Source organism: Mugil cephalus, chromosome 7, assembly GCF_022458985.1.
Source record: "Mugil cephalus isolate CIBA_MC_2020 chromosome 7, CIBA_Mcephalus_1.1, whole genome shotgun sequence".
Classification (NCBI taxonomy): domain Eukaryota; kingdom Metazoa; phylum Chordata; class Actinopteri; order Mugiliformes; family Mugilidae; genus Mugil; species Mugil cephalus.
In genome coordinates, this window is record NC_061776.1 from 26,962,188 (window position 1) to 27,106,366 (window position 144,179).

At 39.5% G+C, this 144,179-nt stretch overlaps 1 protein-coding gene across 1 annotated transcript; it reads right to left on the reverse strand.

The window, feature by feature from the left end:
• Positions 1 to 272: 272 nt before the first annotated feature.
• On the reverse strand, positions 273 to 63,956 carry cdh6 (cadherin 6). Its single transcript, XM_047590334.1, has 12 exons — positions 63,826 to 63,956; positions 40,310 to 40,653; positions 27,041 to 27,335; positions 26,820 to 26,939; positions 24,446 to 24,619; positions 18,062 to 18,249; positions 16,437 to 16,687; positions 13,223 to 13,359; positions 11,587 to 11,708; positions 8,023 to 8,140; positions 7,043 to 7,294; positions 273 to 3,714 (listed from the first exon to the last, which is right to left on the reverse strand). The coding sequence occupies exons 2-12, from the start codon at positions 40,526 to 40,528 to the stop codon at positions 3,167 to 3,169; spliced, it is 2,424 nt and encodes an 807-aa protein (XP_047446290.1). The 5' UTR covers positions 40,529 to 40,653; positions 63,826 to 63,956; the 3' UTR covers positions 273 to 3,166.
• Between the last annotated feature and the right edge of the window lie 80,223 nt (positions 63,957 to 144,179).

Consider the following 144,179-nt stretch of genomic DNA (forward strand, 5'->3'; position numbering starts at 1 on the left):
CAAGTGTAACACTTTCACACAAGCGCATGAAAATTCATATTCACATATGAAATGCTCTCAATCGCATACGATCATTTCATGTATGTGTATGAGAGTGTTTCACACGTGCATGCGAGCATGTCATTTTTCATATTCATAATGTGTATGAAAACATTGCAGTGGTCTCTCTCACTAGGATCACAGGTGATCATTGATGCCACAACACTAATCCATGGCTGACAGCTGACTCAGTGTGTTAACAAAAGAGATGCAGATACAATAATAGTAAGACATCACTTTCAATGTAAAAGTTTATTTTGATAAAATTAAACAACTTGATAATACATTATCATATACGGATGGTAGACTGCCCACAGCAAGTTTCACACCTCCAAAATTACATAAAAAAAAGTGAAGCTGGACACTTTTTTGATTTTTTCTTTTTTTTCCCCCTTGCAGTAATAGTATTTTGTCCTATAAATATTTGGTACAAAAAGAATGAGTTACAATATAAAGAAAATATGTGGACATTTCTGTTTTAAGCCTTCAGCGCAGATCACAGTCACAAAACACAACTGGAACAAACTGCTGCTTTTACCAAACAGCTAAACCACACAGTACAAGCTCCTGATATCAAATCAGAACCAAAAATCAGTAAGCAAACTTAATAACTGTTACTTCTGTCATTTGTAAAATGTTTTCTTTATAATGTAACACTGAGGTTGAGATTCTGATCTTGAAACTGATGAGAGACTAGGGTGTCAGCAGTGAGCAGAATTTGTGCCAGGATACCTTTAGGGAAAATAATTTGGATCATATCATGAAATTTGCAAATAATGGTAATTAACGTGCAAACAGAAAATATTATGAAACAGAAAAGTTCATCATCGACGTTGACATTGGTTGGAATAAATCTGAAAGAAACACTGTCTTTACTGATGTTGTACTGTAAAACTGACTCTGGTCAGATTTATTATATAGATGTTATAGTATTTTTAATATAATTCCTCAGATTGTTTGGTGTCTATTAGCGGTTCTTACAAGTTATCCTGCCGTTGTTGCTTTTTGCCCACTTTGTTGTCGTGTGAACAATATGCCAGCTGAGATGAAAGACAAATTGGCTCCGTGAGCAGAGCAGTCAAGAGAGGCTGGTGCTGGTAAGTGGTTTTAGCCATTTTAAGCAGGACCTTGCTAGCTGTATCCCTTTTTCAGTGTTTCCACTCAGCTAGGTGGCTAAGTGGCTGTACAGATGTGAGCATGGCATTAGTTTACTTTACTTATTATGAGTCAGAAAGTAAGCTAGCTTTCAGCTTGTCTGGAGTTGGAGTTTTGATTGATTGATTGATTGATTGATTGATTGAAGAGCTCCATTGTCTGTGATGACATATTGCAATGGACCTTTTTTTTTATTTTTTTTTTTAGAATAATTCGTACTCTCCATCATAATGGACAAACAGGTCAACAGATTTTTTGTAGAGGCGTTCATGTTACTAAGGTTCCATTTCTTAGTCAAACTATATCAATATATCACTTATCACAAGTTAGTTTGTCTATTTTCCTAATAATGCTGCCAATTTCAGAGTCTCAACTTTTCAAATAAGTTCTCAGCAAGTATGTAAGGAGCCCTGCGAGTAAGTGGAACTATACATTTTACTTCAGTTATAACTGGGTTGTTTTGGTTTGTTCCCTCAGTCCAGACACTGTTGTGTTTGCCATTGTGCAGGCACCATGCAATGGCATTGTCAGAACTTGAGAAGAAAATGGAGTCGATACATGTGGTGAGAGTGAATCAAAACTTTAAAACTGTGCTGTGGAAAGCCTAAACAATGGACTGAGAGATGTGCCAGCAGTAAGTAAGAGAAGAACTGCAAATTGTGTGACAATTCTCTGGAGATGTGAAACCACAAGCACTGCCTTCAACACTACATGTAGTCATTTGATGCAGTTTTATTTTACAAACGATTATTGCAGCTTTATTATTTGATCCATTTATTCTTTGATCAATTTGTAGTAAAATTTTAAATAAAATGCGACAACCCTGCCAGGATGGATGAACCATGTCATTTCTGTAAATATGAAGGATATTCTGAAAGAAACATTGTTTGTGAACTGTCTGTGTGTGATATCTGAAGTTGAAAAAGTTTCCAGTGAAATGAAAGATCTATAGAACTTAGTATACTTCCAATATAACTCAGTTCAACCACAGGTCTGACACAATATACACCTAGTCAACAATCTAAAAATCTAGAAATGGTGCTATGAACATATAACTTCTTTCATGTGCAACACATAAAAAACAAAAAACAGAAGCATCTATAAACCTGTGTAAATAAAAAGAAATCAGTGCATTTTGTCCTCTTTTTACTCTGTGTCCCGAAGAAGCGAAAAAGGCGATTTGTCAAGCGAGGATCCTTCAGCATGATCCTTCAGCTTCTCTGGAATGGTCATTTTGTACAAGACAGCAAAACAGACAAAACGAAATCATGTAAAAGTCATTAGCCCCCTCCAGTCTCAGCCAGCCAACAGGCACCCAGAGTTCAGCTCGAAGGGAAGCAGAAGGGCACTTAGTCTAAGAGAGAAGAAGAAGTCATCTTTACACACACTTCACCTCATGTATGCAGCAGTAAGTGTGTCTTGTCAAGTCCTGAAATAACAACTTTGGGGTCACTGACCTGGTTCCAAACCCTCTGTACGGTTCGCCTTGAATGGCACATGTATGGCACAAAACACTCTGTAACGCGACTATTTGGTAACCCAGGATAAATTAAAGCAAAGTCAAAAAAAGAAGTACAAGTCGGATCCTCAAGAAAAATACAGTCGTATTTTTAATTTCAAACTCCAGTCAGACCGTCTGATATGAGTCTTTGAAGAAGTTCACACAAGTGGAACTGGACATCTTTGGGCTCCACCACTGCGCTGGTTGATTTACATTTCTATATCCATGAGCTCAAATTCCCAGAAATATAAATTTAGAACTTCAGTCCCGTTTTCAAAATGGCGGTATTAATATCTGCCAGCATGTGTGTCTGGGTGTGTGTGGGAGGTGGGAGGGGTGGGTGTGGTTCTCACATTTTCTTAAAGCTCTTCAGCAATGTTCTCAGTCTTTAATAATGACTTTGAAGTTAGATTGTTGCCGTCCTCGGCCCTGCAATAGTCAAAATGTTTCCTGAAATGTGACATGTCGTTGTTAGGAGAAGTCACTGTCCTCGGCTCCGTACAGGTCAGCCAGTTTTCGGAACCTGGGCCCCCAGTCACTCAGGTAGTGGTAGTCCTGTTCAGCCTCAGAGGAAACTGAGCCCAGCGAGCTGAGAGACTCGGCCACTGAGCCCGCCCCCTCGTAGGCGTAGGTGGCCAGCGAGTCGTACGGTGGTGCTGTCGGGTTGCAGTCATTTTCCAGCACCCTCTGGTTGATGAACTCGCGTACGTCCCCATTATCCCGTGATGCCATGCTCACTGGTGGCATGAGGAGACCAGATGCAGCGGGGGCGGGTCGGCGGTGTGGCGGGTACAGCAGAGTATCAGTAGGGATGATGTCACGCCTCTGTTTAGCAGACTCCTCTAAGGCGGCGGCAGCATCAGGGTGTCGCAGTGCCCCGATATCAAAAGCCTGGGTATCCTCCTCACCACCACCCTCGTCGTTGTAGCTTACCACATTGTCCCGGACGTCCTCCTTGGAGATGATGAGAGGTTCCTGCTTCCTCTGGCGTTTTAATGCCGTGAACAGAACCACGATCACTGGAGGAAAGAAGGGAAGGATGCAGAGTTTGAGAATTGAACGTGAGCCATAAGAAATAATTTGACCACCATTTTAGGTGTGTAGGCTTTTAACAGCTTTTCTAACAGAGAAAATACTTACTTAAAGAGAATTTAATGGCAGAGGATGCATTTTTAGTGAGGCGTGACAATAATAACTTGGGCAATGTAGATTTATGGCTTATAAGAGGATACTGGATTCTGTGTGGCCCATGAAATGCTACATGAATAGTAGAAAGTGACAGCATGTATTTCAGGTGAGTGGTGTGGCAGCAGAAGAGGGAATAGAGCACTGACAGCTTAAGTACATCAAACGAATGCATTTGAAATATTCTCCGATTGGAAGAATGTGCCATGTGAGTGGAGCAGGATATTAGCAGTTGGATGATTCAGCAACTTCAGTTAATTTTTTAATAAACCAGAATGATCTCCCAACAGAAAACAATATACTGTACTATAATAAGAGTAGGATTGAGAGTGACTGAGAGCGACTATGTACCTCACACATAGCAATCTTGTCACATGTAAGCCTTGACAAGGTTTAAAAAAGCTGTGGAAAAATATGAGGGCGGCATAGAGTTGGTACAGGCAGACTGTAAGGACAGAAGAAGCCTTTGATTTCAGAGTGGGCTCTGACATAAATATCATGCAGAACATTTGATTGGCTAAGCTCACGCAGGCCAGTTTGAATTTAGATCAAGTAAAAGCACGGTGGCAACAAGAAAGAGCAGTGGTGGTGTTAAGGTCAGAGAACTGAAATAACCGATAATTCATACACACTAGCACCTTATATCACAGCTTGAAGTGCCTGCATAGGAGCAGGAAGGTGTGAGCTAGGAGAATCAGACTATTTAAAATGGAAAAGTAACTACTAAATGACAGCGCAAGAATAAGATACAATAGGCCGTCTGGTACAAGAAGAACAAAAATCTAATCCTGATGTGGAATGCTGATGGTTGAAGTAGTGATGAATATATTTTTATGCATATCCACTTTACTACAATACTGCAGCTTAAGGCTGTGTTTTGATTAACATATTAAATGTCGTTATATAGTGGGAATCGGCACTATTTGTGCTTCTTTCTGGTAGAATGTAAAGTCTGAATATGTTTTCTGTTTAATTCTGCATTGTTAAATCTTGTGTTAATCTAGTGTTTCCAGACATTTTCCTAAAGGCAGTGCTTTAACTTTCAGTTTATTTGCAAATAATTACTTATTTTGATGAGAGCTTTGGCTAAACAACAACAGATGACAATCACTTATTTGCACCCTGCTGAAATTCTTCATTTCTAGTGGTTATTCTGCTTAAGAACCTTTGAAGAACTATTGTAGTAGCTGAGTACAAGTAGCAGTCTGCCTTACAGGAACTGCCGGCAAATACATTTCATACAATCTTAAAACCTCCATTTCAGCCGCATCGGTGAGTATTCTACAGGTAAAAGACATAACACTTCACAATGACTTTACAATGACTAAGTCAAAATGCTCTACCTAAAATAAAAAAATGTATTGTATGTCAGCCAAGAGTCATGGCAGTGACCTGCACTCCTTTCGTGATCTACCAGTCGATTGTGTTTAGTGTATTAGGCACCTCTGTTCTAGGGTCTGCCAAATGGCTCAGAGATCTGGCTCAAGGCCTGAAGAGACACGCCAGAGAAACAGATGTCAATGAACTGAATTACATGTTCTATAAAAACCCATCCAGATGAAGGAGAACCAAAGCATAACCACAGCATGAATATAGACCCACCTAGAGTTGACCAAAGAGCATTACTAGATGTGCATCTGGACAATAAAGAAATGAAACAACACCAATTGCAAGTGGTGTGTGGTCTTATGAGCAGACCACCACAACCTACCAGAAAAAGAACTAGTTAAGATTTAACCACGTAAATGAAGAGCTTGGCAGCATCAGACATAATCCACTCCTCCAGGCTGAAGAAGCTAACCGCACTCCGTGATCACCTGGCAGCATCAGTGAGTGAACTCATTCATATATAAGGCAGGGCAGTCCCAACTGTAAAGGAACACCTTTGCACTACAGGCCAATAACCAGCCTCAATAATCCGGCAGATAGGTTGAGTTGGCACATGAGCAAAGAAAGGAACTTCATAAAACACACTTTGACCCAGCTGGTCAATCCATTCTTCCTTGTTTAAGGAAGGTGTTATTGACCGAGATCCACTGATTCCACTTTCTGTCTTTCTTCTAAACACTGAAAAACCATGTAATCAGACATTTAATAAGGCCACTGCTGCCCATGGGTACAGCCAGTCTCACATGTATGCCTACCTCTTGTGTATATGTGTGTCCGTACACCTCTCTTTGTGTTTCTGTGTGTGTCCACTAAGTCTGCAATGACTGCACATTCAGAGGCATAAATATGTATTCGTTTTCCGAGCAGCCCAGTGAACTGTGACCACTGCATGAATAAGAGGATAAGTGGGGATGTGGTGGCAGATGAGATGCATTCATTTCCATGTGAGGTTTGCCTCAGACCAGCAGCAGCACACTTGAGCTCTTAACCAACATTGCTTTCATAAAAGCAACTGAGAAATACTGCGGCTGTGAGTGTCGTCCATGCTTGACACATGTAAAGTCGGCTCTGATATATATATATTTATTTGCCAATTATATTCAAAATTAATTTTGAATATGTATTTTCTCATTCCAATATGCCTTTTAACTTTATTGTGTAAGTATATTTTGTTGTGCTGTGTACAAACCAGCAAGTTCAAGTTCTGTATTTCATAAACATAAGATTTGAGCAACGTCTTAAAATCTACATTTATCAAGATGTTTAGTTTGTCTGCAACCGCTCCAGTAGAAACTGATATTTTATATGTGGAAATCATTTATTCTCAATAAAATTTTAAAGAGCCCCTGGGTTGGTTGAAATGAGCTGTATGGATAAGTATGTTGGTTTGGTTTTTAAACTGAATTTTACTTATACTATGTGTTGATATTCATATTCATTGTTGGATTGTATGAACTGTGCTTGAATTATATTTTTCTCATTTGTGCTAATCACATCGAAGTCTTGTTGACAAGCCAGGACCTAACATATAGTACACATGTACGGTTCATTAAAAGGAAGCTTTATTTATTGCTAGAAATTCAAATGGCATGCAGGGATCGACTACTAGTATACATGATGTATCTCACTTTGGAATGCACCTTAGTTTTCTTAGTTTACATTGTTTTTTCTCATATTTTAATCTTTTATTCATTGAGATCTTTACACAGTGGCATTTTTAATCAATTTGGTACAACCATGCACTGCATGCTGAAAATATTTTACTGTACTTACTCAGCAGTATGATGGCACACAGGAGGATGGCAATGAGGGCTCCAGTGCTGAGGCCAGGAGAGCTGCTCAGAGCCTCTGTGTTACACAGCTTCATGTTGCCTTCGCGGTCGCAGGTGCACACCCTGACAGTGAGGGTCCCTGTGCTGCTCTGCATGGGGTAGTCACCATCGGTGATCACCACAGGAACCATGTAGACACTCTGGAGAAGGCGGTTGTAGCTCACTCGACGAGTCAGTATGCCAGCAGTGTTATCTGAGTCACACAAGGTTTCGTTGGGAGATTATTGTGGCATGCCTACAGTGCACAGTGTGTGACATTGTTGCACAGCAGAGGTGTGAAAAAATCACTTTATTACTAGGTTGCAAAGAGAAATGTGTGTGCAGCAAGCCAGCATGTTTCTGATATACAACACGGGACAAAGGAACTACAAAGCAGGCCTGGGTAACAGAAGTAATGTACCTATCTGATTAATATCTTAATATTGATAAAATATTGACTTCATCATACAAGTGGCCAATCACATTGGAGAAAAAAACAATGGCAATAGTGTATGTAAGAAAACCACAAGATAAAATTATAGCCCTAATAAAGAGTTATGTACAGAAATGTGGTTCTGTGAAAACTGACTGATTGCCAGATGTGTACAGCATATGTTAAGTGACATGTCCAGGCAGGTCAGAATTGACTGATTGACAGAGTTGTAGTATAGGACCTGCATATCTGTGATTTTTAGTGGTTCTGGCGAGTGTCTGTGGAGAAGCCAGTGTAGCTGTTTCCAGGCTCTATGTTATATACTTACTAGTCCCTGCTTTAAATGTACAGTGATCATTAAGAGTATAGGACACCAGACAACAAGCTAAGCTAAGTTGCATCGCATTTTTAAACGTTCCTGAACAGTTCACATAAGTTAAATGTTGAATGTCTGCTGTTTGTTTGTAATAGTCAACACAACCTGGGTCACCCTGGGTCAGGTCACCTACCTCCATTGTCTCGGACAGTGAAGTTGCTGCGGTGGCTCCCCTCAGTAGCCAGGCTGAAGAAAAACTTGTGTCCCGTTGACGGTTCATCAGCGTCGACAGCACTCACTGTCTGGATCCGCTGCAAGACACACCAAAATCCATTAATATGAATTTTCCAGTTAGCTAAATGAAGAGCTTTCAATAAATAGAAAACAAGTGACTGGGTTACAGCTTCCAGTCAGAGTGACAATACACATTAATGCCTCACTGTCAGCATTGTGCGGCTGAAATATTGATCGGCTTGAATATCAGAATCGATGCGTAATAGCTCATAAAATATAGATATATAACTAACCATCATGCGAGGACAAATGTATGTAATTGTATGTAACACCAGCAGATAGCAGAAGTAGCTGATATCCAGAAATCCTACCAGTGGCTGGAAAAGGCTTGACTGAAAGGCGGTAATAGTTGCAGCACAGGAACAGGCTCTAAGTACAAGATCAATAGAAGCCGAGATCTACCACACCAGGAGTGACCCTGGGTGAAGGCTGTGAAAAGACACCCTTGAGACAATCCACCAGATAACAGCAAGATGTAAGATGCTAGCAGGCAGGGCATCCATAGAAGGTCATAACCAAGTTACTGGAACAGTGTACAGGAACATCTCTACGATAAACTGCAGAAGAGGGCCACAGTGATAGATGTAGTAATTCCGAGTTATGGCAACAGGAAGAAGGAACATTAGAAGCTCAAGAAATAGCAAGCACTGAGAGAAGACCTAGAAAAGATGTATGAACAACATAAATACTGTACAGGACTCCTGCAGCCATGGATACAAGCAGCAAAGCAACTAGGGGTTATATGGCAATTATTTAATTATTATTATTTTAGGCATACACTACACAAACTTTACAGGCTCTATATCTGGCTGATCATTGAGAAGCTGTGTATTCTTGTTATTTTTCAGTTGGTGACAGTATGTACGTAATTTTGTTTTTAAACTCCAGTTTCTTTAACTCAATGGGAGATACTAGCTGAGAGATTAAAGGCTTTAACAATGATCAGTGCCAATAGCAGACACATGTGCACACGCAAACATACACCAAACAAATCCAAAGCCTGGGGGTAACAGCGGAGGATAGCTGTTGAACAAATACTGTTGATAACAGTGACGGACAGATGAAAGGGCGGCAGAGGAATTAAAGGATGAAAGGATGGCAGAATGACAGGGACGTAAGGAGACCAATGGCAGCAAGCCACCACACTGAAGAATGTGGAGATGATGCTGGTTACGTGTGTGTGGTATGAGCATAGTGTACTATGCCTAATTTAGTTTTGTTGCGTTATATTTAACCTGTCACATATTGTATGTGATTATCCATACAAATTTATGTTTTTATCCAATTAACGGTTGCGTGATATTAGATGCACAATAAACTCGAGTGTCTGTGTGTGGATGCATTTATCTGCTTGTAAATCCCTATTTACAATGCTCTGTGTATGAAAGCTCTTGTCAGCGTACATGGCAGATTAGTATGTCAGCCAAAACAAAAGAACCCCAGCGGTCTCCAGAAACATAGTCAGTCAAGATCTCAGTTGTGAGAGTGAGTGTGTGTTTGTGTGTGTGTGTGTGTGTGTGTGGTGTGCGCACATTAGTGGAATCCCATACTGTGTGGTTCAGTGTACACTCACACTAAGTACTGCACCAGACCTCCTAATTCAGATATTATTAAACATTATTAGAACATAGCGAAGGCAATCTTCTACTACAAAAAACAAGCCATTTAGGAAATAGAGTTGGTTTGGTGTATTGACTGTGTAACGCACACAAAACACAAGATGTAATTGTCTGACTAGAAATAAAGTTGATTCATTGATCATTGGGTCAGTGTTGGTAATGGCAGATTCCATTAAATGCTGTGTGCTTTGGTTCATATTGAGATTACCAGCTCAGTTTAGCCTCTTGTCCTTGGTATGTCTTTGAAGTGATTCATTAAAGCACACCCCTGCGCAGTAACAACAGTACCACCTGCTCTGGGCAGGCTGTAGAGCCAGCTGAAAAGCTGTAGTGGAAGTCATCCAAGTTCAGCATTCCACTCTGAAATAATGTCACAGAGCAGCTCCCCTAGGAACTACCAGTAAGGAGCAGTTTAGCACTATAGCTGCATGTGTTACATGGTTTATTGAGGCCCTACATCACTGTCAGTTTTTTTTTTTTTTTTGGGTATAGTTCACAACTTAGTAGACCTGTAGACTCCAATCATCTTTTGTCCATTGCCCTTTCTTGTTTCAGTCTATCTTAATTATGTTTTGCAAAGTTTTCTTTAGAATCCTGCAGGTAGTTTACATTGTGCAAATACTCACAGTGAACATTACAAGTTGGTACCAGTATATTTGAGCAGTATTTCTACTCTATTAGAGCACAATGTCTTTTTTTTTGTCTGTTTTTTAACTACAGGCCATTAGGTGTTAGCATTAGCTGGGTGAAACAGACAAGTACAATACGTCTTGTGCTCGTTTGTGCTCCTCCTTCAACATTTCGCTATAATTCTTTGTCTCTAAACTCAAAGTAGACAAAACAGACGTGCAGTACTTCTTTTCCATGAGCGTGTTTCCACACAATATGATAGCATGTGGTATCGTGTATGACTGCTGTGATGAAAGACTTTTACTGTGTTTGTAGCAGAAACGGTCTCAAGTGATAACTACTACAACAATGAACTCCCAAGCAATACCCTCAGAATGTCAAGGAATTACATTTGCAGCTAGCACATATTTCCATGTCTATAAGATGATTTAAGTATTTCTTGTATGGGATTATTAAACAATCTAATATAGGGCCTATATTTTTTTCTCACACTGCAGCGCTGTGCCGTTCCTCTCTCATTTGTCTATCTCTTCTCCCCACAAAGAGTCCCTGCTGGTTGAGGTGAAGTAGTAATTAGCAGCTTCTCTACACACTCAGCACTCAGTTATATTAATCAAGTGATTGCTGAAGAAATAACACGCGTTAAAAAGATGATGTCATTAAATTACTGCTTTTCTATCTTTCATATTATCATATATACATTTATTCATCTGTTTGTCTATTTACCTATTAATTCATTTGCAACAGTTACAAAGGGCTCGAGTGAAGCAGTTCTGTCCTGTTTTCAGCTAAGACCCAAAGTTAATAAATTGATTAATAGAACTCTACAGTATACCACAGACTATATATAAATATGGACAACAGATCACCAATCTCTTTCATTGGCCAAACTGATGCTATATTCCCGGGGACATGGACGGCACCATCTTGCGAGTTTGGAGTCAGAGTCTTCACAGTACGGTCCAAGGGTGGAGTCACATGGAGCCCCATTATTGATGGCCTGCCTTCACTTTCTCCAGACTTACTCACATTTTCATTAAATTAATACTGTGCTCTGCTCTAGCCCCTGCAAATAAATGCTGGATTATACACTGTATTTATTTATTTCATTTGGGACTATCTATCTAGCTATCTATCATCTATATGAAAAAATGCTGTAAACTAAGAATGCTTTCAAAAACGGAAGTGTTGGCCGTGTGATAAACCTGTCATACCTGGCCAGCCTTAGTTCTCTCACACACAAAGGTTTCGTACACAGCGGCAAATGTCGGCGCATTGTCGTTGATGTCCAGGAGACGGATGTAGACGGGGACACGGCTGCTCTGACGAGGGTTATCTGGAGGACAAACAGAAAAGAACTCACGCTGGGGACAACTTAACAGTCTGTTTCACTTTCATACCCTTCTACACATCTGCCCACTGTGAGCCATACTAAACCCACTGTGCAGCTCAGTGCCCTGCTTAAAGGTATCTTGTCAGCAGCTGATGAGGGAAAAAATGTGAGTGTTAGACTTCTACTTTATTTAGACATATTACAGAATACATACAGAATAGGTTTGAAGAAATAGGAAATGTCCAAAACACACACACACACACACACACACACACACACACACACACACACACACACACACACACACACACACACACACACATATATATCTGTCTATGCACTATAGATATAGATATAGATATAGATATATAGCCCTTGTCCAAGTAGTTGGTGCTGCAATTTTCACAGCATGTCTCAGTGCAAGCCAGGAAACCAATCAGCCTTCTATTTCACACTTGGGCCTTAGTCAAATTGTATGTGGTGGCTAAGGTTATTTGATGTTAATAAAAGCTGAAACCTCAAGAGATAATTCAATGAAAACTAAACAAACTATTTTACTATAGTTATTACTTACTTATTTATATTTTACCCTTTTTCTTTAACAAACAACAAATCCAAATGATAACGAGTCCAACAAACTCTGAAAATGTAGCAGCAGCGTGATCCATGACTACTTTTTTCTGTTTCTATTACTACGTTACTAGTACTACAGGAACATTTATACATATAAAATCGTACACGTCAGTAACCCAGAATGAATGGCATATTACAAGTTGTTCCTGTATACATATTAGTGTAGAGTGGAAACAGCGAACAAGAAGCTCAACTGGTGGTTATGTGTGTACCACAGTAATCTTTATCCATTCAATATTCAATCAGGACACACAGGAAGCTGAATGATAAACAAAATGAAACCTCTGTGTCTCCGATGCTCCCATGATTTCATTTCTTTCACTATGTTTTGGATGGCATCCACTTCCTTCTGTGGATGGACTTAAATCTGAAATCCTTTCTCACATTACACATTTGATAAAAAAAAAAAAAAAACTTTAATAAGATCCAAACGCACATCCTGTATATAAAGATATCATCCAAAGTGCAAACGCATGGAGTAACATGGAATTTGCATAAGTCAGCTCACTGGCTGAAAAAACCTTCCTGATCGCAGTGTTGTTTTGAAACGCCCAGACAAGTGCGTTATTCAGATAATCTACAAACTTAATTGAGAACAGTGCTGGTTGCTTGGTTGAAAATAGAAATAGTAAAAATAGGTTGTCACAGTTGATGGATTCAGCATCTTGGAGGCACATTATTGAGAGACAAGCTACTGTTGTGTTTTTCACTCCCATTTCTATCAATGGTCTGAAGAGGACAAACTAATTTCTGCATCACCCTCCATTTTACATGTAGTCACCAAAGATATCAGTGTGGGTGACCATACAAGCCGTCTGGCTCCCTACATGTGTAGTCTACATAGATATATCAACTTTGCAATTAGCCCCAGCAGCTGAACTTACTGAACTCGGTGGCAACGACTGAAATGTTATGCCAGGCGGTCTCCTCTCTGTCCAGGCTTTTGAGCAGGAACACAGATCCATTCCCCGGATGGACATTGAACAGGCGGTCCATGTCAGTGAGACGGTCGATAGAGTACCTGCAACAAGGGAGACGGCGAGAAGGTGAGAAAGGGCTAAGTTAAACCAGCAGGCGGAATGAACTACTGTAACCCTCACATCTATGTAACCCCACCAGGGAGTCAGCGCGACAGAGAGAATAATTGATCCCACTGTATCCATGATGGGGAAGAGCACATGGCTACAGAACTGAGTCAAAAGTGGTGCTCTGTTGAGTTATTGTAGCTATGTTTAAGTCTTTAAATCTGTAGGAGATACGGAGCGAGCTCATAGACTTTTTATTTCTGAGAATCTGAACTGCTCAACTGAAGCTGTTTTCGTTAGCATAGGAGACTCTTGGTTAAAATGTACCACTAACCCTGTGGCCAGATGTAGCTAAAAGCTAGGCTGTTTGTTGTATTCCCTTGCAAACTTAACAACTTTGTTTTGTAAAATTGATACTGATCTCCCCGTCTCAGTCTCTGAAAGAGGTGAATTAAATGGACGCTATGCAAATTATTAAATTGTTTGCTCAGACTAAACTCACAAAATATTCTACATAAAACAATCTAGATGAGGAAAAACTAATTACCACACACTGCAATGTTGTAAATATCTTCCATGTGATGTTGTAAACCTAATGTCTGATACACCTTTGCACTAATTCTGGACATCCTCTTCCAGATGGTGCTTGGATGAAGACTCACCCAGAGACAAACGCAATTGTGTTGTTTTAATGCAGGGCTGTTTTTTGTCTTGATGTAGGCTTAATTCCTAGTTAATGTGCACACCTACAAATAGGCACACTGGTGTGTGCAGTATTTCGCAAGCTAGCTACAGCCAGTGTGTGCAATAGGTTCGCTGAAAGTAAAAAAAATAAATAAATATTTTTTTGTTGCTTGGATTGACTCTAACCCAAGAAATGAGGTACAAACTTTGATCTGTACGCTGGGCATGAAAGAACCAACAGCTCTGATAATCAAACAACTGGAATCGCATAATTGTCGCAGTGGAATCTGCAGCATTCTGTCCTCTCCTCCTATTCACTCTTACTGTAGCCTGTTCAAAACATCACAGCCACTGGAAAAAAATAAAACTTTCCACTGTCTGCGGACTGCTCACAGAGCATTCTCTATTTTTGAACTAGTTGCTGAATGCAGCTATTCACAGCTTCAAAGCACCCCATAGATAATAGAACTGAGATGCCTTTGCCTGCGTCTTTACCGCCTGCCTGTCAAAGTGGAGGCAAACTGCTCTTTGAACAGGAACTGCATATTATACTGTATATGAACATCTCCAGTGTCTGGATCAAGGCTGGTTTCACTACTGCATCTACTCAGTGTCTAACAGATATCAGCTGTTAATTATATACCTTTCAATCTTCATTATTTTTTGCATAAAGAGATATATGACTAAAGAAAATCTAAAAATAATTGCCTTGGCTTGATTATAATTAGAAAGCACTCAACGGTAAAAAAAAAAAAAAAAAATAGTTCACTGCTACAATGTGAATAGATATATCCTAACACAGAAATGCACAAACAGACGAATAATTGGATCTGTGTGTGTGTGGCCCCTTGTGACACACCATTTAAGAGCACTCCATGCTTCTATGCTCATTCTAATTGGAATATGGTAATCATCAGATTGCCTGCTTCAAATGTTGAGTGTTAATGGTCCAGTTCCACTCCCCACTGTGCTCTGTTCTGCCTGCCACAGTTGAAAACACCTGCCATACATATATTCTGATTATTTCCAACTCATCCAACAGTTCTCTGTGTTTATTCCGCACATTGTTATAAGTTCACGTTTGTTTCTTGTGGCTGTGGTCTATTTCGTTTTTGGCGGCGACACAAATTGCCCTGTGAGAACAGGATGTTTTTAACTTATCTGAACAATCTCATACATCCTGATCAATGAGTGGTGCCAACAGAGCAAATTACTCAGGGCTGTAGGCTTTTTATTTTGTCAGCACCAGAAAATTCCCAGGATGTATTGATGCCGTCTGAGTAATGGACAATTACTAACAAGAGAGCAACTGAGCTCGAACACTCCTAATGCCAAGCATCAATAATGAACAGTACCGCAGTGAGGCGATGGAGTTTAAATATAGCTTGTAGGTGCAGGTTTTTGTTGGGCATGTTACTCAGCAGTTTTCCTGCAGCGCTGAATAGTCCACAGACAGCTGTGCTTATAATCTTAACAGTGATCCTGGTACCACCTGATTTTTTTAAACCTACTTTATATTTCTCTGTTCAGCCTGTTATCAGAGCTCTTTGCAAACCTTCAGAGCACTGGGGGCTATTTGATGTCAAAATGCTAAGGAGTTTGGCGGAGATTTCTAAAATAGCAGGGAAATAAATGTAGACATGAAAGCTTTCAAATAAACGACTCTTGGACTGCACAACATCACTCGAAAGAGTGATTTCTTTGAAATCTAAAAGAAATATTCATAAATACAGTTTGTGAACATATCTGAATACATTTGATATGTTTTATTATTACTATTGTTAATAAAAGGAAATACAACAAAGCTTCTATCCTGTCCTGCTTCTGAGCAGGTATGCCAGGATCTATAACTGACTGACAAACACGAGTTTAAAAAGCTGTTGTAGCTTCCAATTAAACTGTAGTGTACATTCTGAACATAGTTTACATGTATAGGTGAGGATCATTTTATAGCTGACTATCATTTTATAGATAAGGATCATGCTGTTTAATGTGGATCAGTAGAACAACTTATCTATCTGGTCTCTAAAGGGAGGCACTGGTAGACCAGACATGTAAATATGATACAGTCATTTGAAGTGCAGTGAAGATACAGGTTGATGTTTGTTCAAATGTGTGATGAGTTTTAGGCTGCTTTTAGTCAGAGTGATCATCTGCCTGTGACGCAGGACTTTTCAGAAAATTAGAACTCAAATCTCACTTTTCTGTAACAGAAGTAAGGTAGGACCAATTAGATCTATCAAATAAACAAATAAAAGCACAACATATAGTTGTCAGAAGTTGTGGTCTGTCTGTAGAAACAAAAGCTGCATTTGAAACTTGAGTTGACTTTTCATGTGTGAAGCTGTAAGAACCTAAGGAAGTCTAAAAGTGGGCCATTTTGCCTTACTTCACCATACTGCGAACACCATCAGGGTCCATGGCGCTAACCGAGCCCACGGCCGCGCCCACTGCAGCATCTTCCTTCACTTCCATCAGGTAGCTGGCTTTCTCGAACAGTGGCGGCTCATCCACATCTTCCACAGCAATCCGAACTGTGGCCATGTCTTTGGAGCCCATGGGCATGAAGCGAGGGTCCATCTGGGGGTTCTGGACCTGGATCTCTACCGTGTACGATGGCTTCTTCTCATAATCCAAAGGCTTCCAAGGAAAAATAAAAAATACATGCTTATCCATGGTGACGTAAAGCTGGTGTTAACACAATTTGGAAAATATGCTGTTTATTTTAATTGACCAACAACATTTATCGTGTATTGGACAGACTAATGTTCCAAAGCCTAATGTTAAAAGACCTAATATGTATTTGTGAGTACAAAAATAGTATCTATGCCATCAGTTTTCCAATATCTATCAGTTAGTGCTGTTTGAATTTATAATCGTAGGAGTCACATTTCAGGCCGTGACTGGGCCAACAATTGAGTTTTCATGCCATAGTAACAGAAGATTGGGTGTCATGTAAAATGTTACATTTACTTGTAATCCAGCAAGGCAATCACTGATTTAATATCACATATAAAAGCTGAGAAGTTAAACATCAAAGGCAGGATTTATGAAATTCAAAAACACATTCTTCTACTGTATCACTGCTGCTGACTGAATGATCAAAGGGTGAGAAAACCCGAACCATTAATAAAAATGTGATGGGAAGCAGCTGACAGATCCAATCGGATGACAAATGATGATGGTGTTTCAAAAGTGCAAACAGTTTTGATGGAATCCCTCACATCATCTGCGGCATATGCTTCACGGTTGCCGTTTCATCTGAGAGCAAAGCATCACATACAGTACACTTGAACACTTCTACATGTGACGCTTTCTTTCTTGACAAAAACTGTGGTACAGTCTTCATCTTGTATCCTGCTGACAGCATATATCACCAAATTGTTGCAGTTTGAACAGTAGCAGCACAGTAGAACAAAAGCGTTTCTAAATATCAATTGTGACTGTACATGAGTAAATACACACTGCAACGACACCATGAATCATTTCTAAAATCCAGCAGCATGAACACCTCCAGCCCTGTGTATTAGTGCCTGCTGCAAAGGTTTGCACTGGGGGTAGTGAAGGTAGATGAATAAGTTTAATTTGGCTTCTTTCATCTGTCAAGCATGCCTGGGCTTTGCATATTAAACAGTACATGTAAAACAGACTACGTGGGCAGGATCCTTATGAGTCAAAGATGCAGGATCTGCTGAATCACTGCTTTAGAATTAATTTGATTTAATGGTGTAGGAGAAATACCAAGATAATTCAACGCCTTCCTTGCCTCAGAATCAGGAAAGCTATGGGTTATACTACAGATGCAGTTCATGTGTAATGTACAGCAACTGACAGCTGATTATTGTCTGTATTTCACTTGCTTTTCTATTAAAGCATAATTTAACCTATTTAGATGTTTTTCATTGTAATTCCCCGTAATACATCTTGTTAAAAGTTTTTCTCTTAAAGCAGTTTATAATCCGAGTATTCAGATTAGTACCAGAACTGCCGTTAGCACTTTAAACTCCCTCTCACCTTGCTGACAGTGATGACTCCCTCCTGAGTGTCCTTGTCAGTTGAGATGTCGAACATGTCCATGCCGTCTCCGCTGACAATGGTGAAGTACATCTCGGCATTCTTCCCAATGTCTCTGTCAGTGGCTTGAATTCTTCCGACTGGGGTGCCAGACTTGGATGACTCGGGCACTCTGAACTGGTATATTCCTACAAAAAACAACACAAACAGTGGTTGGCGTAACAAGGTACACCGATATGATGAACTGTAAGGTGACTTTTAAATTATTAGTCCTCATCTGAGTGATTTTCATATCGACATTGACGAATTATTGCTGCACAAAAATGAGACCACTGGAAAAAGTCATGTCATTGTATGTTGTTATTGTAAATAGTTGCTATTGTTATAGGACCAATAGACTTTTAACGACCAAGGTAGAACATGTGAGGCCAAGATATGAAAAGGATCGACCTAGACTACCTACCAGGTCACAATAGGTCACAACAGGTTGTTTACCATGAGGATGCATATCTCACTTCTTTTCATATAAATGTATGGGTTTTGTATGACAACAGATTTTGAATCCGTCATGACAGACTGATGTCGCACTGTGTGGTTCCCTGTGTGAGGAGTTCAAAATGTCTGGAAAATGTCATTCTGTTTGTAGAATTAAAGGCTTTATATTTTACAAAATGCATTCAACCTCATGGAACACCGAATCTCTTTAGCTTCGAACCTTCCACAGTAATGCAGGAGTTTACTCAAGATGTGTCATAAAGATATGACACTAATGTCATCCATCACAGGAAATGGATGTACCACATAAACTCAGGAAAAGACATAGAGAAAGAACATCATAACAGGTAGACAGCCAGGACAAAAGTAGCTTGATCCAAAAAAAAGTAGTGTAAATGCTGATGGAAGCCAGACGCAGCAACAATGTCTCTCTGCCAGGTTGCTGATGGTCATTAAAAAAGGCATTTCAACGTATTTTCTTCTGAGTGTGACGCATCCGTTTGTTCTCAGGAATAAGTGCAAACACTGTGTTTCCGTCTGTTGTTTGTTGCTGAGAAGATTTTTCTCTGCTGAGATTTTTCTCCCTCATTGTGACATAAACACTGTCTCAGCCTGCTTGGAAAAAGAAATAGTCCGAGCACACAAACTCACCTAAAGAAATGCAAAAGTGATGTCTACTATATGAACCTGAGGCTGTTTCATATCAGGACACCACTTTTGCTGGATGTGTGTGTGCGTGTGCGTGTGCCTGTGTGTGTGTGTGTGTGTGCTCCTTCTTAGAGATGTCGTGGTGCACATGTGTTCGAACCACTTGAGTGAGTAATTATATGCTGCTGAGACACAGAAGGCCTCATACACCCTGACATCTAGACACACTCAGGCTGCCACTGTTTGCCATATTTACGTGTCTGGAGCCAAACAAGGGATTGAGATAAAAAATGTACTCATGTGTACACACCTATTGTAACGAACAAGGAAAACACACTGCCACTGCTGTCTTATTTAACACAAAATCAATTCACAGCTGCCAAGTTGATAGTGTACATATTCAGCTCTGAAAGTAAACCAGTTACCAACCAAATATACAATACATGAATAAGAGATGAGGGGAAAACTGATGATTGTATACAACTCAACCAACACCTTCAAATGTTATTATCTCTAAATGTTCCAGCTTATGAGAAAATGTTTCTCACTGATGTGTTGATCAAAGGAAAATGACTTCCTTTTGGCGCTCTACGGGTGGCAAACGTGTGACTACGCTTTGACGATAAAACGACCTCTGTAATTACCACACACAATATTGCCACATTAACAACAGACCTTTATCACAGCAGGCACAAAATATTTGCATATATTAGCAGAATATTTGCAAATCACACACATTTTTGAGCACTAGAAGATCCAATCAACACCAAAGCGTGCTTCTTGTCTGAGAGCCGAAAATCACAAATTGAACTGTCAAAGTTGTCCCATTTATATTCAAGGTATGTTGACTCACAACAACAACTCATGCGCTTAGAATATGTTGAGCTGCATGGTAAATTCCCTCATTATTTCAGTTGCATGGAGTCTTTCACATGTTGTAGCAGTCTAAAAGTTATATATTAATAGTAACTGACCTAAACAAAATATAAACTGACTTGGCACCAAGTCCATGTCGATCTCACACAAACTAAGGGGCCGACTTCTCCTAATGCTAGTGTCTTCCAGTTATATGACAAATATGGGCACAGTCATCTAGATAACAGACCTAATGCTGTGACACAATCATTTTATAAACTATTTAAGTCAATCTAACGTTGGTTGACTCATGAACATGTCATGTTAGATGACCTTGGAAATGAGCCATAACTTGCATGAATGTGAATCCTTAAGCAAATATTACAACGACCCTGATATCAAACAATAAGAATAAAATAAGGTGACAAAAATTTTGGCAGAATGGCCAACCCTACACAACATCGTAGTAAAACAATGTAGCCACAAGAGCAATTGTCCTTTATATCCCAACACTTTCGGCAGAGCATTCAAGTACACATTGCAAAAAAACAAAATACTGAAACAAATAAGTGGGAGCCTGGTGATGCCCTAAAGACCCCAGAGGTAAAGAGAGAAGCAGATTTCATCTCCACTCAGTTTTCTTTCTGGCTGGTTGGAGATTGTGTTGCCTCTTGGCTCAGACATCGACATGCACTGATTGGAGTCCTGGTGTGAAGTGAAATGAATTGGCAAGCATGTGTGTGTGTGTGTTCACGACAACTGCATGTGTGTTTTTTTATGACCAGTTTCTGACCTCAAGATTTAGGACAGTGTTGGGATTTAGCAGACAGGAAACATACAGTATATATTGTCAGTTAAGTGTGGTGATTCAAACAGGATGATAATACCACATGCGACATGTTCGGTTTTGAGCGTCTTTGCCCCCTGACCTGGAGACAGACACAGTGGGTGCTAGTCCCAACAGAAGATAGGAGGGCCTCTGGTATAGTGACTGTGACTGAATGAAGCAGAGATGGAGGGAAAAACTATTGTGGATCAGGAAAGCGAGAGCTTCCAGGAATACTGTAATAATAATGCATTATGTATTTCTGAAATCCACACCAGGAAAACATTTAACCAACAGAAGTAACGAGTGAAAATGCAGAGGCAACTTTAAGTCCCTTGTGACTTGTGGTTACACATTCTAATTTCCACACAGCTAAACTTTGGAGCCCCTGAGGGTCTTAGGCCTTGAGGTAGTTGTTTGTGTTGCTCTGATCCTATTTTGGCTCACGGTGCTGAACATTCATTCTTTAAAAAAAAAAACAAATCCGTGTTAGAGTAAGTGGAAGCATATGCAGCTTTGTTGAATTACGTGAAATGTGCCTTTAAAGACGGTCAGCGGGTGTAGCACGACGTGCAGTGTGGCTATCTGATATTTTTGATTCTGTTAGCGCGATGCTCTATTCACAGCACTGTGGCCTGTGCAGCATTATATCTGTGTTATTGGATTAGCTGCGGCTAATCTAACAAGCTTACATTACAGCATTGAAATTGGCCATATACTGGATTCAAAGATTAACCCCATATTTAGAAAGGGCTATAGATTAAGTTCCAATTATGAACATTAGAGGGCAAAATTGGACAGTCTAATCTGCCTTCACATGGAACCAATTTGAATTAATGAACTATTGTGGATGCTAAAATGTATTTGTGTGTTGGCATTGACCATTCTGGGTCGGTTGCTATGGGAACGTGCCACACTTTATAGGAAAGGCCTATCCCGCACAGGTGAGAGGAAGATGAATTTATTTTTATATATAAAAAGAACTCAAAGTATACTAATTATGAGCAATGTAGCTCAGAAAACTCTGGTAGAATGAATAAACATCATTAAGTTCACCTCTGCTCAGAATGTTATCAAAGCAGGCATTTACCAGACTCAGTAATAAGAGATGCTGTCAAGCTGCATTGTTTAAAATGTGGGAGACTGTGCTCTAGGAGCTTGACCCAAACTGGTGATTTAAAGCAGGTACCATATCACAGTCTCTGTTGCCTTTGAGCTACCTTTCTTTTCAGTTTACCTTTCCACCTTCATGGAAATGAAACACAAGCCTCTGGAGTGCTGAAACTGTGATGGAGGTCGTCATGCTGGCTCACTTCTTGCATTACCAAGCATAGACATTTGATGCATAAAAAACGCTGGCTGTGCTCACACCGGTCAACTTCACAGCAGTCCAAACAGTTGAGTTCTAACTAGTTTCCATGTTTAGCAAAAATAATCAAATTGCTACAAATTGTACGAACTGTTTCTGACTACTTTCTGACATTTTACAAACTAACTGATGCTGATAATTGCGAACAGTGACCTACAGATTAAATAATGAATACCCATTAGCAACAGCCTTAAACCATGACTGTCCAAACTATAATTTAAGTCTGGATTCAGAAGAGGTATTATAAATAGACTGTGCTGTTGCTGAATCAACAGAGGCATTGAGAGAGATTGTACTTCTTGGTACAAAGCCCTTATGTTTACAGTGATTACGGATTAATTAAGTTGAATTAATTGAGAAAACCTTTGAGAAGAATTCATTTTAGTTGGATTAATTCCCCTACAATGACCCACACATCTGGTGAAATCGTTTTCCAGATAAGTAGCATTTCATTGCTACAGAAGAAAGGGTTGGACTTTAAATGGGTCCACATGCTGGGGGAGAACTGTGCTTCTGCTGTGATGGACAGGATGAGTTATATAGTTAGTTAGAAACTTCATTATGTGTGCTGCTATGTGCATAGTGCAGCAGAAGCTTTTCGCCTCTGGCTTGTCAGTTGAGCACTAAACCATAACAATTTTGTGAGCAAGAACTGTGAGCACAAAAAGTCAACAGCAATTCAAGCTGAAATGTTGCTTGTGATTGGCATGCTGCGGCCCATCATCTGCATCACCTTAACAAGCAGCCTCTGTGCCTTTTCAGATCGAATAACCGTTATGTACCTTCAGACTTCAAACTTCTTCCGTCTTATTTCACTGCTACTGAAATATTATGTAATTAAGGAAAATCAGACACCAGTAAAAAGTTTGTATCACCTTTCCTTCCTCATAGAACTTGCAGTCAGGTTCTATTCAGACCTGTTCAGACCTTGCGTTCAAATCTGATCTGGGCTATCCAGTCGCAAGTGACCGGCTTTAGGTACGTGTGTTCAAATGTGTTTCCCGACCCAATCTCAATTTCATGCTCTGTATGCAAATAAACTCCATCATCATCAGGGGTGCAGCAGAATATTTTAACAGCAGCTGTCTCTAATGGATCTCTACCACTGCTCTAGAACCGAGAACAGCGCTGTTTATGTATGTGCATCATGACTTTGGCAGACACGTTATTATTTACTGGTCTCTGCCCTGATGACTGCACAAGACTCGCATTATAAATCCAGCCCTGGCAGTTTCCATACGTACTGTAACTCTGGTAATAAACGTAAATAAAGACAGTGATTAAGCAAATACATAACTTAACCCCACATGGTTCCTCAAACATCCACATCAACAATTAACTCAGAATTACAGTCGTGTACTCAAAGTAAGTACTTTCATTCATAAATTCTTACTTATTTTTTTGTAAGTTAACAGCTACAAGGTAGTATTTGTCAATGTTGTTGTTTAAGTGTAGTTACGACTGACAGTTCCAATGATAAAAAACAATAAAACAATAAACGGAATATTTGCGATCACTCCTCGCCATCCGTTTAACGTCCTCGTACTTGTAGAGACGCTACAGTATTGTATGCTAACGTTATTTCTCACCACTTCTCATCCCGGGTGGAAGTGATGTCAATGCATAACCTCTAAACCAGTCTGTTTTTTTCTGAGTGAATGAGGCAAAACTCCACTCATGCAGGAGCAATCCTGTTGAATATAGGTGTTCTTTAATGCGACTCAGGACCCACTGCAATTATGCGACCTAAGAAATGCAGACACATGCGGCCCAACCACCTCCAACTGTGGTCAGAGATCAGATCTCTCAAATGTGATCGCACTTAGCCCCTTTCACTCCCTCATCACGGCCATAGTCAACACAATTGAGATGGAGACAGCAGCTTAGTTTTTGAAAGCAACATTATCTTAGCAATGACTGCTCCATTTACATTTATAAGGATTTCATTAATATGTGGACTATACTGTACAGATACAACCAGCAGTAGCTACCTTTTTGTTAGTGATTAAACACTGAGCTGCTGCATAACATCAAATTTTTTTAATCATTTAAATGTAACACCTCCCTGATGCTCGAGAGGAATTCTGAATAGTGGGTTTTATGCTTCTGAACTCTATAATTAATGCATGTGTGTGACTCAGTGTTTCATCATTTGCATGCAATCTGTCCTCCTTCTTTGTCGTTGTCTTACTCTGAGTGAAGCGGGGAGGGTTGTCGTTGACATCAGTGAGCGAGATGTTAACCACAGTGCTACCAGTGAGCCCTCCTCTTTGCCCAGCCATATCTTTGGCTTCGATGACCACCTGGTAGTGCTCCCTCTGCTCCCGGTCCATGTCACCGGGACCCAGGGCCGTCCGGATCACACCTGGAAAAAAATTGCACATACTTTTGTTTTTCACTTCTGCCCACAATTCTATTGATTCTTACTGGCTAGTGTTCATCATCAGCCCTCCTCACTGTCTGGTGTTTTTTGTGTTACAATGATATTTAGCTTTTTGTTCCCAAATACAAGATTGAATCTTATATCTGTAGATTCAGTACACAGCTGGAGTCAGGACATGTTTAGCTTAGTTTGGTGTAAAGACAGACAAAACTGTTAGCCTTACTTTGTTGCTGACTGATTAACATACTTTGGATTGTCAGAAAATACTTTGGGTTACTTTGGGTAATTTCCCCAATGAAAAAGTAGTCAGATGTTAGCAGAGTCTGCCATTTCAAAGCTAGGATAAAATATTAAATATTCTCTTTATTTAGTCTCACTGATATCAGCCTCATCATTATTGTTTCTTCTCCTACAGGTGATGCAAGATTCCGTATTCCTACTGCTGTCGCCTTATAAAACAACAATTTAACAGGAAAAATGTAACTAGATTTCATCCGCGTTCAGCTGGCACAACAACTGTGATGTAGAGCACAAGTGTCCATAGTCGGTGGCTTGAACAGAAAAACAAATTAGTGTACTTGTGTTTGTAAATTTTCAGACTTGAAGAGTACCTAATTATCATCACGCCGAAATGAGATAAATAGCAGGAGTCGATTCTCTTGGCAAAGTACCTAGAGAGCCCATCAACCAGATGTATTAGAAAGTCACAGTGTGAGTCTCTGATCACTGAGATGGTGGTGATTAATGTACCAACCAATGTGGAACGCGTAGTTCTTTTACTTTAATGTGAATTTGCCATTACTGAGGTAACAATGCCAAATCAACCACCGAAATCTTGAGGATTGAAACTTTAACTCCTAAATATGTGCCAGCTTTCTTTTCTCACACTTATAAAAATAAAGCAAAAGAGTGTACTTTCAAAACTGTTAAAATATTCCTTCAAATACTGAGTTCTAGAGGTGCAAAATTGCTGTTTACTTCAGCAACAGCTTGTCGTCTTCACGTTTTCCTTTTTTTGCCACAGACAACAGCAACAGTCTATCATTGCTGTAACAATCCATAGCCAGCAGTAATCTGACCATGGCCTGGGTCTCCTGTATTTGTTAGAAACAAACAGATGAACAGAGGGAAGGAGATTACTGCCCTGATTATCTAAATGCATGACTCACTTTTTATTTACACAGAAAATACATAAGACGGAGAAAGGGTTGAGTTTTGTTTTTACTGCAGCAAATACCATTTTCTTTTTCCTTATTCACCGAAATAGTCACACTGATGTGTGAGATGAAGGTAGACTAAGTGTGCACTTATTATACATTACTATTTCTTTCCAGATGTTTTAACTCAAAATTAAATGTTGACAAAAGAAGAGCATCTTCCTGGATATCAGCTGATTCACAGTGCTTACCCAAATTCTGACGCATATAAAAAAATGTCCTACACAGAGAATCTAATACATTAAAATTGGTAAAATGAATATGGAAGAGTGAAAGTAGTTTTCTATTAAATTGTTTGTAAATTGGAATTTAAAACACAGTATGCACTATCAGAGCAGCCCAGCAGTCAGTAGAGCAGCAGACACTTTGGGATAACTTCCTGTATTTCCCAGAGTCAGATAGATAAACAGCTATTAATTTAATTGCTGTACATCCAATATAGAGATGCATCTGTGGCCTGTTTAGCCTTGCTTAGCACAATGAGCCAGCTTAAAGTAACAGCACCATTTTCAAAACTGTCTAAGTCTGCTTCCTCACAATAAAGTGTTTCAGTGGTAAAACTTTTTTAGGCTCTTCCTATGAAGAAGCTACAGGGAGTGTGACTAGAGGACACTGGTCAATATCATCTGTTCATAATATTATAGCTACAATCATTTTGATGCGAGCTGGAGTTGTTAGGTATTGGTACGTTTCCTATGCTGGGCTAGATCTGTTCAAGCTACATCTTAAATGGAACGCGTTTAAGCTACACCTTCTGCATATGGACTGACACTAAAAACACATGCAAATCTATAGGAAATGGTTGCAGCCAGCAAGCACTTGCAGCATAGGTGGGTTTTGTACCATGTCATGGCAAGGCAGTGCCTTCCTGAAGTGTTATAATGGTATACCATGCTTTTAAATGGGTTTAATGCATAATTTCTTTTATGTCGATCTGCGCCACTGTGGGGTACTGTCAAATATACCTGTGTTTGGGTCCACAGAGAAGTATGGGTGTCCCTGGCTGATGCTGTAGACCAGTTTGGCACTGCTCCCATACATGCTGTCATCAGCATCTGTAGCCGTCACCTGGATGACTGATGTACCTGAAAGATTCACATTAACAAGACCATGACAAATATCACATGAAAACAATCTAGAAAGGATTACAGTGAGAATGACAGAGTGCAGTGAGAATTGTGCTTACCAATATCAGACCTCTCAGGCACAGTGCCGATGTAAACTTCTTTGCTGAACTGGGGCTCATTGTCGTTGATGTCGTGGAGTTTGACTGTGAACTCGGTCTCTGGCTCCAATTTTTGACCCGTCCGTTTGTTAACAACTGTGGCCTTGAGGATGTAGTAGGACTTCTCCTCACGATCCAGGCGTCGAGTGGCATGCAGGTCGCCATTATTCTCATCAATGACAAAGATAGTGCCAGCCCCCTCGCCAGAGAGGACGTACTTCACTAAGCCATTGCCATGGTCCTGGTCCGACTGGAGCTGCAGATGGAGACACAAATTTAGCATTATTTTAACATTTACAACACACTTCAAGACCGTATCAGACCATTAGACAATATAATACCTTCATTTAAAATTACAACCCCATGTTTTTCCCTGCAGTATATTGGTGGGGTGGGGTTTCAGGCCCAGACTTTGACAATCATTGGAGTGTGATAATTCACATACGTCAAGTAATCTCATCCCATTTGTTCCTTTTTTCCTGCATTACCAAATATTCACTGTGGATGCTGCAAAAATATAGTGTAATATTTTATATTATAGTATGTAGTTTCAATTTGCTTGCAGTTTCAATTTGTGATTCATCTTCCCGGTATGAATTTAAATTTAAGGATTACTGTTTAAAAAGGATAGTCTGAGATTTTGAAAATAAATCACAAATTCATGAGAAAGTATGTTACACTATTGCGAAGTTTGGCTTTTCTCCTGAAATAAACTCAATCATAAATGCAGTGCAAATTATGAACAGTTAATATTTCTTTGTCAGTTTGACCCTACGCAGACCCTAACGCCGTCATCTAATGACGACTCCCCAGAAATGAAAATTAGGCATCACGGCCACACAGACTGCAAGAGCTGTGAATAATGGTCCGCTTGGTAGCAGTGTGTTTCCACTTCAGTATTTCTGGGTGCTTCACCATCTTAGCATTTTTCAAATTGATTATTTTGGATCAATGATGATGGAACACATCGAGGAATGATTAACTGAGGACGTTTAGAGATACAAACATTTGCATTACTTGTCTTGGGCAAAATTCCGTCAAAATTTTGGCAAATGTTGAAGTAGGAAGTGAAGCAGGACGTCGAAGCAAAAATGTACCCGACCGGCAAAAAAGGCACACCGCTGACAAGCTTTTGGGTGGTGTTTTAACAGAGTGAGCCAGACTGATGTGTGCACAAGCATAAATGGCTTGCACTGATGTAGGCTATGTGTGTAGGTGTACTTGGAAAATAGTCCTTAGCAAATACTCCTAACAACCTAGTGGATGAGGAACAATTAATGGCTGAGATTTGCATCTTCAGATGGATCAGTGTGAGTCACAGACTCCTAAGGATGTCAGGACACATGATTTCTTTGCATACTGGAATTTTTTGACAGCAACGTAATAGAATCCTAATAGCTATGTGCTGTTTCTCATCAGTCACTTTGGAATGACTAATTAAAGATCTAGTTGTTTAGTCTGGAGCGCATGTTAAATGTAAAATGAAGAATTGTAATTATTTCTATTATTATTTTAATAAACCTCACTTTATTTATGACTATCCATCACTATTTTATCTATCACAATTTTTTCAGTTTCTTTTAGATAGTCTAAGCAATGAGCCACCGCATGTATAGTCCCTTGAGGATATTAAGTTTCATGTGTGATATAAACACATATCGGGCTACGCCAGGTTACATTTTGGCCTATTCAGGCCTCAAGTTAAACCATGGAAACACACCAGTATTATTTTTCTCTTTCTTCCTGCCTTCTTTCCTTTTTTTCAGTATTAAGGGCTTGAAGGATGTAGAAGAAGATGGACAGCACAATGGGCGATGGTGATAGATTTATATAAGACGGGAACAAGGAAGAACAAAGGCAGAAACAGCAATAGCAATAGCAGAGAAGGACCAGGAGTCAGCTGCACACTGAGAAACGAAACAAGAATCTTCTAAAGGCAGAACGCCCGTCTCAAAGTGAAGGCAGAGCAGCAGAAAGCCAGCGTTTGTCTTGCGCCTGAAGGAGTAAACATCTATCGGCTCTGCTGTGGGTTCTGCTGCTTTTGCTCTCATACCTCCAGCAATAACCCAGCTCTTTCTCCCTCACCTTTTGTCTTTGTCTGTATCTCTCGACCTCAAGTGGCTCGTTGCTCACCTTTCATCCCCTCATCCGTGCTTAACTCCTTGAGGCCAGGTGTTAGGATGAAGCCTTTGCTTGAGTGTTTGTGTATGTGTGTGTGTGTGTGTGTGAGAGAGAGAGAGAGAGAGAGTCAGCTAGTGCTTTTTCCACTACCTGTGGTAAAAGGTGTGAACCAGCTATATACACTGGCTATGTATAGATTTATAAAAGGTCTTACATTTATTTGAATAAACACAAGTGGACTTACTGGGTATTTTAGGATCCTTTTTGTGTTGCAAATAATAATGCCAGTGTGGGCCCGTTCGTGAACAAAACATTCTGGGGAATTTTAAAATGCAGTAGAATGTCTTTCACAGGTTAACAAACTGTTAAAACCGTGGACAGGGTGTTGCTGTGGACTCATTTTGCTGCTCTTTGTCACACCCTTTTGGATGCCAGTGTGAAAACTGGCATCCAGATCTTAAAAGAATTAAAACATCTACTGCCTTAGTCCTAGTTGTTTACTAGTTGTAATTTCACATGACTGAATATCACTGACAGACATTCTGTAGGGTGTGGCCATCAAGTAATATTATCCTCTGATGCAGACATATGTTTCATTTATACAATGACTGCAATCTGTTATGTGGAATATAAAAAATAGACATAACAGCCTATGCTGTCACTGTCCTGACAGCATAGGCTGTTATCATAACCAATAACTCAAACATTGGGCCAGCTGCTGAGCTTTCTGGCCTCCAGAATTCAGTTCCCCACCCAAACCAATTAGCCTTGATGGCAAACAAGAGTGCTGACTCACACTCTTTTTGTCCTCCTCTTAAAAAAAAAGAAAAAAAAGGTTATCCGCAGACTTGGCCTGTCAGTTTTTTTTTCCTTTTTTTTTTTTTTTTGCTGGGTTGTCAATAAGAGGATTTTCCTTTCAACTTAATATCTCTGTCCACACAGAAGTTCCTGTTCCTCTACAGTAAAAAAGAAGCCAAGGCCAAGGTCTGCTTAAGCTATTCATGGCATTTCACACCATGAAATGCAGCTAAAATCAGTTCTCGTCGGGCTTGCCTGCTCCAAATATATTTTACCGGTCTTTGCATAGATTTTACTGGTTGTACTCTTGGTAGCCTGCATCCCTGCTACTCTGATTAGGTTCACATTGAATTCAGTGCCCAAGTGCTTAACAGATAGATAACAAACAAAAACAGAAACCCATAGAATATTTGAAAGCCAATGTGCATATGATCCGACTGTGTCCTGAATCAGCCACGGCTGTCAGAGACAATCCATGCCTCCTCTGTCTCATATGTGGCTGAACTCTGATATACCAGGTCTGTTTTTTCCCAGGAAATACGCTCCTACTTTACTGCTTATATTTAATGACAACTGACGGTTAAAAAATAACACAATTACTTACTACTGACTGCATTTACATGCATGAATTATGTGCATTAAAAAAAATTAATACTCATGACTGCAGCACAAACCAGCACAATGAAAATAAAAGTTCAATGAGATGTCACAGGATTTGTGACATTGCTATGGCAACATGGTCAACGTGGCATGATCAAGGCATTGAATGGCACTCCAGACATTAGATTTACATAGACAAAAAATATATTTTTCTATAGAATCTGACTGTCCTGCTGACTGCTTTAAGACGTTTGGTTGCAGTTCCCTTTAAATGTTTAAATGTTTAAAGGGAACTTAACACTCCTGCATCTGATGTGATGGACCTTTACAACACTGCAGAACGTCATCATCATGTCTATGTTAGCTATGTTTTACAGTTTTTGAGCTATGAACAGCTATCCTGTGAGTGAAAGAAAAACAATGACAAAAACAGAGATCACTGCCAGATGACTCACATCTTAGCTGCTACCATTACACACAATGTGTCAGAAATCAATAACAGCTAACATAAACACAAAAGAGGATAAAAAAAATCATCAATCTGAGGTATTCCAAATCATTCAATGAAATTGTGGTGAATTAAAATACTATGTAATCAAAATAAGGCTCTAAAGGTAGTCTGTGTTGTCTTTAACAGGACTTTAGTAGGCTTCTCTGCTGTGCTTCTCTTATGATCAGCTGTAGCCTTTATGAATACTGTCTCATCATTTCTCCACATGTGATTGTGGTATTACCGCTGTTGAATGCTATGATGCTATGTTTGAGCACTGAGCCTATTGCATATTATAACCCCAGATGATTCAATGGATATATGCTTCATATATGTACATGCTATTGTAAAGTGGTACTTATGGTATGGTTGAGTACAGAGCAGATCGTCAGACCATACCCAAAACTGGCATCAGTAATGATTATTTTTTGACCATCCCTGTGTGGTTTACATGATTATTATAAAATGAGGTCCACTGTTTGTGTTTATTCTCCTTGTAGATATTTTGTGTACACTCTGAAACCAAGATGAACCTTAATGACTGACTATAATGCGTAAAACTGGTGCAGTTTCCTTTAAAAATTAAAATGGATAGTTGACAGAAATTAGAGGAAAAAAAGGCTAAAAACATTCTGTTCCAAGATCAAAAACCTAGGTCAATGAAGTGCGATAATGCAAGAAACAGACACTAGAATGCTGCACAAAACTGAATCCAGATGATTCTTCTCATGGAGAATAATGATTTTAATAAAACTGTAGTCTGTGGGTAGGCTGGACATGCTCCTTTGGTGGGTGATGGATGAATCATGGAAGAGCCAAACAACTCCAAACTGAATTTTGTTCAACTCTGATGAGACTGAGGGGATAATTAGACTCTTCCACAGTTGCACTACTTTTCAAAGGGAGCAGAAAGCTATTTTTTTTCCTTAGGGTCTGGCTGGCTCACGCTGATAACCCCACTTAACCACACACACTCACACACAGATACACAATGCAACACTGCAAATCAGCAAAGTGGAGGGATGGGTCACACTTCATCCACCACGTTCTGGTATGAACGGGAACAATTTTCACTGAGGCCACACAGCAGCAGAAACAGATGCTGTTGTTCTATACTTTGTCTTCAAAAAAAAATAATTTTTTTTAGTTCACCATTTTTTTTTCCGTCCACCTTGAAAATTCCTGAGTTCAAGCCAAAGGAACTGTTGAACAGACTGGTGAGCAGATGCAGCGACAGAGTCAAACAAATACAAGGTTACATGAAAATTTTATGAGAATTTAAAACTTACAGACTTCTTAACAAACTTAAGAGCAGCATGGTGAAGGTTATTTTTTTTATTGTAATTGAAGTCTACTGAATTTGAAGAACATTATGTTTTTAGGCATGATTTCTCCCAATTGCTGTAGTTCAAAATACTGTGGTAAAGTCATAACATAGACTGTATACAATTTCGTATTTTCCAGGGGATATGGGCCGTCACCGTCTTGCGAGTTTGGAGCAACAGTCTGTGTGGTAGAGCCCGAGAGTGGAGCCACTCTCAACTTCCACTGCGTAGTTGGCATGGCAACTTTTTAGTTTGACCCAAGTCCCATCCACTAACATGGAGGAGGTGGAGCTTATGCTTAGCTTTACTGCAATCTACCATTGGGGGGAGCTCTACTTTGGCTTCGCTTCACTTTTCTTTACACAGTCTATCACACTAGGCATGGTCACCCATTGTACTCGCCCGAGTTTAAATGCCCCACTTGCCCCTCTGCTTAAGCATGATTTATCCATATATTGCTTGACCCTTCCAGTATCTAGCCATACGGCTATTTACTGTCAGAAACAACATATTCCAATTTCCAATAAAATGGAAGTTAGGTAATTTAAAGCACTCAGTAACTGCACTTGCATTTCTTTACATAAACACCAGTATTCTAGTTTTAATCATATTTAGGACAATGTTCGAACAATGCAGAAAAACCTGGTTACTGTTTATTTTAATCATACCATCTGCAGCGGTACATATATGACTTGTCCCTCCATCCAGTAAATGTGGTGTCATTTCAAATGAATGTCACACAAAATCACACTTCTCAGTTTCTATGGGAGTACAGCTGAACGACAATTGGACCCAGAACAAGTAGAGACTTCTGCAGAGGAATAGCAATGCTGAGAATGAGACTGGCTGTTTTTGAATGCTTAACTGACAAGTTGGCCTAACTTAGCTAGTTGCTGCTACGATGGATAATGCACAGTTGGTGACACCAACTTTATATGTCTCTGCTTTCCAAAACTGAAAACAGCTCAGAGTGATGTTTGTCCCCTTCTGACTTCCTAAGGAATAGTCAAACTGAATGACTCACTTAGACCCACTCTTTTTGATTGAAGGACGTAATTCTTTGTGCTTCTCTTAACACACTGAATGCTGATTTGATACTGGGCATCAAATGAAAATCAATGAAATGCGGAGTTAGAATAATCCCCTTTAAGTTTTCATGTTATTTTTTGTGGTATGTACTGTAGTTGAGTAGCAACTTCAGATCCAAGGACAAGTACAAGAAGGAAAAAGGTTTAAAATAGTGGAACGGTTTCAAACTAATTTAAGATGTTTGTTACAACTCACCAAAAAACAGAATCTGTTAGATTTTTCCTTTACTTTAATTCTCAGGCAGAGGAAGTTTAGCACAGGAAAACAACGTGCATTGCACATAATGACTTTGACAAAGACATCAGAATGTCAGCATCTTTTCCCACTACTCTGAACTTGGGAACTGTGAACTGAATTAACCATAACCCCAGAGGTGAGCTAGTGGATGTTGACTCATTGCATCATGTATTGAGTAACTATACTGTACGTCTGTGAACAAACCATTCAACCCTGGTCTACTTCATTCATTAAATTTTCATTAAATAAATGAAATTTATAATGCTGTTTATTGTATTTCACATCTTCTGCTTCGACCCCTTGTGTCTGGCAGTGAGGAAAGATTTCTCAATTTTGCGAATGAAAATCCTTACATCTTTACTTTTGTGCCTTGAAGTGACCTGCAGTGTTTCACCTTTCACTCACTGCCTGTCTGTATACATTTGCTTTCTGCTCCCCCTCACCTCATTGTCTTCCCACAGCTGACTTTTTGTTCTCTTGCGTTTTCTTTGCTTTTGTTTTGTTCCTGTTCAACCTGCCCTCCTGTTTCTGTGAACAACAGCTTTTCTGTGCGCATTCTTCCCACCACAGAACCCAACCATTCCTCCATTTCTTTCTTCTTTCCAGCGTATCTTCTCACTTCTCCCTTGCTCTCGTTCTCCCTCCCTCCTTTTGATCCTCGCTTCCTTTTCTCTCCAGCAGTGTTCAGTCTGATTTGATCTGTCAGTCTGCAGGCCTGTAACACCTCCATGCTTTCACCTAACAAAAGTTGACGAAGCCTGCGGACTTTTCGCTGCAGCACATTTCCAGAGCAGAGTATGCTTTATGGAGTCCTTATGTATTCCAGATCGCTGTCTCTTATGGGCTTCAGACATCCTTCACACTGACAATGGCATCATTAGGTACCACAGAACTATTTCTGGTCTCTGCCATTTCTAACATTTAATGAATACAATGCAGCGGCATTGCTGTATCTACAAAATAGCATCTATGTCTTTTTCGACCAAATGCCCAAGTCTTTACGGCCTACGGAAATGATGACTTTGGCTAATTTCAATGTGAATTAGTAGGTTATGATAACACCACCGTTACCGAATAAACTGCTGAAATCTGGGGCAGTCAGGTGACCACTTCTAAACACACTTCTTCTAAAACTGCTCCAGACCCTACAACATACTGCAACTACATGCAGACCTCAATCACTGTGATTGGTTCAAAATACATTTCGCTGTTCAGCTGCCAGACTGGCATAGAAAGTTCTCCTTTATTCCACATGCTACCCACCATCTTCTCTACGTTGCAGTGATTTCAGTGAAAATGTCAATTTATTTACATCTACTCCAACAAGAGCCACTCAGCCACTTGACACAGCTGACCAATCAGCATCTTGTGCTTTAGTTGCATTATTGCGGAAAAGTGCTAACCCACGACCTAGCAAGTATGTATGTTTTCACCAGTGTAGCCTCCAATAATGTAGGCCCACAGAGGCTGGTTGGCTGAGGATAAGCTTAGACCTTGCTTGTTGTGACAGGATGCCAGACTTCCAGACCTGCGAGTTGGCTTCCAAAGCGTCTGATCATGTTTTTGGCTGGTCTGACTAGTTGACGTGTTCAAGATCTGATTACAAACTGTATTAATGCAATGTAGTTATTACCTAATAGAGTGGACAAAATGATGTAAACAGGGACCAAGTCGTAAAAAGTAATCGTTGTCCTGTAAGTTCTAGACATTCATAAATGACTATATGAATGCACCAGCAGATCTGTGGGTGTTAATTCATTAATTTATTTATTTGTCTTCCTTTTCCAAAGAACCAAAATTGCTCTCAGACATGGAGCAGGATCAGAGTATTATGAACTCAGTCTTGTGCTGTTTGCCATTCATTTTTTTTTACTGTTATATAGAAAAGGATGTCAAGCATTGTGCCTCCAACAGCAATTCTACTGTGCATCGGTGTAACTGAATATTAACAAACCGCATCATACTTTGATAAATATTCAGCATTAGAGAATGCTGAAATGTCGGAACAGGAGTGAAACATGTGTGAGTATCTGTCCAAGCATACTGCCGCCTCTGCAACACATATGCCCTCCCTTGCTAATCAGTCTGTAAACCATAGTACTGTCACTAAATCATATCTGAAGCACCCAGCAGACCCCCTGCAAAGAAAGCAACACTCCTGCCGCGAGGTAAAGTCTGCTGACTCTGCCTTACTTCTCTCTGTGTGAGTTCACCTCAATCATGGTAAACTCTTGTTTGTTCCAAAGCTACTTTGTTTTTCTGCTGTCAGACACCAGGTTTCATACAGAGTAGCACAATACCTCCTGGCATCTGGCTACTGATCAAACAGCAGAACTCTCACTATCATCGTGCTGCACTATGTGCTAACTTCACTAATAGGCTTATAAGTGAGACTGAGAGTCTCCACTAGATATTTAACACAGCAGCTGCTTTTTACCCCTACTAACTTTGTACAAGGTAAGTGAGCTTAATACACTTATTGGAAGTGTCATAATACATCTGCAGACGGCCTGTTTTGCGTACACCTTCGCTGAGGGACTTAATTATGAATGAATGGATAAAAACCTTCCTTTGCCTTGAAAAACATGACTGATTTTGTAAATGTGTATTTTTTTTCTTCTTCAGTTCTTCATATTCTCTAGTGTACGTTGATATATCCCTGTCTTATTTATAACTGCCAATAATTAATGACACCGTCTCAGGAACTTTGAATTCAGAAAAGATGAGTGCCCACAGTTAGAAACTGCAACACTTGTGGATTATGAGCGGCATAAAAAAAAAAAAAAAAAGAGGTTGTCAACATAGTGACAGCTTAATTCACGATTAGCGTCTAATAGATCTATGTACTGTGAGAAGTACGGATACAAAGAGGTGTCAAATGAAACGCTAAAAAAAAGGGGGCCCACCACAGTCTAATCTGACCCGTGACATGAATTTACAAACGTGACAAAATTACATAGAAGACCACAAATTGCCAAAATGTGTACATTCTCCTGATTTACATGTTCTTCTTTGCACAAAAACAAACAGAGAAAATCTGCAGTTGTTATAACTTATAGGCTATTGTTCTGTTGTTCTGTCTTACTGGTCCAGCCCACTGGAGATGGAACTGGACTGAATGTGGCCCCCGAACTAAAATGAGTTTGACACCCCTGGTCTGGACAAAGTTCTGAGGGGGATTATTTTACCCTGATTTGTAACTGGAGCTTCCTGAAGGTTCAGGACTGAGTTATGCTGCACTGAATTTTCTGATTGCTCTGGTGTTTTATGTGGCTTTGTTACACAACAAAATGCAAATGTATATGATAGCAATTCAATTGCTTATATATAGCACATCACCTGAGACACGTAGTGTAAACAGAATGTGAGACACATATGTAATAAAAAAACAAACAATTAATGCTTAGCAATAGCACACAACATGGCGTGTTGTTTCTATGCTGTTAGATAACACCACTTCATTTGTGAATGACAGTAGTCAGGATGGATCACACCGAGAGAGTGGTCAGTCCAGTGTCTGGGTTTAGTTGACCCTTTACCAGTGGGAATTTGAGGTCCTAGTTTGGAAACGTGGAAGTCTAAGCTTACCATCTCAGCTTAAACCTTAATATTATTCCTATAATGTGTATGCTTTTATATTTTGGAGTGAACTGAACTGAATTTAATGACAAACTAAGCAAAAAAGGACCCTAGCACAAAATGTACTTTTCTTTTTATATTTGAGTCCTAGCCTGCTGTAAATGTCATCTCCCCTACAACTTTTTGACACACACACATAGCCCCATATCAGCACACTCCCGCCATTTTCCACGGTCAGTGTGCAGGGAGCCCATCTAAATCAGATTTCCTCTGGCCAACATTCATCAGATTTCTTTTTACGTTATTTGGTAGGGTTTAATCTCACAGTTTTGTTCCATTTTGCGAAGAATGGCTTCCTTCCCTGACATGCTCATCACACCATCTGAGCTGTAACATCAATTTCCACATATAATCCTCATAAATCAGAAGCACTTCTTGTCTGATTTTCAATACAGAAATTGTGTAAACAATGTCATTTATTATTGAAAGTATAGATCTTGCTATGCCTCCTAACCACTGCACAATCTGTATTCCCGTCCATGCCTCTGTGACTGCCATGTTGCTTTAGACAGAACAGAGAGGTGTTCACAGGCCCTTTTACAACGATCTCAATCAGCCTTACTTGGGTGTTACATACGTTGTCAGTGAAGTGTGAGGCAAAACATGTTTTAACATACTCAAACGGAATCAGTTCCCTCTTGTCCTCCATAATGATCCAAATAAATCTGTTAAGATTTTGAAATATCATCCTTTATATGGGGAACACTTCAAGCTAATGCGTCGAGCAACGTATGCCAATCAGAAGATTAGCAGAGAGAGAGAGAGAGAGAGAGAGAGAGAGAGAGAGACAGGGAGAGAGAGAGAGGGAGAGAGAGGGAGAGAGAGAGAGAGAGAGAGAGAGAGAGAGAGAGCGCATTGAGGCACCAGAGTTGAACAGTATGATTCTGATATTAGCAACGCATGAGTCACTGCATACACACAGATGTCTCTCAGCATGTGGAGTGAGCAAACTCCACACCTTCCTGATATATTCTCTACATTTTCTGTCACATTATGCACATTCTGTTTTTGTGCCTCTCCTGCCTCTCTGTCCCTCCGTCCTGAATGTGCTTGCACAATGTTTACAGTTTGAAAGAGCAAAAAATATCACACTGCAACAATTTTAGAAATTCCTTTTTTTTTTGTGAAAGTCTTTCATGGTGCTCGTGCTGCTAGTCACTGCTTCACAGCAAACCACACAACTGAATCATGTCTGAACTATAAACTATGGTATATATTCACCGTACTGTGTGCTCAGTGTACTCTGCACTGCCAAAAGTAAAGCACCTCTGAGAATAGTAGGTTTTATGTAATTAGATTACATTACTGCTGTATGTAGAAAACAGCTTACGATAACAGCAACAACACTGGAAGACACAATCTTTAAAGCACTACGTAAAGGTGTACTTTTTTCATTAGGTTGCTAAATACACCATGTTCACCACTTAGTCTTTAGCTATTTGGTGCAGTGCTGCTGAAATCTGAGGGCACACATTTAGACTATATCTATGTGCACCATGGTTAATTCACAGAGTGGACCGACTGGGACATAAAAATGAACATTCTCATTAGAGCTGATTTTAGAAGCTCTTCTACAGGTCAAAGTCACCGTTCACCATAATCATCCATTAAAGAAAGGGTCCACTTTCCACTCAGAAATGAACCTGGACAGACAGAGACCACGGTTACACAAGAAGATTCCATTTTAGTTGTGATGACTTTAGCATGGATTAGCTACAGATATATCCATTTAAGTGACCAAAGCAGTGTCAGTGAAGCCTGTTACTTTTTATTTTTACTTTTTTTCAGATTATGTCAACTTTTTATTTTTCATGTTTTGAATATTGTCATTTGAGCACGGATGCCTGACAAAATGACAATTAATGGATATGGGCATTTGCTAGAGACTCGTTAATGTCAGATGAACTCAATCCAAAAGGGAACTCTCTATCAGAATCAGAACTGTATGAGGGCAACAACAACCTGAGGCTGGAAACGTCCCGTGTAGGCATTGAGACTAAACTTAACAAGTGTGCTGCTGTCCTTAAACCACAACAGCTCACAAAGAGCTGAGTGTAACTCTGAACATGCCATATTAAGTAACACTTAATAACTGCTGTTCATTTACTAAATAAGCTCCAACGGCCAGTGCAGAAACAAGTGACAGTTACAGGACAATGATCATGCTTGAGGTAAATCCTAGCCTACCAGCAGGAAGTAATATCAGTTACACAGAAATATCTAGCTGAAGATTGCTCCCATTAGCCAACATAACGCTGGGTACACCAGCTACCAGCTAAGAGTTTATATTTGCTAAAGTTGAGAGTTTATTGAACTCAGCAGTTTTTTTTGAAATGCTTATGAATTTAATTATTCAACTATGGCCCAGCAGATAGAGCAGGCTGTCCAGGAACCAGAGGATTAATGGTCCGATCCCTTCTACATGGACCACGTGCTGAAGTATCCTTTAGCAAAACGCTAAACCCTAAGTTGCTCCCAGAGCTTGTGTGTGTGCTTATGAACGAGTGGGTAGATGAGTCATGTGACTGTTAAGTGTTTTGAGTAGGGTAGGAAAATGGTAGATCATTTACATTACTTTATCATCTGCAACACAAGGATTGTATTATTCATTCAAAAGTTACATAAGCTAAAAATAAGTCTTGCACTATTTCTGTTGCATGTAGTTATGTATTAAGAGCAAAATTGAGGAGACTCACATCGATACACCTGGTCAGCAGTGATAATTCATCATGCATTCAGGTATAGATGGCGTAAGTGTATGTGTTAAAGAGTGAATAACGTAACGCATAAATTCTAATTAATAAAGCTACATGGTTTACATGAGAAAGACAAACATTACTGTTGGGCATCTTTCCAACTAATGAAGACAACTGTATGTGAGATCTTTTGGGAACACCTCATCCTGAATGTAGTTAAAACATGGGCTCTCACCTTGCCAATGTACTGGTAGTCGCTGCCTGTATATTCCTCCTGCAGGAAAAACTGATTCCACATCCAGCCTCGTCTCACTCTTTTAAGTGGCTTCTCTCCTCTGATCGCTGATTCTGTTTCCCCTCCATCTACAGAGTCTGTCCTCCATCCATTCAATGACACCGCATCCAGGGACAGGGCAAAGCACAGCCATACAATGGCCAGGAAGCTAGTCCTCATCTTCGTGAAGGAGATGTAATACGTACTGTTCACAAATGTTCTATCTTCCCAGGTGGGTGACTTTGAAGTGGGAAATGGGTCTATCAGTCATAGTCCTTTAGGTTTTGATTGACAGGCGGTAGGAGCTGTAAAAGAAGCAGAGAAAAGGAGATGATGCTGGGCTGAACAGAGGAGCACTCAAGTTCATGCTTAATAAGTTTACTGATTTCTTGACACCTGAACTTCTTGATATGGGTTTGTATATATGATATTATTGATTTGGAAACATATGTATGCAAACCAAGTTGTGTTAAACTGGGACAAACAGCTTCTTAACATTGCATACTGCTGCAGAACACTAACTCTTTGGCAACTTGTGTGTAATACATTTCTGGATGATCTGTCTTTTGCACTTTATACCCTCACTTAAAATTGTTGATGGTTTATACTTGTTTGCTTGTACTGTGCGCAAAACACTTCAATCCTCAAATATTTCAAAATAAAAGCCTTCCAGAAAGAGCAGGGGTTGCTTAGTACCCCAGAGGCAAATCAAATGCTGTATAATTTGAATTGTGCCAGAGTTACAATGCATCAAACTGCCAAAGCTCTTCCAATAAAAATGAAAACTCAAGCAAGATGATGCACTCAGTGCACTGAAAGAGTGCTCATGAACTAACCCCACAATTTTCACATGTTTTATTCCTTTTCCTCGACACATTAAATGTCCCCATTTGCTGCAGTCGTCTCTCTGCGAGAAAAGATTTATTTCTGCCAGAAATAAAGAGGACGGAACATAAATGCATTCACTGCTCCCATCACCCAGCCATACAGTCATTACTAACACATGGAAAAAAGATGTTTAACAAAAGCAACAGAGTCAGACCTATCATGGCATATTAACACAACAAAGGCGGAAATTCACGGAAAATGCCACAGAGAGTCTGTAATAACAGCAGAGTGCATTACTCAAAATACTGAGAAGACAGGGTTGAGAAACATAAAAGATAAGTGGCATGTAATCTTCACTATCTCTGAATACTGAAGGCTAAGACTTGAAAAGGCCCTTTTTATGAGGATGTGTGTTTATACAGTGAAAGGAGTGAATTATTCATGAATGAATGTGACTTCACTGATGATATATGTAGTGATGGAGGTAATACTGAATAGGTCCTGTCTGCATCACCCGTATCGTCCGTCTCTGGAACTAAAGCTGATTTTTTAAAGCTTCTGTTGTCCTTCACCACCATCCATCTCCACTTTTTAATACCCTTGTCTTTAAAACTCCACTAATTGGTCATTTACATATTCATTAATGGATTGAAATGACAACGTTAAATGTGAAAGGAGTTTATTGTAGCCATCAATTATCGCCGCCTCTGCACTGCCCCATAACCTGCCAGCTCATTTTTAAAATGTGGACTACAACATACTATTCACTTGCTTTTTAATAAATCTCAAACTAGATAATGGATGGTATTCACTTCATCTGTGAGTGTTACAGTGTGTGGCATTGTAACTGCAAGTTTAAATGAAGTCACAGTGGTGTTGTTTCCCCTGAGCCTGCATGGATTCTCTCCGGGTGCTTTAGATTCCTTCCACAGTTCAGAGATATACTTTGAGGTTAGCTGATAATTCTAAATATGAGTGTGAATGCTTGTTTGTCTTTCCATTTGGTATCCCTGTGATAAACTAGAAAGGCGCTAGGTGGTGCTAGTTTGTATAGCTCCTCTACCAATGACAGCTGGGAAAGGCTCCAACCCTTTGCGGACCTCTACAGAAGAACCGGGCAAATGTTTTGCCTTAAGGGCCACGCTGTGTTTTAGGGACTGAATTAACATACATTACATGTAAGTTGGGGAATATACACTCAGCTTTAGTGATATTATTTGCGTTTGTAGTGCACCATCTAGTCACTATAACAGAATGGTCTTCTCAAAACCACTGACTTGGGCGATGTAGCGTCTTTAAAAGCTGTCCCCAAAACTGCCTCTGTGAACTTAAGAGCAATCAATGAATCCAAACATGTTTAAAGATCTGGATGGAAAGCTTACACAGCAATTCCAAGACTGAAAGGAAATGTACTTTTATCTTCCCACACAGAGCTCTGTCAGTGCGTTGCTGCAACACGAAAAATAATCTTCCTTTCATTTCCCTTTCATCTTCCACAAAAATGTAACCAAATTTATCGCTTTGATGGTGACACTTTGTTCACACCACATCTGTGTCACACTTAATTTTTCATATTCAAAAACAGATTTGGACAATAAAGAGTGAGAAAGGGCTTCTTGAGCTCGTCTGGGTGAAAGCAAGCATGAATGTGATCGAACAGATTAAAATCACAGACTTGTCACCTAATTACCTGCATTTTCTACTGGCCTTACAGAGATTTTACTTTAAGGATAATGCACCACATCAGTTCACATTTTCAGCACTAGGGTGCAGCCCTGACAAGCAACGGCAGCTATTTAAATATCAGCCATCACAGAATGTGAGTCACAATCTTCAGCTTTAGTGGAACAGGGCAAAACCACATATAAAACGTCATATCATTCAATTAAGTATACCACAAGATTATTCATATTCTGAAGTGCAAACGCTTTTTCAAGCCTAACAAATAAAATAAAAGTCAGGAGATTCTGGTTTTTGAAATACAAGGGTTTATATGGCAGCTAAATCCCAAAAACAATAATTTAAAAAAATATTATCGTATTTATGGCATTTATGGGGATTTACTGACCACATTCATTTTAAACATAACATAATAACATAACATAAAATAAAGGACAACAATTGCGTGTTTTATTTTCCTGACTTTCTTTGTCATTTAACTGTCAAAAAAAAGATTTAAAGTAAAAAATCACAAATAACTGTTTTAAAACATATTGAATCAATAAGCCACCAATATGGAATATGAATGATCAGTTTATTAATTGTAAAAAAAAATAAAAAACACATCAAACGACTAAAACATTGGCTTTGTGGCAGGGTTAGGGTTAGGGTTTATGCATATTGTATCATGAAATGCACTACAGCAATTACTAAAGTAAATTACCATATATATCCACTGTGTCATATTTGATCCACAGCTTTTCAACACAATTCTGCTATGACAGAAAAAAAGGAAAGTCAATCCATCAAAACAGTCATTTTGAAAAGGGCTACAAAAGTGTGCTACTGACTACAGAGCATGGATATATCCACCAAGGGGCTGATGAAGTATCAAATTGCAGATTTTTCCGGTATGTATTGATTATGTGTGTGGTACAGAGGTCTCAGAAATGGATTCATCAAATATGAAACATCTGATGTTATGAGGTTCAAATGTGACACAGTTGGATTGAGATGTTAAACATGCTGAGGATCAGAGGATTCTCTTCATTTCTTCTTTTGTCTATCTTGCCTTGTCTAATACTTTTTTTCTGTCTCTCCGCCTGAACAGCATTAGAACAGCATTAGTTAAGTTAGTACTTTTATAAAAAAAAAAAAAAAAAGCTCTAATTGAGTCAGGTGAAGAACACACAGGAGACTGATTGATTCTGGCTGGATGCCTCTGCTTCATTTTTAATGAGCCTCACTGCTCCATCACCGTCCACTGAAAGAGGCTGAAGCCTTCCAAGTTTTCCAGTTCAAAGGGATTTCCCCTGTCACCTAGTTATTCATGTGTGTATGTGAGTGTGTGTTCATTCATTAAAATGTTCTTAAAAAGCATGGTTGTATCGACCCAGTTCACGGGAAACCAGCACGAAGTCATCACTACAGATTAACTCTCACATAAGCAGATAACCAAGTTTCTATTCAGCCTTTTTTGCTTGACACTGCATCCCACCAATGACAAAAACAGCCGGGACATTTTTCTCTTGCCAGTATTTAGGTTGATGTTGTTTCCCATTTGAAAAGGATAAATTCCTTCAGTGCCAGAAAGAAAAATCCTGGCATGACGCATTGTTTAATCGTTGAATATTTTTCCATCAAAAAACAAAACATTCAAAAATAAAAAAAGTCGACAGTGAACCAAAGTGATGGGGCCAGCTACTATTATTTGGGCGTGTATTTCACATTGCGGCACACAAAAATTCTCAGTGCATCCACCTTTTCAAGCATATGAAAATCAACCCAGTAGTAAGTGGTATTAAGAAAAATAAAACTGTGATCTAGATACAGGAAAAACTCAAAGACCTGATTATTTTCATTCAGGTTAGTTGTGTGTAATAATCCATTTCCGAATACTTTTCTTTCTCTTTTATCCAGACAAGCTTTTAAACATGTGGACAGGGTGTTGCTGGACAAGTATCAGTGAAACTCTTGACAGTTATATAAATCTATCAGCTGTTGATCTTTAGCACCATCTGCTCAAAGGGTTTATCCCTACAAAAGGCTTCCATTGCAGTAACCGAACGTTAACAAAGAGGAGAGATAATACAGTTATTAGTCACGCCAAGATTAAATGAGGACTTGGGAATGAGTCTTTAGCCATCTTTCTGAACGCTGCATGCACGGCTAAGAATGCTTCTAAAAATAGAGCTTAAACAAGTAAATATTAGGTATATTCAAAAATCAGTTTAATAAAAGTAGACTTTTAAAAGCAATTTAAACCAACAATATTGCTTCAGAATGTACATGACTGCTTGTTGGCATGGATTTCCACTAAAAAGAGTTCCATAAATGGCAATTCAAGCACACATGTAACGTGTGGTGTGTTAGAAGGTTGATTTAGGTGTCGTGGTACTCAACACTCATTCGGGGTCAATGCAGTCACAGCCATTATGGGCCGTGTTGCCATGACACATAGTTAGATTTCTAGGTGCACGGCAGGCTACGATATAGGATCCCGCCCAGGGTTCTGGGATACCATAGCAACCGTGTCAAATTGACACGGTACTGTAGATCATGCATAGTTTGCAACATGTCACAGCAATCTATGTCAACAGTTGTCTCAGCTGTCTTTCAGTTGCTTTGAGACATGACAGTTTGGAGTGGATTACCCAAAGGTGATAATGCGCATTTTCAAACCTGTGACTCCATTTACACGCTTGAACTAATCTCAACTTGAACATTAGAACTGAGTTCAAGTATCGACATACTGGGCTATAAGACTATCTGTGGGCCTTCAGACTGGAAACAGCCTGGCACTAAAACTGTGTTTCTGGACCAACATGTCACTTCACAAGTCTTTATTAAAATTCTCACATCAAACAAGTGTCTTGATTTTGTTTTATGTACGAAGACACACAACTGCAAGACCGTGTGCATGTATATTTTGTGTATGAGGTGCATGTATTGCGAGGAAAAAGTATTTCTGCTGTTTATGTGTGTGTGTGTGAAGTGTTTCTCATTTAAGGAAAGCTCACCCGTTTGGCTATTTGTGCCTTGATATGCTGTTGTACTTTCACCCTATATTGGAGTATGCATCAACAGTTCACAGACAGCATTCCAAATAAATGATTTATCTCTAGTTGAGACATGACACCTAATGTTTTTCCAGTCTGATGTATGAGGCGTTCATGGACATGTCTCAGTAAAAGGGAGAACTGACCGTCACATTTGTACAACCTATTTTTGGACACGTGTGTAGTGAGCTGAAATTATACTACCACAAAATACAGTGTCGAAATGGCAACCTTCAGTTCTGCTATATTCAGTTATGTGGAGACTCTGGCCCAACTGTTACAACAGCAATCACCCATTTCCATCTGCTACAGAGCTCCACACATCTCATGTGTATGCTGCAGCCACACAATGCCGTGGTCTTTTCCCCTACACATTTTATAACTGGGTGGCCTGTATGAGCTGATAGCCCGAAAACCGTAGTTATTTAAGCAGTCGGAACACATGATAAACCTTCTCACCCAGTCCTGAACAGAGGCTCAAGCCAATGTGATATTTCCTCTCCAATCTCTCCTCTTTTGTCTCTACAAACAGTGATAAATGTTCATGACCTTCAGGTGACAATCACAGCACCTCTCCTCCTCTGTTTACTCCATTTCCTACTTTTCCTGATGCATAGCTGCGCAAGTGTGTATGCCAGCGCACACGTGTGTTTGTGTTTGTGTTTGTGTGTGTGTGTTGCCACGTTGCAGACAGCCACTGAGACCTCTGACAACTCCCAGGGGACCAATTAGAGGTGAAAAAAGGAGAATGTCAGCCACCGAGCAGCTTGTGTGTGTCTCTGTCTGTCTCTCTCTGCATCTGTATGTGTGTGTGTGTGAAATACAAACCCAGCAACCCCTTTCCATCAGAATAGCCCAGCTATCTGAAGGTAGCATCCACACTGCCTGTCCAGTTTTAACTCACACACTCTCACTGTCTATCCCTCTGTCATGGACAAACACCTACAGACACACATGCACACACACTGTTGTCAGATAGTCCAGTCCCTGGTCCTTGGGAATATAAAGTCTCATTATGAATAAATCATAAATGATGTGGAGAAGCTGCACCTTGACTTTAGACACTTGACGACAAGTTTTCAAAGGGAGGAACATTTTGGTTGCCCACATGATATCACTACCACTCAATCCCAGACATTATCAGCACTTAACATACATGTCTGTTAGTCAGTCAGTTGTCTAGTTAGGTATTCAGTCTGAGGGAATATGTCAAGACATCTTAGCCCGTCAGTAATCCTCCTAGCCCGTCAGTAACCCTAGATCCCAAAAACAACCCAACGTTCAAAAAAATCTCTTTAAATTCCAACTATTTTATGTTGACTAAATACTAAAACTGCTACTACAGCTTATCTTGGACTGAGTGTGTACATACAAATCAAAATAATGTCAAATGTGTCATATTAAATAGCATATCAACATTGTAAATTAATTTCAAAGACATTAAAATTACACACTAGTAACAGATAATACCATGACGCTACACAATAATGCAATATTAAAGACAAGCAATCCATCTCAGTGATTTGAAGCTCTACATCATGTCCAATTTATCCAAAAGATATTAAAAAAAATAGCAAAGCTAGTATAAACATATTGTATCACATCATGTACAGATTTTGTACTTAAGTCATATTCATTCCACCTTCATCGGGGGAAATGCTAAAGACACTGGGGTGCTTATTCTATACTAAAAATCCTAACAATAAATGCCGCACAATGTCCACACTGTTGGCAAAGCCACGGATAACCTGTGAAAAAAAATGTATAACAGGCAAATAAAATGTATTCACCATCTCATAATCAAGCAGGCCAGTGGAATAGTGTTTTCCTTGGCTGTGTATGACTCAAGAACAGCCTGTCCAAGTAAACCAGGTCCTGTGGATGATGTTGTTTTCCTGCACAGCCACCTCAGACAATTAAAGTTTGGCACAGTGAGTAGCAACTAAGTTAAGTGATTGATTTTGCCAGCAAGTGAGGTTTGAAAAACACAGGAGGACACTGTGCAGGGCTCGGATGCTTCAAACATCATTGTTTGTTTACATCACACATGGTGAAAGATGGCAGACTATGACTGACTGGGGTCCAGAGTGTGGAATTCATTACTCTGTCATCGTCTCCTTATGACCATCTTCTGAGGTAAGAATATTAATTAAGTCTGGCATCAATCAGCAGCATTAATTCTGAAGACAACGTTGAATATGTGTAATGTTTAAAGCAATGCAAAGTGGTGGACCAGAGTAAAAAATACAACAAAAAAATAAATCCTGCCTTTTTAATACGGATTATTACTGCACTTCTTTTCGCCTTGGTGTGCTGACTTACATGCTAAACAGCTATACACGTAGCAGTACTCTACAAACTATCTTTTAACCATATGTTCAGTTACTAGAACAAAGCTTGCTTTTGTTGCATCTAAACAATGTGTGTATAAAGATGGAGTTTCCATTCATGCCTCATAGAGCCGTTACCTTGATATACTGGACACTCAGCTCGGTCTAGCATTGGGGGAAAATGACTTGTTTGTGAAAATCTCTCCAGTGTGCGTGCTGCCCCTTGAGAAACTGCGATATTACCTGCAGTTGGCCAGGAGATAGATTTTCAGCAGTTGATCATAGAAGCAATCGGCTTTCTGAGCAGTTTTCATGCTGTTGTTTTTTTATTTACTGTTTTTATAAGACAGTTCTTCAGAGTTAACCTATTATTAAGTTAATTACGTTATTCCCCTTTGCTGACTTTTTACTGGTGCATATAAAAAGTCAGCAAAGGGGAATAACTTAATGTAGTGCAAGACAACAACTTGGAAAGTAGATGCAACATATTAAACTTCACAAGTGAGCTTACCTACGGTGATGAAGGCTGCATAAAAATCGATAATGTGCCTTCAAATGGCACATTATTCCCACCTAATTGGTAGTTTGCCAGTGTTGATGCTACCATCAACTGCCTGAGATAATCAGAACCTGTAGGAGGGCAGTAATACACCCAGTAGAGTCAATACTGCCAAAAACCCCAGAAGAACTGCCTGAGATCAGGCAAACGCCCCTTATCCGACCTAATGTCTGTTACACACATGCTGAAAGTCAGTCAGCTTATACAAAGATATCAGATAATTTGAATATCTGATGTTCAGAAACATCTTATCATTTCCAATACCATTCTAGACTTGTCTCATCCTGTTAATGAGAAAAGTGCAACATAGTTTTTTATCACAATTTAGTTTTAACTCATCAAAATCTCATCTTAGTTTTTTTCATGTCATATTTGTCAACAATCACTTTTTCTGTGAGTGAGCAGAGGTCTATATTTGGGTGCTGTAGTTTTCAGCCTCATGCCAACCGGTTCCCATTCAACTCGGAAATGTTTATAAGATGCTCACCTCTCTTTCTTTAAATAGCTAGGAACTGAAGATGTTTCCAAAATGTGCAAACCCTGGGGGTGAATTTTGTATTTAATGGGCACCACCTCCAACTTCAAATTAATACATATCTGAGGCACCATGACGGAATAAAGTGTCAATATAGTCTGCCAGTTTCTTTGAGGATTTATTTGGAAGACTTTTGGGCCTTACCATAACAACTCATTTAAAGAGAAAGAAAGAAAGAAATAGATATTTTTGCTGTGTAGATGTTGATGTCAGCTCTGTTAAGTTGAACACATTAGCTTGCCCATCTGGTGATGCCCATACCCTATCTAACATGCTGAATAATCAGTGGCCAAATAACAGTTGAAATATTCACACTGGTCAAATCACAGTTTTTATTGTGGCCTTTGGTGGAAATACCAAAGTCAGATACTGAAATGCTATCAGTGGTTGACATTTATCCTACATGAACTGGTGACCTCCAGTATTGCCAGCAAAGGGCGCATTACATCACATTAAAACCTCCATTAATTCCATTATTGGTTCACTTCCACTACTTCCAGGGTGAGCTAAGAAAGAGATGCTCCATACTGCTTCACTCATTGAAATATTAACTGTTACTGATCATCTCCATTGCTGATCATCTCTCTCACTTTGACAATCAGAGGATATTTGCGATTACCGAGACAAGACATTTTTCAGTATTAACTCAGACCACAACAATTCAGAATGGTGTGTAAGTACACATTTAAATTACATTTCTTTCAAGGCAACAGCAAAAAAAAAAAAAAATGCTGCTTTTTGGTAGTTGTCATAGTAAGGCTTAGAGGAGTGTCCAGGTTTCACTGCATCAAGATATTCAGCACGTCAACCAGTCAGGCATTACAGCCCTTTGTTATGAAGGTGAGATCAATAACGTCAACACATCAATAACACAAAGACTGAACACAAAGGAGAAATTATCTGTGTGCATGAGAGCATCTAGTGTGATTGTATGCAAGCCATGACATCACATTCTGAATCTGTTTTCAACACTCCTGCTGTGATCGAAGCTCTTCTCCTCATCACTCCTGCTCCCAGGACAAACACAAAGACCATCTACTCTCAGCTCAGTTTCAGTAGTGTGGTCTCGTGAGAACACCCTCCCATCTTTTTTGCCTGATATGTTTTTCCTCTTTCACCACAAGGGGCAGCGATAGACCATTCCTACACTTGAAAACACACTTAGGCACTGCAAAAAAAGATTATATACTACTTCTTCAAACAGTTGTCAATTATAGATGAAGTATGACTTTGACCGAAAGGTACTTTCACTTTAATGTGTGGCGTTCTAAGTTTGATGTACACCTAGATGCACTTCGAAATCTTTGATGTTCCTTCAGCTATCTAAAAGAAATTGTGTTATAAATTATTTATGTCTGTGGGGATAATTCCACCCACTTTATATTACCCATAATTACATAGTGATGTGTCACGTGCAAGTTACGAAATAGAAACACTGAATTGGCTTCTTGATGTTGAAGAGAGTTGTGAAAAAAAGTGTCATTGTTTTTAGAAGTTTAACCGGCCCATGAAGTCATTAAAGCATCAGTACACATAGAGAGAAGAAACTCTTGATTAATGGTATTTACATTCATTTTGTATGACATGGTTCCAGATTATATTTGTTTTGGCTGACCGGTGTCAATGATTCTGTACTGCTGTACTGTATTTATTTCAATAAATGGATTTACATTGCAGATACAGAAGGATGGAGACTTATTTAAATTCAGTCTCTATTAAATGTCAGAATTATGATTCTTTGCTGTAACACAGGCATAAATATATATGGTTTTACACACAAATAACAAACTTATAGTAAATTTACAGCTCATGAACTCTTTTCTCACGGCACATCACCAGAGACATGCTACATGTTACTCATCGACAAGCCTGAGCTGGTAAATCGTCATCACCAACCACTATTGGTGTTACAACCTACAGTAAATGCGTAAGACAGAACCAAAGATACATCCTGTGGTTGAACAAAATTATGAACTGCTAAGGCATCTGGTTCTACCTGAGATCACAGCCAGTATGAATGCTGCTACTAACGTGGACTTGATTTTGTCAGCATTGGTTGAGTAGACTGCCCTGTTGTAAAGCTGAGATGCTTTTCAAACAATGTAAAAAAATAAAAAATGTTTAGTCCTGATTGTCCATTTGACAGCTTTTACGCCTTCCAAATATTTTTTTTCTTAACCTAGTTTCCAAACAATGTTGTACACTATTCACTGTATTGTATTTATTTGAGCAGCTGGTTGTGGACCTGTTGTCCAAAATAATAACAGTTATATGCTGAGATGGAAGTGCAGTTATTCAAAAACATTCAACAAATCTCCAGTGCCATAACGATGACTAACAAAAGAAGAAGAAGTATCACGTTGTACAATTTATTTATTTATTTTTTGGTATATTAGATTCTATTTTTCTGATGAGTTTCATTTTAGTGAGTATGCTATAGAAACACAATGTGAAATCATGACGACTGCAAATTGCCATGCCAACTACTCCACAAAGCGGCCTGGTAGGACCTTGATAAACAAAATTGGAATAAGTAAATCAATAACTGAATAAGTACAGTTTATAAGCCAGCATTTCTTTGTAACTGGTGGAGGCAGAGCAGAGCGAGTTGAGTCGATGTGTGGGCAGGATATCGATAATTTTATCATCATCACCATCATCATCATTTAAAAATTATGAGTAAAAGACTGAAATAAAAAGATGTGTGGACCCGTAAATTCAGAATTCATGGTGGGGAATATCTGTCTCGTTTTACTCACACAGACGTTTTCGATTGCTAGAAGAGTTCAGTTGTCAAATATGAAAGCTTCCTTGATGGCACCCTAATCAATGAATACACCTTTAAACATAGCTACTTCAAAGCTTAACCACATCTGTAAGACCATTACTTCCAAATTCAGCTGTAGAAATGTGGCAGCTTTGAACAACTTAAGTAAACATCCATCTAATCTTGGCTCATGCTTGATAGAACCACTGTTCATTCACCATGAAGAGTTCTGAACTCGGGTCTTAAGGTCACTCTGTGTTTGAGGAAATCAATGAACTTGTTGATGGGGTTGCGCACAATGTGACAGCGAGGTTAGTGACTTGAATCAGTCAACTGGCACTGACACCTCGCTGTAAGGCAGAAATATGGGATGATCCTCCAGACGTGTTTGATTGTGGTTTTATTTAGCCCTGTTCATATCTGACACACAAAAACACACAGTGTGACAGAATTAGCATTAATCTTAACGAAATAAAGACTCTGTTTTCACCACTGGTAAGAGTGTGTGACAGGCATCTGGGGAATGTACTGTTTATGTAAAAGCTCTCAAGTGTGTTTGTGTCATACAATGACCTACATATATGAGTAGTAATTTGGACAATGCATGGTAAATGGATATTAACTGAGGAGCAGGCTTTGATGGGACATAAAACAGTGGATCTAAAGCTCTGAGATCCCCTGCCTCATACTGGGGCCATTTAAAGCATGCTTTTAGTGGAGTGAATGGTTCACAGGAACTGACATAGCACACAACAGGACATGGACATTGTGGGTCATGTAATCCCTACCCTCCATGCCTGACCCCAGCACACACACACATAAACACACATGCACTCATTGGGTGACCCATTCCCAGCAATTACAACGTCCCAACCAGACTAATCCAACCTGAGCTGCTTTAATCTTAACAAAGGGGAGGTAATAGATGTCGAAAAGTGTGTGTGTGTGTGTGTGTGTGTGTGTGTGGTGAGAGAGAGAGAGAGAGAGAGAGAGGGAGAGAGAGAGCAAGAGAGGAAAGAGAGAAAGACAAATGGGGGGGGGGGGAGGTGGGTTTTTCCAGTCCATCCAAGACCCAATTTAAGTTTTATACCTGTGTTTATTACGTCTCAATTTGTAGTTTGAGTTAGACATAGTATATGCAGCGTGTGTATGTGAGAGATACAGAGAGTTGTGATGACTGTTGCCATGTGTATCAGCAACAATTAGTGATGGATAGTCTAGTTGGTACCAGATGGTACTTTAGGATTTACAATGTTATGTAACCAACAAGCTCTTTGGTAACGCAGGGGGCAGGACTGAAGAAGATGTGGGTCCTGACACACTATGAGCAGCCTTTATCACACACAGCCAGACTCAGTTCTTAGCTGGAGACAGTATGGAGAATGATTGACTAAAAAGTCTCTGAAATTACGTCACTGGGGCCTCTGTGGTGGGTATACTCCAAATATATACAGTCTTATAAAAAGACAGGAATCTAATTACTGACCAAAAAGTCCAAAACCCAAAGACTTAACTGAGAGGTTAAAGCAGTAAATTATTTTATGTTGCCCATCTACAGTGGAAAACTTTTAAATATTGATATATATATATTACTGAAAGGTTTTACTGAAAAAGTGTCCCCTAACCCTAACCCTGCAATCACCTCCATAATTAGACATTCTAAATCTGTTGAAACTTAATAACTAATTTTTGGACTGAATACGGCCCCACTGTACTACGAAGAGTACAGGTGTGCACAACCTCAGGACCCATTGAAATCGCATTTTGTAGATCATAAGCATACTGCGCATGCTTCTGTCATTAAATAACGTGTCCTCGTGTGATTAACTACTGTGTCCTCATGTAATCATGTATAAGGAGCTGCATGTGTATTTCCTGAATTATCACTCATGAAAGCCATCAGCTGTTAAAATATTCTGCTGAGATGCAGATGATGTCTGTGTTTATTAGCACACTGAGATCAGGCATGTTAATGCCATGTGTGAATACAAGCACTAAAAGCTGGCTACATGTCATCAAATTGCCCAGGATGGATGTTAATGCAAGGTCTGAACAGAGAGAATGAGAGAAATTCAGAATTGGGACTGTGTGTCCGGGCACCTGGTTCTGACTTCTGATCACTGCATATCATATTTCCTTTCTGATTGTCCAGCTAAACTTGTCACATTTTTCTGATGCAGCTGTTGGTTGCATTTATGTAATGTTTATGTAACACTCTATTGTTATTCATATTGTATATCTTCTATGCCACATTCCAAAAGTAGTGGTTATATTTGCAGGAAAATGCATCAAGAACATTAAACCACACTTTCCTATTTTGTTATAATATCCCTAACGGAATAAAATGTTCTTTAAGCATATTACTGAATTCAGAAACACTATACTGAAGATGCACTAGCTCTGTTGGACACACACATAAAAACAAGCTCGCAGAACAAAGACTCTGAAAGAAAGCAAGGAAAAAAAATATTACTACATTTATTTGAAAAGGTTGCAAAAAAGCCACCTCTCTGTAGCGAAAATGCTTTGGCCTGCCAGTAAAAAGGGCTTTAAAGAAGTGTGATTTCTTATTGTGTGTGACTGTTTACTGTGGTGGTAGTGGTGCTGTTTGCAGTTCCTCCATTCACAAGGACATTTTATCATGTGAACCCCTGTTTTATGACTTCCACAGAGCCGAGGCACAGCAGGAACACACATACACAGAGACAATGCTTTTGACACTCTCCTCTGGAATGTAGCAAGCCATTACTATGCAAATGAGTAAGCATCTACTCCTTCAAACTGCTGTGTTTACACGAGTGTGTAAGGAGCAATGATATGGTTAGGACAGTGGTAAAACACACAAGGAGGACAAGGCTTGGTTTAAATCCTCCAGTTGAGATGGACTTAAAAGATGCCGCCCAGTCATCCACTCTAATTTTCCTACTTGAGCAGGAAGACGCAGCTGTCTCATCCCAATCTCATCAGCTTTTTCTACACATTACAAGCTCGTCCTCACTGCGGTTTCCTCTTATCTTATTTTCACTGACAAGGGATGAATCAAATTTGGAGACAGTTTAAGAGTCTAGCGAGGAAAATATTGACTTGCTCCAGAAACCGTCATCAAATATTAATGTTGGGCTGGCTCCAACTTCCAGGCCGATCCTTCCTGCCACGTCAAAAATTGACCAATTTTCAGAAACCCTGGTGATCATTCAGCCTCATAACCGGCTAATGATGGAAAGCTGTGTCCTGCAGTGACTGCATTGTAGGTCAGGTTCAGAAACACTACTCAGAGTCCACTACACAATGTCAGCTGTGTCGCTTCAATCAGGAGAATCTGTTCCATCAGATGTACGTGAGCTGAAATGAATTATATGTATTAAGTCACTATCAAGTAAAAGGCTGCGGGGTTATTAGGTACCTATCAACAGCTAACAAAGCCTCAGAGAACAGTTCTATAATAAATCCTGCAGGCAGCAGTCTTCTCTTCTTTACTCTTCTGTACTGTTTTTGAGGGCTTCACGTGGAAACTGCATTTGGTAATGTTCTAATGTTATGTCATACTGTTTGTTTTTCATGAATTTAGATACATTTTCTAAAACTACTCAGTATGGTTGATGCTTTAGAGGCTCTACCCTGGGTTAACTAATGTGAGTGGAACCAGCATCTGCAATGGTGCTTTTTCCTGCTGGCTTCCTATGTTCAATTCCAAGATGGAAATTGGGCAGTAAGTTAAAATGAATGAAATTATTTTGCTCATTTTAAAGTGTACACTAATAATGACTAGTGTTTCTGCCATCAGCAGCAGAGCTGTCGCCACATTCAAGTTGAGTGAAAATAAGTTGAGTGATATTTTGACCTGACTGACGTTTGTGGTGGACATCTGTCCATCTTTGGTTTTAGATGGATTATCACTATTTGGGAAGCTTTTAACATTAACTTCACCTGTCCAGGGGAAACTGGAGCGAGTGCACATAAATTATGTAAAACATGAATAGTTGCTTTTTTAAGAATTAGTATATATATATATGTATATATATATATGTATATATATAATTTTTTTTTTTGTTTGGTTGAGTTTTCTTAACTCTAAAGTTTTTCCTAGCACACTGAGTATCTCCAGTTGTCACCATGATTCACCAGCATTCACAAATTACCAGAGTTTGAAGAGCTAATGAGAAGCAGGAGTGACAACATCACAGAAAAAAGATACCATAAATTACTGGTAATGGGACACACAAACGCTAACATCTGTCACTTTTATCTCCCTGAGAAATGTTGTGTCCTCTGTCAAGACGCACACAGCGTATCTGTAGAAAATACTGCCACAGATTTGAGCTTTAAGCAGTCAAGTGACCCTGGCTACTGTCCACTGTGCATCCACTGTGTAGCCGCTGTCTGCTGGGGTAACATCGCATCTCCAGCAGCCCCACTTGCAATCAATGGGAATAGAAAATGGATGGATGAGGATCAGTGAGGGAGCAGGTCGCTGCTGTGGTCGTGGGTGGTGGTTAAAAGAAGAGTATACTGTACAGTACCTTATCTAACAGAGAAGTACTGTATACGGTGTGCACAAGGCCGTGGCAAGTGGACAGCACTTGGCTTTATGTGGTCCTCTGTTGTTCTCTTAAGTCTAACATCACACACTCATCACTAAACTTTCAAATAACTACAAAAACTGCAAAACAACTACCCTTATAGCTCAAATGAGACAGCATGTCATTCAGACATGATCAAAAATTATCATTAATAGCCCATCTTTAATAAAATAGGGAATAATTAATATACCGCAAATAGGATTTATGGTTCAATGTCTACTGCTGAGAGGAACATATGTAGTATTGTCTATTTAAAGAATTACTCAGAGGAATACACTAAAACTAAAAACTGGGCCAGAAAACAAGTAGAAAAAAAAAATTGGCAGCCCATCCAGAACACAGTAATAAAAGCTCTCTTTGAAAGGCAGTCTTTTTATTATCCAGTTTTATCACAGCAGCACACCCTATCCAGTTTAATCCAATCCAATGAAAGTGAACCATAATCAAAAAAGGAATAGCTTAACCCCCGTCTTTGTGTTCTTATCATTCAACTCGTCTCCACACCACCTGAAGAAATCTACAGGGAAGTGCAATAAACAACAGGCGTGCTCTGTTTGTGAGGTAGTCTATTAACTATTGTCTTTTAACTTCTTTTAGCCAACATGTATGCTTTGTCTCACTCCCTCCTGCCTCTTCTTTGACCTCCAATCAAAGCAGACAAAGCCTGTTGATGAGGAGCACTTCACACCACACAAACAAGACATGTGAGACGAGAGTTTCCTTGTGTGTGCGTCTCTTTTTATGGCCTGTGAAACAAGATGTAGGTAAACATGCGGGTTAAGAGGCAAGGCAGCACATTCTTCCTATTCAGTCATCATATCCCTAGTCATCTCCACATTGTGCTGTCGGTGAATATAAAGCAAGGGTTTTCAAGTGTCCGTGTAAAAGTTATCTAAACACCACCTTGTTGTGTGCCGTTTGAGATGAAGCCACATCACATCGAGATTTCTCCTTGTCATTTCCAGAATTTTGAAGTTGTTTAGTAGAACATGCATGGAATCGTATGTATGATGGCATCTCAATAACTGCAGCACATCTTCTTAAGGCTGTGCTGCTTTTGGAACAGACGCAGTGTGAATTTAAAATGTGAGGCTGTTGACAGTGACTTATCACATAAACATAGCAAAGACTACAAGAATATACCAACAAAAATATCTCGTTTAATTTTCTCTCTCACATGAAGGATGGCAGCTTTAGGCTTGTAACATTTGTAACTTGTAACATCGTAGCACTGAAGCTCTGCTGGAACAGTGCACTCTCTGATTTCTTTGGTGTCTAATTTGGATCCTACTGATCTGAGGTGATTTTTTTCCCTTGAGGTATTCATTCTGACTGCTTTAAAATTAGATAATCAAACAAACCATTTCAAAGGCACTACGTAGTTTTATTTGTAGATTTTTGATCGTACTCCTTCAAGACTGTAATAAACCCATAATAAAATAAAAACATCTATAAAAAACATTGAAAATTTTGGATAAAAAAAATACACTAAATGCAACAGTTCTGATCATTTTAGGAAATTCACCTCTGCCTGCTTAATATATAAAAATTTGCATGGCTTCAACTTTTATTAAATACAGGTGAACTACCCAATCCACCAGAACCGTCACAAATGGGGACTGTGTGGTTCCGCTTAGAAGAACCTTGTTTGTCTTTCAGAGGAAGTTTGTGTGGAACAGCCCTTCTTCTATAAGGGAAAGCTCCAGCCTTGCGACCTTTAACGGCCATCTGGAGCCATGGCTTAGACTTAATCAGATATGTGATCATGTATAATAGCACAGCGTGTGCACACATGTATCTTTATCACTATGTCAATATTAACCTCTCTCTTTCTCTCCTTTGATTAATATTTTGTACCAGTACTACATTTTTCACATTGGATGTGTTGCTCTTTTTAAATGTGCTCTTTTTTGCCATTTGTCTGCTCACAGTTACATCCAACCTGCCAAGGGACTGCAGATGGAAACCAGCCTTCAGGCTATAATCTGGCATGTTTACATGTACATTGTACTGCTCATTAATGTGCATTGTCCCATTCTTTCCAAAATAAAATCTTTAACATAAAAAACGAAAGAATGAAATCAAATTAGGTGATCCACGCAGTTTGTTGAAAATACAGCGTTCTATTCTCATCAGCAATACTACGATTAAATATTAGTGCTACTGCGGAATATTTTAACTGATCAGTTTTGCAGCCAGTTGTATATTCATGGGTTTTGCCCTCCTACAGTCGTGAGGTAGCATCAGTTTGAAACTGACAAAGCTCATGAGCGAAACTATATGTGTTCTGATCATGTGCCAGTATCACCCCATTTCACAGATTTTCTCCAGCCCGTGTTTGATTTCTACAAAGTTCTCCCTTCTGTTACCTCCGGTTATCTATCAAACACTAATTAGAAAGCGTGGAAGCTGCTATAGGATAAAAAAAAGCCTCTCATCTGATTACATTCAAAGTGGAAGAGCACAGGCTTGAGATTTTCGACATGCTGCCACGTCTCTTCCTTCTCTCTGACCCAGCTTTGATGAACAGAGATCTACTGTATTTGCAAAAACAATGCATTGGTCCCAGAGAGCTGTAATTGGAAGAGCTGTCAAGCCAGCAACAAGGAAGGCTGAAGTTGTCTTCAAATAGCAATTTAGCGTCTCTCTACCAGGCAGATGCGGATGAACACCTGTCAGAGGAAAACTGTTTTGATGTGAATGCGTTCTGCATTGTGTTAAAAGCTGCTGCTATTCACATGCACACCAATTTGGGATCTGCTGTTGCCTGGAGTTGCCGACGTAGTGATGATAACAAACTGTTACAGCTGTTTTATATCACAGCCATGCTCACCACGTATGAAATATTCTTCGGTTTATGCTTTCCATGTGATTATGCATGGCTGTGATGATCAAGGTCTAAAGGTTAGAAAAGCAGACGTGGCCATTGTTTGGTTCAGCTAACTGAGTGGAAAACCGGGCGCGGGGAATGTGCTCTCCATGGAAAAATGATGATCAAAAGGAGACAAACACTCACACCTCTCCACAGCCACACTCCTGCTACTTAATCCACTTAATGTACCTGACGATGCACCTGGACCAGATCAGGGTTATCACTTTCTAAACACACACACAAAATACAAAGACTATTGTCAGGGCAGTTGCCTGCCATTAGAGTACATTAGCACACAGAGCAGTATCAGGGCCTCATTAGCATTTAGAGTTTCTATTATTAAATGCGTGTGAGTGCCTATGCTGTCGGATGACATCATGTACTGGGTTTTTTTAATACTCATTTAATAAGACAATCAATTCCAGCTCATATCTGAACACAACAGCTGAACCAGAAAGATTTCTTTGCCTGGGAGAGACAGTAGCTCCCTCTGGTGAACTCCCCAAAGAGCGTGCATTAAGGAAGCAAACACAGACAATTAGCTGGATTTGTACAGGATGCACATTGACAACAGCAGATGATTTTATTTATTTTGATTTTTATTTCTGTCTATATTCATTTCAGACACGATATAATTCAAATGTAGCTTATATATATTGATTCTTCTAAAAAACAACATTTCCAACATACGTACAATAATTTCTCTGAAGGACGAATTAACTGAGAAAAGCCCTCCTGTCTGCATAGCTGACAAAATTAAGGAAAAAATATCAGCATTTAGCCAAAGTCCTAATTTGAAATGACACACGAAAATACTTGTTCATTTAGGCTTTTCTGGTCATCTCAGGAGCATTGCTAATCCATCCGGAGTTCTACTGATACAGGGGATTACGTGCTTTTATCTCTTCTTGCCTAAACTGATGCAGTGCCATGTTTGTTTGCCTTAACCAAAAAGAGAACGCCTCCCGTTTGGTAAGAGCACAGAAGGAGGGTTTCACCTACAACAAAGGGGAGAAACATTAATCTCCCTCTCCTAGCTGATGGCAACACTCAGTTTTATAGTGACTGTATGCAAACGGCCTGACTTCAGGTTATCTCTCTGAACCTTTGAGTGTTTGATAGATTCCATACTGCAAAGCCCGTCTGCTTGTGACTGTGTCCAGGCTGAAGACTGAAGGTGATTGAGCTTTTGTCATTCTGAATGGTTTTTGAATGGTCTGCCTCCACAACCTATACTGGCAGTGTATCTGCTTCCGTGTTCTATTGATTGGTTATATCCTCAATTGTGCTGCATATTTAACCTCTTATCCATCACTCATCATATTGGTCTAAATGGACCTTGAGTTAAAATATTTGTATTTTTCCATCAAAGTTGATGATTAATTCACGGCAGTGATGGACAAATATGAATGAAAAGCACGAAAACCCTTTTTTTTCATGTGTCGGTTTAATTGTGTCATTTTTCTTGAACATTTCAAAGCATTTCATTTAATATTTTATCTTTTCATTTTTTACATCTATTCTTCCATTTTTACTGTTTTCTAACATTATCTTTGAGGATTCTGAAGAACATCTACCATGCCAAATTTGGATTTTCCCCCATTCTGTTATCCTGTCGTATCTGTGCTGTAAGAGTGCTACAGCTCAGTAAGCTCTCAGAGTTCACAACAGCAGTTTTGTCACCACCTATTTTCAACGAGGCCCACCACTAACACATTGCGGTCAGCTTTAGATCTGAGACCATTATGGCTAAGGTCAAGACCACCCTGGGATTTGAATCCAGTCTGAAAAACAGCATTGCGTTGCGCTTAGGGAAACAAAGCCCCCTATTGTAGTTCTGAGAGTTGACAATTATGGTCACAAATAATACATCGTGGTACATGCTGGTACTGTGGGACAGACCTTTAGATCAACCACTTAGATGTCACCAGGGTGGTTATGGTTTCAATCGAGTAAACACATCATCATTTAGTTGACCACATAATTAGCAGAGAAATAATATCAATCATACTCAATATTCCTACATTTTGATATGCATGCAGATTTATGAACAAATGTAATTCTTAATGTGTCATCCACCAAAAATCTATTGTTGACTTACAGAACACATTCATACTGCTGCCTGCTAAAAGAAAGGGCTGCTTGATGCAGTGGATGTGATTTTTGAATCGTTAGTCCATCTAAGAGTTGCAATAAACTTATTATGTGCTGACCAGTTAGCAACCTACTTTTGGCTTTGAAAATTGTAAGTGACGGACTGTTAGGCTACACAGAGGTCACATCTGAGTCAGTGAGGAATGTCTAACACGAACACTGACTCAGGCCACGTAATACAAATGATGGACGCCAGTGCTAAGTACACGTCTAAGGCACTTCCATGCATGCTGGGAAACCCCAGACTCCTACCAAGGATAAATCAAAGGCTCTCAGTGAGGGGGTCTGAATTAACAACCAGGACTTTGAATTCCAGTGGTCTTTACAGGATTCCACACTGCAGTTATCTACCACTGTTGAGGAGAATGAAAATGATTAATGACTTAATTTAATAGCTAGAATCTTGCAACATCAGTATGTTTTGTTAGAAAGACAAGCTGTGAAATGTATTCCCGCACTTTCATAAGTGTTGGTGTTTAAAATAAGCAACCAGTTCTGACTAAACACTGAAAGCAACAAACAAATAGATGGATCAAATCACACACGCACCGAGAAAAAAAAAAAAAAAATCTTAAGATTGTGATTGTCATTGTAACTCACTCAGATAAATTACTGCTCCCATACAAAAAAATGCAATTTCACTAGCCGATTTTTGAACGCCCTGTTTTTTTGTTTTGTTTTGTTTTTTTTTGATTGTTTCTCTCTGTTTTCTATTATCAACAGTGCTGCCACCCCAACTGCCCAGATGTTGTAAACCCTATCCGACTGGCTGTCTGCGCAGGTCGAATGCAGAACTGAACAGCCTGATCTGCTGCTGCTTGCTTGACCCAAACCTGCCACCGCTTCCCTTCCATGCTGTCCAGCCTGAGATAATGCACTCACATTTAAAAGCAGTGTGCATCCCAATCTGACAGGAGTGCGCATTAAAGGGCACAAGTGAACAGTAATTCACACACACAACACAAAGCAGGAAAGCACTGACTGAATTGTGTTTTTGTGTAGGCCAAAATGATAGAGGTTAAAAAATGAGTTATCTAACTGATGTTACCACACACGAGATGTGAGGGAAGAGGTGTCATTTTAAACACTTACTTATAGAAATATTTTACTCTTAATTACATAACCGACTATTTTAACCATATACAAGGAACAAGATAACCAAAATGAAAGAGAGAGAGAGAGAGAGAGAGAGAGAGAGAGAGAGACCATTGTAGACAAGAAAATCAGTCGGAACGGATCAGCATCACTTCTTTCTGCTTCTTTCTTTCTGAGTCCCTCTGCAGATCTTTCTCCCTCTCCATTGAGAAATCACAAACACGGAAACAGAAGTCTAACACCGTGCCATCACTGTTTCGAGTTTTTTGACAAATCTTAAATATTGAATATTGTACGAACTAAAACAGTTTTTTCACCAGCCACGCATCATTAAGTGCATCGCAGTCGACTAAGATGTTACCACGATGGGGGATTGAGGGATTATCAAACTTCCACCAAAAAAGAAAAGAAAAAAAAAACTTGACCCAAAGAAAAAACGCACACATTTTAAATTGAACGTTATTTTCACGTGTCCGGGCCATAGCAGCAGTTTTCTTTTTTTTCTTTTTTGCGCAAAGGACTTACCACAAGGCACCGTTACAATGAGTTCCTAAATGTTTGTGGTCTGTAATATGAATCTATTAAATATACTCAAAAATGAAAATGCACTTCTGGTAGAAAAAAGTGTCCAAAGTCACATAGACTATTTTTAAAGACGGGTTCACGGTAACTTTCGCACAAGCGAGACTCCAACTTCAAGTACTATTAGTAACGGAATGGAGGGAAAAAACTAAATCTTAGTGTTCCTAAGACTGAAAGCTTCCGATGAAAGCCTCATATAAAAATATAAAAACAAAGTTGCTTGCTGGCTCTGTGCCACACATGTCCTCAATTTACGGCATAAGATAGTCCTGCGTGCGCTCCGCAACACCAAGCCAAGCCAACTAAATACAATTAGCATTTTCAAAATTATAATGACTCTGTCCACTGTAGCAAAGACACAAACATGTAAAAATATGTATAAAACTGTGGAACATTTTGCAGGTGTTCTAAACCGCTGTAGGGACTGTAAAAGCAGCTGAGAGCCAGTGCCACTTACCGCCGTATGCCGAGGATGGAGCTTTCCAAATACCAGCTCACAGCGGATGTAACGGAGAGCGACTGCTCCTCTCAGAGTCTGTCCCCTCTCTGCCTCTGCTCTCCTTCTCTCTCCCTCCCTCCCTCTCTCTCTCTCTCTCTCTCTCCCCCCTCCCGTGCAGCCTCGACCTCGCTCTGCCAGCCCCCCTGCTCCGCGGTCACCTCCCCTTCCCCCAACACACGCACAAATTGAGGAGTTGAAATGGCTGCTGATTGGTCATTACAGTCCCGTAGGCGATTACGGGGACACGCGCACGCTCACATGCACGTGAACGCACACCAGGGGCTCAGCCCTCGCCCCAACTTCACCCGGAAGACACATTTCAATCAGATGGTATTTTCAGAAGCCAACTGCCTGCGTTTTAAAGGGAGCTCTGGGTTATCCAGAGACTTCTCAGCAGCAACATCTGAAATGGCATGTGTTGTTTCTGATTTGGTGCTAATGAGCAGGAGCTGGTATATCATAGTCAGCACGAGTCTGCAGGTGTCACATACATTAACTGAAAGAGTGACACAGGATAGGTGCAGTCTTAAAATATTCTACATAATTAATGGTGATATACCTGCTTTTGTACAATCTGATGCCAAAGCCCCCAAATCTCCAGGTATCCACCAAGCACACTGTCTCTGTGCTGAAACTTCAAGCTACACAAAAAATATTGTGTTAATAATGAATCAAATAACTGCATGTAATTTTAAAGAATTCCTTGCACAACCCCACTTGTGAGGATGCTGCTCTGCAATTTACCTTCTACCTTTACCTTCTGTCGCATTGTCACAACCAATGTTTTGATTTTACGACCCTCAACTTCAGTGGCTTGGTTCATCCTCATTACTTTTAAGAATTTAATTTTAACCTTCATTTTTACAGAAACAGCAAACACACAAAGAGTTCTAAAGCCTGGCTCACACTAGTGGCGAGGGAGCTACAGTGCATTTGTTTTTTGAAGCTGGCGTCAAGTTGATGTTCAACCGTGTCTGTGAAGGGAAAGATGTGGGACATATGAAAGTTGAGTTGACTTTTTCCATCGCTCCGCTGACACGGTGACACATCAACCAATCATGTGTTGGCTTCATCCGTCGCTGTGTGGTTTAGAAATCCCATTCCAAAAAACCCTTTTGGATGGACTCAAATGGCAACTTGGCCACTGACAACTGACAGAGTTAGTTGTAGCTTTTGTTTCTCCACGTATGAACATGGTAATGGTGAAGGGTTTTCTACCGTCAGAGCCATGCACTGAGAGCAAATGGAGGTTGCTCGAGGACACTTTCCATGTATGTTCCAGGCATTGAACTACTAACCTTCTAGTGTGTGGAAACCCCACTCAAGTCACGCTTAGACACTGATAGCAATTTGAAACAAATTTTGTTGTTTGCTGCATTCTTTGGTATTCTTCAAGAATCAGAAACGTCTTTATTGCCACGTATATTTGTACATATAAGGAATTTATCTTGAGAGATGATGGATGGATTGAGAAAGCAGAAAAGTTTTATTAACTTCAGTATTTTGCGCTGTATGCAGTCATGTGAGGAAACAGGTTCATGCCATAAAAAAAGTTGCTGCTTTGACATTTGGATAACCCCACATTTCATGTCAGAGCCAACAGATGAAGGTGATGAACATGAAACAGACCACCAGACCAACATACGTGGTATCAATCTGTTGAAAAACTAAGTACACCCTGGAGTTCAGAAGCTATTGCTCACTTTAGTGGAAAGTCCTTCTTCTTCAGTCTGTGACATCAGCTTGTTGAATTCTATGCCTAGTCTTCCATTGAAAATTCCCTCATGTTGCAAGATGTTTGAGAGCTCATTTCCCTTTTCAGTATGTGTATTCGCTGGCACACTACAGTTTTGATCAAATGTTCCTTTTTTCCTGGAAAAATTCCCATATGGGTCACAGTTGTGCAATCTCATTTTCAACATCAACAAAATAACTAACACCACACCACCCTCAAAATCATTTTCCCCAAGTGGACTTATGTATTCCAGTATTATATATTTCAGTAACAAGGATACACCAGACCCTGAGTCCAAGTTTCAATCTGTCACTCTTTAAGAGTAATTGAGTATTTGAATCAGAATCATTGGCCAGTCAGGAACTCTTGATTTTACTGTTTATTGGAATTAATGTCCTTTTTCTGAAAAATTTATCAATAGGCACTCTTTCAAAGAGAATCAAATGGTATCTTCAAATGTATAGTTAAAGTCTGCAATTTCCGCTATTTGCCCATTAAGTAATACATAATATATAAAATACAATATAAAAGTTAAAAAAAAAAAATGTAGTAAGTCCTCACAAGGTTCCTGTTTCTGAAAACCACGAAACAGGTGATTAAGTGGTGGAAATTGGTGGAAATAGCTCCAAGTCCACAACACACTGGGCAGGCCTGTAGGTCGAGTTCAGTTAAGCTTAATGAAAATTTCATCTGTTCATTTCAGTTGGGTAAAAATGGGACAAAACTGCGTTGCAGTTACAGTTATAGATCACTTACTGGAATATTTCATGTAATAGAACAGACCCTGAGTACTAGACCTCATTCCAGATACGTTTCCCTGCCAGAATTGTAATTATGTCCTTTTTCTGTCAATATTCTCTGAACTATACATTATAAAGGATCAGTTCATTACTATATTGCATCCTGTGCTATTAAAGAGTAATATCACCGTCATGATCAGAATAGTAAGTAGCAGCATCCAGTTATGGAAGAGCCAGGGGATCATAAGAATTTGAATATTCTTTTAATACTTCTATGTTTCGTGAAACTCCGGGTGGACCAGGTTATATGAATGAGGAAGCTATCCCTCACTAACCATACCGCCTTCAGCTGCTTATTAAAAACACACTGGCTCAAGTATTACATAATAGTTCAGTACTCAGAAGGTTAAGAGCCATATACAACATTTTTGTCAGGAAATAATGGAGAACAAATCTAGAGATAAAAGACAGTAAATACTCCTAGAAAATGCTGATGTTGTTCCATATGAGGTGTCGTATAAAATGATTTTTCTAACACAGCTTAATATGTCAGTGTGGCAAATCCAGTATATCTGTGATTTATGTGTAGCAGGATATCAAATTAAAAAGAAATTATCTAATGACTAACACACATCCTTAGTTAAAGGAAATTGGTTTCCCACTCTGTCTCTGAGGAGGAGTTTCTGGCACCATTGTCACCATAGTATTTAAATTACCACTGTATTTTCTGTGTCACCTAGAAAAGACAATATTTGTCGTAATTTGAATACATACAATTAGTGGTTCCACTATTCTCTTCTTCGGAAGCTAATCTAAATGAATGGTCCATGAAGATGAAGTTCAATAGATTAAATAAAAAAAGATGACAACAAGATGGTATACAATTTGTTCACTGTTTTTTGAGAGTAAATTAAGGGTGACACATGACGCATTCAACACTTATGACACTATAGTTTGATAAGGACCACCCTTGTATGCACACGTTAATGTAATATTTAACACGTTTACTTTGACAGCCCTATGGTTCTAACAAAATTTTATCATTTTGCTAAACTCCAAAAGACTGTGGTGAGTGGTAACTAACTGTATTAATCTAAATTCACTGAAATCGTGCTTATGTTCTGCATTAGACCATCATGTCCCACACATTATTGTACACAAGTAAGTGGAAGAAATTATTTTGATCCCCTGAACCCTGATCCTTGGAGATAGTTGGTTATTTAGGCAGCTCACGGCATAGTGCCACTTGAGACTGGACAACAGATAGCACAGCCTTTTCACTTAAGGTTCCACTACTCTCGTCCATTCCAGTTGAATGCTCTGCTCGATGTCTGAAATTGCAGACCAATTTCTAGGTTATATAGCCTCCTTCTGTTTAATTTACTTATGCTACTGCTACCGCTGCTACTATATTTTTTTTTATAAAGCATTATTTAATATCTTATATCTTACAACTACATATGTTATGTATACTGTAAACAATATCTATATATCTATATTACTACACAGAGTGATGGGGTGATAGTATAAAACTAGACAGCGAAATCAAACATCAAACAAAGATGTGAAGGAAAGGCTACCTACTTCAAATGAATCGAAAATATTCTTGAACATATCAATTCAATACTTCCACCCCTAGTAGAAAGTGTGAACAGAAGTCACTTATTTATTTGCGGTTTGTTTTATACAGTACTGCTTGAGATAGCCCCAGTGAAATGTTGCATCACCGTTGCTTGGATGAAGCTGCCAACAAGACACATCTGTGAAAAACTGATTTGTAAGTTAAAAATGTACGTATATTCCTGAGCATTTGAACGTAGAGAGAATATTGCTTTTGTCAAGTTGAGTTGGCTCTGTGCACAAAGAATTTCATTACTGGTAATGATGCTGCGTTGTTTCAGCGTATTTGACAATGAAGGAATCTTGAATCTTGATTGCAAGCTTTCATCTAAAACTGTCTGACACTTTCACTGACAGGCTTACTCTTTCTTGTGATGCTGCTGGCACTGATTAGCTCACAAATCAGAGAAAAATTCAGCTGTTCATTCGTATGTGTTATCTATATTTTGATCTGAGCTCTATTTCTGCTATCCAGGCTTGCCAGTTGACTCACTTTCACTGTGCTTCGATTCAACCACTGACATTACTTCTGCCTCACGAGAAGCTCTGCCTCCAAGAAATACTCAGAACAGCAAGAAGAAACTGATTCGATGAACTGCCTTCAGCATTTTTTTTTTTTGGATTATTTTTATCAAGAATGTTCATTTTTTTGTGATAGATTCTGTAAATCCTTTCAGTTCTGTGTATCAAGAATAAATGATACATATAAGGCACTAAAGAGGATCAGAAATGTGATTTGTACGCCTTTTAAAATTGAAGGTAAAGCTAATTATTCTGCCAAAACATCAGAAGCATGAGAGTTTCACAAGTTCTAAAAATATTGCAAAAATTGATAGCAAAACCAGGTCTTCAGTGTAAGTCCATCTGTGTTACCATGCTGGTTACTTTTAGCCGTAGCTTGTACGATTTGGACTTAAAATAAAAAAATGCTATGTACAGTATACTAGTGGGATGCTAGACCTATCAAAGCCCCGCCCTGAAAATCCCTCAACCTTCGTACAATATCTTTCCTAAACTTTGCTGGTCATCCAGGGCAGGGCCTCTGGGAAAGTTAGGCATGTTAAACTCCCCCTACCTAATTTTCTGTTGGTCTTTTTTGTGCCATCAAATCAGCTCCAACACTGAGACATGGACTCCAGAATAAAATCCATAATTCCCCATGGTACCTGGTCCTTTATGTCCTAGGTTGCAAGCTGGACACACCTTTGATCAGACACCCTGAAACAGGTTCATGATTTTTCCTTCCAAGACACATGCAAGGTCACATCAACAGTGCCCAAAAGTCTTGCCAATTAGGACCTTGGCCATTTTGCTGCTCAGGTGTATACATCGACCAAGTTCTCTAGGATCTGGCAGATCTGAGAATTTCTGTATTCATCAGATGGACCAACAAAGCATGGTTTGCTGTCTTGTCTGAATGAGATGTTTCATGAGGTGAAAGAAGCACAATGTAGTGGCCAAGGGCTGTGCAACATGCCAAAGAAGAAAAGAAAATGAATACGGTATAAATTGGAATACACAAAGCAATGTTCACTCAACTGAACAGGCGTTATAGTCACCATTTTGTGCAGCAAACAGACTTTTTGGATGTTCAAAGTGAATATTTGCCTCGACTCCTCTATTGAAAGTCCACTGTGTTTAGAAAATGATGTCAAAAGATGGCTCAACTATTCTCCCCAGAGGTTAACTGCAGACAATGGGATGGTTGGACCAAGCCAGAAAGAACAGCAACTTGCTATGTAAAAAAAAGAGTTGAAACATTTATAAAAACATGCCCTTATGCACTTTAAGTTCAGATCAGTTCAGAATTCACACTGTCAATGAGTTTCGTTTAGTACTGTAAAGCAAATATATTGGAAATCATTTAAACTATTACCATTTATTATTGTTATATTTGAGATATAGTCATATGGTTTGAGGTAGTTAAAATACAAGGCCACAGTTACATTTGGACATGCTGTTTGCATGGCTCCTGCTTTCTTGTATTCACAGTTTTGTGTCATTGAATATAAAAAATGTTGCAGTACAGACAAAAAATATTTCTTTATTTTCTTACCTTTCTATATCATAAGCTTCTTGGTATTATTGTCACTGTTCACTAGAATGAGGAACACTAAGAAAAACTGCTGAGCTGATTCAACAGGTGAAATCTGAGAGCAGTTTCATTTCCTTTGAGCCAAAAGCTTTTCTAAGAATTAGCTGAAGTCACAGTGCAGGAAAACCAAGAGCAATCATAAAGCACAACAACATTAGATCTGAGAAAGAGCATTTTCTTTGGTGTGTATTTTTACATCTTGTTGTAATATAAAGAAATGCCAAGCTTTGAGAGGCTTTAAAGCATAATCATGTCACATGTTCTTGAGACTTAACGACAGCCACCTACAATGGCTGCAAGAATCACAGGATGCAAACATTTTACATAAGATGCATTGAAAATGGCCATTGTTTCTTTCACTAATTCAGCCCGTCTGTGGATATTTGAGAGGATTCTCTGAGGCTTAGCACAGGAATCTCTAATCCGCCTTAAATCAGTTACACCATATTGGCTGACTGACTCTGGCGGGGCTGTTTACTGTGCCTTGCCAAGGCAAAGTGAAAAACTGGAGCTCTCACTGAATAAGGATGCTAGGGTGGAAGCAGGAAAATTAGTTTTTCATTCAAGCCCTTTCTGTGCCTATATATGAACGGGGGTGGACATGTTTCACAGTGTGATAGCATAATTTAAGTAAATCTTTTCCTTTAAAACTAAATTGAGAGCTGAGACACGTTGGTGTCCATCGATATCCATGTTCCCATTCACCTTATTTTAGGAATAGAAAAGATTCTCTCTGTCGCTACTTTGGAGGAAATGCTAAAGCACAGTAGCTGGATGTTAAAAAAGCAGGTAGCAGGTAAAAATATTAAGTAACGTTCACACACATCTCGTTCACCCCCCCCCCCCCCCCCCCCCCCCCCCCCCCCCCCACACACACACAAATAAACACATCCGCGCACACAGCACATAGTTGACAGTCTAGTAACATGGCAGGGCACTGAGGATCCAGGTGAGGAAACCACCTATGTGGGGCCATTCACACTGAGAGGCACCGCAACCAGTGACCACAGAGACCACCTGGACCACAGAGACCACAGAGATCCCACAGGCAGACCAGATTCAGCTCCCTGTGCTTAGTGCCCCTAGGAGCAAACACTGGAGCTAAAAACTAATTAATAAATAATAATATACATAATAAATATATAATAAAAACATTTGATTATTAGACCTGTTCATTTGCAGCATGTTGTGTATTCTAAATAATGTATGTACATGTGATTTAGGAATTGAGGACTTTCACAGTGTATTCCTTTAGGTATCATGTGGTGTATGCTGATGAGCCAAAACTTGCCTAATAAACTTTTCTGACCTAGAGATTCATATATTGTACAAGAAGATTCCCTCCACACTGATAGGCCTCTAGACTCCACCCCTGAAACTCCTGACTGAAGCTCCTTTAATCTGCTGTGGGTCCTATTGGCTGAACCCTGACCAATCCTGGACCAGCAGATGAGACACCACTATAAAAGCAGGACCTCCCTGGCACTCAATGGCTGTGATTGGAGGTGTAAAGGCATTGCCCTGTTTACTTGGCATTAGTGTGTTTCATGAGTTCTTTGTGTTGACCTTGAGCCTAGTTGTTCTGTCAAGTTTTAGTAATTAAGAGTGTTTTGCCAGGACCTGGTCTTTTGAGTTTGTGTTTTTGTTCAGTAGTAATCAGATCCTTTTTGGGTTTTTTTTATTGTTGTTAAACCCCCTGGTGGAAGTGATTTTGATTTTCTTGGAGTTGATTTTTGGTTGCATAATAAGTGCTTGAGAAATAGCTGTATCTTTTGTTAATTCCCCTAGTACCTATTTCTTTTTGTCACCTTAAACAATTGAGCTCCATTGGAGTCCTCCTTTTGTTGTACATTTTCTGGCAAAAATTTGAATTTTGTATTATCTTCACTATACACCTGACAATAAATAAGTTTTTAGTTCCTGAAACTATATTTTGTGTTACTTCTCTTTCCCCTGCACAAGCTGGATCGTAACAATAGATACTGTGTTTCAATATCACATCCCTTTCTGTGAAAGCTGCACAGTGGGCACAAGCATCAAAAGACCATGTTAGAGACTTCCTGTGACCAAGCTGGATGAGTTCATTCTGGCTTACTGGATGCAAAGAAGATATTAATATTAGATGACACAACTCCTCTAGACTTTTAAAATTCAAAAATGTGTGTGTGTGAAAGAAGTGCTGGTTGTGTCTGATGAATCAAATTCCAAAGCCCTTTAGGGTTCAAGCTATAATCTGAGCTTTAGATGGCTTTCTGAAATAACTCATGTCAATTTAATATGGGCATGTTTTCAGTGACTGAAAGAGTCTTCACAATGTGCTTCAACATTTTGCCCACGTCTCCAAGTTTTCAAACCATTTTGAAATTCACGCATATTGTTTTAACTGATATAAACCTGTATCATATTCTTTGTGGACTTACTGTTGTGCTGTTATGCTAAAAGACTAAAACCAAAACTTAGACTTAGACATATACACACTTTAATGATCCACGAGGGAAATTACTTTGTCACCGTAGCTTAGTTGCACACAAAACACTCATAAAACCACAACAAAGATAAAATAAAATAAGATTAGATTACAATGAAATAAAAATAAGTGGCATCTAGTAAAATAAAATAAACAGTGTAATCAAAAAACATACAGAATTAGCATTATCAACAAATGTACAAAATTAGTTGGCAAAACAGTGTCCAAGGTGATGCAGTTGCATAGCAACAGTGGCATGGATCGTGTCGCATGGTGTTTCCTTGTCTACTGAGGGAGGGATGTAAACTCCAACAGAGAGTGTGTGCCTGTAGAGTCCTGAAGTCCTATGAGCTAGGTCTCCAAAGCACTTCTCACAACACACCTTCTTCTGGGTCCCATCAAGCGCACACAGTCCATCCATTCTGCTGCCGAAGACCTCTCGTTCCCCAGCTGATTATCATCAGGGATTTGTTTTGGCTATTTTTGCCCTGGTAACAAAATGTGAAATCCAATTTTCATGCTCATTTTCTGCTTTAATCAAATTAAGGACATATTTAATTGCCCCCTTATATAATATGTTACTATAAAATGTTTCTTTAGGTTAGGTCTGTACTACTACTTTTATATAGTAGGTAAGAATGATTTTTTAGCACAACATTTCTACTTTTCTGCATTACCCAGCATCCCAGGTATACTGTACATGTGACAAATTATCTTATGTGATACATGATTTAGAGATCATCAGCTGTTGGGTGTATTTGTCATTAATGTCCGGCACACATATACAGTTTCTGATGTGTTGATTGAACTGTTGATGGTGCAAGATAAAAAAGTCTCACCAGCATTAATGTTTCGCATCTTGGATGATTGTGTCTAATAAATTTCATGGCAGTCAGTCACTGAATCAAACTGACCATTTTATCAAAATAGATGGCAACAGTGAAGTCAATTTGTGCTACATGACATTTGTATATTCTTACTATGCGAGAATATACAAATGACTTTTCTTCTTAGTATCCTTAATTTTATTTCACTGCTGCTGGGATGCAGCACATGAAAAATATATTGCAGTAAACTAATCAAAGATATGTAGTGAAATAAAATTGGCAATAAGAGAAAAAATAATACTCCAGTAGAGTACAGTATTTTAGTACTTAAGTACTGTAGGGAAGTAGTTCTTCTTCGTTACTATACATCTCTGAACTTCAAGCATTGGAGGTAATGTAGGAACAGAGTGGAAAGTAACTAAACTATTGAGTTGTGGCAAAACAACAAACCTTGTGGAACACCTCAGGTTAAACCACAACACAGAATACGAGACACTTATGATGAGGTGATGAGAAAAGGAGAGAAGAGTCAGAATTAAGATGCGTGTTTTCTCAATTACCTGTGTTTTTATTTACCTTTATTACCAGAGATCACAGTGCATGCAAAAACTTCCAGGTTTGAAGTTCTAAACTGAGTTTTGTGCAGAGCCAACTAACAACAGGCGGGGATCAAGTAATAATAACTGCGCCAAAGTCATGATGCACACACATTAAACAATGCTGTTCTTGGTTCTGGAGCAGTGGCAGAGATCCATGAGAGATATCAGCTGTTAAAATATTCTCTTGCGCCCCAGATGATGTTGGGGTTTATTTACATGGAAAGAAACTGAGATCAGATCTGCAGATACATTTGGAGACGCATGTTACTGCCAGGTCTGAACACACGTACCTTAAGCTGGTCACTTGAGATCAGATAGCCCCAATCAGGCCTGAATAGGCCCTATACACCTAAAGCTAGGAGATGAAAGCATGTGAGCTGTGTATAGTTGGTGATTTGGCCTAATTCACAAAATAGCTGACAGTGTTTTGGTAAGTTCAATATCCTCTTGCAGGGATTTATGAGGGCCTTGGAAAGAGAGTAAGATGTTGTCGACATAAAGACTGATTTCATTTTGAACACTGGCAGTTTGAGTTTCTTTGATGTTATTCATCTGCTGAAAGTACAGAAAATACAGCAGCACGGTTTCTGATGACGACTGCAACAAGAGAAGGATTCACAGAGATCTGAAAGCCTGTTACTGATGTGTATTTATGGGGAGTGGAGGGGAGCAGGGTGGGGGTATATGACTGCAAAACCAAGACTTTCATCATGTCCTCAGTCTGTCTGTCTGTCAGCATCAGTCACCACACTGACATCCTGCTGCTCAGGCTTTGGCTAGTCAGTGTCAGTCTCTGAAGAAGCATGACCAGAACCCTGCTGTTCACGTGCACACACACACACACACACACAACACACACACGCACGCACACACACACTTGTCTGTTCATCAGCTTAGCCAGTGACAAGTGGGCCTGCTAGTCTGCCTGTCTCTGTCAGCCTGACAAACTAGGTGTGTGGGGGACTGAGTGTCTCTGAGTGGCTCTCTGTGGAGCTTGCTGAGCACAGCTAATCACTGAGAGGAGCATCTTGGAGCCTTCTGATGTCCTGTGAGATACCCACACACACTCAAACGCACACACAAACACATACACACAGTCCTAGGGAGCTGGGCTGCCTGAGGCCACTGGAGAGAAAGAAGAAAGAATCTCCTTGTGTTGTGCTTCAAGCCCTCTACTCTGTTCATCCACAGAGAGAATGCTGTTTAAATACATGAGTGTTTACACTGGTGAATGACACAACAAGATTAATTTAATATCTTATCCTTTAAACCACTTTGCTCAAAGGAAATGCTGACTATGCTGGATTTTAATAGAAAATAATGTCACTGCAGCTTTGACTTCTTGCTGTATTAGAAATAGCTCCAACATGCTGCCCAGCTGTTACAAATATTTTAATTTGCCAATCCCTGTGTACATTGGGGTTTCAATGGGTTTTCAACCCCAATCCATTTATTCTTTTTTTTTTTAAAAAAGATTATGTAAAAATAACTACATCACTATTGCCAACCAGAAGCAACAGAACACAGCCTCAGTGTTACATCATTATGTATTATCTAATAGTGTTTATAATTTAACAATTAGATTTTCCTGAGTAACGTTCTACTAATATACATCTATATGTAAACCTGCATAAAAGAGGTTCTGGCCTATCCGGCCTTGCTTTGTTACACAGAACCTTCTGAGATGTCAACCTTTGGAAACATTAAAACCACTGACAGGAGAAATGCATACCACTGACCATCTTTGTCAATTCAGCGTTCTGCTGGAAAACCTTTGGACCTGGCATGTGGATGTTACTTATACCCCTTTTGCATCAAAAATAGCGGGTTGACACAGGATTTTCAGACCTGTTTCGACCAGCCTCTGGTGCTTTCACATCGCCAGAAGTCCTGGGTCTGACCTCCCGCTGTGAGAGCTGCCTGCCTGTTTTTTTCCCCCCTCTCATATGTCATCGCGAAGACAACGTCATCATTTAAATACAGTACATACAGATAAACAATGGACGGCATGGTGTATTTTTTTTTATTCTTTCAGTTTGTTGATGACCTGACGAATGGTCGGGTCAAACCCCTGCTTTTTAAAAGGCTGCTGATATTCAGATATCTGATATCGAGCTAGGCTCAAAATTCGACTTTCTCACTACAGTCCTTGTCCCAGTTTACATGCAACTGTTTCTCTTCTTCTTCTTTCTTGGACGCGTTTGTTTCGGGGTCACACGCCAGCGCAGTGGTTGTGGAGCATGCGCACATGCATTATCCGATTGAAAACTTTGATAAACTGTATACATCCCAGAGAAAATCCAATTCCAATCACATTATCTGGGTGTCTTAATTAGACAATGAGGACTCCGATTTGAATCAGAGTAACGTGTTTACATGCACTTAAGTTCTCCTGTTATAGTCCCATTAAGGCAATAATTCATTTTTTTCACGTGCATGTAAACGCACTGACTGTGTCCTGCACAGAGTCCGATATCTGCAGCTGAATCTCGTCCTCGGATGCAGAGCAGCTCGTGGATCTTATGGTCTTGCCAGTGAACTACCATGATCAATAAAAAAGGGTGCCATATATGAGCTGTGTATAAACATAAGGTAGGGCTAATTCACCTTTGAGAGATCAGTCTTTTATGGGAGTAGAGCAAAACTTCCTCTGTTTTTGAGCTGCTCAAAGCCCTGGAGCTTCTACAGTGACACAGTCTGACAGGCCGCCCAGTGACAAAATCAGAATGTGACAGGAAGGTACATCAACATCATTGTGTAAATTAGTGGGTCAACGCAGCATTCTTGTTCACATCAAAGCTGAGACAAGCTGAAAAAATCCAGTGTCAATTGACCCGGGTTGAAAACGTCCAATGTGAAAGGGGCTTCACACATGTAACACCCACTTAGACAAGACCAGGCACCCCATGACACTCCTTAATAGCAACAGCCATCCTCAGCAGGATGCAGCCTGACACAGACACACACACAAAAGTGCTTCAGGAACTCAAAAAAAAAAAAACATGAAGAGCAGTACAAGGTGTTGACCCGGCCTCCAAATTAACTAGATCCCAAACTGATCTAGTATCTGCTGGATGATCCACAGAGGCCCCTCCCCTCAACCCATAGGACCCAAAGACCCCGACTAACAACATCCTGTTACCAGACACCTCAGGACACCCTCAGAAGACCCATGTCCACTCTCCGATGAGTTACAACTGTTTTGGAGGCACAAGGAGACCTACATGATAGGAAGGGGCTCATAATGTTCTGCCTGATCGGTGTACAAGCCACAGTGTAACGGGCTTCAGAAGGATGGCAGTGTTGCTTTAAGTGAAGAAATACTCTCCTTTTGCAAGAATCCAGTTAGCTCCAAGTTAGCTATTGCTAGGTCACCAGTCAAACTGAACATAACTCCTTTACACAAAGGTCAGTTTTCCTTCTTCCATTGAAGAAGATCGTTCAAGTTAATCAGTCTGCAGCCACTTGTTATAATCATGGCAGTGCCTTTTTTCCACAAATAATTGTTACAGATTTGTGGCAGTAACAGCAGGGTGCATGTACGAAAACAAACTGGAGAGAGAATGAAACTACAGTGTATCAAACCACAGAGAAACGTGGCGGTAGGAATATTTACTTCTGGGTGTGTTGACGCCACCATTACCAAGGAGAAGCAGCGCTCCATTCTTCAGAGACATTCTCTACCCTCTGGTTTGCATTGTTGTGGAGTATAATGAGCTCTGCAACAGGATAATAAATATTGCATTTAGTTAACACCCAGTCCACAGCGAAGAGGCCTGGCATAAAACTCCTGACCTTGCACCTGACCAGGACAGGGTGATGGTTTGTGTGTTCACATGTGGGTTGCAGAATTCACAGCAGATAGGTTCTCTTATATGAAAAGAGTGTGAGGTGAAAATAAAGTTATTCTACTCAAATCTGTAAAGTCTCATTTTGTCTCATTTGACGAAAATGAAAAAACACAACTTTACTCTAACTAGACCAGGGGTCAGCAACCTTCAACACTCAAAGAGTCATTTGGACCCGTTTCCCACAGAAAAGAAAACACTGGGAGTCACAAAACCCCTTTGACATCTGAAATGAAGATAACACTGCATCTATCGTTTTTTACCTCTATGCTATGTATAAAAAAAAAATATAATGTGTTGCATTTATGAGATGAAAGAACTACTATAGCGAAAACAAAACTGTATTTATGCATACATAACAGAGATTTATCCATGGTTGGCTTACCTGCGGTCGAAAAGTTCAATAAATAGCGAGCTGGACCAGACGACGGGTGTCGCACATCGGCAGTTGTGACGTTTTTTTTGGGCGACAATATAAAAAAATAAACACGTTTTATTTTAATGTTATAAGATCACCACAAATTCAAATTTATAATTTTATTTAAAAAAAAAAAAAAAAACAACTAACGAAGTGAAATAAAATGCATTTTAATTAAATACTCGATAACAAGGAGTAGACTATATGTGCTGCAATGCACTGTGGGAGTTGAGTGCTTTTGTTGGATGTTATGTGTTAAACCATGAGTGTGAGTACTGTGGCATTCAATGTCATTCAGTTGTTGCGTGGCTGTTTTTTTGTTTTGTTTATTTATTTATTTATTTTTGTTTATTTTTATTTTTTTTACTATTGACTGGACAGTTATCGCTTTTCTAAGGCAGTTAGCGAGAAACGACTTTAATCAGCGTCCTTGCCCCGTACCGCTCGCCACGGAGAGCCGCAGCAGAGAACCGATAGAGCCGCATGCGGCTCCGGAGCCGCGGGTTGCCGACCCCTGAACTAGACAGTTCATTAGGTACACTAGCAAATAAATAAATAAAACGTAACAGTTAATTACTGTTGTAATGCCCCTTTGTGTTGAAACACCATCAGAATTGATCATTTTGGAGGATGTAATGTGTGGTGCTGTACAAATGAATTGAATTAAAGGAGGGGTTTCTGTTATTTAACCTGAGTGAGCCTAATGAGGTTGTCAAAATAATCCAAACATGTGCAACACAGTACAATAGTACAACAAATCACAGTATCTAAAATGAAAACACTGTTCTCTCACTTATTTTAAAGAAATGCAGACCCATCACCTTCATGGAACATAAGCATGTTATGTTGGCATGTATGCATGTATATTAGCATATACTGTATATAGGTACCTAATGAAGTGACTAGAGAAAGTACATTCAACCATATAGAAGACATGAGTAGCAGTCTGTTCTCTGCTCACCAGTGAGATGTCCAGATACACACAGCCTGATCCTTAAGCCCTCGTAAAAACTCTGAGCCATCAAAACAGGCTCTCTGCTGGAGTATAATAGCCCCCTCTCTTCTCCCCATTTTACAGTATTTCCTCTGTCCATCTCTGCTGTGGAGTGGGGGATTCAGAGGCAGAGATTAGAGACCCCCCTCTGACTCCACAGATGGGCGCTGCCATCCCCCTGCCATTAGATTCCTCTCTGATCACACACTAGTGTTTTTGTCCACATAAGGGTTCTGAAACGCTCTGGGGTTGCTAGTAGTAGGGTTTCATTATAGATGAGGACCAGTGAAATCACCTGTTTGTGAATACTTGCTATTTTAAGTTAATAAGTCAAGCATTTGATAATTTGCCGACAGCCATTTCGGTTGTAGTACATTAAACAGCAAGTTTATTGTAGTTCGGTCCTTTTAGATTCTTTACCAACAGAAAACCACCATAACAGCTGTAACCTGAAGCAAACATATGCAGGGCAGCTTAAGAGTATATTTTACTTAATATGTCTCTCAGAGTTTATAATTCAACCAGCCAGAGGGGCTGGGCAGGAGGTGGGATCTTTATTCACCTATTTATAATGTAGATATTTTATCATCACTTTCATTTAATTTCTCTTTATATTTGGCCAACAATGTACTTTGTTTGGTATCAAGAAAAAAAAAGAACAGGGCTTATTATTATCATTATTATTATTATTATTATTATTATTATTATTATTATTATTACATTTTCATTATTTCTTTCTTTCTTACATTTCAAGCACCAAAGTACTTGTTAACCCTTTCAGGTCATTAGAGCTCCAGCCTTCTCCCATAGTCCTAAATGTTAGGCCATATTTACACCTTGCATGCTTGGATCCGATCGCAAATAGCTATCTCGCAAGGGTGTGAACGCACTGGGGATGCTTTTGCTTCATTCATTCAGAAAAAACAACAACACGCAGCTGCTATTATAAATAACCGCCTGAAAAGGAAATAGCAACACCACTGATGTCCATTCATTTGTACTGAGAGCCTTTTAAAAGATTCTGTCCCTGTAGTTGTAAACTAACTAAATAAGATACTAGGTGTAGGTGCGCTTTATATGGTGATGGACAGGAAAGTAAAAGCGACACAGTCGTACACACTCATCTGTGCATTGTGGAGATGACTTTACAACAAAATGGCTCTGATTGGTAGGACAATTTGTGTGTAGGCGTTTTTTTTCTTCCTCTGTCTTTCTTTCTCTCTCTCTCTGTCGGTTAATACAAGCCCCATAATGAAATCCAGATGTAATGTTACTATACTCATATTTTTAGAAGAATGGAATCTGGCTATACAGATGTCTCCTAGACAAAAAAGGGAAAATGCTTAAAGAGATGATTTCTGAGAGCAGGAGGGTTTCTGTTGCTTGATGTCAGATAACCACATTAAAGTGGCATGTTTAGTGGTGGAGGTTTTTATATTAAGGAAGAAGCGACTGCACTATAAAAAAAATAGTAAAATTCATGCATCTGAATAACAGCGGCATGGTTTTAAAAATAATTTTGGAGGATATTTTTGCTGAGTGCCGCACTGTATTACTGGGTTATAATAACTGATACATTTTATTTAGAGGTGAAACACGGTATAGCACTCTCCAAGATATCTTATCTTATATGTTTCTTTCTGCATTTATCTACAACCTGTTCTATATGAATTGTGCTTTACAAAGGGATTTTACAAAGGCAACAGGTAAACCAGGCAATCATTGTAAAACAACATTATTGAGTTCAGCACATATGAACTCAGAAGGACACTGTTTTTTCTTTAATAGATGGTGGTTTTTACTTGTAGGGTTGAAATTTGGGTAGACCTCAAAAGGTGACTGCCCTATCAACCGAAGTCTATGCAGCAAAAAGGTTTAAATTTCACCTCTGCGTTGTTTAAATTTTCAGTTCAAATTGATCAGATTCAACATCTGAACTTAGCCCCATTGTCTTGCGTTGAATTGTTTGCTCTTGCCTGAGTGGTTCTTACTGCATCATGAGCACGGTGTGTGTGGAGACTGATGTCTGCATCCTGTCCAGACCTATTACCACTGCATATAACTGAAGCATGTGAGCATGTGTGCTCCCCAGTGTTTCATCGCAACACCATTTAATTCTATTGCATGCACTGTGACTGCACTTACTTATATGCTAACCATAATATCACTATACGGTGCTTACGATCTAATATCTGGGCCTTGGCCACTCAGCCCTGCCAAGCACAGATTACCTCAGACTAAACTAAATAACAAACTAAAGAAGAGCCAAGGACATAGTTTGGCACAGCAAGTCCCCTGTGGGGCATATATCAAATAAAATGTAGGGAAAAAAACACAAACAAACAACAGCTGAAAATCCAGTCATGCTTGTCACCAAACATAGGGCTGCGTGCCATCATTTTTGACTGCACAATATTATGCACAAGTTGATGAGAAATTTTCACAGTGAATCTGAACAGAATTCAAGCTCTTTGTCTTCTGGGTCCCTTTTTAGAAAATCCTTTCACTCCATCAGCATGGCATAGGAGACTGGGTTTATGACATCTAATATGAAGGAAACAGACGTCTGGAGAATGCACAAGAATGTGAGTGTAGGACTGAGGCAGGAGTGTATCGTTAAGAGTTTTTGTCTAAAGCAGAACCTTTTCAGGTGTCCCGCTTTACTCCAGTATGAGAATAGGTTTGTGGGTTGGCAGGGGGGATAATCCCCTATTCAGACCCTACTATTAACCCCCTGTCTTCCTTTCTCTTTGCCTCAAGCTCTCATTTCCCTTCCTCCTTCCATCACTGGAGTTTGTGCCGCCCTCCAGTCGTCCTTCTCCCCAGAGGCCTTGGCCTCCTACTGACTTAGTTCCTTGTTTTGTCCCATTCTTTCCATTCTTGGACCCCGTTTCACCAGACAGACAGGGGAGACGTGGAAATTTAGAGACAAGAATGCTTACTGTGTCCACCCCACCTTTTTATTTCTTTGTTATTTTTAAAGCACCCTACAGCAAACCTCAGCAGCAACAGAGGCAATTAAGTTAATAGAATGACTACAAGAGTTGTGAAGACATTAAGGTTGCTTTCTTGATTTTGAAGCATTTCACTATTTATACAAACTCATCAGGAAGCCATGCTCAGCCATGTTGATAAAGACCCTAGTCTGACCTTAACATTCGACCTGGGTCATCTGATCGTAAATGGCCTGCTTTAAGTATGACTGTATGTGTGTTCACTCATCATTCGGCATGTATCCTCCAATCTGCTGCTGCTCTTTCAGAACCACCAACATGAGTGTGTTGTGTGGAACTGATACATGTTTTGGAACAAATCTCTCTCACTCACTGAAAGCACACACATTAACACACACATTACCTGACAATTATTTCAGAGCCTTGGACAAAAACTAAGACTACAACTAACCCACTAACTCCATATGTGTTGTAATTCCACAGATGTGCTGTCTGAAACAGTGTCAGAAAATTCCCCAGTAAAAAAGGTAAATAAAGGCACAAGTCCTTATTGAGGAAATATGTAACATAACTTCAGTCTGATTGTAAGCCATGATACACATGATCTCTTCAATAATTAAACACATGCAGATGTGTATTTTTAATTATAAACTCTCACACAGTGTATTCATATAAAATACTTTCATTTGTTAATTTTTGTTTAGAACGATTGAGCCTGTTACTTTTTTCTTTTTTACAACAAAGTTCCTTCCTTACCATTCATAGAAGGCATCACCTCCATTGGATATGCCACACTCAACTTTGGAAATGTTGTGTTTTAACAGAACACGGTCTCAGTAAAGGAACCTCGAGGGGTTGAAAGGATAAATTGCTCAATCAGCTGTAATAACAGCTACTGTCCCACTAGAGTCATAGGTCCCGTTCAGACCTTGACATCCATCCTGGGCAATCCAGTCAAGTCAAATGGCCACATGTGAGAGACTCTGACCACATTTGGAGGTAGTCTGGGTTGCACATTCCGTTGGTAGTGTGAACACACTGTGCGCCCTGAGTCACATTTAAGACCACTTACTCAGTAGGGGTGCTCTTCTGTCAGTTTTACCACACTCATTCATAAAAAATACAAAACTGCCCTTACAAATTATAAATTCACCAGAAAACAAGAAAGCACTGTAAGTGGTGTCTGTTAATTAGTAATGAAATAATTAAATATTCTGTCATTAACTTACTTATACTAAATAATAAACAAATTAAAGTATTTAATATGAGTGTACTTTGTGTGATGCTGTACTGATAATGTATCATTCAGCATGTGGTTAATTACTGATGTCATGATGTTGATGTATAATATGATGCATCCTGAAACTTCCACGGTTGGAGTTATAATGTGAGTTTTGAGGAGGTCTAAAAGTGACGCCGGGGTGGAAATCAGTAAATGAAAACTTAACGTGTGTGCACAAGACATGACCCACAAACAAAAAACAGCACTGTTCTTCAAACAGCAGTAACAATCCATTAGAGACAGCACCTGTTAAAATATTCCACTAAATGACGTCAGAGCTTCTTCAAGCACAGAGCGTGAAACTGAGATTGAATCTTAAGTGCCGGCTGGAGACACATGTGGAGGCGCCTGTTAATGCCTGTGAACACAAACATTACATTACACAAACATACAAACATTAATGCTTGTGAACGCAGACATTAAAAGCTGATCTATTGCGATCATAATGCCTAGGTCAAATTAATGCAAGGTCTGAACAGGAGGCTATAAAGACGAGACACAAGAGGAACATGTACATGTACAGTAGATGTCTGGTCCCCAAAGAACTCAGTTAGGATCTCAACATCATGGAGTCAGCTGGGGATTATATCAAGTGACAGGACACACTGAGACAACAAAAATCCGCAGAAGTGTTTCCCCGTAGGGTACTACTGCAGACAGTGTCAGGACACATGACAGATTAACATGTGCCACCAAATCAATTCCCACACTGAAAGCGATTCTTTTTATGAGCTCTATTTATAAGCTTTTCTAATATAAAAGTTAAAATTAAGACAAACATCACATGGTATCACAACAATAAAGGAGCCCGTCAACGGTGTAAGGCTTGAGTCAGATATATTGGATATTTTATTTGCCAAAGAAATCAAGAAATGGTCCTAATATTTTTACGAATGCAGCAAGTGTCCTGAGGTGACTCATTGTGCGTGGTCTGCATGAGACAGCATGTGACTAATTCAGAGTCTGGACAAAGTTAGGTTTGTCATCGCTTTGTCCACCTTCTGCTCTGATTCGATTATGTCCATAGTTTGTGGGACAATCTAATGTATGTCTGCTTATTTATGAGCAGCTTTAAAATAGTTTCAATTGTATTTCCTTTATACACTTACTTAAATTAATTTCACTTGTGGGTTTTTGTTTCATTTTATGAGTAAAACTAAACCAACTGCATCTGTAGCTGGCAGAAGCTGTAGAAGTGAATTGTTTTATGTTGTATGTTTGTTGGACCTGTCAGTATTGCTAATTGGCACTCGTATGTTCTTTTGTTCTTTATGCTCTCTGCTCTGGCATTATGTAGTAAAACTACTGTATATCATACAAAGGTATTTCTATGTATATTGACACAAACCAAGACAATTTAAAGGTCTACAGGTCTGGATTAGATTTATTCTATGAGGTTATTTTTAAAGGCTCTCCTCTCAGGTAAATATAAAGCTGCAGCCATCAGCTGTGAAGAATAGAAACAGTGAAAACAGAGCCAGTTCACCTACCATCACCTCACCACAGCTATGCCACTTGCAGTAACATGTTAAATTTACTGTATTTAGTTTAACTCAAACTAAAATCTAAGCAATTGGCTAATGTGCAGGGCTTCCCACAGAAGCCAAATGCCTGGCTGGTATATTGTCATAATATGTCAAATAATAATTTACAACATTAAAAAAAAGGTGAACTCATGTGCTGTATGAGAAAAACGCTAAGTCGACCAGTTCAAATTTGAGCCAACCACGTCAATGCTGCACTTGCTGATATGCATGCAGAATGTAGCAGCAGGTTCATCCATTCTCTCACTGACTGGTCAGTGAAAGTCAATTTAATTTGGATCACGTAAGTCTGACTGTGGTATAATGATAAATACATTTGTATATACCACATTTTGAGACCCCTTCACGGTTTGTAAATGTGATATATTTTGAGGGGTGGGGTTTAACTGGAAGCATATCTCAAACACTCTTGTAAGCAGTTAGTTAGCATATTTCAAGAGACTGTTTTGGCGAGAATGGACGGAGAAATCGCATATTTTAGACAGTATACTAATACAGACAGGCCTGTCAGACTGTATCACTGTAGAAGCTTCAGCTCAAAAACAGAGTAGACAAAACAGAGAGTTATGTTCTACTCCCATAAAGACTGGTCTCTGAAGGGCAGAGATTTTTCTTAATTTTTTTTTTTTTTTTTTAATCAAACAAATCAAATGTGTTGTTACATGATCGTTAATGGAAGCGCAGGTGAATAAGTCCTACATCATGTTTGGGAAATTGCACCACTCAGGGAATGCATGTGCACCCAGGATTTCTAGACCTGGGTCGACCCAGGATTTTCGATGTAAAAGGGATATTTGATTTTCCGGTTCTGGAACCAAAAAATACAGCAAGACGACATTTTCATGGTTGAAAGTGACAGTGTTAGCCTCAAGCTTCCCTCTGTTTTGCCTCCAGTTAACATGGTGACATCACAGTGATGTAGGTCATGAAGGGACCTATACTTCGATGTTACAGAGCTTCATTTTAAAAAAAAGCAAACAAACAAACAAAAAAAACAATAGAAGCAAAGAGGGGACAAGGATTTAACAAATATATGTTGTAGGCCACAGAAATGCCTAACAATATATTGCTGTGTCATTGAGGTGTTTAACCTCATATTTCAAAGGTGATAAACTGAAGATTTTGTTTTATCTTTCCCTGTTTGTCTTCCTGTCTCTATGTCAGCCTTTATTGTTCCCGATGTTCTTGGAGGTATGCTTAAAGGTTGGCATAGATATCTTTGTCTCAGGGTCCTCCTTTCTCGCTGTGTGCCACTTGATGTAGACCCGTCGTTCGTCATTGGTCCTGTTCATGGTCCACATATCAGCATTAACATGATTAAATCAAAGCTTATGAACTTACTTCAAGAGTAATTCTTTTCCTGGTTTGACACTCAAAACAGGCTTTGTGAACTTAATTATCATTATTACTACTACAAATAATAAATAACAACTACTGTATAGCACTACTAATAATAATCCTAATTGTAGCAGCAGCAGCTCCACGTGTTATTGGTGCAATGGGAAAGAAAATCCCCCACATGTTTTGGCCCTAGGCTCAGCATGCTTTACAATATGTGGCCCTTGGGTAAAATGAATTGGGAATACTCTGGCTTAACACACTCAACAAACCACAACTCTTATTTGCATTCGATGGCTATGATTAGTGTTGCCTAGCTGTGTCCAACTGGTCTGTGCAGTCATGAAAGTCTCCCTATCAGTCCAGAGCATGTGGATACACCTCTCTCCCTCAGTCACCTTGAACCATTTCCTTTTCCTGCTGCCCTTATCCTGTCTGCTTGTCTTTATTACCACACCTTGTCACTCATCCTTCCTGAATCAATGAAGCAACACACTGCTCTTTTTTTCCTCAATAATAAAGACATGGAATAAGGGGCTTTATGCATGTTTGTTTTACCTCTCTTGAGTAGTATGTAAATACTGGTGAACAGAAGTCATGCATACTACATCCACACTTGGTCAGACTATTATCACGTGAGTCACATGAGTGAAAAATCATGTGTGTAGAAAATGCTCGCTTGGCATAGTACAAAGAGAGTGGAAAAGAAAAGCCTTTGCAGCGTGAAAACATATATTTGTTAACTACCTCTTAGTTCCCAGGAGAGCAAAGAAGATGTGAAAAGATGGTCTTTTCACGCCTATGTTAAATTGACCCTAAAAGCATGTGGGAGATTGGAAACACCAGAGGAAATCATGCAGGACAGGGTAATATCACATGAAAGCCAGCCAACTGGTGGATAAACAGAACCACGTGACATTAAATTATATAGTATTACAATGAGAATCTTTATGCTGATCGTCATTAGTGTATACAACAAAATTGTTAACAGTAGCTCAAGTGTGTACTTGAGGTAAATATATGTGCAAGGTCTTAAGATGTGGGCAGGAAGAGGATAAATATAAACGTTACTGTCACACAAGATGTAGACATGTTGCAGGAAATGGACAAATCTCTTACAATAAACTAAAGAGAATTAATTTTTCAGTTTCAAGAATAAACGGATCAGAACTTTACTAAGTTTACTAAATGTATACCTCTTTTTATACCCCTTTTTATAGAGCCAACCAGACTGACCACACCCTAGAATAAATGGCTCTCACTGGCGTAGGCTACATACATAGGTTACAGCACCTGTGTCCCACAGAACTTTAAATGAGCCTTGAAAGTGAAAACTCTGACTGCAATCAAGATTCACCCTAAGGATGGCTGTCATGTAAAACTACTTTGGTCACAGCTTATAACTGTGGCTTTCTGTTAAACAGCCAACCTGTCACCTGAGGTACAGGAGCAGATTTAGAGATCTACTCTTCTATCCTATCCAGTACTTTCTCTACTGGTGCCGTGAAAGCCTGAGAGTTCCCAGTGAATCATTAAAGAACAACACAATTTGATTAATTCATTTGAATGCCGGTACTATTAGTATGGCATCTTGTCAACAGCAACAAATATCAACTTCATGATATTCATGATTCCACTAGTTAATATAGTTCTTTCTGGACCAGCTGAGTGATTATTAAACACAAAGTACAAGACTTAGCTGTGTACATTTGAAACAGGTTTTCTCTGCTAAAAAGTACTGAAGGAAGTTTCTGTCTAACCAGTCAACAAGTCAGTTGCAGCTACATTTTATACTGCAGAACTTTCTATTCCAGTCTGTCCAAGTTGTATAATTTACAATGCAACTTTAACACTTTTCTGACATAATGCATCAACAAAAGTATGTCTGATATCATGGAAATGCAGTGGATGAGGAGACCAACAGAGAGGGGTCTATCTTCACTGTAGGAAGCACAGAGCAAAGTGAAGGGAGGTCAGGCAGTCAGCAGGATGTGTGATCCTAGCCCTTCAGATTTGTCTCTCCACAGCTTTCTCCACAGCAAAAAAGGCTCATTGTGTTTTTCTGAGTGATAACTCCGACCATTGACATCTGACCACACTGGTGCTGCTGGCAAGGCTAGTAAATAAAAATCCTATTAAAAAAATAAATAAATGAGCTCTCTTTGTCTGTCAAAGTTAGATTTCCCTCTGCTTCTCCATTCCGAAGTTAGGAACTGTTGAAATATAATTCAAAACCACATGCTAATGTTCCTGCAATGGCTTACAAATACTTTCACAGCACAGTTTGAATAAGCAGGCTCATGATATTCTATAACTTTCTTGGCAACAAAACAAATCAAAATGTGAAATGAACTGCCATTCACCATTCAAGTACCCCAAGGCATGAGGCTAGACTGTTACTTTCTACATCACTTATACTTTCTACTGGCTCTCTGTGAAGTTTTGTGTAACATTCATTCTCCTCTTGAAAAAAATGTGTTGGTTTCAAAATACCTTCTATGAACTCTTCTACACTTTACAGACGTACTTTCTGATTTCTGTTGTTAAACCTAAACTTAAGAACCAAGATTATCAACACTTGCAACACTATGTAAATGGCTGCATGCAGTGGTGGGAAATCACTGACTTCCTTTTTAATAATTCCCCATTGATCTTATTAAATTATTCCCATTAGTCTATCGTTTTCATTTTATGGCTTGCTTGCCACTCAGCTGAGCTTTTATCCAATCATATTTCAGTCATCATGTGTTGCCAGAGTCAAAAGAATCTGCCTGGGCATTCACAATTAAAACAGCAGGCGGCTGAAAGGCAGCTTGAAATCCTTGTAATGCTGTTCCTTTAGCCAATCACATTTCAAGTTGGTATCCTTAGGTCTTCTGTGTGGCCTATGCATAGCGTTACGTCCTCTGACCGGGCATCCACTCCGTTTAAGCCATGCTACTGGTTCATGTTCATCTGTTGCAAGCTGCTCAAGCAAATTGTCCGTGTTAAAGAGGAGAGATTATCCATTTGGTTCCAGATCTTCTTAGAAAGCAGTTTTTACAGCAGACTGTGAAGGAAAAATTAATTATATTGAAGCACAGCTGGGACTACAGTGAGTGAGAGGGGACTTTTTGAGTAGTTGTATACCAAGTACTGATATTGTTTGGTACCGATACTGTTATAGGTACTTTTTGAACATCTAACTGTCTACCTAACTGTCGCATAATCATAACACTACCGCCGGTAGATGATGACGCAGCACCTAATCGACTGATCATGTTCGACTGTTCCCAGTGACGATTCTGCCTGGACCCGTTAAAATTCTAATATTAATCCTTTAAGACCTGAACATCCATGTGCGCACAAATAGAAGCTTGCGGTATTTGAAACCATAACTCACCGATGGAATTCAAAGTGTGGCTGAACACTGGGAACTGTGCTTTCTGGAAAAAAAGCTGCCATTACGGTAATGATGACACACCACTGCTGTCGACTCCAGGAGTGATACATGATCACGAATAGTGCTGGGCAATTTTATCCATCCCGTGATATATATGATATATATTTTGTCACGCTGACGTCTTCCTGTTCATGTGTACGCAGTCACCGCAAAATCGTCATAACTCACTGAATTTTCAACCAATTTTCAATCTGTTTGGTTTATTATAAGTTTCAGACATATATTTATGATACAATATAGATTGGTTAAATGAAAAATGTAGATAATGTGCAAAGCCATTGAAAGGCTTGTAGGTATTTGTCAAAATGGACTGATATTAACAATAAAAACAATAATGATATATTTAATAATAACACAATTGTCTCACCACATCTTTGATTCATTTTGTCCAGTATTCCCAAGCTTTAGACTCTCTGTCCAGTCAGAGCCATATATTGTGTAATTGATGCTTTCAGTTTTCAGTTCAATTAATTCAATCCAAGTCAATGGAACAATCACAAGATGTCACCAAAATTGCACTGTCTCTTTAAAATCTTTCAGGAAATGATGTAATCGAATTGAATTGAAATGCATCGTTGACTGAATATCGTGTATCGTATCGTATTGTGAGATTAATGTATCGCTACAGCCCTAATCATGGAGCCCCAGGAAGAGACAGTTTGGAGGAATTTGTTGGTAAAAACTAAGTTAGTCATACCCTTGAGATGTCACGAAGGTCTTCCAGACAAAAGCACAACTTCCCAGTGTCCAGCCACACTTTGAATATTGTCAATAGCACAAACAACTGTAAGGTACAGTAAGTCAAAATCGGCGTGTTTTTACGGATGGTTAAAGCAATAAAAAGATAAATCATTTGTGCACATGCCGCTAATCTGGTTAATACGTCAGGAGCGTCATCAATGGCCAAGCCAATCAAATCGATTGTAGTTTGACAAGTTCAGACTTATACAGTTAATGGTTCAGACTTATTGGTATGTTAAAAGTATAGGCTATTACTTTGAAAGCACTTGAAATTTGACAATAAATGATACAGAAATGTACATACATTGTTGATTTCATTTACATCAGCGTAAACTATTTTGAGTGACATTAGATTTGGACCTTTGCCGGGAGGGAACTTTAGTAACTGGAGCTCTTTTAATTTTAATTGACCCCTGGTCTAAGCATCCAAAGTGTGGGCCCACTTTATCAAAGTTGACAAAGATTCGTCTGAATGTCTGAGACAAGTTTTGTCCAAGGGAGGTAACACCAGCAACATCATGAAGCACTTGCAGCGCACTCATAATATAAAACTGAAGGAGTGCGCTGTCTTTGACTACTTAGACGCGGCAAAAGTTCGTCCACCAAACGTTACTGAGTGACACCCGGCTTCTTGTCTGAATCTTTTAACGTCTCGTAATGTCTTTATTGTTTACTCTATTACATTGTAGTATCAATAAGAGTATCGATAAATATGGGTATTGATGAGTATCGGTATTGGTATCGGTATCAATAAAAACACAACGATACACATCCCTAGTTCTAAGCGTATTTATTGTTTTTGCTTTAGTAGTGGCATTTGTCTTCATATATACGATACCCATCTACGCAACATCCTGTTTTAATGCGTATCTGCATGATGTCGATGGTCTCTAAAGCAGAAGTGTCATAATTATCACCCACCACTGACTGTATATATGAGACTCTTGGAGAGAGTTAAAATATAATGAGACTCCTTGCTACCATCACCTAGCCTGGAAGCCAGGTTGACTCCTGATCTCAAAGCCAAATGGCATGTTATCAGTCGCTCAGAATTACACAGAGGCAGAACATACAACCTTCTAAAAATGCCAGCAGATTGAATTAAAATAACAGATTACTCCTGTCAGGAGAGCTTTCGTCCTCTGATGATGATGATGATGATGATGATGATGATGATGATGATGATGATGATGATGGTGGTGGTGGTCTTTTCTTCTTTTAATGTTCAACATTTTGCAACTTTGCTAAGAAAAGTTATGCATCTCTTATTATTCATTATCCAGATAATGTGAGTCATGTTATTTCCTCCTGGCATTTTTAGCTCAACCAGTCAATGTCCATTTGAAAACAAAATGGATGTAGCTTCTCTCTCTGTATTGATTAGAATGGTTTTACCTTTATCTCATCACCTTGTCCACAACAGTGGAGAGATGAACGTCCACCTTTGCATAAACACTGATGTTGTGCTCATGTCTTTGTCTACACATGTGGGTGGAGGGGGTGTTGAATGAGGTCACAGATAAGTAGAAAAGAAAATATGGAAATGTGATGCCAGACTGTGGCAGGTGGTCAGGAGGAGAGGAAACAATGAGGGAGAGATGCAGAAAAACACAATAAAGGGAAAAGCTGAAGAAGAGGAAAGAAGCACGTTGCTTTGTCTGCCTGCCCACCGATGGTTTCAGTATTTTTCTTTTTCTGACAGTCTCCCTCAACTTTGTTAATACCTCCCAATCACTCCACCGTCTCTTTTTTTATCTAAACATGTCATCACATTGAGAGCGGATCACATGCTACAAAGGACGATAAAACACAAATTGCAAAATATTGACATCACAGTCTTTGATTTGCTATTTGAAGACGAAATGTTTCATTTAAAGGGTGCCCATTGATTTTTGTTTTTGAACTTGAGTGCATCATATTACCTATCTACTTGATATGTTGAACACCTAGTTGTTGTGTTTTGAACCTGAGCCATAGACAGAGAGTGCATCAAAGATTGATACATGTCTGGCTAACCAGTTGCTGGTCATAATCTAGTCTTTTAAAATCAACACACAAACATCACTGCTTTCAATGATATGGCCAGCAGTAGCCGAATGTTAACTTCTCATAAATGAGAACACTGATATATGTCAAGATTAGTGTAACCACAAAGAAACAGCTGTTGATGACTGCAAAGCAGTAACTAAATGATTGATAATTTCAAGTGCAGTTCAGTGAGGCTAAGGGCAGTGGTGGAGTTGTAGCATAAAATCAGATCATGGTTGTTGGAAAAAGGCAAATTATTGCCTGAGTTCTTTGTTAACAACACAGTAGTTTGCTTTGCTTCTCCAGAATTAAATTGAAACACTAAATGATGTTGCTAAGTAAGCCATAACTGAAAGGTTTAGGATTGTAATTTAATAATAAGTAAAAGTATCCACTCTATACAAATAGTTGTCTGCTGCTAACTGAATTTTTAAGATGAGCTAAAAAAAATTACAAAAATATAAAAACTGGAATATATAATGCTAAATATGAATAGCTAAATTTTTAAAAAGGTTCAATTCTTCACATTTGTGACACTGGACTTATGATTAAAATAAAAAGAAGAATTATATGGCTAATATCTAAAATTCTTTCACCAGGTGCAAGGATTTCGAAATTACTGTTTCCAAATTGTGGAAAATTTACATGGCAGCCAGCTTTCAAAGGAAAGGATCCTTTCTGAAAATCGCTTTCTTTTGGTGCTTTCAAGGACACTCCAACACCAGAGCTTTCAGAGGTCTCTGACAAGCATCATTTATAGAAAGCTAGCGAGCTGACAAAAAGCTTTCATACAAAGTTTTTCATTACGTTTGTTTATTTATTTTTTTTGTCCCCTGGTTTTGATTTCCTGACAACACAGCTCGCTGAATGCAATGCCTTTTTCCTCTGACTAACGCTCAAATCTTGGATATGGTGCCAGTTTTTCTATTACTCACTGATCACAGCCTAAGTAAGATGCGTGGTTCTTGCTGAGAGCATGGCTAATGAATCTGAGCCTTTAATGGCAACTTCAGAGGTTGTTCAATAAATGTATTTCTTCCTACAAGACTTGTATCAGAATGCCCCACCCATGGCAAGCCAGTATATTTTAGAGTGTTTTAGTTATGGAAGTCTTCACTTTGCTGCTTAAACCGTGGCAAGAGAGCACATCACTGTCACACAAGAAAAACTTTGATGAACTGTGAAAAATGTTGTTTTTGAATGAGCTTGTGGGAACACGGAATCTGCTCCTCCTTTACATGTGTTAAGAAAGATTTTTCTGCTTTTTATGAACATTTTGGACTAAACCTGTCTTAACAATCAAGTGCATACTTATTTTCAAAATGAGTGAAATTGCAAAATCCAGGTATCATTAAATAAAGAATTATATAATCACTAATATTCAGAGCGTTTGAGGAAGGACATTTTTCCTGTATACATCCCTGTGTAACAGTTTGTCAAAATAGTTAGTAAAACTACTTGTTTATATCATTGGGTTAAACTGGGGACTTGATTGCTTGTGATTGTTAAATGCCAATGTAAATGTATTCAAGAACAGAAGGTTGAAATTATAAACAGCAATGTTTAAATACTGACATACTGAAACTTGTAATGTATACATGGGAATTAAATAATCCATAAATTAAAATTGTTCAAGAACAGCCAACCTAAAATGTTGACTTTAACAAAGTATAGCACATGACAGGGTTGCAACACAAGATAGGCTTATTAGTACAACATGTTTTACATAAAACATAAAATGCATTAAGAGGGAAGATATATAAACAGCAACACAGAAGCCTTTCCTTTCCAAAACCAAGTAAAGACCAGAAAGAAAATTCTGTTTGCAGTGTAATCACACAGTGCGTTTACATGCACGTGAAAAAAACAAATTATTGCTTTAATCGTTATCATTATCTGATTGAGACACCCAGGTAATGCGATTGGAATCGGAGTTTTCATCGGATAATGCGTGTGCGCATGCTCCACAACCAAAAACGTCCAAGAAAGCCAGGCGTAGAAGAAGAAGTAGTAGTAGTACTACTAGTAGTAGCACGAACATTACGTACGAGATTAAAAAATGTAAAAAATGTAAAAGAGTCGTTCATACTACTGCATGAATGACTCTTGTTTAATATATTGCGTAATAGGTCAACCGGACCGTGAGAAATATGAATAAATCATATATATATATATAAACAAATTCTAATTTATGTGTGTAAAGTTGGACCTGTTGGACCAGCAGACTCCCTCTCTACTTTTAAGCATAGCCTTAAAACGTCACCATCTTCTTGTGAGTGTCTCTGGCCTGGAGTTGTGTGTTTCTGACCTAAGTGGTCCTGGTCTCATCAACCTGCCCGGTCTTCATGGCCTACAGGCCTCTAACAGCATAGCTAAGGCATGGTTTACTCCATCCCTAACTATAAGCTTGATCAAAAAGGAAAGTCTTAAGCCTGACCTCAAATGTAGAGAGGGTGTTTGTCTTATCACAAACTGCAAGCTGGTCCCACAGATGATGACACCTAGATTTCTAGTTTAATCTGACATTATTAATGTTAGCACCTGAAGCTGAGCACTGACTTTGAATCATTTTCTGTTGCTCCAATAACTATTTTTCTTAAATCTTTATTTATCTGATCTTATCATTATATATTGAAGAAACATATTTATTGAATATACTCACTCACTGTTTATGTGTGACTAAAATGACCTAGTGAAATAGTCATCCTCAAGTTCATCCATTTGTTGATCTGAGATGCTGAACAAATTAGTTTTCAAAATTGAGAACTCAACATGCCATTTATGTCTACACAATAGAATAACCAATTTACACATAGTGGTTCATCATTTAGATAGAACTCAAATCAGGTCCTACGGGTTTCCAGTATACCTTGTAGTGTACAGTGCTGAGATCCAGTTATACCAAGCCTAAAAGTGTGCTACTCTAGAATGGATGTCATCCAAGACTTTAACGGATGTTTAGTGCCAGGAGGTGTTGATCAGTTTAAAAACAGTCCTCCTAGAGAGTTTGCATAAACAAGACACTGTTAATTAGTGAGGTGTCTGGATTGCTCTTTTTTTGTGTGCCTTGACTCCAGTGTTTAGGGCACGTGGGAAACAATTGCGAAGAAGTGTAGTGTTTCTTTTTTGTACTTGATGTCTTATTTTCGGATTTCTTTTTATATATTTGCGTGTGTGTGTGTGTGTGTGTGTGTGTGTGAGCAGGAGACTGAATCTCTGAGTACTGCTGCATTGTCACGTTGGTAAGCCTGAACAATGGTTGGGGACCACTGGTCTGTGGGAGAATCAGGGATGAATTTAGTGAATTGGGAGGTAAAGACTGGTGCTTTGAGTCTCCTGCTGGAAGCATTGACTGCACCCTGTTAGCTGACCAGCTACTCCCTACAGATTCATTAGCAGCTTTTCCCTCCTGACTCCTAAATGTCACACAGGACAGATTGAGGGAAGGGACAAAATGAGAGCAGACAGACAAATGAGAAAAATACTAGAACTACAACAGGAGAGCTTTTTACTGTCTTAAATAATACATTTCAGTCATAACAAATAGATTATGCGGCAGATTAATTATGTTCTTCTTATCTGTATGAATTTTGTGGAAGACAAATCACACAGCAGTGTCTTTTCTCAGTTATGCATGATACCAAGTACTGATATGTAGCATCAGCCCAGTAACAGAGACAGTATCCTTTTTTAAAATGTTATTTTAACTGTGGTAATCCAGTGCACACAAATTTCAAACATACTGTGATGGATAGCATGAGTTAATGTTACTAAGATAAAATATTCATATGCTTCCAGAACTGTATACAGCTCTACATTGTACAACATAACTGGAGACAGTGATATTATGAAATAAACTAATAAACAAACTGGTAAAAAAGAGTAAAGAAAACAAAATATCTTTTAAATGTTAGCTTCTTCGAACTAGCCTCCTTTTGCTTGTAAAACAGCTTTTCACACTGTTCATTCTTCAACCGGTTTCATTACACCATTGGAACTCTTCCAACAGGTGAAAATCACTTGACGGCTATTTGTCCTTCCCTCTGTCGTCCAGTTTATCCTCAACCCTCTGAGGTAGGTTTTGGTGAGGTGTTTACCATAGCCAAGGCCAAACAGCATCTCTCAAAGATGCAGAGAGGGTGAATTATGTATAAAAATCCCATCAGGGAGTCTTGATCCTAAAACATTTTCTAGTTTATTAACACATTGTTTTTTTACTGCATAAATCCATATTTTCTGACTGTTACAACAACACAGGCATTTATAATATTACATAGCAAATGTTGCTAGCTTTGATTCCTCTAACTCTCTACAATCCCAATGTGAGAGTGTCATTTTGTGCTGTAAGAAAAGACAGACAAGCCTGGAAACAAACCTGTGCAGTTAGTCTGCAGCACAATTACTGCTGGGAGATACAGAGGGGGGCTCCGAGAGTCCTCATTAAGTTCAGGGCTGAGGCACGCATTCATGTTATACAGCATCAGTGTGTCAGACAGCAGGGCTGGCGCAGTACGTGAGGTGCTGCTGGCCTTCCCAGCTGCTGATGGCTGCAGCCTCCTGACAGGACGGAGGACGTCAGCAGAGATGACAATAGCAAATGATCCATCACACAGAGGGACAACAGAGCAGAGGTGAAACCATGATCTTTCTCATTTTTCTTATATTCTGTTTTACTCTTTCTCTTGCCTCAGTCCCCCCCTACAGCCTGTTATTGCTGCATTCTGCCCTCTATCCATCCATCCACCCATCTTGCAGAAGAATAAAAAACCCACTGTCAATCACACACTGATTAGTCTGGCATTGCCATAGCAACTGTCAATCACTTTACCTGTATTTGCACCTCCCTGTCTGTTTGTCTGTCAATCAATCAATAAATGTGTGAATGAGTTACTGTGAGAAATGAATCTTTTCACTCTAAAATTTTATTTGTGGTCACACTGGAGCACTTCCATCCACAGATCGGATTATTTATATCAGTGCGCTGACAAAGACACTAATTAATCACCTAAGTTTGCGTAACTGTCAAATTGTGACTACCACAATGCAGCTGAGCCTCTTCACAATAGACTGTCACAGAGCTGACTCTTTTCGAAGCTGCCATCCGTCAGTCAGCCTGCTGAACACATCAGGTGGAGCTAGTGCAATACAAATTAAGGTGATGCTAACACAAACCAAAATCAAGACTATCACAACCCTTGGGTACTGTGAACCTGTAAAGTAATAAAATAACTCAGTTGGTACCATTTTAAAAAATATGCCGCTGTGTCACTATATCCCTGTATTAGACAACATACAAAACTGGTCAACAGTGGCTAATCAGGATTTCACCGAAACAAATGCAAATTATTCAGTGCTGAGAAAGCTTGCAGTTAGTTAGTTTAAGGTCAGATGACAGAAAAAATATTGAATTTATTTTCTGATTTTCCAATGGTTTTAATGAGGACTTTGATATGAAGCTCAGCATATGTTCCATCAAGAACACTTCTGAGTCTATCCTCACTCATTCTCAATTATTTCTCTCTCTCTCTGTCTCTCTCTCTACACTTCTCTAATCAGCTGACTATGTTTTTTTTCCATTGTTAATTGGAATTTTGATAAAGTCTCTATCAATCATATCGATGCTGTCAAACTTTAAAAATGTGATCCTTTGCTGCTGTTAGCCACCACAGAGCCCCCTCTACAGGGTTCACTCCCAGTCTTCACATCCAGGGTCCAGGTCAAGTTCATCAGAGTCAGAGTGTACGCCCCATTACTTCTCTTTTACTCATTACCAGCACCACCAGGATCAAGACCCAGGGAGCTTCTTATACTAAGCAAGGCCTTACCACGTCCCTCTCATGATTAGGTCTAATTACCAAACACTCTCACAGCTCTAGAAACCTCCTGAAACCATGTTATCATAGCCTATATCTGTTTCTTAGTGGATGAATACATTTACTAATCAGTAACAAATAAGTTATTTACACTGATATCTTATTATTAATTATTAATTAGGGTATAGGCAACAAGAATTTATTAAACCCTAAGCTACTGTTCTTAAAACCTTGTGAAATCCAGTCAGTGACAGCTCCAGAATTGTGAGGTCAAATTGAGCAACCTTGGCTCTATTGATAAGGGACACTTATATAATAAGTCCCTTTGTCTCCATCACAAGCTAGAGAGGTATTTGAACAAAACTACAGCAAAAAGAGTAGATAACAGCCTTATCATATTAACTCAGTGATACTAATGCAATTAAACCTATTTGAAAAAAAAAAAAAAAAAACTCTACTGCAACTCAGCCAACAGAAATGAGGTGAGGGCTTTTCTGTCCTTGTTGGTAGAAGAGAGTATACAGCGGGAGTTGGATGGGACCTCTAGGAACGTCAAGGTTTTCCAGCGGATCGCAGCTGAGATGGCAAAACTTGGCTTTATCAGGATGGTAAAACAATTGAAGGAGAAACTTTATTAGAAGGCCAATTATCGAGCTCCCTGTGGAGCTGATTGAAAGCTTCCGAAATGGTATGAGGAGGTATGATGCGATATACGGCCACAGGGAGCACCGGTAGGGAAGCTTGCATTGAATCCATTACACCGTTGGCGCAGTCTTCCACTAAGTTTTTATCTTTTATTACGTTCATTGTGTTCTGCTTGAATGCTCATAACTGCATACCAGTTCTTTTCTTTCGTTCACTGGTTGTGGAACATAACTTTACTGTGTACCCCATTGTTGCTAGTAGCAACAAGCGTGGGTGTGGCTAAAGCCCACAAAACCGGGGCGAGCGGGGGCCAGTCCTAAGCAATGGAAAAGGTAGTTAAAAAAAAAAGCTGGGGAGGTGTGGGACAGTGTGGAGGTAGGGTGTGTATGGAAATCCGGCTACTCTACAGTGGTGTGAAAAATCTGTTGGCCCCACCACCAGATTTCTTTTTTCTTTCTTTTTTTCTTTTTTTGCATGTTTATCGCACTTAAATGTTTCAGATCATCAAACTAATTTAAATATTAGTCAAAGATAACACAAGTAAACACAAAATACACTTTTTAAATGAAAGTTTTTATTATTAAGGGAAAACTAGGCCGCTCCAAAGGCTTAATTTTTCTTCAGCCATACAGAGGTGGACTTGCTGGTGTGTTTTGGATCATTGTCCTGCTGCAGAACCGCACTTTTTCTGAAATGCGGTGTTATTTTTTACACCAGATGTAATGGGACACACACCTCAAAGTTCAACTCCCCAAAAGTCTTGGTGATAATCAAGATCTTCTCTGGCAAAACTGAGATGAGCCTTGATGTTCTTTGTGCTCAGCAGTGGCTTTTACATTTTTGCCCAGTTTCTTTCTTATGGTGGAGTCATGAACACTGACCTTAACTGAGGCAAGTGAGGCCTGCAGTTCTTTCGATGCTGTTGTGGGGTCTTTTGTGACCTCTTGGATGAGTCATTGCTGCGCTCTTTGTATAATTTTGGTTGGCAGGCCACTCTTGGGAGGGTTCTTTGACAGCAGCCTCAGAGCTGCAGCATCCACGCAGTCAGGGAAGGTAAGCTGGATACTGGGCCACATAGAGTAGATTAGTCAGGATGATCAATATATCAGCAACCTGAGAAATGCCGTCCTGTATGGTAAGAACAACATTCTACAGCAACCATTAAACAGCATTAAAGAGGAGTTCAAGGTCTCCCATTCCATGGAGGCAGTGTTGTATGGACTCAAACGCCCCAAAAATTGCCTGAGCTGGAATAAAAATCTACACAGGAAGGAAATGGAGTTCAGAGTCTGCAGAAGCAAGGCTGAAGCACAAGATGGTCGTTTGCACAGTGGTGGCAGGAAGATAAGGCCTGGGCACCATTCCAGTGACTCCGTACACCCAAGTTTCTCCAGGAAGAAGTGCACAGCGTACAAAGGAAGAACCGGCTGGATGACAACCATGACGTATCTTGAATATGGCTTGGATAAGGTGGGAGAGCATAATAACTGCCTTAGTCTGACTTCTGGTGAGCACAGCCTCTCGTCTGCAAGGGGACACTCAAACACAGCAGCTGGCCAAGAGCTGTAGGGGACGGTGGCAGTTGATGGTGTCATGTTGAAGGCAGTATCTGAGAGTTTCTTTTCAGCCATAACTAACAACAGGCCATATCACTTTGCCAAGATAAGTATTTTTCAACCCAAGCTACACACAATGCTAAACTTTCTTAATTACATTGTCTAGGCAAATATTTGTCCAAAAAGCAAGTATCTGTCAAATCTTAGTGATCCTGATGAAAATATTTTTAAATCCAGGATTAAATTCTTTTGTGTTCGACTGACTGGACGCTTCTCTTCCTAGACCACAGGTGTCAAACATACGGCCCGGGGGCTAAAAGTGGCCCGCCAGAGAGTCTAATCTGGCCCGCGGCATGAATTTGCAAAGATTTACGAAAATTTGTCAATGAAGATAACCGTTAACCCTAATTTGTCCACTGTATTAGTAAGAGATGTCCCAGCAGGCAGAAATGTGCCCAAATTGCACTTATTTTTCCTTTTTTAAGGGTAAGGTTATTAGATGTGAACATTTTCCTAATTTACTTGTTCTTTTTGCACTTAAACAAATTGTTGTCTTTACTTAAAGGTTATTATTCTGTTATGTTTCTGGTTCGGCCCACTTGAGAACAAGTCGGGACTGTATGTGGCCCCAGGACTAAAATGAGTTTGACACCCCTGTCCTAGACTAAAATCAGAGTCTCGAGATGAAGGTGAGTTGTGACAAGGAGTCAGCATAGTGAACACTTTACAGGCACCAACATATGGATCAGTTCAAAAGATCAGGTGAAGACGTTCCTATTGGCAGGAATGAATTAACAACAGTACATTTGGAGTTTAACAAATGGGACAGATCTTTCAGGAGCAGGTCACTCCTGCTTTATTTTGTCCACTGTAATGGCACCACCTTAACGTTGGTGATCAGTGGTGATGGACAGTTCTTGGCAGATCACTAGGTTATTTCAGAAGGTTATATATTTAAAATCCTCTGTAAAACCAGATATAATTCTAACGAAGCCCTGTGTGTGCGTGTGTGTGTGTTTGTGAATATGTGTCATGAAGTTCAGCCATGTGTGTTGCTGTCCTTGATTTTCTTTTCTTTTTTTTTGGCTGTTGTTGGAAAATCTGTGTGGCCTATGGCTCATCAGGAACCATCTGTGGGGATAACAGATTTACTGAGGAACAGGTTGTAACACACACACACACACACACACACACACACACACACCAGACAAATACAATGCTTCAAAGCAAAAATGACAATAGATAAACCCATGAACCTCAGGCATATCCAGCCACTATAGCACAATCCCTCTATGACTCTGCTTTTCCAAGGTCTCCCATTTTTGTGTTTTTGCACTTAAATTCTAAGGTTTTTTTTTGTGTGTGTGTGTGTGTGTGTGTGGTATCTGAAATTGTACAAAACTATTAATCTACAATGATGCCTGAAACCTGGTCCACTTGTCCATTTCCGTGCAAGTTGGTTGAGATCTTCTTCTCACTAGCCACATTCTCCAGCTCATCCTGTGACATCCTGAGGTCTTGGCTGTCCATCACAGCTGAGTCACGTTGTTTGTGAACTAAAATAATGAGCAAAATAAACACACAAAAAACAATAAAATTAAAGACTAGATGTTAAAGATGGATGGATGGATGGACAAATAACTTGCATGCAATTTATGGAGTTTTTGTCAATCACCCATTGCCAATACTTGTATGTTGTTTATTCTGTTCTATTTTTATCTCATTATTTATCTTTTATACAGTCCAATCCTTATTGTTGTTATTTTACTGCCCCTACGTATGATGTTGAACACTGCAATTTCCACATTGTGGGACAATGGAAAAGAAATGTGAAGAAATTGACATACAAAGCAATCAAAAAAATGAAAAAAATAAAATAAAAGTTTTCTAATTATATTTCTAATTCACACAGATGTGTGAATGTGCATGTCTAACCACAGGTTAGGCTCAGGGTCTTATATTATAGGGTGATCCACTATATCTCTTGAACGGCTACTTTATATCCAGTTATTATGGGTAAGGTTTCTGCAAGTGACCAGCACAAGTTATAGCACCTTATACAATAGCTCATATTTGCAACGTGAATGATAGTGAGGTCACAGAATCACCACTGCCATTAGAATTGCGTCGAATATCTCCCACATATCATGTCTTTATGTACTCAAAGAAGACTTTCCTAACTTCTAATTCACTTTTAAAAATAGTACATGAAGAGACAACCATTAGCATAGAAAAAATTCTTTCACTACTTTGTTGTAAATGTTTTTACTCTATGTTACCAGGCTTTCATCATTAAGGCTATCAAACACACAGTAGTTATGGATCGTGGTGATGTGTTAACAAACACTGACTGTTGCCAGATGCAGGAAATTAGTCATTTCGTTTACATGCACAATATATTTGTCAGAGTGGGAAGTTAACTGGAATAACTTGGTTGTAAGCTCAATGTAGTTAAACTAAGACTTTCTGAGATTCATGCACATTTACCCACTTTTTCAACTACTTCATCAAACTGTCAGGCTGCCATTATATTTGTACCAATTGGTGCTATATTCTCAGTGAGTGCAAAATAAAAATAGCTTTAGAAGTCGAGATGTTTGGACCCTAGTTTGTGTCATGCTGAGTGATGATGTTGTTCTTATTGGGAAACCAGTGTTGCATCAGCAGACTTTACCCATTACAGGACACCACCAATAAAACGCTAAACATGACGTGATGAGTATCATTAATAGTACAATTATAATTATTATTCATTCAAGGAGAAAGTGCTTCCTTTCTTTCCTATTCTCCTTTTTCCAGTAAATCTTCAACATCTAACATCTACTACCTCACAGAACTACTGTTACTTAAGGTATGTTCATGTCGTCTGATGTAAATGTTTACATTGTTTTAAGGCATTAGTATAAAATTAAAGTTACAGAGGTTCATTTCTCACCTTAAAGGACCTTTTGTTCCTACTGAGTAAGCCCATACAGCAGATTTGCAGCCTGAAGGTAAGCTCCTAAAAATGTTCCCTCTCATTCCCTAGAAGCATCCAGGGTGAGCTGATGGCAGTTATAAAGAGGGCATGGCTGGTGGATAGGAGTTTGGCTCATATGTGCCAACACACTTCGTGCTTCAGGTTTTGTGCTTTTAACATTAAAAAGGATATTTATCTCACAAGTGATTTATTCTATCATTCCTATTATAGGACTTTTCTATCTAATCTTACTCAAAGCACTTCACAATCACAATGACATGGCTGCTCATTCATTCACATTCACACAGCACACACTCATTAGCACATCAGTTCCAAGCACTCGATGAAACACTCACTGAAACTTTAGCATGTATCCCGTGTATCCCCCCATACTGGGGACTGAACCACCAATCCAACTTCATATGTTGTTTTCCATTATAGTTTTTTTTATTATTATTATTTCTGCCTTAGTAGCTTCTATCTATCTATCTATCTATCTATCTATCTATCTATCTATCTATCTATCTATCTATCTATCTATCTATCTATCTATCTATCTATCTATCTATCTATCTATCTATCTATCTATCTATCTATCTATCTATTTTAATATTCATTGTATTAATATTAAAGCACTCTCCAGGGAATCCAATCAATGTTGGTGGGATAAATGATAATAAATGATAAATGTGACGATTTAAAAGTCAAGAATAATTCCAGTGTTACTTATTGGAACAAAGTTCCCATTTTCCCCTGTGCCTCACAAATCCTCCTCTCCAGTCCTTACAAATGCCCCTTCCTTCTCTACAGCTCTCCTCAGTACATAAACATGTCCTAATCTTTTGCAAACAACTCTTGCCTCCTGTGAAAAGCTGAGCCTCTCCAAATGTGCGGATGCCAGTTATTTAAGACTCAGCACAGGACAAGAATGGGAAACATGCTGATGCAGTCAAGACTTCTTCCTGGGGATAGTAAAATTAAAAAGCTATTTTAAAAGAAGTATCCAAAACTTAAGTCACAGTTTGATTATGTGTAAAAACTAGAGATGACACACACACACACAAAAAAAAAAATTAAATCTACAAATAGCCACATTTTTGACCATAGTTCCATAGGTCATGGTCAGCATTTAAAAAAACAGTGTTCAGTAGAACGTTTGCAAAAGAATTGTGCTGATTATGTGATTTGCATGCTAGATGTTTGTATGTTATGTGTTTTATCTTATTATAACTATCAGACATATATATGCGACATTCAAATAGCATCATGAGTCTCCAGGGAACTGTATAGTGGATAGAACTAGTAGCATGAACACATTATTGAGAACAGGGCTTTTGCCAATTTCAGTGATTGTCACAGTCTTTCTTATCAGTGTAGCTTCTCTGTGTTGACTGAGATCACTTCTCAGCTCAGTTGTGATTCACAGTACCATACTTGTTACAAAGTGCATTAAATGATGATGATTATGAAATCCACAGGAGCATAATCTGGTAACTCCATTATAAATATGAGGATTGTGAGATTTTACAGTGTTCATAACAAAGTGGAAATTATAGAGGATTTTAGATTGTAGTTTATTGATTAAATCAAAAATAAGATAAGAAAATTGGTTGAACAAAAAGCTAAGAAAATAAAACATAAAGCTGTGGGTATACAGTATACTGCACATGCAGAAGAATGTACAGTGGTCAACCACAACATTAAAACCACTGACAGGAGAAGTGAATAACATTGACCTTGTGACAATTCAATGTTCTGCTGGGAAACTTTTGGACCTGGCATTAATGTGGATGTTAGACATGTACCACTCATGTAGACCAGACCAGACACCCCCACCCCATAGTAATGACACTCCTTGATGGCAGCAGACATCCCCAGCAGGATACAGCCTGGTGCAGACACACACACAAAACAACTCCAAAAACATGAAGAACAGCACAAGTTGTTGACCTGGCCTCTAAATTCATGAGATCCTAAACTGATCAAGTATCTGTGGGGTGATCCACAGAGGCCCCTCCCCTCAACCCATAGGATCCAAAGACCCCACTAACAACATCCTGTTACCAGACACTCACGGGAGATATTAGGCTGACGTAATGTTATGCCTGATTGAATATGCAAATTTGAAGAAAGTGTCCCTTAACACTGTCTGTGGCAGTATTGACTACTGGGCTGCTGCCTCATTCATTTAGAAAAAAACACACACACAACCACTGTTAAAGCCTGAAAAGGAAAAAGCACATTGATGTCTATTCATTGGAAATGAGACCCTTTTGAAATATCCTGTCCTTGGAGCTGTCAGCTAACCAAATGATTGTATGTGTGATTCTGTCATTAAAAAAAAAAAAAAAAAATGTATTAAGTTAAATATGTTCTCAATCATTGGTATGATTGTATTGGTTGTTGCTGGCAGCTTCGTTACAAACTGCAGGTTATGCACCTTCAGTGTGTAAAGAAGCTGCCAGCAGCAAAGTTTGTAGTTCTGATACAGCAGTGCACAGTAAAATAAGCATACCCAAATTAACATTGTAAGAGTTGATCTTAACACTCTTAAAGTGTCTATATGGGTCCTCAGAGTGTTAATTTAACACTTTTTCGAGTGTTGGTACCTTTACACTAAGTTAGTGTAAATTTGTCTCTTCTTGTTGTAAAATTTAACACACTGCCTAACACCCACCAGTGTCATGTAGTGTTAGCAATTAACTCTCTCAGAGGACTATTTCTTAACTACACAAGTGTTACCCCGCTTAATAAGTAATCTTATAATAATATAATTCTTATATAATCCTACAAAAAACTACTCACTTTCTATGTTACAGTTAACACGTTAACACTTGAGGTGTTAAATACAGGATCATATTTAATATTAATATTTAAACATTTACACCTAGAGTTTTGATTTAGTGACACTTCCTTTTTACACTCGGTTTTAACAACACTTATTTATCGACTGAGAGTTAATTATCATGGATTAACTCTACTAGTGTATGTCTAGTTTAACACCAAGAATTCAACTCTTCTCAATTTGCTGTGCAGAGATCCATTAGAGACAGCAGCTATTTTTCTTATATCTACCATTTGCAGACAGACAGCAAAAGTGAGATCGGATCTCGAATTCTGACTAGGAATGAATGTCATGAATGACATTTTAATGTCAGGTATTACCTGGGTGCAAGACACTGAACCCTCAAATTGCTCCCAGTGCATGGCACTGGTGTGCACAATAGGTAGAAAATCGTTATTTAAAAGCAAGACCCTTTACCACCATACTGAGACAGGCCACTTGACATTGCCCAGGATGGATGTTAAAGTCTTAATCTGTTGTTTTAGTGTCCTGACTATTAGTCTCTAAGGGTATGCTGTACAGCTAGCATACCTGGTTACATCACTAATTTTGTGAACCTGAACTTTTTTCTGGAGGGAAACTTCCAATATCATAGCATTCACGTTAACTCGGAGGAGAAGAAGTAAGTTTGGAATATTGCCACCATTTGCTGAACATTAGAATATATGCAGCAGCTATTTATTTTTATTTTGGAAGCAGTCATTTCCAAGTTTGACCACTCAAACCACTAATTTTTTCCCAAGTTGTCTTTAATGCCGCATCAGTTGCAGCTGGATCTCCAGCAAGTTTCCAAGACCCACCCCCACCCCATCTGATTGACTGGTGGTGTTATTTTGGAGAGGGAAAGCCTCTACTCTCATTCCATTGATAGGTGAACTCAACTGACTGCTCAAACATGACAATACCCTGCGTAGACAATTTTTTTTTTCTAAATGTTGATCTTTTTAAAATTGCGATACCGGAGATCCGGCACAATGCCCTGAGCATTTCCTCTATAACATAGGACTGCCTGACCAACTTCATCAACTCTCCCCCACTGTTTTGCACAAACAAAACTGTTTGTTTGTAACACTGGTTGTCTTATTAGGGACTAAATCAAAGCAAATAAAGCATTCATAACAGTAGCATTGCACTTTCCCAATGGAGTTGTTCATATGATGAAAAGCCAGAAAAGGTCGTGGAAGGAATAACATTTTTTTCTGGAGGTTCACAACCCCAGCCTAAGGTCTCTCAGTATCACAATTTTTTATATTCTTTTCATAATCAGGATATGATTAATGCAATTACAGGGATATGAGAAGTCACGTAATCAGGCTAAGTACACTATAGACAACCTGGGCACTGCAACATCCATTGGAATCATTGAGTGCAAGTAGATACTGTATGGTGAACTGTTTGGATCACAGCTAATGATCATAACAGAAGGTTCATACTAGACCAGGTATCCTGTTTTATACCTATACACCTAATTTGAAGATTACAAGCCCCTGTTGCTTAGGAACACATTCCAAATAGTCTGCTTCATGACCATAATTCAGCAGCTTCGCATCAAGTTTTTTTTTTTTTTTTTTTTTTTTTTGATTGTACCTATTCTTTGGGGTCTTGGTGGCTCAGTTGCAGGTAGGCCATAGAATTTAGAGACGAAGAGCCGAAGCATCTTGTAAGCAATTTCTTTCCATCTAATGACAGAAATCTCAACTACCTAAAGCTATTCCCTTTTCTCTCCAGCTTTTGTAGCCTTTGTTATATTTAATGTTTTGCTTGGTGGTCTGAGAAACTTAATCATCACTTAATTGCCTCATACGTCATGTGCAGGGTTCTGATGTAGGCGCCCTTAATGGTTTAAACATGCTTAACTTATTACAGTTTAATCTAATACCAACATGAATTCACATTGCTTTTTTAGCTGTTCAGAACTCTATTTTTTAGACTTTGGGGGGTATGTGAAAATTCAATTAGTTCTGTTGCAGCACTTATCACCTGAAGCTGCTTTGTATTTTCAGTGTACCTGTCATTTTTCTCCAATATGCCAGTTTTTGTTTTCCTTGGTGTAACTCTCAAAACAGAAAATGAGGTAGTGATTCTGCTGTATGTCAGTAGTCCACAGGCATCATAAATCAGTCAGACTGTTAAAGATAAAAAGCAAATAATGTCCTCGAGATTAGATGAAATGCTAAAACATCAATATTAGAGTAGGATGGGAAATGGACCAATGGAGTTTAAGCAAGGGGTAGTTGCACCATCAACCTCCAGATAAGTTGTCTTTTCTTTAATTTTCCCTTAATATATTGGTTCTTGTGTGGTTTTAATGATGGTGGTAGAGAGTAGGTGTTCAGTCTGATGACTGTAAAGACCATATCATAAATTCTCATTATCATCAATTATCAATGACTCCCGTGGCCAGTTTGGAAGGATCCCAAGTGATAATGGTTTACCCTTTTTCCCTCAATTCTTTCTTGAATACTTTGTGCATACAGATACATGGAGATGATAACCATTTCCTTCATGTTGTGGTTGTGTCGCTGCTTGCAGTTTGCAAGCTAGAGAGTGGCTTGTTTGTTTGTAAATGCGTAATAAATAAATTACACATTGCATCACTTTTTTTTGGCATTTTTGTCAGTCCCACATTGCCTGCAATTGTACTTGAATACTGATTCACTCTGATTGAAAGTAGTTAATGATGCAATATGTTGCATTCCCATCTAAGGGAATGCAGGTCTAATTTACTCCACCATGGACTTATAATGAATCAGAAATATATTTGCAACGTTTCAAACAATGTTGTGCTTGCATGTTTTCCTATTCCTCCTCAAAGCCGCCTCCCCCTAGGCTCTCCACACACACCAGTGGCTCATCCACTCTGTACTGAAGCTAGTTCAGTACAACTGAACTACTGGTTTATACTTCTTCAATATGACGGTATAGCTACGGCGGCAGCCCAGACCCTACGCCAAGCAAGAGCTGTGATTGGTCTGCTTGGTAGTAGCATGTCTCTGCTTTAGTATTTCCAGCTACTTCTTCATCAATGATTGATTGATGATTTGGATCAATAAAGATGAAACACATCAAGGAAAGGTTTACATGAGGTTCGGAGACAAATATTTGTATAATTTCGGCAAAAGTTCCAGTCACCATTGCTGAAAGTGAAGCAGGAAGTAGAAACAAAAAAGACGCTGCATGGACTAGCGTTTGGGTGGCGTTGTTACAGAGCACTTTTTACAGAGCCGGACTGACGAGAGCTCAACTATAAGTGGCTAAATGTGTATGTTATCTGGTCTACCTCGTGCAGAAGTACAAACTGCACTTTAGATTAATTATTATTAATTATTCGCTAACACTGGGACACATTTCATTGTTGGCTTAGACCCTCTCAGTAAGAAAACAGTGGCTATCTCCAGACATACCCATTTCTAATATCTGGGTACTTAACATGTATCATAGTCACATCATGTTCACTTTGATTAGTACAGGAACAGGTAGTCTTACATACAGATACACTTGCTTTGGAAAAAAACTACAAGTAAACTAAACACTCAGGATATTTAAATGGTAATGTGTAGTTATTAAAATGCTGTATATACCACAAACCAAGCAACACAAACGTCATGCTGGAGAGAATCGATGGGAAAGAGAATGACACAGAGTTCATTAAGGTGAGGATGGTGTACTGAGGAAGGCGGGTGGTTTATCAGGCTAGACAGGGACAGAGAGCCATGCTGTAATTACCCTCCCTTTACACCATCTGATCTGGTCTCATTAACCAACTAGAGGACTTGCTCTGTGTCACCGACTGTGTGTGTGCTTGTAGTCTCCAACTCATTTTCTCTTTTTTGTTGTATTCTTCTCTCAACCTTTACATTTTGCGACTCACCAGCAGATCACACATTTCCCTTTGTTAAACTGGTACTTCATTAGCAGGTGGAGATGGTGCGGTTGGGGCTTGGGATTTGTGTGTGTGTGTGTGTGTGTGTGTGTGTGTGTGTGTGTGTGTGTGTGTGTGTGTGTGTGTGTGTATGTGTGTGTACGTGAGGGAGGCCCTGCTTACTGCCAGCCCTCCAGCAGTCATTGTTAGTGACTGGGGCACTCAGCCGGAGATGCCCAGCATGTGCCTAGTGCTAAGGTTGTTGTAAATCGATTCAGAGGTCTCATCACCCACAGGCAACATGTATATCCCTTTGTATTCGCCCTGGCCCTTGACCCATGCGTGTTTAATTGGCTCAGTGAAGTGGCACTCTCCTTCTAAGCAGAGATTTTCCAACTCTTTAGCTGTTTGCAATAAAAACTGTGATGCAACATTTTATTTTAGGAAACACACTTGCTGTCAGGATTTCTTGCCTTATGTTGTGTGTGCACATTTGACCAATGGACAGTCATAAAAAAGGAAAACTATGTTTCAAAGAAGGTTTTGAAGGAAACTTAAAGCCACTTCTATCTGTGTTTCAGTGCTATATGTGTTGTACCTTTAGAGTGGATACCCCCACAGCACCTCCTTGGACAGGTCAATTGGATTTGGCCTGGACTGTTGTGTAATGAGCCGTTTTCCTTCCAATAGCCCTGCGCCTACGTTGAAAATCAGTCATATTGGTGGTCGGTGATATGATTAGCAACCACAATTCAGAGAAAACTCTTGTTCTACCTGATGAAATAAGGCCATGATTTGTCCCTGCAATTACAAGGTTATATTTCATAGCCAAAGGTTTTGCGTGCAGCTTTTTGTTTTCACACAAACTAAACAAAGTAGCAAGCAAGCTATCTCACTGGACTGGACGCTGTTCCCTAACTTACAACCAGATAATGTTTATGGAACGCTGACAGGAAGGATGTCTGTATTAATTAAATCTACTGTAATGCTAGAAATGTGGTTTCTGATGAACACATGAACGTAAATTAGGTTAGGGTTAGGTTAAGGTTGTAGTCACAACTAAATATAACTAACACTAGCTTTTTGGGTTAACCAAAACAGATCATAATAGACTGTAATAACCAGTCAGAAACATCTCTAAACATTCATTTGGTGAATTTGTTCAGGGAACTTATTCTTATTTAGGTCTGATTCAGAAGATGAAACACACCTTAATTTAAACAAAACCAACGGCGGCATTGTCACACCAAGTATCTGATTTTCCATCAGGGGTTTGAAACAATTTTGAAGGCTCAAACAAATAATTGATAGATCAGTCAATTATTTTGTTTGTAGAGTGGATGGCCATATATAAATTGCACAAGCCAATTGTATACATTTCATTTTTGGCTTAACTGCTTTTCTGGCAAAGCAAATTATATTTTTCTAAAACTTTATCTTGTTTGATTTACATTTTTCTTCACTAAATGTTTCCTGGTGTCTGGCCTAATTGGCTCTAGTAGATGTGTACTAGCTCTTAAGTTGTAGCAAAGAACTTTAGAGCTTTTCATTCTTTTATTCTACTCTTCATAGTTTGACTCTCATTTAGCTTTTCGAGCCATGAAATTGTGCTGACTTGATGATGTGCTCTCATTTTTTAGTATTCAACTTAATTAGCAGCAGCTAAGTTTGGTCGGTATTGTTGGCTCGCTTGGCTTTGTAGGCAGCTTGTTAGGCAATTCACTGAAAGCCAATAAACACAGATCTCATCTCACCCTACTCCCTCTCTGGTCCCCTTTTGCTTCCCTGTCATCCTCAAACTCACAGGTTTAATCCTCACTCCCTTCACCCGACTCCCACAGCTCATTCAGTCTACAGCTTATGCGTTAGTTTCTTGGGTGAGGGTGAAAATTAGAATGAGGTAAACTATGGGGGTTGACAGGGGAAAGGTCAGCAGCGCTGCATGGGTAGCTGAGTACAAACTCCCGTTGATTCTCGCTATTCTGTCAGCCTGGAACCAATGCAAATGGTTATTACTGACGGGTTACTACAAATCCCTGTAGTTTCTGGATGGGGACACAAATGAACTAGAAAGAAAAGAGAAACTGCAAGAGATAATACTGGATATAAGTGTCTGAATGTGTGTGATCTCATACTTCTTTTGAAAACACCAGGAGCTTTACCACTATACCGTTTTATAAAACCCTAATCTTTGATCAAAACAATAGTTGAGGGTTAAGACTTCGGTTTAAGCAGATTTAGGACACGTTTATGTTAGGTCAAGCACAAAATAAAGTAATACAATAAAGCAATAGCAATCATTTTGTTCTCAGCCAACTTGAAATGATGCTTCAACTTTACCTATTAAGAAGTTGGAGGAAATGCAGCGTAACCAGCAATGACTATCATCTATCATCTATCATCATGACAAATCTGTTCCAAAAATCTGCTGCAGGGAAACAATGCCCTTCATCAAAACTCTGACTAAGCCCACCACTAAACTACTTCTACTGTGTCAACAGTCAGTGTGTTTACATGCATGTGAAAAAAACTAATTGCTGGACTATAACAGGAGAACTTAAGCGCAGGTAAGCACGTTACTCCGATTAAAATCAGATTTCTCATTATCCGAGTGAGACACCCAGATAATGCGATTGGAATTCGATTCAGTTTTCCATTCGAATAATGCATAACGCGCTGGTGTGTGACCCCAGAACAAAAACATCTAAGAAAGCCGATCGAAGAAGAAGAAGAAGCTAAACGGAGCCGCTAGAAGAAAGTTTGAAGGATATCGCGCAACTTATCTGCACCAGAAGTAGCGCGAACATTACGTATGAGATTAAAAAACCTACAATTATCCGTCTGGTTGTTGGATAAAGTGCCGGTCTGCCGCATAAATGACTCTTGTTTATTATATGATGTAATAGGTCAACCGGAAAACAGGCCGTATTAGCGTGGTATTATCCCACTGAAAGGACACGTATCGCCACCTAGTGTGGAGGAGGAGAACAGTTATTCGAGTTTCTTACACTGCATGTAAACTGGGACAAGGACAGTAGTCAGAAAGTCAAATTTTGAGCATACTCGATTAAGCTCTGCATGTAAACGCACTCACTGAAGCAGTAAATATGGAGAACCAGTCTTGATGTCTGATTGTTCATGTATCTTGCCCTCTAGGGCCTTATTTTAAAAACCCTACCCTCCAAGGTTGTGATAAACTACATCATTCATTCATTTTCTGTAACCGCTTGTCCTCTGGAGGGTCCCAGAGGGCAATAGGAAGTACACCCTGGACAGGTTGCCAATCTATTAAAGGGCTTGAACTACATCAGCTCTGGCTAAAATACGGCTAAAGTACACTAATCGCAGGATTGGTAACTTAATCCACAACCCCTTCACATGCCGAAGTGCCCTCAGGCAAGACAATGAACAGAAAGTTGCTCCTGGTATGAGATAGCACCTCAGCTGCTGTCAGTATGAGTGTGAATGGGAAATACTATGTACCACCAAGGTAGAAAAATTACATAAAAAAGGTACCCAAGTCACAATAAGCTACAGTAGTCTTTAAGTGAGTAAAAAACACATTAGGGATTGGTTTTGGGGTTAGAACTGATTATAGCAACCCCTCCCCACCCAACATCTGCTTCTGAGAAAAAGACTATTTGCAGATTGAAAATACTTTTACCTAGTCCTGCCGTCGTAGCGATCCAGAGATTCTATTACTCCAAAGAAAAGAGATGTATAAAACCAGTCACAATTTCACATTCTGTACTGCCATGCTTTTATGGAGCTCATAATCTTTTTTTTCTGCCTTTTTGTAACTTCTTTATTTAACGGTTGTGATTCATTTCTGCAGCACAATCAGATCATATGAACATGTTTTCAGATGTCAGGAATTTATGGATGCTGAACACATTCACACCTTTAAACTGGGAGCATATAGACCGTAAGATATCTGATGAAGTAATTTTCTAGCTCTTCAGTATTAGTCAACCGTGCATTTAATAACCTATTTCCAAAAAACTACATATAACATTATAATCTAGCCAGTAGTACACTTTCTCATAGTGTGCTCTTATGGAGTAAAAGGTGAGTAAGCAAGAGGTTCCCAGAGATGTGGTGGGTTTCTGAGGCTATTAAAAGTTGCTCTCATCAGAGGAAGCAGGATTTGATATAACATGTTACCCTGCTGCTGCTATCTGGGAAGGAGGGGAGAGCTGCTCTAGTTTTTCACTGATTGAAAAAGGGCGCGTTCTCACCAGATAAGAACACAACATGCACATGCACTCTGGCACACAAATAGTCTTATATAAGTATTTACTAAGCCATTCTGGTTAAGTCATTATACGGGGGGTAGGTCTATTGACTGGGTCTATTGATGTCTTAGGGCTCCTCCACAACAGCAGTGACATAAAAATAATCTCATATACACACAGACAGTGCACACACAAAGTGGAGTTAATAAACTTCTTTTCTGGTAACACTGGACGACACAGACACAGGCACACAGAACTGAAGCCCCTTGTCTTGCACCGTCTTTTTTCTTTTCTCTTAAAACACTGATAGCCTGTTACTTTCAGCCCTCATTCATCAGTCGTCTTCGGCTCAGTGTCTTAGCGGTGGAGGACTTGTCTGACAGCATGAAAACAACAAATGGTTGTAACCAAACCAAAAACACAGGTTGGTGCCAAATCCTGCACAAGCCTGTAGGCCCTATTCCACTGTGTCATTAAGCCAGCCATCAATCAATACTATTATCTTGTCTGTGTTTATTAGCTGATATAAATCCATACTCATTTCTCTCTGCTGCTAGCAGCTCCATCATTATTCTGACAGTGACACAGAGGATTGTGACTCTGCACTCAAACTGTAACTTCTGTACAGTGTTGATGAGGTTAAAGACAAATTGTTGGAGAATAAGCATGAACTACTGAGAAATTCTCAGTTTCAGAAACAAAATGGTGTTTCATACGTTGTCCTACTGATCAATATGGTATCCTAGTGCAACACAATATCCATAAACCTTTCTTGGATGCTTCCTACATCTTTCTGCCCTAGGCTCTGCTATATTGATACTCCAACTCTGTTGCTACAGATGCTCCCCTTTTCAGCTTTAGCAAACCAGTCATTGCCCATTCGAATTGATTGTGTCGTCAGTGAGATGTTGAAGCTCGCAGGTTTAAAATTACTGTAACTCAAAATGGTTTGTGCTTCTGACAAAATTCAAATTGTGGCTGAACACTGGGAAGTTGTGCTATTGTCTGGAAGACCTCAAGGGTATAACTAACTTAGTTTTTACCAACAAATTCAGACTTTCTCGGTTTGTTCAGATGGTCGGATGATTGTTATTGAAACATGAAAGTACAACACACCCACTTAGAAATTAAATTGCTAAATAGCACTCACCCAAAATCTCCAAATGGACTTATGGTTCACTGCCTCAAAGACTCAATTATGTTTTCAAGGTTGATGAAAAGAGGAATTTATGTCCCAAAAAAATCTATTATCTTCAATTTTATTTGGCTCAGCTCATGGCTGATCAGATTTTAGCCTTCATATGCATATCTCTTCGTTTAATCATCATTTCATTATCTTGATTTAAAGGTATTTATTCAATCATCCACCCATTTTACATATTATTTACCCTGTTCTGTGTCCCAGAGGCCTGGAGCATCACATCCTAGCATGCATCAATGGCTAGAAGTTCATTTAATCACTATTACATTATCTTCAGTCTGCCAAGCCTCTAGCCTGTCTTTACTGCCAAGGTCATATACTATTATTGAGTATGGCTTGGCTCTAAGCCATTCAACGCACAGATGTTCCCATGCACCATTCCATCCACTTGTTTATCCCTCATCGTGTACACTCTTCCAGCCTGCATTTTTCACCCTGGTACTTTATGCTGGACTGTCTCAGGAGCATCATTGCACAGTGTGCACCTTGGGTCTTCTCTGATGTGGTAAACCCCTTCCTCTATGGACCTAGTTCTTAGGGCTTGTTCTTGGGCTGCCATGATCAGGGCCAGAGGATACGACCAGTCATATATTGCTACCGGTAGGATTTCTTAATGTCAGCAACTCTATCTATCGGCTGATGATATATTCCATAGAGGTTCTAGGTCCTCCCCTATATTCACTGTTGATAGTGCTAAAGCTTTGGGTGGAATCCTCCATGCATTCTAAAACCTTTTCAGCAAAAATGCTTATTCTTTGTGAATGACTTCCAAGAGTCTGAGACAGGATGATTTCAGAGTAGCAGGCAAGTCAACTGTCAATCATAGGTGTCAATCAACAGCCACACAGAAGACATCAAAGCTTTCGTATCTTATTATCTGAGTACATGTAGTATTTGACACAACAACGAATCAATAATGATTGATAGGAGCTAGCATCTAATTTAAGGCTAGAATGTAAAGTGAGGTTTTAAATGTGTCTACAGTCCAATCAGCAAAACACCAGCTCACTGTCTCTAAATTAAATAAGTATGCGTAAATAATTGAAAAAGAAAAAGCTCTGGCAACAAACGAATGAAAGAGAAAAAAAGAAATAGAAATACTTTGGTAGACTAATTAAGTTAATAAAACTAGAATTTAAAATATGTGAAGGATAAAGTCTTATTATTTAGTACCAAATGCCACATTTCATTCTAGAAACATTCTTGTACATTATTTTATGTGCTATGAATCTGACAAGTAATTATATATTATATTGCAATTTGTATGTATATCACGATTTTTGCCTTTGATTCTTACTGAGTCTAAACTAAAAATAAAGGTAAAAACTACACCTCATACTCATTGTCCACACCTCTGCATGAAAGTTTGGGGGAAAAAAGACTAATAAAAGGAACAAAGTTAAAACAGGACAACACATTGTTGACTTCATAGAGGGTTGTACTCCTAAGTGGTGATATATAGCATGCCAGAATGGTAATGTGCTGGTTGGTTATTTTGGGAGAAAACATTGCTGCTAGCAAACACAGTGCTACATGGTGTGCCTGGAGGTGCAGAAGTCCTGGCTGCGCATTTGCTTTGTCAGTTTTTAGGTTAACAGACTCAGGGCAGGTTAAACCTCTTATACTGACATACGTCTTTTATGACTGTGTTCCAAACTTACTTAAGGGCCCTTCTATCAATCAATGCATGTCATGACAGTTCAGTCATTTTTTTCTTCTTGTCAAACTGGATTAAACTATTTCAGACATGGTCAGTGGTTCCTGAGGACTTGCGTATCCTTTGTTCTATCCTCCGGCTGTCTGCCATGTCCGCCTTTGAGACAAAAACAAGTTCCACCCTGCTCTCTGCTCATTCGATACTATAACTGCGATGTAAAAGCACAGTCACTAAAAATTGCATTCACATTCAAATAATATGCAATTTACAGCTGCACTTATGGCCTTTATTTACACTCAGCATCCTGTTTGACCCATCCATTCATTTACACAGTAGTGGGTACAGTTGAAGCAGTTGACTGCAGCCTGGGGAGCAGTTTGGGGGTTAGGTGTTTTCTCAAGGGCCCACAGTCATGGACACAGGGAAATGGAGCCTTCGGTTCCAAGCTGGGCCTGTAAGTACTACTTTACAATAGTTGTGCTATTTTGGTGATAAGCAAGATAATGGAGCAGAGCAACCTGTGCTTGCTAGCAACCAACCTCTCTTTCACTGCCCAAAGATTCCATCTCCAGCCTGAACCTGAAGTAGTTGTAAGTAGCTACATGTTTAATTGATGACCCATGGGACATGCTCTCTAACATTAGCTAAAATTAGCTTGTTGGGTTTAGAAACTGCAGGTTGCGATTGCTGCATTCATCAGCATTATGCATTCTTAGAGCTCCACGATAATCCAGGTATTCAGAATATGTCACTCAGATTGGGTAATGTAACGTAAAACGTTACAAATTACATTTCACGAGAAGTCCCAGGTTGGACCTCCCGCTGTGCGTGCCTGTTTTTAACTCTCTCATACGTCATCACGTACATTGCAAATAACACTGCAGTTATACAAGCTATACAAGCTGTATATGAACACAATCGCACATGCATTCCTCGATCGGTGCAATTTCCCAAACATGACATCCACCTATGTACTTCCATTTACGACCGTGTAATAACATGTTGTTGTTGTTAAAAAAAATGAACAAAAATCTCTGCAATTCAGATCGATCTTTATGGGAGTAGACCAAAACTTCAAGCCGAAGTTTCTACCATGATACAGTATGTCAGACCATCGAGTGACAAACTCAGAATGTAACAGGCAGATACATCAACGACAGAGCTAAAAACCTGGGTCGGTGCGGCATTCCTGTTCACATCAAGCTGAGCCGATAAAATCCAGGGTCGATTCCCAGGTCGTCGACCCTTTCACATCACTCGAAGTTGAGCTACTTCTTTGTGATCCTATGAAAATCAGCTGTTGTGCAAACCTACAAACATCGTCTGTCTTGTGAGGAATCTATCTGTTGTACCATGTGTGCTGTTTGGTTGTGTCTATTTTTGAGCTACTTTATGTCCTTTTAATTACCCCACGGTGACAAAGTGATTTGAATTGATTTGAATTAAATAAGCATTACAAGTGAGAGGATTAAGTCTGGGCAGGCTGAAACAAGTTGATTTGAAGCTTGCTGCGTAATTTATAAATTGCAAACATGATTGGTGCTGCTGTAATAATACAGTGGAGGTCCTGTTATGCTTGCTTATTTTGTTTACCACATGAACGATGATTTTGCTTTTGCAGCTTTTGTTCATTTGTCACTGTGTGTTCTTGTTGTTTTATCTGTTAAAAACTAGTGACCGCAGCAAAGGTATCAATCCATTCATTCTGTGTCTCAGTAATTCAATACTGTGCTTTGTCTTACTAACCTTGCACATGCAAGGACACACTTTTGGAGTAAAACAAAAGGGAAATCAGAGATATCAAATCTTGGCCTATCCTGTGTTACTGCATCTATTGGAAGGTTTGTGATGTTTATAGTATATTAAAATTGACTCTTGTAAAATTACACATTCCTAACACTAACTGCATTTCCTTTAAAGGGACTGAACTATTCTTTCAGTGCGATTGCCCATGATAAACTAATAAATTCTGGTAAATGGAAGAATTTACAGAACAAATTCACTGGAACATAGAAATATTTTATGTGAAAACCAAAGTTATTTAGTTCTGAGAAGAGCATCTACCACCATGTACCTAGAACTGGAGATAATATTGATACCTGCAAACCTAAAAGAATTTAATACAACAATAATGCTCATTCATTAGGAGGGCTTGCCTGTGGGCAGCAACAGTAGGGCATGAATATGGTGTTAATAAGTAGCTTGCACTGAGACTTACAACAAGGCTAATGTCTGACACACACACACATACACACACACACACACACGCGCACACACACACACACACACACACACACTGGAAGTAACACTACAGTATCTCCAAGAAAGTAGAAGTATATAGTAACACAGTATTTGACAACTTGGCATCCTGTTGGCTCTTACCGAAAACCTCTTGACCCTGTTGTCTTGTGTAATCCCACTTAAAACCATTTCTCTTCTGTTTTTTTTTCTTTATGTTTAAGTAGAGGACCTCTGTGCCCCATTGCCCCATCTATATCTTGCTTCGCACTCATTCCTGGAGCTTACAAAGCCTGACCCTCCCCACATCTGGGACCTTCAGACCATCTATCACTGATTTATAGGCCCCTCATCTGTATATCGAAGCCATTACATAAAAGAGTGCAATGTTGGACTGAGGAGGCAACATTGTCTTTACAAGACTGTTTTGAGGACACAGTGTGAGAATCAGGAGGACAGGACCGTCACTTATTCAAGGACAAGGACAACATTCAGAAAGTCAAATTTCAAGCATAGCTTGATTAAGCTGTGCATGTAAACATGCTGAGTGTAACCACCAATAGACAGATCAAAACATTAGCTAATAACAACCCTGGTTCAACTCCACGATCAGAGCTCTGCTACGGGCCAGGGATTCAGCACTAAAAGCAAGAGACAGTGAGGCCTATAGGAAGACTAGAGTGGACCTGAACAAAAGCATCAAGGCTGCAAAGTTAAGATACAAAGAGCAGATGAGGGTCAGTTTCAGAGGAAACAATCTCCACTCAATGTGGTAAGGCATTCAGAACATTACGGATTACAAGTAGCACCACAACACCCCCTCACCTGTTGACACTTCTCTGCTTGACCAACTCAACATTCATCATATCATTCAACTTCTTTGCATGCTTTGAAGAGGACAGCAGATAGGCAGAGGGAACACTGTTAACATCATCAGAACAAAATCAGCCCCTCACCCTTCAGCAATACCAGGTACTGCAGGTCCTGCAGTTTACCAGAAAAGGGCCAGGACCGGATGGAGTACCAGGGATGGTGCTGATGTCATGTGCCCATCAGCTTGCTGCAGTATTCTCTATTCATCTTTAACCGCTCATTGCAGCAAGCCACAGTCCCCACCTCCCTAAAAACTGCTACTATAATCACTGTGCCCAAAACTTACTCCATCACAGGGCTGAATGATTATTGGGGCCTGTAACCCTGACACCAGTCATAATGAAATGTATGGAAAGACTGGTGTTACAACATATCAAGGCCCAGATTCCATCTGACCTTGACCAACATCAGTTTGCCTACAGGTCCAACAGATCAACGGATGAGGTCATCTCCATAGCCCTTCACACTGCTCTCAGTTACATTGAAAGCCGTGGTACATACATGTATGTCAAGATGCTGTTTGTTGACTTCAGCTCAGCATTCAACTCCATCAGCCCCAGTCAACTGGCCAACAAACTGCATAAACTCGGGACCACTGTGTCCTGAGCCCAACCCTCTTCATGTTGTAAACCTGAGATACTAACACTGTCATAAAATTTGCTGATGATGCGATCATTGTGGGACTGATCAGTGAAGGCAATGAGGCTCCATACAGGGAGAAGGTTCAGAGACTAGTGGCCTGGTGCAGTAACACAACCACCTCAACCTCAATACCAGAAATACCAAAGAAATCATGATTTAGGAGGCTGAGGACAATGCCGCACACAGGTCTAAGCATCCATGAAGAGGTGGTGGAGCGGGTGACCAACTTCAAGTTCCTTGGTCTGCACATCTCAGAGGACTTCGGCTGGACTGTGAACATGACCCACATTAATGAAAAGGCCCAGAACCGTCTCCTTTTCTGAGAACGCATCATAGAGAGAGTGCTAACCTAACCTCAATGGGCACTAACCTATGGATGTACAGTGGGGTACGACAGCTACACTGGGGCAAGGAAAAAACTGTAGCAGCAGGTCATCAAGATGGCTGAGTGGATTGTAGGCTTGCCACGAGCAGTTAATAAAAAGACAGCTACTGAACAATTAAAGTTCTTCTTCTATACAACCAAAGCCCAGTCCAGCAACAAATGCAGATAAACAATAATGTTGAAAATTAATGCAGGGATTTATTCATAAAATTATAAATTCTTTTACCTTTGCATGCATGTACTGTATACACAATTCCACAATTTGCAATACAGACAGTGGAAAAAAGATGAGACTGCCAAAAAAACAACAACAAAGAAATAAAAAAGCCATTAAGTCATTTTGACCATGAAGCCTTGGGTGCACACAAGAGCATATTGCACACTCAGTCATTGTACTGGCAACCTGGCCAAACTGACTAACAGGATAAAAAGGACCTTGGTTCAGGAGGTGAGCAAGAATCCAACAATCACTCTAATGGAGTTTCAGAAGTCCTTTGCAACGATGGAAGGATGACCATGTCAACTGCACTTTATCAATCAGGACTTTATGGTAGAGCAACTAGCCAGAAGGCACAAGGCAGGACACTGGAGACTCTGAGAGCATAAGGGGGAAAAAAGTTAACTTAAGAATGTGCAAATGCTGGGTATGGATCTGGGGAGTTTATAAGTGATGACAAAGTCCTTATCATTACATTCGCACAGTATTACATTAAGAGTATGAATACTTCATTGTAAGTGAAATATGTCCATTTTCAGCAAATTATTAAATATTTCTAAAAGCTTATTTTCACATTGCTATCATGGATTATTAAATGCAGACTGACTAGACAAAATGGCAAGTTTGTTCATTTAATATTAAATGTACAAGGTACGCAAGAAGTGAAGAGGTCCAATTATTTTGTGAAGGATAACTTTTTATTCTTTTTCTGAAGAAGAACTTTTGACTGACTTTGTGATTGAATTCTTAGCCATTGTTAAGATGTTTCATTCTTTATATCTGAGTCTTCCATACACAGATGGTGAAACTGCTTTTGATATTGCCTTTAGTAGAGACTGCAAATTGATATACCAGGCCAATCAGGGATTTCACCTGTACAGCTCACCTCCTTGCTTTTTATTTTATTTATTTATTTATTTTTTGCTGCCATGAGGGAAGGCAGACAATGTTTAATTCCATTAACAGTAAGGTGAAAAGGGAAGATTTTTTTTTGTCTACTCAAGGTTTTGTATTCCAAACACATTACCATTATGGTGCCATTTCCACTCCTGCAAAACACATTTTATTCATTAAAGTCCTTCTGCAAAACTCCCAAGATTAATATAAATCCCCTCGCTCTATTAGTAATTTTAGTTTTCTTCGGAAAATTTCAATACAATGAAAAATATCTTTGCCAGCACCACAACTCCACAATGATCCTGTACCGAGTCAATGTTCATTAAGTGAGACAGAGACTGCTAAATGGGACATTATGTTCCTTCAGTATGTAAGATCTCATCTTCCATACCGCTTAATCCTCACTAGGGTCGCAGGGGTTGCTGGAGGCTATCCCAGCTGTCATCAGGTAAGAGGCGGGGTACACCCTGGCCAGATCCATTGCAGGGCTAACGCAGAGACAAACATTCACACTCTCACTCACACTCACATCTAGAGTCACCTCTACCTCAACCTAATGAGAATGTCTTTGGAGATGGGAGGAAACCAGAGTACCCGGAGAAAACTCACGCCGACACAGGGTTGTAGGACAACATGTAACTCCCCCCAGAAAGGCCCGAGCTGGACCTTTTCGCTGGGAGGCATCAGTGTATGTATGATCGCACTGTAAAATATTACTTTTTTATTTATTAGAAGGCAACTCCTCATTTACATTCAACTTCACTCCCAACCACTGCCATTTCACTGTTGAAACTTACTCTATAAAAGTGGCCAATTAAGTCAGTTTTTTTAAAGTAAATAAGATCTCCTCTGTAGTTTGTTGTAAAGTATACAGTATATGAAAACACGATAAAATTGAACACACTATAAAAAAAACAATAAGGTGCAGACAAGAAAAACAGTATGCAGCTCAGTACCAGTGTCAAGTATTGATCAGATTGCACACTGAAATTGCACAATGAGATTGTATTTTTGAATTAGCACTGTGGATGGCACAGTCTGGTTCTCAAGCATTTAGCTCACTTATTGCCTTTGGATAAAAGCAGTTTATAAGACTGTAGGTGTGAGCTTTGATTGCTCTATTGCACAGGTTGTTGCCTGGGTGGGAGCCTCTGTCCTCTGTGGTGTCTGTGACTTTTCCCAGACATCTGGTTCTGTGTGAGTCTGCAGGTGTGGGAAGCTGTGTCTTTCTGTTTTTTTTTCTGTGCTTTTCTGCACTGACTTGATGGCTCTCTCCAGAGACTTCCTGTCAGCCCCGGTGCAGCTTTTAAACCACACCATCATGACATGTATAGAGAATTTTAAAAGGGGTTATCTAGATTTTCTTGCCAGTGTATATTTTGCATGAAGTAGTGACTTCTATTCCTCTCACACCTCCATTTCCAAGGCACGAAAGCCTTGCATGAAAAAAAAGAAAAGGAAATAAAAAAAACAGGTGTCTGACACCAAAAATAAATGCTAAGTTGTCACTATCTTATCACCTCTCTCAAAAAGCATCACACATGGTTTTGGGCAAAATAGGTTCAACCTCACAGTACCCCAATGTCAAAACAAAACATCTATTCAATAGTTGAGTCGTTTAATTCTCGATAGACATTTTTATGCTGGGTTAAATATCAGTTTGATAAGCCTGGTAGAAGACAATACAATACTGCATGACACAAAAGATGCATGAAGCTTATAGTTCCATATAGTGTATTATGGTGGATGATCTTGGATGCCCCACAGAAATTTTAATTTAATTCATATCTCTATGGGGCCAATTTGTTTTCTTGGTCACCACAGGGCGACAGCTGATTTAAAACTGAGTTACAAGTATGAAACTTGAGACAGAAACCAGCTCAAGGTGTGCAACCATCTGCCCCTAAAAATGTAAGATGAAGAGCCAGAGATACCTACAAAAAGTTATTGACAGAAAGAAGACAGATGGGAAAAAGCAGAAACTACTCAAGAGAGACAATCTGAATGACAAGCAGTAATGATATACCCCAATTAGGCATAACCGGCATTACAACCACCTTCCTAATATTGTGTAGGTCTGTCTTGTGCCTTCAAAATAGTTGTGACTCTTCAGAAAATAGACATGGGCCTTCTGAGGGTGTCCTGTGGTGTCTGGTCTGGTCTTGGTGGGTACCTGTCTAAGTAACATTAACACGAATGCCAGGTCCAACAGTTTCCCAGCAGAATATTGATCTGTCACAGCATGGTCAATGTTACTTCTCCTGTCAGTGGTCATAATGACTCAGTGATAACAAATGGAATCTGTCTGATAAAGACGATATAAACCAGTTGAGCATGGTTGCATTAATCCCAATGACATGTTACTACATGGTTTTTATTGGATCAGTGATGATATCAATAAATGAAGAATAAGAGTTATCAAGCACTGATAGTCTATAGTGTTATACAAAGAGAACATCATTGGTAACTTTCACCAGTTCTGTAGTCTATGATAATGTTAGTATTGGGTTGAGGACAGTTCACACAAGACAAGGAAAAGTAAACATTAAATAAATACAGAAATAACAGTAGTAGAACAGTAGTTCTGTGTTTGTGGTCTACTGGGAGCAGGCTTGGTTGTACAGCCTCACAGCAGCAGGAAGGAAGGACCTGCAGTAATGCTCCTTCACACAGATTGCTAAAGGCACTGCCCAGCGCTGTTATAGCACCATGGAGGGGGTGGCTCTGGTTTTCCATCAGGGATGACAGCTTTGCTATTATCCTCCGATAACCTGCCACCTCCACAGGTTCAACATTCCATCCCAGAACAGAGCCCATTCTTCACCAGTCTGTTCAGTCTCTTTTGAGAAGCTGAGAAGCTGCTGCTCCAGCAGACCACTCCATAGAAGATGGCTGATGCCACCACAGAGTCGTAAAGGACCTCAGAAGTGTTCCCTGCTCTCTGAAGTACCTAAATGGAAGGCCAAAGTAGACTCTACGTGTGTGCAGCTTAGAAAGTTCCTTAGTGTGGTCAGTCCATTACAGTTTTTGTTCAGGTAAATACCCAGGTACTTTTAAGAGTCTGCTGTCTCAATGTCAACTCCAAAGATGTTCACCAGAGGGTGTGGTGTGTGTTTCTCCCTGTGGAAGTCCACCCCGAGCTTAAAAATGTATTAAATTAATAATTATGTCAACTGTCTAATATGTCTAATTAGACATATGGACCATCATATTACACAAATACATTTTCTGTTTGTTGCATAGCATTAAAGTTGTGTTTTATTTATCGGTGTTTAGTGAAAGCTGTAGGTGAAGGTGAAGGCTATATTTACAACAGATTGTTGTAATATTATAATTGTGACAATGTTGCATAAACTATGTTGAGATACTGGAGAAAGGGCTTTTCAGCAATCCAGAAATAACCTCCACATGTGGAATAATTCATAGTCCCTGGCAGTGTTTATACATTTAGTGAGTTGAGCCAGGTGTGTCATAAGTGTGCTTACCTATTCTACTGCCACGCAAAACATCCGGTGGAACAGATGGTAGCCACAGTGATGCACAGCTCAAGCACTGAAACAGGGCAACATATTTTATGCACAGTTTAACGCTTTGTCAAGCCCAGTGAAAGTGTAGAGGGGAATTGTCATGAACATAAGGCTGTACTGGTAGAAGCCAACACAAAACCAAGCCCCCACCCACTCCGTCTCCCTCTACTCTTATTCACCCTTCCTGGATTCTGTGGTTTTCTGGAGTCTTCACTACAACTCACTTTATGTCCTCTTCATCTGTCTAAAACTATTCATCTCTATCTGCTCATTTAATTAATTCTCTCAGAGTCACACAGTAAATATGATGGAAGCAATGGGTGTGATGTTAACAATCATCAATGAAGTTTTGCTTGTTATTTCAGAGGTGTGTCTTCTCATTCTCCAAATGGAATTACTGCCACAAGGTGTCTGTGGACGCACAGGCACATCAGCAGAAAACAAGGAGTGGAGAATTACTATTGTCTGCATTCTTATTTCTTGGTGTAACTTTAACAATTTCCACCCTGGAGGTCCTTGCATTGCTGCCATGACACTTATGTAATTGTCTGGCCAAGGGTGCTACATTCAGTGTAGAGAGAACGTATCAATACAACGGATGTATTTTTGCCAAGATTTCTAGTTCCTCAAATTTGGTTACATCTGAGAAGGATTAGAACAGGTTCAATAACAGCAAAGCTGACATTTTTTCTTTTTTCTTTCTTTCTTTCTTTTTTTTTTTTTTTTTTTTTACATTTCTGTTGTATTTATAAAGCCACTCTTGACCAGTGAGTGTCCAAAGTGTCTCATTGACATAATTTTGACTTCACAGTGTTGGACCTGTCATGGCTGAACCATGGGCAGACGAAGGGCTTTCAGGTGACACTTTACAACATATGTGTAAGTGTAAGACAAACACACTTGGTCTGCGAATACACCATTCAGTTCAATTCAGTCCAATTATATGCTGTTAATGGTGTCTGAAGATCCTTTAATGAACTTAGATCTTAAAAGACAACCTTAATTTTAACAGGAAGAAACCCTGAGCTCAGCTCAGCTCATGGTGGAACCCATCTGTTTGAGACTGGCCAGGCAGAGAGATAGAGGAAAGTGATGGGACAGAAAGAAATGTGTGTGGGGAGGAAAAGAAAGAAGAATCAAGCAGATATATTCATACATCTGGATATGAGGATATAAGTGCATGCTGCATTTATGATCAAAACAAGAGATTCATAAGGGATAAAAACCACAGAGTGAGCTTTACCATTATTAATAGGGTAGGCTAGCTTTGTGGGTCCACAGCATGCTCTTAAAGTTACAGTTGTTATCTGACCAGGACACTTTCTTGCAAGACTCCATGCTGAGGTGCAACTTGTTAACAGGCAACGCAAGCAACTGCTTGTGGCCCCAGGCCAGCAGGAGGGCCCCCAAGGGCAGACAAACATTACAATTTAGAATCAAATTCAACTTTATTGTCAGTGCTTGTGGTACAGTTACACAGTATACACAGCTAACTGCAGTTTGATTAGGTTTTCAGTGACAGGAGGAGACCTCCCTAAGGACTCCCCATCTTATACAACTCTGTACACGAAGCATTGTTACAGTTTGGGTGCATGACGTTGTAAAGTGGTAAGGTGTAGTAAAAATGATAATTGCATACTGCCAGTCTAGCCTTAACTATGAAAAAAATAACTTCCAGTAGCACTACATTATTTTGTTATTCTCTTCCTATGACGGCTGGTTAACATTAGTTAACTCAGCTAGCAGCAGTGTGTCTAGCTCTAGTGTGCCAAAGTCAAGACCCGGCCACCAGCCAACTTGTTCGCCTAGCGAGTAGGCTGAAGGAACATGAATAAGCTGGTAGCTAATGTATTAACACTTAATCTCCTTACTTATGCACTTACTTATGCACATGTTGGTTAGTTTTATAGGTCATGAGAGTAAGGAAAAGAAGAGAGAGAAACTCGAAAATAGTATTTCACTTCATAGTCAAGCTTGAATCATTGAAAGGTTTGGAGTGAAAAGCAAAACAGGCTGGCATCTGATATATGCAAAGTATTAAGAATCCAAATCATTTGGAACTTTGATGCATTTGTTGTGTATAGCTTCCACTTTATTCTGCTTCATTTACAGTAAGCATACCTGAAAACTTCTTCTGCTTGTGCAGAAAAAATGCTGCACGAAACATGTAATTATAATCACCAGTATGTAAATAATACATACTGTGTGGTTGATATGCTATTATACATGATTTAATTTAATAATTATTCATCACACATTCATTTGTATGGTTATGTGGTTGTCTGTTGAGTCGGGAAGAAATGCAGTGTATATGTGAATGGAAATAGAATGAACAAACAAACACATCAAGAAGGACAAAAAAATGTGAAAATACAAGAGTACATAACTAATTTACTATTTGTTTTAGTGCAATATTAACAGCAACAGTTTAGTCATGAATATGATGTGTAGTAATGATTTAGTGATAATGTAATATCCATAATAATGTGGCGTAGTTTAATATTAAATGTAATGAAAATGGTCAATAATACTATTAGTGTTGCTATGATGGGACCCAACACATTTAATTTGGTAGCTGTTTGTCCCCCAGATCTGGGTTGCCCACAGACCTAGACAAGAGAGGGCTGGTCCTTTGCAATATCCCTTCCAAAAACAGCCCCCTAAACCTGAGGAGGGAGCCTGTTTATTAGGATGCTGTCAGCATTATGTTGCAGAGAGGAAGGGAAGATAGTGGTGCACGACAATGACCCCCTGTACCCTGTCATGGAAATGGCAAAAATATTTTTTTGTCTGTCTTGTCGTGAGTGCACATGCATGCATTCCTAGCTAGCTGTGTGTGTATCCCATATACAGTATACTTTATATTTGTATTATTAGTATTAGCATTTATGATAATGATGACAGATAACATAATGATAGTACTGAATGTGTAAACGGTAATAATCACTGTCTAATTTGTTGTGCAACTACCCGCTCTGACCTCCTCTCTGTCTCACTCCATTTGCCCATCCGCATTTAAAGACATTCCAAACCAATTACAATTATGGAGGATGTGGGTTACAAAGCCTTCTAACAGTGTACATTGTTTTGTGTCTAGAATGGAGGAAACAAACTAAAAATTGTGGTTAATTAACTCCCTAGTCTGTTTACTATACGCCCATTTTCAGTAAGGTAATAATATCACTTAATCTTAATAAATCCATAGGATAGCAGTATCACTTCTCTGCGGGCTTTTCAAAACTTTGCACTGCACCAAGCCACTTAACTATGCGCAGCTAAAATTATGTTTCCTCATGTAGGTACACTCTGATGGAGTGGGTGTGGGTCCTTTTGTATGGGAAGACACCTCAGAGGTCTTTGGTACAATGAAAGTCAACACATATACACACTTTCCAGCAAACCTTTTATTATTTTTGATCCCGATGTTTTTAAATTTGTACTTTAATGCAATGTATTAAAATTCCTCCACAGTATACCCTCACAGGTGATAGCAGGCGAGTGTAACAACCTGTGCAGGTTTGCAGGGCCTTTAAGACTGTTCTAATTTAGCACTGCACTCCTCTGATTCAGTGATATTCAAAATAGATTAATGAACAATCAAATCTGATGTAGCTGACATCCACACCCTCTGCTTCATGGCATCTATCATTTGATTTCATTCAAACATTTTATTTGGGATTACTATGAAATGGCCAGCACACTGTCTCTGAGGTTAGCACTGATGCCTCCCAGCCAGAAGGTCCGGGTTCAAGTTTGGTTTTCTCCGGGTACCCCAAAGAAAGTGTCTCCTAAGACATGTTTGTTAATTTGATTGGTGAATCTAAATTGATTATAGGTGTAAGTGTGAATGGTTGTTTGTCTCTGTATTAGCCCTGTGATTGACCGTCGACCTAACCAGAGTGTACCCCGCCGCTCCAGCAATCCCTGCGACCCTAGTGAGGATAAGCGGTAGTAGAAGATGAGATCACTATATGATATAAAATGATTTTTGGTACAGCCATTTCAAAACTTGTCCCATGATTATTTTGTGATGGAATATGTGAGTAGTGAAAGGAAAATCGGTTTATCTTTTTATGACTGAAAACTTATGTATGCTCAGCACTACATGATAAGGTTTGAACAAAATGGAAACCATTTGCAATTTGTAGTGAGCAAATTTAATGCTAAATGCAAAAAGATGAAAAAACAAAACGGTCAAATCCATCCCAGAATCTCTTCTGGTTTGTGATCACACTGTGTTTATCTTCAAAGCAGGGTCCAGTGAAACATCTGTTACACCTGTGGACATTTACTCCCCGAAGTATCCATCTGTCTCACCTTCTCAGGTTACACTGCTGCTATTCAGCAGAGAATTTCTCACTACAGCCATATGCCTGTTATTGATTTCACCCATCAGTGTTTCAGTTCAGGCACTTTAGTTGGACAAAAAGAGCTTCCAGTGTCAACTATTCCTCAGTGCCAAATTACCTTGATCTGACCTTAAGTGGCATCAATTACTCTTCATTACATTTAGTTAGCATTAGCCACTGTCAGCAAACAGGGAGATTATTGGAAAGAAGTTATTGGATATCAAGACATGTGGCAGTAACACACCTTGTTAGAAAATCCAACAAAAATAAGAAGTGTAAGAATATCATGTTAAACATCTAAGCTGAATACCTAACGCTTATATACACAATGTTGCAATAGTGCCAACAAATCAATTCAGTTTTGTGCAAGTAAATGAGAAGTTTTAATGTTAATCAGTTACTCTTTACAAAACAATACAATTATGTTAACATTTCTGTTTTCTTTATTACACAACATCATGAACGGTTGTTTGTTTTGACACTGGCGAAATGCGTAATGTAACTGATGCTCTAGTAATTGATGCAAATCATATTAATATAAATATGTTCATATGTGCTAAAGCAGGGCTGGGCAATTAATTTCTACAAGGGGTCGCATGAAAAATCTGAAGTGTGTTGGAGGGCCAAACCAAACGATAACTTGAACGTTATTCTGCTCAATATTCATTTTCTCCCATTGTAAAAAGCAGTAAATTATATATTATATGTTGATAAGCTGCTACTGTTAATCAGAAACATAAGAATATTCTGTAAATAGAGTTTTGGTGTAGGTTGAAGAGGAAAATGAAACACAATCGATCTGTAGTCTTGGATATAACGCATTGGAATGTTGGAAACTTTGTCCTCTTTGGAAAACTACGGTGGATCATATAGCTACATGAATTATTTTCTGTATCTCAATAAATCTCAATAAATGTTTAACCCTTTAAGACCTGAATGTCCGTCTTCCCACAAAGAGAAGCTTGCTGTATTTGAATTACCGTAATCCCCGATGGATAATATTCAAGTTGCGCTTTCTAGAAAAAAATGCTGCCATTACGGTAATGATGACGCACCGCTGCTGTCGGCTGCAGGTTGGAGAGCAACGATCGTGGAGCCCCAGTAAGAGAGACTTGTTTGAAAGGAATTTGTTGGTAAAAACAAAGTTAGTTATACCCTTGAGATGTCACGAAGGTCTTCCAGGCAAAAGCACAACTAACCAGTGTTCACTCACAATGAATACTGTCAATAGCGCACTGTGACTTACGGTAATTTTAAAATCGGCCGCTTTGACGGATGCCAGCGATCCGTTCAGGCTTTTGAGGGTTAATAGATGGCAAGAAGCTGTTTCAATCTTACTTTTTTTGTTGTTGACGAACTAACAGTGCCATGACGTAAAGAATACATCATGGCTCAAAATAAAAGCAACACAGTCGTATTGCATGCACAGTTCATCTGTGCTTATGACTGACGTACCGCGGGCCGGACGGGAATGCCCGCGGGCCGCCGTAAAATGCCCAGGTCTGTGCTAAAGTATAAGGAAGACAAAGCAGAAAGAAAAGGAATCCTGAGAAATGTGCAATTCACAATAACTAATTTAAAGGAGAATATTGTTGTTTCAGATGAAATTTCCTGTGAGCCGACAGAGTTTGCAAATATCCCACCTGAGAAAGTCATGTGTTCTGCAATATCTTAGCCTTAGTAGTTGTACAATAAACTGATCTTAATCCCACACAAAGCAAAGAAGAGTTCTATGGCATAATGATGTCGCCAGTAAAAGAAACACATGGCTTGTCACAGATTCAGATTGATTGTTCCCTCCAGGCTACATGCAAAGTGTGTTTGTGAATGGTCTCATCTCATCTTCTACGACCGCTTATCCTCTCTCTGGTTGCAGGGGTTGCTGTCATCAAGCAAGAGGTGGGGTACAATATGAACAGGGCCTTTATCAATAGTCTTTAACCTTAAATTAATTAGATAAAAAGTGCAAATGATGGTTGGTTGGGAAAACAGTTGCCAGATTTAGTGGAGATAGCTAAAGTCACAAAGAATCGCCAGTGTTTGCCCAATTATCTCACTAGACAGGCATTATTGCCTTAATCGGACTCTAGCTGGACAACGTAAGGGCATGTAAACATGTTACTCGGACTAAAATCAGACTTCTCTTTATCCAATTAAGACACCCAGATAATGCAATTGGAATTCAGTTCTCTCCGGCAAATACAGTATACGTGTAATCGGACTACAATAGGATAACACGTGTGTGCATGCTTCACAACTCCTGCACTGGCGTGTGACCCCAGAACAAAAACATCCGAGAAAGCCGGTCGCAGAAGAAGACGATAAACTGAGCCGGAAGAAGAAGCGTCTGGGGGATAGCGCGCATCTTACCTGCACCAAAAGTAGCGTGAATATTATGTAGGTCTGCCGCATGAATGACTCTTGTTTATTATATGACGTAATAGGTCAACCAGAAAGCGGGCCGTATTAACGTGGTATTATCCTGCTGAAAATACACATATCACAACCTAGTGTGGAGGAGGAGGCATGTTCCCATCAGTTATTCAATTTTCTCCGCTACATGTAAACTGGGACAAGGACTGTAGTCAGAAAGTCAAATTTTGAGCATGGCTCTGCATGTAAACGCACTGACTGACACAACAGAGAAGAATTGTGTTTTTCATTAATGACAGCTACAGAGACAATAAAAAAGAGGACATATGGTGCCGTTTTCTCCTGGAGGAGAAAATGCCACTGATCCACTCTCAAGTGGGGGCCTTAGGGTTTCTCGGTCAGTTTGGACTTCCTTTTGTAATTATCCCAAGATTAATAGTGTCTTGTAACAGCCCATGTAACTCTCCCATACTTCCAGTAAAAAAAAAACACAAACAACACAAAACAGGAAAACCACAATACATACAAGATTTCAGTCATCACTAAAGCGGTACATTTCCCTGGCTTTGAACAAAATTCCACCACCCTCCACACGAAGAGAAGCTCGTTCAGTGACAGGCTGCTGTGTCTTGCATGGACGGGGTGAGGAGGTTATTTGTCCCTCAAATGGGACAGTGGTTATTGCTGATGCTGTTCCACTACATACAGATAATAATAATAATGGATTGGATTTATATAGCACTTTTCAACGCTCAGAGTGGTTCCCAAAGCACTTTTACAGAACCCATTATTCATTCATACACATACTTTTGTAGCCACAGCTGCCCTGGGGCAGACTGACAGAAGCGTGGCTGCCAATGTGCGCCAAACGGCCCCTCCAACCACCACCACATTCATACACATTCACACACATTCACACGGGGCAAGGTGGGTAAAGTGTCTTGCCCAAGGACACTACGACAGTAACCGGGACAGAGCGGGATTCGAACCGCCAACCCAGTTCCCCAACAGATGGTTAGTATGTGTTGGCATTCATCTATAAGGGTCAACAATACACAAGATTACCCCAAGGGCACATTAAGTCTCCTAGACACTTCTCTCATGCCAACACAATGATGTCAAAAATATCTAACTTACCAGAGGATCTACCTTGATACAGTATGTTACTCCAGGCCTCTCCTTTTGCCTCAGATTGTGGGATGGTTACGATGGGTCTTCTCAAGGCTTTGGTTGAGAAAGTGCAGTTGTATACACTGTGAAATATTTGGGGTATTTTTATTAGAATTTTTAACAGTGATGTAACAGTTACAGCATCAGGGTACAGGGAATTTGTAATCTTCATCAAACCTTCTTACATCAATGCCCATATTGACTGGTGATGGTGTTGGTGTCCTCTTCTGTCCTCCTATAATCAATCCATTTTTCCCACATTACCTCAAATTGCATTTCCTGTAGTCTAAATTTGTGTGTAGGTTTCTCCATTACAAATATTTCTTCGACAGTGCATACCTACTGCTCCTTAGTCGTTGGCTCCACTTTACAACACAATCTGATAATTACTTTTTTGCTTCCCGATAATAGTATTTTAACCAAATACTCGTCTTTGTTTTGTATCATGTCGTGTGTCAAGTTTTCCAAATATAATATCTTACATGTTTTGGGTATGGAATATCCTATTACTTTCTGTAAACTCTGCTATATTTGATCCCAAAACCCTTTCAGTTTTTTGCAAGTCCAGAATATGTGCGTGTGGTCCGCATTAATGTACTTTCAGACTGTTGAAGACTCCTTACCTCCTCTAGAGTAATGGCTATATCAGATAAAGCCTTTTTTTTAAGAATGTCATGTTATTTGAGACAGTGAGTTATGGATTATGCATCACCGCTCCAGGTCATTCCAAAGTCCTCAACATCCGCTAATCCCCTTACATGGTCACAACAAGCAAAATAATCATTTAATAAGTTGAAGCAAGCATTACTATCAGCACTGGCATTAGGATTCCCAGACTATGACCAATCTTTCATATTGTTCTTACAATGAATGAAAAATATGGGTTTGCGCAGTCTGTCCTTCACTCATCGTTATAACTCTTCTTATAGCCCTGTTACCCTCTCCCCACAGAGACAATAAGGACAACGTACTTGCGGGAGCTGCTGATGCGTCTCAACCTCAGTCTTCCAGAGGAGATTCGGAAACGGACATCCGAGTTAGATCAGTCCAACTCCAAACAGAAACTTCACAAGGCGACCAGACGGGGAAAAAAGAACAGTGGTACCAGAGCATGACTTTGTCGAACAACAGGTAAACAGCTGACACTGCCGGCAGTCATCCTCACCAATACTAACATCCTTGGTAGCACACCAGCACCCCCCCCCCCCCCCCCCCCCCTCCACCCAGTGGCCCTCTCCTCCCTGGTGATGAAGGCTATGGAGAGGCTAGTCAAGCAACACATTCTCACCCTGACCAATTCACAACTCGACCCGCTCCAATTTGCATATCAAAGCCACAAAGGTGTCAACGATGCCAAAGCCTTCATCATCAACACTATCCACAAACACCTCTTGGACTTTTTGACCAACTGAACCCAGCGAGTCCGGATTAACAATAACCTGTCCGATTTCCTCACCACCTCCACTGGTTCCCGACAAAGCTGCATGCTTTCTCCGCTGCTCTTCATACTGTACACCGATGAGTGCAGTGAAGTTTGCTGACGACACAGTTCTCCTATCCCTCCTGTGCGGTCCCTCCCTCCCGCTCTGCAGCAGTTCGTAGAGTGGTGTGACTCTTCCTGTCTGGAGCTGAATGTCAGCAAAACGAAGGAGATGGTGGTGACCTTCTCCAGCAGCCAAAGGAAACTATGATCCATGGTTCTCCGGTCGAGACAGTTGAGGAATACAGATACCTGGGAACCATGCTGGGCTGCCGACTGAGGTTCTCTTCCAACACCGAAGGGATCCTGAGGAAGTGCCATCAGAGGATGTACCTACTAAGGAAACTGAACTCTTTTTCTGTTAGTAAGAACATCTTGCTGACATTCTATTACACATTCATTGAAAGTGTTTTAACTTTCTCCATGTGCTGCTGGTATCACTCCGTAACTGTACAGGATACGAACCGCCTGCATAACATTGTCAAGGTGTGTTCCAAGATTATTGGACTTCCTGCTCATCACCTGAGCACTGTGTATGAGCAGCAGGCTAGCGGCCTGGTTCGTCGAATTCTCAAGGACTCAACCCATGCTCTGTTTCCAGCATTTGAGCTGCTGCCATCTGGTCATAGGTTCCGCTGTCCGGCCTGTAAGACCCGGAGGAGGAGAGCAACCTTTGTTCCCAATGTTATTCTCTTCCTGAACTCTAAGAAGTCTAAGACAGTTACAATAACGTAAGTCTTCTTGTGCTACACTCAAGTGCAATATCACATGTCCTCATGCGCAATTTTACAATGTTGCTTTAACTGCAATGTCACTTTAAATTTATCCACTCCTCACGTTATTTATTTGTCATACTTTATCTGCTATTTTACTCTTTTTACATATTGGCCTTTATATTATTTTCCACAATTCGTCACTGTCTTCTGTTACTGGCAGCAGGCCTGCCATTGCACATAATATGCTCACACTTTTGTGATTTTTATTGTTTTTGTTACGTTATTCTCTTGCTATTATTTTATGTACCGCTCTTCGCCCTCCTAATTGCCCTTCGGGGATAAGCAAAGTTTTTTCTGATTCTGATTCTGATTCTGATTACTTATTTTTCCACCAAACTGGATCCTGTAAAAATGGATACCTTGCCTTAAGGCTGTGGCTGCTACACAGTGTCATGGCGGGGAGAGGTATACCAGTGTATGTGGTTCTTTTTGGAGCAATAACAATACAGTCTTAACTTCTGTCCCCAAGGAGTTTAAACACCATTCACACCTTGAGACTGGAGGCTCATACTTACAATATCTTCGTTAGACCACCATTCATATGCTAGTAGTTTTCCTATTTAAATCTCAAATTCCCACCAGTCTCTCAGAACTGAAGAAGCTACTCAGATGTTCAGATGTTGTGTCTTCAAGAAATTCTACAAGTCCAGTTGCTTTTATTCCAACCCCTTTTGTATTACCATGACCTGGATGTCTGAGAACTTTCACAGACAAAGTATATAAATATTTACCCAAGTCATGATCTGGTATAGCTTATTGGGATCTGAACCATGTTGTGGTGGTATTAGAGTCCTGCCTTTGTCACCTGAGATCCATATCATCGAAAGAGATCTACAACTACACACACACTCACAAACATCATGGTCTCAATTATTTGGCTTCCGCATGTCAAGTTATGGTGTCATGGTAGCTCTAGACCAAATAAGAGATTTTTCTCATGCTGTGGAAGATTTTGCCCATTCCACAGCTGCTGGTATGACCATGCTAATGGTTGCTAATGTCTACTAAGTTCTGATGTCATGTTTCCCATAATCACAATCCACATAAAAGACCACATGGAAACTTAAGGCACACCTATCCGTTTGTCATGTGAACAATGGATGCATTATTTTACTTAACAAACCATGATGACTTCATCAGATTTACCAGTTATCTGAATGTTAAGTCACTGAAAAGATAAAATCCATTAAATCATCATACAAAGGAGTTAACATGCTCAGTGCTACAAATCTGTCAGTTTTATCACTGAACTGGAAAAAATGCAGAACACTGAGGATTCCAAAATGTTTCTTTGTCATTTTACAAATCAGAGCTTGCGATTTTAAAAATAAAAATAAAATCCTCAACTTTGTGATTATTTACATGTTTTATTACAATTCAGACTTTTAGAGGATGGTGGTTTACCTTTAAAATATATCCAGTAACTTCCTGAAACAAGCAAATGTAGCTTTGGTTAGTGCTTTAGTTGGTAGCAGGGCATAGTGGGACTGAGTCAGAACAAGCTAGTGTCTGTTCATGTTTAGAAGGATAGTGTCATATTACTGAAGGACTTGGCCACGTGAATTCAGAATGTGGTTATTCTTAATTTTTTACCTTACACAAACTGAGCTTTTGGTCAGAGGCTCCCATCATAAAACAGATCATAAAGCTGTCTAATAAACTGACATCATATTTGGCATCAGCCTGCAAAATAGAATGACAAATATGTTTGAAATGTCTGTTGGTAATCAAGTCAGACCTTCACCCTAGAGAGGAGAGTAAATGGAAGTTATAAGAGTCATTATTTCACTTTCCACACAGCGTCCATCCCCCTCACCCACGCAAAAACACAGCCCACCGCTCCTGGCTGTCAGTCAAAAGGCCACTGAGCATGCTCCATAGCTGTTATTGTCCATGCTTTGACACCCGTGGCAGAAAGCCTCATTGCTACGCGCTCAAGACTGGTGACCTGAGTCCAAGTACAAACACACACACACACACACAAACTCAGAACCCTATACTTATAACACACACGTGCACACACACAGTCACAAAGGCATGCTGAGTGTGACACAATGAGAGGGAAATTGAATCATTCAGTAGAAACTAGTGGGGATTTGGGGATTAGCAGAGATTTCTTTTCATTCTTTTGGGAGCGCTGCTTGTGAAAAACTCAAACAATCAGAATGCTTAGACCCCAACACCCACATCAAACCAGTCCATCACTCTACGACAGTTAGGAGCTGCCCAGTACAGCAACTGAACTGTAATTGTGGAGGGGAGGTGTGTGTGTGAGTGATTGTGATATTAACTGACATTGTGCTGCATGTTGTCATTATGAAACTCCGCTGTGACCTTAATCCAACGTCGCTAAAGGCACTTTGAAGCTTTCAGACCAACCTCTGACTCTCTCCCTGTTCACTCTCTTTTAAGTTCTCTCTCTCTCTCTCTCTCTCTCTCTCTCTCTCTCTCTCATTCTCTTCCTCCCAGTGCCATCTGTTGCCCACTTTTCAGTGGACAGTTTCAAGGCCTGCTCAGCATTTCAGAGGCTTTAAACAGCTCTATTGTAACTTAGAAAGCTGGATTTAGACACGGAGAATGACCGAAAGAAAGTGAGGGAGAGCAGGCACGATTGAAAAATGTGTATGAGAGAGAGAGAACAGAGAGCGAGAGAGAGAAATCATCCACGTAATGCTTCAATGTTATTATGAAAAAAAACCTCTACAGCTCCACAGGGTATTAAAATGACACAAAAAGACAAAAAAAATGAAACAAGTGGATAAACAGATTAAGATAAAGGAAAAAGCTTTAAACCTTTAAATGACGTACCCGAATGGAGAAAACAAGTGGAGCGGCAGGAAGATCAGCCATTCTGCAGATTAAAGTCTCTCCAGGTGGGATTAAATTGTGAAGCGCCTTGTTCTATGAATGTTTTGCTGCCTGTACTGCCATGTCAAAGGACTTTACCAATTCCAAATGTCTACTTTGCCTTTCTCGCTATAATCTGCAGAGCTTTGCAGCTTAATGCCAATACAATGTTTTTAATTTGTCTTCCTAGAGGCACACAGGCAAGTATTTGGACAAATTTGACCACGTATACGAGGGCTCTAAATGTCTCAGACCACACCAAAAGTCTGTAAAATTTTCATGTGTTAATAATTGGAATATATATATATAAAGGAACATTTCAAGAGATTCTGAAGCAAATTAGTGGCACAGACGATACTAACTTGTATTATTGTATGAAAGCTGCATTCAATTCAGTTAAATTTCAAATGAATTAAATTTTATTTATATAGTGTCAATACTGCCGAAGGCCAGCCAGGTAGAGACACAGCAAACAGAAAAAAGAAGAGCAGGAGAAACAAGATACACAAACTTCTGTCAGATACATACATCATGTTGATGGAAACATGTAGAATCTAATAATATAACATACGCTGATGATCTTATGTGACAGTTTGAGAGTATAACAAGAATCATGGGCAGGTTGGTGAAGTGTTCATCTAGGTAGGAGTGGACAACTGGAGGAGGCCGTGAAGACTGGGGCAGATGTAGTTTATGGAGCTCCAGGGCACTCCAGACTCCAGACGGAGACACAGCAGTTAGTAATAGAAAATAAATTATAAGAGATCAGAGGACAGGAGCTTGGTGTCAGAGAAGAGAGAGTAGAAGACATGTCCTCAGTGCATCATCCCCCTGCAGCCTAGGCCTATAGCAGCATAACTAAGGGATGGTTAAGTCCAGCCCTAACTATAAGCTTGGTCAAAAAGGAAAGTCTTAAGCCTCCCGAACCCAAACTGGGAGCTGGTTTGATGGGCTCATCAAGGGATTGTAGGGACAGTAAGCTCAAAATCCTGCCACAGTTCTTTATAAATACGGTTGTTTTTTTCCAGTTTCCAGCAGAATATATACCTATTAAGTAGAAATGTAATAGTGGGAAACATGACACCAGGTGTGGAGGAGTCATATGGCAGCAGGACAAAGAAGAAACACAATGACCATTGTCGACTTGCCTTCACTGACACCTGACTTCAACATAAATACCAAGGAATACAACAAGTTGTCATGTCTAACTTGTTGCAACCACTAACTCTTTGGTGACCCTAAGGACTGAGAACCTCCACAGACATAAATCTTGGTGGTGGTTTGATGAAACAAATCCTGGCATTAGAGCATGATATATATTTCAAATGATTTTTAAAAATGGGGTACATTATACAGGCTCACACACCCCTGTCCCACAGTTATACTATGTTAAAACATAAGATAGAATGTTCATTTATTGATCACCCTTAGGCGAACCATAGGACCTTGTGTAGAGCTCCAGCTGATAAAGTACCTATATTCAGGTTTGTACAAAAAATGGTGAAAGAAAAACAGAATATAAAATGGTCATTTTCCATTTTCAAAAATAAATATGGCTGTTAACTGTAACTATAAGCTTTAGAAATATAATGACATTCCAAATAGCTCAAATGTCTCAAATTAAATTTAATGTAGATGATATGAGTGTATGTCAAGTGCTAGAGTAAATAAGTTCTGCGTCAGGCGCTCAGAACAACGAACCCCACACTATTCCTGCAATCTGCAAAATATAGTTTCCATTTCCAAAAAACAATGTGGTGTTAACTGTAACTAACTGTTTCTTCATTTCAGTCTATCCATCATGTCTTACTGCTTATGTAGAGATTTGAGATTTAGATGGAGGGAGGAAGATGGCCTACCCAGCTCTGCATGCACAGAAAGGCCCCAGCAAGCCAGTCAGCATGTAACAAAGTCACATAACTTTGTTGTGCCAGTGCCTCATCAGTTACATGGTATGCACCAATTTAAAAATTCTTTTGAGAAGTGTGTAGCATGTGGCATTGTCTGTAAAGTATTTGTCACAAAACACAAATCCAAGGGCAAACCAAGGTTGCTGTGTGCATGGAACTGCACACATGGATGGAGCAAAATGATGACTAATTATAATGCAATCCTGGTGCAGCACTGCTAGGGAGAATTCTTTATTACTAGGAGCAATTGAGCAGCACCATGTGTGGCCAAGACAAGCATTCATAAAAACTAGTTACACTGGCTCCTTCTCACCCTTGTTTTTTAAAAGCAGCAGGCAGTAATGGACGATGAGGGCAGCCTAGTTCAGGTTCTCTGAAGAAAAGCTGCTTTTTCTTCGTATTTCTTGAGACCAAATTACATCCCACCGAGTTTGAGCTTTACAAATATAGCAGTCCAAATAGCTTACTATAAGTGGTCCCAAGCTCCTGTTGTTTAAAATGTTTAATGTTCATAAATGAGATGTACATATAATGAGAGCCGGAAGGTTTGTGTCAGGTGCTTGGAAAAGGGAACTGTGCTCTTCTGGACAGAGACCTATGAAGTTGTTCCAGGAATCTTCTGGAGCCACTCTCCCAGTTTCCAGATCACAGCCGTGAGTGTTACAATCACCACAAGGACCACTGTTATCTTCACCTTCCAAATATCAGCTTCACCTCAGCTACCAGGCCCCTCTCCTATAGAACCAGCTCCCAGAGTAAGAGACTGTTGACACTCTCTCTACTTTTAAGGTCAGGCTTAAGACTTTAATTTTTGGTCAAGCTTAAGATAAGGGCTGGACTGAACCATCATTAGTTATGTTGCTATAGGCTGCTGGGAGATGATGCACTGAGCACCTATCATCTATTATTATTCATGCTGTTGTATGTCCCTTAATCCATCTCCCTTTCCTGTCAAAGATGTTTGTATTTATGACAGCTTATTTCTCCTTTCTTCTCCTCTGTCTCTGCTTCAGTCAGATGGGTCCCTACATATGAGTTGGGTTCTGGTCAAGGTTTGTTCCAGTTCAAAGGGAGTTTTTTCATACCATCGTGGCCTTAGTGCTTGCTCTGGGATCTTCAGGCCAGGTTTGTAAAGCACCTTAAGGCAATCTGTAGTATTATTGACGCTATATAAATAAAATAAAATGAAATTGAATTGAATATTTTCTTACAGTTTTTCTTCTTCCTGTTGCTATGTCTATCACCGCTGACGTGTCAGCCTGCTACTCTTTAAAATCCTCCACTTTCAGTTTTGAACAGTTTAACCGCAAATAAACTTGTGTGGTTGAAACTGAATCCTATTGACACACAATGTAGAACAGTATTGAAAGCAAACTTTCATTATGCAGTACTTCAGTATGAGCTCCTGCATTTCATTGTCTATATGTTAATATTTATTCCCCGCTGTTCTAAATTTTATATCTCCTGGAATTTACACTATAATCACAAAAGTGTTTACTTGGTGCAACCTCCATATGTATGGTTATTACGGAGCTCTGCAACTACTGGTCATGATCTGAGCAAAACATGAAGCTTAGAAGTGATGTGTTGCAAGGCTGAATCAGGGCAGGATCTTCCTTATTGTGTTTATTTCTGAAAAGTGAAGTGTGCAGAACTATAAAGTCAAACTGTGTTATAATGTAATCTGAAGCTAAAAGAACTGTAAAGAAATTTTATGATACGGACCTTTTGATCAGGTTGCTATAGACTACCATCACAAATCACTTTCATACTTTTCATAATTAAGGGTAAATGCACACTTGAGCCACTGAGATTTAAACTGAGTTGGACAGCAGTGCTGACTTCAGTCAGAACAAAGCCCCATTCTGAAGTGGCTCTACTGTTCACTAAATATGGATACAAATAGCCATAATGTATTTCATGTATTTCATATCAAAGCATTGTTGAAATGCCATTTCTTCTCGCTGGCCTTCAAACCAAGTTGAGCAGGATATAATATTTATTTGATGTTTTATTGCCTATTTTAGCTCATGTTTATTTGTTTTTTATTAATGGGGATGGTGCTTGTATTTATGTTGTTTTGCTTGCACGGTAGGTTGTTTTTAAATGTGTTTTCGAAATAAACTTTGACTTGACTTGACTTGATTATTCCAGAATGATAGTGTCCAGACAAAACCAACATAAAATGTCTATATGATAGCCTGACTACAATATAACCTTGGTGTTTTTTCCTTTTTTGACATACAGACAGATAACATCACTGAGGGGACAGTAAACACAGCAGCCAGACGGATAAATACAGTGAAGGAAATCAGTGCCAATGGTAGCATTCCATAGAACTTAGCAATCGCAAGGGTTCAAAGAAAGTAAGAATACCACATCTCTGAGAAAGTATTATTTTCCAAGCTGTGCTATTGTAAACTATGAATGGCTCTATTGTCAAGAATCAGCAATGATGACATAAATATGACTTCTCAAGGTCTAAACAATCAAAATGTCTTGTTTATCTAGTTAGTAGGAAGCAGACCGCATCCGCCACATCCATCTGGGCCCTGTTCAATTCAACCGTTTTTCCTTTGTTTCCATGGGTTGAGTGGGTTTATGATTTTAAGGTTCATTTAACTGTGGAAATACCAACCACAAATAGAGCGCAGGGAGAAGAAAGACACACGGCATTAAAATGGGTTAATGGGTTAAAATGGGTTCATTTATGCCTGAATGTTACTGTAGTATTTTTACAACAGAAACTATTTCATAAATTTTTCACCAATGTCTTTCATGCTTGTTTTACGTTCTGCTTTTGCGTTTGTCTACAGTTTTCTGTATCAAACACAAGTGTCCTGTTGTATTAGTGCTGCCTCTAAATTGATTGGCTTTCTTATGTGCAGCCAGTCTGCTATACAGTATTTGAGTTCACTTTGTTGACTTGCAGTATCTACAGTACGTGATTATTCAAGTTGGAAGATCAATGGACACAGGGTCACCCCACGAATACATATACTGTCATTGTTGGTTGAAGGCATTCATCCACAATTCTATCACACCTGAATCATTTTGCTAACCTTTGGTCTCCATACAGGATCACATTGTGCCAAGAGTTAAGTGTGGTTTGTGCCGTTGCAGAACTAGACATTCGGTGGTGGTGTGTTCTTTTTCCCGGTCGGGTTCATTTTTGTTTCTATT

Coding starts and splice junctions, on each gene's coding strand:
- cdh6 (XM_047590334.1), bottom strand. CDS start 40,528: ATGAGGACTAGCTTCCTGGCCATTGTATGGCTGTGCTTTGCCCTGTCC. Junction 16,688..18,061: donor GAGTCATCACTGTCAGCAAG/GTGAGAGGGAGT, acceptor TTTCCTTGGAAG/CCTTTGGATTATGAGAAGAA. Junction 13,360..16,436: donor GGTGTTCGCAGTATGGTGAA/GTAAGGCAAAAT, acceptor CCCTTGTTGCAG/GTACTCTATCGACCGTCTCA.